The sequence below is a fragment of the Eleutherodactylus coqui genome, chromosome 3 (assembly GCF_035609145.1).
Source record: "Eleutherodactylus coqui strain aEleCoq1 chromosome 3, aEleCoq1.hap1, whole genome shotgun sequence".
In the NCBI taxonomy this organism is placed as follows: Eukaryota; Metazoa; Chordata; class Amphibia; order Anura; family Eleutherodactylidae; genus Eleutherodactylus; species Eleutherodactylus coqui.
Window position 1 is genome coordinate 275,346,985 of NC_089839.1, and position 125,319 is coordinate 275,472,303.

Here is a 125,319-nt window from a genome sequence, read left to right on the forward strand (position 1 = left end):
CAGTCTGTATTATGTTTATTAGTAGGCACCGGCTCCGGATCCTTCATAGTTAATGCTGCCCTTAAACAGTCTCCACATATGCAATAATAGTACAATCTGCCTTCCTCTACCCAGCTGGACCGCACCGCGCACACTGAGCAGGTATGATGTATACAGCAGGATATACTGTGTCTGGGATCGGGAAGGGTTGGGCGGTTATTCAGAAGGTGAGTCACAACAGAAGATTTTTGTGTCTGTAATGAGTCAGGTTACAGCGAACTCATAAAGCACACCTGAAGGAGACAGAAGCAGCCAGACGGAGGACACAGGGTGCACCATACACAGGACCCCCCAAGAGCAACCATAAGCACCATAGGATGTTTTTATGGAGGAGTCTGGACCCACCGCTGCTGCTGCTGCTTCCATTATTGGGGTCACTGTCCTTGGTTCTTGCTGAGTCCGATATAGATGGTGAGGATCAAGATTTTACTTTTGATGGAGGGTAGTGGTTCATCGAGTGCAATGGAATCTAAATAGTTAAAACCATAATGCGAGTGGCATATTTGCATTTAGTGCTTATTGAATGATGTACGGGTTTAATTGTGTAACCAATTTATTGCGAGCAGTTTTTTTTTACGCATTTTACTTTGAGTGCAATATCTCTTATTTGAAATAGGTGCTTAAGATTAGAAAGAACGGTCTTCTTTTTCCAAAAACAGCGCCACTCGCATCAATAGGCTATGTCTGGTATTGCAGTTGATTTTATTTCAAGTGAACGGGATAGAGTTGTTGACCTGCAATAGCAGACAGAGCCCACGGACAAGAGTGGCGCTGTTCCTAGAAAGAAAAAAAAAAGCATCCCCTTCTGTTTAATCGCTGACAGCTCTGCTTCTAAATTACACTCATATCTTTGCTCTCTGCTTTGCAAACGTGAAAACCTCTAATGTACATTACTGCTCCTCTAAGGTCTTGTCCGAAAGGCATATACTTTATGTCAAGTTTTGCAGCAGTACAGAGAATGGCAATGGCATAGCTTCAACTTCTTATTTCGGAGTCAAAAAAAAAGGTTTGCAAGGAGCTTGTATTTGAGCTGTAACTGAGGCCAGTAATGGAGCTCGCGCTGCAACGTGTCCGGACAACCTGAGGGGATGAGGATGGTTGGGATTTTGCAACATCTGGAGAGCCACAAGCTGGAAAACACTGCAGGGGTCTTTGCTGATTATGTTGTTGTTGTTAGTCGTTTAGTCGATTACGATCCTCGGCAACCCTAAAGGCGAGCTCCCTCCATGGTTTTTCGGTTTTGAATTGCTTCTTTCAGTTGTGTGATATCCATGCCAGTATCAGCTCTGACAGTATCAGCCATCGTGTCCTTTGGCGGCCGGGTCTTCTTTTACCACTGATCTGTCCAAGCATTATAGATTTTTCTAGCAACTCTGCTCACATTACATGGCCAAAATACGTGAGCCTGAGCCCGGTCATCTTGCCCTCTGTGAGTCTGAGCCTGGTCATCTTGTCCTCTGTGAATCTGACCCCGGTCATCTTTTCTCCGTGACCCTGAGCCAGGTCATATTGCCCTACAAATATATAGCGGGTCTTATACGATTCAGGACTTCTCTACAGCTTTCACCAGCACCACAGTTCAAACACATCAATCCTCCTTCTATTAGCTTTTTTCACAGTCTTGCTTTCACATCCATGCATGGCTTTAAGGGAAAACGGTGGTTTGCATAATCCTGCATTTAATTGTTGTGCCAATATCCCAACTTTTCCAGATTTTGTCCATGTTTAGCATTGCACTTCGCCCCAATGCTATCCTACGTTTTATCTCTGGCATAGATTCTCCAGCCTGGTCAATTTTTGAGCCAAGGAAGGTGAAGTCTCGCACGGATTCTATGACCTCATTGTCGATTGTGATTTGAATTTGGCCATTTTTTGCAGTTGTCATTATTTTAGTCTTCTTTAATTCAGGTAGAGGCCCATTTTTTCACTTTCAGTTTTAATCTTCCATATCAGCTGCTTCAGACCGGCTTCTGTTTCTTCAAGCAGAGATGTGTCATCTGCATAACGCAAATTGTTGAAGTTTCTGCCACCTATTCTCACACCATTTTCCTATTCGTCTAGGTCCATTTTCTGCATGATCACTTTCACATATAGGTTAAACAAGAAGGGTGAGAGAACGCCTTTTCCGATCCCAAACCAATCTGTGTCCCCATACTGTGTTCTCACAGTGGCTTCCTGATTGGTATAAAGTGATTTTACCAGCTGGACTACATGTGCTGACATGCCCAGCTCTTGTATGGCCTGCCATAGCTTGTCATGGTCGATGCAGTCAAAGGCCTTGATGTAGTCGATCAAGCACATGTAGATATTCTTTTGGTATTCTCGAGATTTTTCCATGGTCCATTGCAGGTTTACAATATGTTCACAGGTGCTGACTATATCACTATATAATTGTACTGGTTATCCAGAAAAAATGCAAATAAGGGATATGAAACAATATCTCCACAGCGCCACCTATTGGAAGGCAGCACTCCCTAAAGTCAGTGTTAGGCCTCATGTCCACGGGGAAAATCAGGCCCGCTACGGATTCTACATGTAGAATCCGTAGCGGGTCCCTCCTGCCCCGCGGACATGAGGGCTGAAAATAAGAATTTAAAAGAATTTACCTATCCGTAGCGGGCGGGGAAGGTCTGCTGTTCCTCACGGCCGGATCTTCTTTTTCGGCCGGTGGATGAATTCGTCACGCCGGCGGCACGTCGTCGACGTGCCGCGCGCATGTGCCGGGCACATCCGCCGAGCCGAAGCAAGAAAGATCCGGCCGTGAGGAAGAGAAGACCTTCCCGGTCCGCTCCGGATGGGTAAATACTTTTAAATTCCTATTTTAGGTCTCCCGCGGATCCGGACGGCTTCCATAGGCTTCAATAGAAGCCCGCGGGAGACCCGCACGAAAATGGAGCATGGTCCAGATTTTTTCATGCTCCATTTTTTTAAAAATCCCTTTTATTGACCATCCGCGGGTATTTATCTACCCGCGGGTGGTCAATGCATCCCTATGGGATGCGGATCCGCATGCGGGAGATCCGCTGCGGATCTTAAATCATATTTTGCCCGTGGACATGAGGCCTTAGACTTTTTATCCAAGCCTTGTAGCAACCACCAGGAATTGTAAAGACACCGTTGAGGTGCTTTCCCGAAGGAGAAAAGATAGTGTTCCAGAAAGCATTAAACAGGGCTGTGTTGGGGTCATGGCCGCAAGTCTTTAGAGGTGTAGAATACAATCTGTATGATAGGTATTGTCTGGATAAATGATCTAGTCAGTAGAGGTTTGACATTTTAATTTTGTAATTTCATAAATCTTCCAAACAAAGTGGTTGTACAAGGTTCTGTGGTATGAGAAGTAACGTACTTATGGTAAGAGATCAATCAATACCATGGGCAAAAGTTAAACCTATATTAGTACCACCAGAGTCGTGGGAGATTCGATGGGCGGAGAATCTAGATTAAAATGCGTTTTCATTTAGCGTAAAGCGTGTAAATTCAGTTTGGCTTAATTATTGAAATCTCCAACTCGTATAATAGACGCTTGTGCATCGATTATCTTCTATGTAGTCTCAGAGTAAGGGCTTATTTACACATCCGTATATCGGCTGGGTTTTCACGCCCGGCCGATATACGGTGTCCCTTTCTGCAGGGGGAGGGAGGCAGGCTGGGCCGGGAGCAGTGCACTGAGCTCCTGCCCCCTCTCCGCCCATCGCCACTATTTGCAATGGGACAGAGCGGAACTTGGCTCCGCCCCCGTTCCGTCCCTCCCATTGCAAACAGCGGAGAGGGGCGGACAGGGGGCAAGAGCTCAGTGCACTGCTCCCGGCCCGGCCTGCCTCCCTCCCCCTGCAGAAAGGGACACCGTATATCGGCCGGGCGTGAAAACCCTGCCGATATACGGACGTTTGAATAAGCCCTAAGGCTGGCTGCACACCGATGGGTCGGATTCCGCATGTGGGAGCCCACAGAGGAATCCAGCGAATTGAACCGGCGGTTCGCCATCGAACATGTGCAGTACAGATTTTTTTTTTTTTCAAATCTTTTTTTTTTTTTTTTCCCGCACCATCGCTAAGTGATGACATGGATACCCGCGACCTATCCGCAATGTCAATGGGCCGCGGGTCGTGTGGCTTCCATTGACTTTAATGGAATCTATCCGTGTGGAATACGCACAAAAAAATAGAACATTGCGCTTTTTACTCCGCCTGCGGAAAGCGCAATCTGTGTCCGCGAGTGTGTAGTAAGAAGCACTTTTCAACAGCGTGTTCCGAATGGTATTTGTTTCAGATCCGTGAGGCGGACGTCGACCGTGGATTCCGCAATGTAAATCCGTTCCTGTGCAGCCGGTCTAAGCCATCATTCACCCAAACAGCAGCATTTCCAAATCAGAGATGGAGACTTTCCTGTTAAACCTTTTGACGTTCAGCTTTAGTGATTTTAGACTTTTTGTAATTCTCATGAGCCGCTCTATCCTTTATAATCTGTTTTTTTTATCATTTTGAAGCAATTTATTATCCACATATCGCACTTCTTCGCACCACGGTTTACTCTAATGTTCACTAATTGCTTTTATTTTTTGCCTATACTTGTAGAACTTACTGAAACACATCATACAACACCTCGCATGACGTGATAGCACGCCGGAGTCCAGAGCTACACTCATTCTTAGTCGCTCTGCGCAGTAATTTTAGTACCTTAATATGGCGGTGCTATTGTATCACCCAATAACGTCATACCGAAGTCAGACTCTGTAAAGATGAAGGACCAATGTACCCAGCAGCCAATGAGATATTTAATACCGTCCTCGTACACATTGTCTAGAAATTATTTTGATTTTACCATTTTCGTATTTTTGTAGCGCACCGGCCCACGTGCTGTTCTGAGACTATAGATGTATTCTACGTCACAGCATGTAGTTATTGCACCAATTTAGTGTGATAGTGACAAGGGACTCTAGTAAAAGGAGCATTGTGGCATCACTTGGCACAGCCGAGACCTCCGGCTTCATAGGTATGTCAGATGAGACGTTACCTTCTCCTTATATAGTTATGTATTATGGGCCCCGTAGGAAGATGTTGTGTTTTCTGGATTGTGGCTGATGATGTAACTTTTTATATAGTCTTTCAGATGTGTAACGGCAGATACAGAACCCTTGAGTTTATCCGTATAGCAGAGCTGAGATCGCAAGTAAAGCTATAGGATTATTGAATTCACTGTCCACAAAGAGTTAAATTACAAATTCAGCTCTGCTGCAGGCATAAACTCCAATGTGTCATTTCTTGGATACAAGATGTGATATGGGCAGGCATGGAGGCTCTAGTACCCTGTTGTTCCACCTCTAGCTTGGATATATTAGATGTGATACGGGTGGGCATGGAGGCTCTAGTGCCCTGTTGTACCACCTCTAGCTTGGATACAAGATGTGATACAAGTGGGCATGGAGGCTCTAGTGCCCTGTTGTACCACCTCTAGCTTGGATACAAGATGTGATACAGGTGGGCATGGAGCCTTTAGTGCCCTGTTGTACTGCCTCTAGCTTGGGTACAAGATGTGATACAGGCAGGCATGGAGGCTCTAGTATCCTGTTGTACCACCTCTAGCTTGGATACAAGATGTGATACAGGCAGGCGTGGAGGCTCTAGTAGCCTATTGTACCGCCTCTACCTTGGGTACAAGATGTGATACAGGTGGACATGGAGGCTCTAGTGCCCTGTTGTACCACCTCTAGCTTGGATATAAAATGTGATAGGGGTGGGCATGGAGGCTCTAGTGCCCTGTTGTACTGCTTCTAGCTTGGATATAAGATGTGATACAGGCGGGCATGGAGGCTCTAGTACCCTGTTGCACCACCTCTACCTTGAATAGAAGATGTGATACGGATGAGCATAGAGGCTCTAGTACCCTGTTGTACCACCACTAGCTTGGATACAAGATGTCATATGGGCAGGCATGAAGGCTCTACTACCGTGTTATACCTCCTCTTGCTTGGATACAAGATGTGATATGGGTGAGCATGGAGGCTCTAGTACCCCATTGTACCGCCTCTAGCTTGAATACAAGATGTGATATGGACAGGCAGGGAGGCTCTAGTACCCTGTTGTACCGCTTCTAGCTTGGATGTAAGATGTGATATGGGCGGGCATGGAGACTCTAGTACCCTATTGTACCACCTCTACCGGTACAACAAACTCGTAAACTGTGGAAGTTGGTGTCTCAGATGGTCCTATACATGTTCTATTGGTGATAAATCTGATGACAGGGCAGCCAGGGAAGTGTGACAATGTTGTGGGGACATTCCTGTGCCCCCCTTGTGTCTGCGGCCGAGCATTATCCTGCTGGAAGCCGCCATGAGAGGAACACATGTGGCTGCAGGATGTCCTAAGCATATCACTGAGCGGTCATTGGCCCTCGTACCACTACTAGGGGTGAACAACTGTCATATGCGATGGCCCCCCAGACCATCACACCAGCAGGGGGCAGTGTGCCGCCTCACAGCAAAGGCAGGATTGATGTGCTCACCCTGAGGTCTCCAGACATGCAAACGATAGTCATCAGCGCCCAAATTAAACCTGGATTTGTTGGTGAAGAAAACCCGATTCCACTCTGTAGCAGCCAGCTTTGTCGTTTCGCAACACCACTACAAACTGAGGTGATGGTGGGTGTCAAAGGCCGTACACGTAATGGGTGCCCTGAGACCATATTTCCTCCGGCCAAGCACCTGGCAATGGTTCCAACCGAAACAGGGGTGAAACGATGGCGCCACCTGTGTCTGGATGGCGGACCGCGAAACTGTTTGAGCTGCTTGTGCTCATCAGACAATCAAACAATCCTCTCTACTGGTGGTCTTTCGAGGACATCCTGAGCCCGGTCACCCTGTGTGCGCTCACAGATTCATCAGTCCCAATAGGAATATACATGAGCTTCACATGACTCAGCTATAGGTCAGCCATGCAAAGTCTCAAAAGTAAGATTTACAAAACCAGTAAACCGATCGGTATAAGAGACAGACCGCTGAAATCTGTCCCTATACGCTGCTAGATTCCATTTAGGATGAAGCAAATGATGGAGGAGGAGGCGGCTCTTACATGAATGGGGCTCAGTGTTTTGCACTCTTGCCTTTCTTTTTCTGTCTTGCTGTGTCACGACAAGAGAAAAATCACCCATGTAAATACACCCATTTAACATAATAGGTTCTTTTCACGCGTGATTTCTGTGCATATCACAACATACAGAAATCACGCATGAAAATCGGCCGCTTAAATACACCCTAACTGTGAATCAATACATAAGAAATAGACGCTAGTGGTATGTGATTGGTTTCAAAGTCAGGTCCATAGGGGTTTCCTACTATTGCCCATATATCAGATCCTACGTCCTCCTGTGGAACCTCTAGTACTATGGTGGGTCAGCTGACCCCGACTATACCCCCAAAAATTCCCTAAACCTAATAACCGAGTGACCAATCTGCCCATGCAAACTACTCATCCAAGGTTGGTCAATGTATGGGTATCTAATTTAAGTGTAAGTAGCGTTTCCTAACTTTGGTTCCTTAAATTATATGAACAGTAGGCTGTATTATATATCACAATAGATCGGTTTCAGATTCTCTTCACATCTGTATCTATTTACAATGGAAGCTACAATACTGTGGTGGATCACCACATACCAGATTTCATCAAGGCCTTGTGGACACCATTGACTTATAAATGGGGCCCATTTTGGTTGCCAGCACGAATACAAATGCATGCTATGCTAATCCTGCCATCAAATCTGTCGGAATAACCAACGGAGGGTCCAAGCCTTCAACATAAGTGTGAATCCAGCCTAAGTACTGCATAATAATTCATAGGGCGAATCAAGGACACATGATGGGAAATGTGACTGAAGAAGAGAAAAATAGCATCCGAGATGCAGAATGCCAATAGGAACTTTTTTAGTAATGGGATTGTTGAAGGCCGACTTTTCTACACAATGACGGGAGTGTCAGGAGGCGAGATAATTAGGTCATGTGACCCCAGAACTTTCTAAAAGAGCACAAGCAGTTGCTGATCACTTGGGACTAAACGGCTGGGAATGAGCATTCTTATAACGTGAGAGAAGAGCTACTTCTTGGCTGGCATCAAATTGGTGTGGAATGTAGTCATGTTCCAACCTGAGTTTTGCTGGATCAGTCTGTCATCAAATTACTAGACCCTTTAAAAGCGAGTTCTAAGCGGCCATAACAATTTATTTATATCAGGAAAACAAGTCAGACGGCAGAATAATCAGTAAGTATACCGTACGTCACGTAAACAGCCCAAATTACTAGTTTACAGCTCTGATTATCCAGTGAAGGAACATTTTCACTGTCTGGTTTGGAAAACAAATGCGTTGTAACATGTGCAGACAGATGAAAATGGATCATTTAAAGAGAAGGCTCACCTTTAATGAACTTTTACGTTTATATTAGGAAGCTGGAGTGATTCGGGTAATAGGGGAGAGCAGGCGTCAGGAAGTCTAAGACCCCACCGATCGCTTCCTGGCGCTGTTAGCAACGGGGTTGGTCTTATGTTGAACGCTGCCAGGAGGGATCAGAGTTCTATTAGAGCCCCCATACAGTGTACTATGATGCAGTGTACAAATAAGTATAGCAAAGAGTGTCAAATTATAGATGTGATGCCAAACAGTGCCATACATTAGCCAACTAAAACTTCCATATGGTTGTCTAAATAACAATGCTACGGAGAAGGGAATTGATGGGAAACTGATCAAATATGCCGACAACACAAAGCTAGGAGGGATCGCTAATATTAGGGAAGAGAGGGAGAGTATTCAAAAAAGATCTAGAAAAGCTTGCACAGTGGGCAGCGACTAACAGAATAGTATTTAATAGAGATGAGCGAGCGTACTCGGAAAAGCACTACTCGCTCGAGTAATTTGCTTTATCCGAGTATCGCTGTGCTCGTCCCTGAAGATTCGGGTGCCGGCACGGAGCGGGGAGCTGCAGGGGAGAGCGGGGAGGAACGGAGGGGAGATCTCTCTCTCCCTCTCTCCGGCCCGCTCTCCCCTGCTCCCCGCTGCGACTCACCTGTCAGCCGCAGCGGCACCCGAATCTTCAGGGACGAGCACAGCGATACTCGGATAAAGCAAATTACTCGAGCGAGTAGTGCTTTTCTGAGTACGCTCGCTCATCTCTAGTATTTAACAAGGAGAAATGCAAAGTCCTACATATAGGCAAGAAAAATGAAAAAAGCACATACAGAATGGGAGGAATTGGGCTAAGCAGCAGCACATGTGAAAAAGACGTAGGTATACTAATAGATCATAGACTGAACATGAGTCAACAATGTGATGCAGCAGCCAAAAAGGAAAACACAATTCTGGGATGTATTAAGAGAAGCATAGAGTCTAGATCACGTGAGGTAATTATTCCCCTCTATTCTTCCTTAGTCAGACCTCATCTGGAATACTGTGTCCAGTTCTGGCTACCCCACTTTAAAAAAGACATAGACATACTGGAACAAGTTCAGAGAAGAGTTACCAAGATGGTGAGCGGTCTGCAAATCATGTCCTATGAGGAACGGTCAAAGGATCTGGGAATCTTTGGCTTGCAAAAAAGAAGGCTGAGAGGGGACTTAATAGCAGTCTACAAATATCTGAAGGGCTGTCACAGTGCAGAGGGATCAGCCCTATTCTTATTTGTACAAGGAAAGACTAGAAGCAATGGGATGAAACTGAAAGGGAGGAGACACTAATTAGATATTAGAAAAAACTTTCTGACAGTGAGGGTGATCAGTGAGTGGAACAGGTCACCTACCACAGGAGGTGGTGAGTTCTCCTTCAATGGAAGTGTTCAAACAAAGGCTGGACAAATATCTGTCTGGGCTGATTTAGTGACCCTGCACTGAGCAGGGGGTTGAACCCGATGACCCCGGAGGTCCCTTCCAACTCTACTATTCTATGATCTATAATTCTAGAGCAGTGTATGATGACAGCAGCAAAATGTTTTCACTGTACTGTGCAAGTAGTAGTGCCTCATAATGCCTAAGTAATACCTCCATAAAATGTTCAAATAATACCTACCTATAATGACCAGAGAACAGTTCTGTACATAAACTAGTCTAATAATAGTTCCATACAGTGTCTAAATAATACTACTATACAGTTAATATTAAAGGGGTTTTCCAGGCAAATGCTATTTATTAATGAATGATCTAAACTAAGGATAGGCCATCAATGGTTGATCGTCAGGGAACTCGGACCGATCAACTGATCAGATGTGCGCTTTCACATACAGGGTATTGAGTGGAGGCAGATTGCCCTGACCCCTGTGTAGTGGTCAGCACTCGTAAGTGCAGGCGCAGCTCCCATTGAAATTAATAACTGCAATTACCAGTACCAACCGTTGACATGTGACTTAGAGAACATTTTTGTCTGAACTTCGGACTGTTACTTACTGTCAGGATTTCATTAGTATATGACAGTGTACATAATCTTTACTATTTCCATGTAGGATATCTTAATTTTTCATAGCTGTATTACAAAATCTCAGCACGCCACCCTCCCACCCCTCTATAATCAGCTGTAATCTGGGGGGAAAGCTGGTTTCATGCATTTAATTCTCCTACAGCGCCACTGCAGGAAAAATGAAGCATTACATGTTGACTATTGAACTCATCCGTACTTTTTAAAAACAGGCCTCCCCTATTAACTCTAAAAGTGTATCTAATAATGGGATTTCTAAACCTGACAACCCCGTTATTTGTTGGTGGCTTGATTACGTGCTCTTAAGTAATTAGTGCCGGTCTATAAGTATCCTCTTCACATTTTGCTTCTTTCTCCCATCCTCCAGTCCACGTATCCGTTTGCAACTGTAACGGCCACTCCCGGCGCTGTGTGTTTGACCCAGATTTGCAGGCACGGACAGGTTCTGGGTTCCGCTGCATAGACTGTAATGGAGGCACAGATGGTCCAAACTGTGAAAGATGCAAAGACGGGTACTACCGCCAACCGGGTGGTGCCTGCGCACCCTGTCACTGCCACGCTAAAGGTATGTTATGCAAAAGCACTAACTGACACTTTACTAAGCTACTACGGTAGTTGAAATGAATAATTATAGTAGAGTAAGGTATCGCTATGTGCAATGAGTAGTGGAAACAGATCCCACCTTTACTGATGTTTCCCCTTACAGGATCTCTTACCTCCCAATGTAATAACTATGGACAATGTAGCTGTAAGCCTGGTGTGACGGGTGAGAAATGTGACCGATGCCAGTCTGGCTTCCATTCACTAACTGAGACTGGTTGCAGGTAAATATCTTTTATATGTAGCTTAACTAATTGAACAGCTGTGATATAATCAAGCCGAGCCATCATTTTCTAGCTGCATACCATTAGAATATCTTATATGGGGCTGACAATAGATGTCTGAAGGGTCAGTTGGGGTAATCTCCTCTTTACAGCTGTAGGTGAGAGGCCTTTATGATGTGACAGTAAACTCAAGTTCAGCAGCATGGTGCAAATAGTTAGGATCTGCCCCCGAGGACCTGAAGAACCGCCCATGAGGACATAAATCTTACATTGTTTGCAGAGTCTAGTCAATGTAAAAGGAACCCACTATGTACCTGGGCTGCAATGTCACATCAAGTAGTATTCAGCTATCTTTATGTCCATGCACAGAGGCTAAAAGCGTTGATATAAAGAAAGTATTCACTTGTATAGATTTATAGTCTGAGTGCCTAGAGAATGCACGCTGATCAACCGTAACATTAAAATACCTGACAGATGGAGTGAATAACATTGATTATCTTTCAAGTGAGGGGATATTTTAGACAACAAGTGAAGTCAATTCTTGAGGTTGATGTGTTGGAAACAGGAAAACTGTGTAAGGCCGGCTTCACACGGGTGTATACATATTTGCGTACGCCTGAGCGCTACATTTTTGCTGAATGAACAATGCTTTTTTGCGCACGCATTGGCATAGCTTACTGTACTTTTTGCTCTTTTACAAACCATGTTCATTTGTGCACAGCAAACAAAGACGCACCTAATTCGTCTTAATGAGTTCCGGATGTGTTCTTTTTCCAGCAGAAGTATGCAGTGCGTATTGCACACACATTTGAGCACCCCCTAATTGACTTCTATGGGGATCTTTGCTGTGCGTATACGCAGAAAAATACAGCATGCCCAATTTTTTTTTTTTTGCGCGACTGAAATATGAGCACAAAATACGGAAATGTGAACTAACTCATTGAAATCAATCAGTTCTATTCTTCGCATATTGCGTGCGCAAGTTTTGCACGTGAAAATGCATGCACATATATGCCTGTGTAAAGGGGCCTAAGGGCGGCTTCAGACGACCGTAAATCGGCTGGGTTTTCACGCCAGGCCGATATACGGTGGCTGCCTCTACGTTCTGTGACTTAGCTCCGCCCTGTCCCGCCCCCTCCCATTGCAAATAGTGGCAAAGGGCAGAGAGGGGGGACGGGAGCTCACTGCACTGCTCCAGGCTCTTCCAGCCTCCTCCCCCTGCAGAGAGGGACACCATATATCGGCTGGGCGTGAAAACCCAGCCGATATACGGTCGTCTGAATAAGCCCTAAGTGTAAGGGCTTCTTCACACTAAAGTATTGTTGCAGCGAATACACTGCACCAATCTGCCATAGGCTCCCATGGCGCCTGATCACACACATGGTGCGAAATACGCGCTCAATAAAGATTGCAGCATGTTCTATTGCACGCATACACGCCAAGATAGTGCATGACGATCGGTGGCACGCAGCAAGTATGTTATCTCATTGCATACTTGCTGCATGACTGTCACATTCGGGCGCCATGCAACGAACTCCGCTTGTGTGAAGCTGCCCTAAGGATCTGAGCAACCTTCACAAGCACCAAACGTGGTTGGCTAGATGACTGGGTCAGAGAATCTACAGATTAGCAGTAAACGAGCCCCTATATCTTGGAATCTCTGCCAAATGAACATCACGAATAATATGCTGTCCCTCTTTTCCCGAATGTCAGGCGACAAGGCTGTCTATGTGACCCAGCAGGCAGCAGCCAAGGGTGCGACAGGGCCGGAAGTTGTGTTTGCAAACCCCAAGTGACTGGAGAGAGTTGTGACAGGTAATATAAACTTTATGTAGTTCTCTTCATTATTCTGGGATCCGGTAAAATGATAAGTATTCTCCATAAATGGCAATAAATGTTTTATTACAGCACAATCTACAGAAAAAGCGCATTTTTATGTCATAGTGCAACATATTTGGAGAGTCAATTGGTCGTCTGCTTGTAATCAAGTATCTGGTGTATGGCTGAGGGTCGAGCTCAGCAGGATGCCACAACTCTTTTGCTCTGGAGGTCGGTGGGAATCTTCAGATTCCCATAGACCACCACTTCAGGCGTCAGAAGTTTTTTTATTACATCTTCATAAGTCCAGTTTCAGATGAGTATATTGTAACACAACTGTAATACAGACCCGTATTATGGAAGTGCTACAGAGATGACATTACAACCATATATCATCAGTATTTGATCTGTATTTGCCTAGAGGTGCACGTGAGTGCGACGTGAGGTTTCCCAGAGAGAATACTACTGATGACCTTTCCTCAGGAGAGGTCATCAATAGTTGATTGTCTGGGGTCCGTCCCTCGAGGACCCCGACTGATCATCTGATTGTGCGCCCGCTGATATCGCCACAATTACACAGAGGTCGGAGTGGAAGCAGTGGAAGTCTTTGCTCCAACCTCTGTGAAGTGGCTGGCACTTGTAACTGCAAGTGTAGCTCTCAATGAAATTAGTGAGAGCCATGTCTGCAGTTACAAGCTCCAACCCCTAAGTATTTGCGGAGCTGTCAGCGGACTAGCTGACCCCAGCCGATCAACTATTGATGACCTATCCTAAGGATAGGTCATTGATAGTATTCTTCCTGGAAAACCCCTTTAAGTTTTACTAACACGGTCCTAAATGATGAGCATGCAGCTCAGTCATAATTAACCTTTGTAATGATTTACTAAGAGAGAAATATCACAAATGCGGTAGACTTTGAACTGTTAACCTTGTGGGGGGTTGCGACACTATATAAACTTTTTTATTGGAGAAATAAAATAGAAGAACTGCTAGAAAGACACAAGTGTTGCTTCTGTGTTGACTTCTCCGATGCACCGCCCATAATTTGGCTTCACTGACTGATAAGGCTACAATACCCCTTGAGTATCACCAAAATTAAGTGATTACTCCAACAGGAGATAACTTTATCACTTGGTAAAACACCTTTGAACATCACATGGTGACCACATCCCTGTACTTTATACGCATCTGCGAACGCAGGCAAACCTAAAGAATAGAGTTTTACCAGATGTGATTTGTAATTTTCCTAGTGGCGAATCACAATAAGAGGGAACCTTCTCTATGACTATAATTTGGCATTTTACAAAGAGTCACCTAGTCAATAAGATATATACTGTACATAGTTTGTTTCGAGCAACATATACTACCCTGTTTCCCTGAAGATAAGACATACCCTGAAAATAAGACATAGCATGATTTTCCAGAATTTTTGAGAATGCTAAATGATTTTTCAGGCTTTTTGAGGTTGCTTGAAATATAAGCCCTACTCCAAAATTAAGCCCTGCTAACAGTTAATTAAAAAAGTCAATTTAAATAGTGTCCAGGCAGCTATACATGTAAAAAAAGTTAAACCTTTTTGAACAAAAATTAATATAAGACACTGTCTTATTTTCGGGGAAACACGGTAGGTGCTGGTTTTATGGGCCCACACAGGAGGTAATATCAGAAACAAGTTCCTCAGCTGCATAACTTCAGTCTCTTGGTCTTTATTGTAGGTGTAAGCCTGGATACTACAACCTACAGGCCGGGCGGTCCGAGGGATGCTTGCAGTGCTTTTGTTACGGACATTCAGCCACTTGCAGCAGCTCTACTGACTACAGCAGGAACGAGGTCACATCTATATTTGACAAAGGTAAGTTACAGAGATATATTATTTCCTCTTGCACACTGTTTCTCAAAGGGAGCTTCCTCCCAGACAGTCTTATCTCTGTAGGAGCTTTCCTATAGCTTTCCTACATTGACTTGTTATAAGCCATGCTTTGCCAGCAGTCATTTCCTATTGATTCTAGGTCTCTTCACATCATAATAGAAATCAAATGTCACAGAAATATTATTAGTCAATGTGCAAAGGGTTCGAGATTTATCTACTGACACCCCAATAAATAAAGGAGGTTTTAAGAAAATAAAGAGCTTTCATAATCGTGGCTCATCGTGGGCTATCCTAAAGGCAGAGAATTGCAGTAAATGAGCAATTGTAGATTTGCACTATAGATTGCAGCACTTTTCTGTATTTAGAAATTGCCGGAGAGAGATGCTGGCTATGGACCCATCTAATAATGATGCGCACTTTCAAAAGGCGAAAAGTCGCAAATTATCTCACAATAATGTTGCGCGCCAAAATTTTCAACTTTTCTACACCATCAAACAGCATGAATATCTTAAAGGGGTATTCCAGGCATTTACTATTCATGACCTATTCTCAGGATGGGTTACCGATTGCCCATCACTAATTGTCTGCCATTCAGGATCTCCACTGATTACCAGTCAGTTCATCCTCCGGCCCGCTGTCAGTGCTGGAAATGTGATAGACGGCTTTACTCCCATTGAAGTCAAGGGAAGTGATACCTTCTATTACATTTCTATCTCTGAGTGCAATGAGCAGCCAGAAGTGTAATAGGAGGCATAGCGCACATTGATCTCAACGGGAGGGAAGCCGTCTATTACAGTTCCAGCTCTGACCACAGATGTGGACATCCGGTCCCGCTGCACTGACAGCCGATCCCGAGCAGTGGATCCCTTGCGATCAACTATTGATGACCTATCCTGAGCCTATAATAAATGCCTGAAATATCCCTTTAATAAATTACCCACTATATTTGTGTTTCCCATAGACGTTGGCTATAAACTTTCAACTTCTCATACAGCAGTATATGTTATCCATAGGCTCCCATGTAAAAAAAAGGCTATACTGCCAAAAATATAGAAAATCGCTACAGTTGAACAAATAATGTTTTATGTAATGTAATAATGTAATAATGTTTTACTGAATGTACGATTCAGGTTAATATGACAATATCATACAACATATAATGCAAACAGCGCCAACTTATTCCGCAGCGCTTTCAGGTAATTTATTTATTACCCCCCACCAAGCTGGGTGCTCATTTTACCGCCCTCGGAAGGAAGGAAGGAAGGCTGAGTCAACCTTGAGCCGGCTACCTGAACCATTCAGGTTTTGAACTTGCAACCTTCATGTCGTGAACGAGAGCTTACACTCTGCGCCACACGAGGCCCAATGTCCACTTGCACACACGGATTCCATCTGCTAAATCCTGCAGCGAAATCCAGCCATGTCTGCAGACATGAACAAGAAAAGACATTTTCTTACCTATCCAGATCCAGCGCGAGTCTCCTCCATGCTGGCCAGATCTTCTTTCTTCAGCATGGCGGATACATCTGGATGCGCCGGTGACATGCCAAATGCATGTGCAGTGCAATTTTTTTTCTTTCAAATCTCCTGCTTTCCCACACATCCGCGGCACATCCACAGTTGAAGCTGTGGCTGTGCCACGGATCGGACAGCTTTCATTGACTTCGCAGAAAAATGGAGCATGCTGCGATTTCTTCCCGTCCATGCGATCTGCATGCCAGGAAACAAAAAAATCACATCCACATGCTCTAAATTGTTTTGTGGATGCTAATGCATCCCTATGGGCGCCTAGAGCTGTGGATCTCCCATTCTATAATTAAAATCCGCCCGTGGACAATGGCCTAACTCGGTCCACACCCTACGAATAGGGTGTCCTTAATATTGTGCACGGAAAACAGAATTATCACAGTCAATAAAGGGTTTACCCTGGCCAAGGGCAAATAGCTGCACAGGCAGGTTGAAAATCTCAGTCTCTACTGAATTAACTCGGTTGACCAAATGACTAAATCTGCTAACTGAAATATGCAATGACTGTTCCCTGAATAAACTATTAGCACAGAGCCTTTGGGGAAGTTGTACATTGATGAAGAATAAATAATCCTTTTTACTGGTGGTGATCCTGGGTGATGGCACTCGCAATTACAGTCCATCGAAACTTGAATATCCGGATTCTCGCTGTTAGTCTATTTTTTTTGCTGGTCGTCTCTCTTCCAGTAAAAGCTCAGCACTTGAGGTCAGTCATTGTAGCTGATGTTTCCTTGGACGATCAGGAGACCTCCCTCTGACACTTGTATTGCAACAGCTGGCTAGCAGCACTCTAGTAATCTGAGTTGCTCTCTCTCTCTATCTCTCTGGTACAGAAGAACCCAGCTCTCCTCCAGTAGCACTGGGGCAGCTCACTCCTCACAAGGCCCTCTGCTTTCTGCAAAAACTGCTGAGTTACACCAGAGCCCTGCCCTTTATACCAAGCCTTTTAGCCAATCAACTGGCAGCTCAGATCCTCGTAATCCACGGCAGATTCTAGCAGGGACATATGTAAAGTCTAGCAGTAATATAGATATTTGCATGTTTATTTAACCCCTTGTACATGAAAACAGCCATAAATTGTATACTGGAATAAGAGCCGTTGTCAAGTTATCAAGTTACACCAGCATCATTGTGTGCTGATGATAGTTACTGCTCTGTTCATCGCCTGCTTACAATCTGACATTGTATATGTCCAATTCCCTATAGATGTAGGAGGCTGGACTGCAGTTCTCAGAGATGGATCACCTGCTCCAGTCCCTGTCCGCATGCCTCGCCATCTTAAAGAGGTGTATCTAGCATCACGTCAGCTGGAGCCCCTGTATTTCAATGCACCAGGTAATGTGAACCAAATAACTGTATTTTCTAAGCGAGTGCAATATGTATATAGCCCATCTACAGTGGACTGATAGCTATGGGCATACGAGCCAACTTCGAGAAAAATCTTTAAATATGGTTTTTGCCTTATTTCCTACCACATAGAAAACAAATGACAAAAATGAATTTTGACCGTCCGGACCAACTTGTTTATTCTGCACTGCAGGGCTTTAATGTCTGATTGTCATCATTTTGCAGACGCTTTCTTAGGAGACCGGTCTCAGAGTTATGGCCAAGTGTTCTCCATAAGTTTCCGTGTGGATCGTGGACGTCACAGGGCTGGTGCTGAGGATGTAATACTAGAAGGAGGAGGCTTGAGGGTGGCAGCACCACTTACCTCATCCCAAACCTCACTGCCCTGCAGATCACCTCAGACATATACCTTCAGGTGAGGTGACCTCGTCAACAACGGTGCAATTATCCATTTAAACCTGTCCTAAATTTTTGCTTTTATTTCTCAATATATTCAAAAACATTTACAAAACTTATGTCCTCCCCACAGATTGGATGAACTCTCTTTCAGCCCTTGGAATCCCAAAATGAGTCATTTTGATTTTCGACGACTTTTAAGTAATGTAACAGCCTTAAGAATTCGTGGTACTTATGGAGAATACAGTAAGTTCCTGTAAAAAGATGTTTTTGCCTCCTAATTAGGATACACAGACCTTCAATGCACTGTCTATTGTGCCCCCTAGTGGTATAGCTAATTACTACACCTCTTACTTTTTTGTTTAGTTTATAACGCCAAAATTGTTGGGGTGCCGGTACACGGAATAAGGGCCCATTCACATGCGCATATTTTCTATCTATGTGAGGTCTGCATTTTTTAGTGACTAAATGCTGACAGCACACGGACTCCTTAAAATAAACTGATGTTTTTACATGTGATTTTTTTTTGAAGTGACATCAATTGGACCTTCTTGCCTTTTTTTTGCACGCAATATTGGTCTACATAAAAAAGCACATCTGTATACACCGGTTTATTTCAATGGATCCATGTGCTGTCCGTATTCAATCACTACAAAATTACACACAGTAGGCGCGCAGATATATAAAGAGTATTCTCTATTTTTGTGCGCATTTGCACACCAAAGGCTCCCATAGAAGCCTATGGGAGATGCACAAGTGCACACTCAGTACGCGAGCAAATGAGCAATACTCTGCGCAATTCTGTGAAAAAGAGGACACATTTGTACCTCATTAGGCTAAATAGCCTTTTCAGTCATGACGGGGGGTGTACTGCACCAATGTGAACATGCCCTGCGAGTGCAAAAAAGTACAGTAAAATGCACCAATATGCGTGCAAAAGCATCTTGCTCACGGGTCTAGTATTGTTCTATTTGGGAGACTGTACAGGTAGCAGTGACACTTTTCTAAAGGGAGAAAAACAGTGCCGGCAAAAGGGTTCACCGCCCCATTATAAGTAAAAAAATATATTGCACTGAGTGGTAGCAAGATAGCAGTATGTCCACACCACAACAGCTCAATGAATAAATATATATCAGAACCAAGCTAATAACATTAACACATCACTAGAACCAAGCTTTGAACATAAAAACAGCATCAGCACCAAACTTATAAATACACCACCAGAACCAAGCTTGTACATAAATACAGCCCCAGAACCAAGATTTGAACATAAGTACAGCCCCAGAATGGAATTCATAACATAAATACAGCACAAACTAACCTCAGTACATAGATACAAAGCCAGAAACAAGCTCTTAACTTGGATGCAGCCCCAGGTCCAAACTCATAATGTAAATACAGTAGCAGAACTAAGTGATGGTATTGCAGGGGCACCAGTGGGCTGACAGCGGAACCTCAGAACATCAGAGGGAAGGAGACAGCGCCAAAGGAGGAGGATTTATGTAACACCACAAGACGCTGCCTTAGGAAAAAAATTATCTGGCCAGGGGGGCGATCTCCCCAGCCTACATCCGCCTGGTGCCCCCCTACAAGCTGGTGTTTAACGCCCGGTGTGTCCACATGAGTCACACACAGCTAACGTTGACCGTGAGGGCAGATAAGAGCTGCTCTGCTACCCTTTTATAAAGAAATCTATTGAACTTTTTAGGATTAAATATCTTAAATGTTGGATTTGCCTGAAAACCCCAAAATATGGATTCCTATGTGTATGTGTTGTCTCCATCAGGTACCGGATACCTGCAAAGTGTTACTCTTGTCTCGGCTCATCCTGGTCCTGAAGATTCTGCTCCTTGGGTGGAGAAATGCGAATGCCCAGTTGGTTATAAAGGTGGTTCATGTGAGCAGTGCGCCCATGGGTACTATAGAGAGTCTCCAGCACTCGGAGCGTTCAGCTCTTGTGTCCCCTGTAGATGCCAAGGGGGAGGCCGGTGCGACCCAGAAACAGGTAAATACCTCATTGTGTTCTTCTTTGGCCATGAGTTTATTCACATTCAGGTTTGCTGAGGATTTTTGGTTCTATTTTGATAATTGACCAGGTGACTGTTATGCTGGTGATGAGAATCAGAATATTGACTGTGCTGACTGCCCACATGGACAGTATAATGACCCCCGGGACCCCCAGAGATGCTTGCCATGTCCCTGCAGCTCTGGCATAGAATGCTCATTGTCTCCTGAGACTCAGGAACCTGTGTGTGATGGCTGTCCTGTAGGCCTAAGTGGTGAGTAACAAGAGTTCGGTGTATATATAATAGAGCATCTCAGAGACTCCTCTGCTTTATCCACTTCTGTAAGTACCTTCCTTCCGTTACTAGGTTTTATTCTTCATATTAATTATCATATATCAGATGCCACTGTTTGCATTATTGCCCCCCTCTACAATCACTTAAAATTTCAGTAAAAGTTGCAGGTAGAATATTTTGTAAAAGTTGCATGATGACGTACATTGTGCATACAACTATAAATATCTCACTTTAACAACTCCCAAAACAGGTCCTCGCTGTGAAATATGCGCAGATGGATATTTTGGAGATCCCGAGGGAGAACGTGGACCACGACGTCACTGCAGGCCTTGTGCTTGTAACAACAATATTGATCGAAATGTACCAGGAAACTGTGACAGAGTGACCGGGGAGTGTCTGAAATGTATTCATAATACAGCTGGGTTTCACTGTGACCGTTGCAGAGAAGGATACTTGGGTGACCCTTTGGATCCAAACCCAGAGCGCAAATGTAGAGGTAATGTTCAATCAATAATAATGAATGGGCTGCAGTGGTGCATAAATACATCGCACTGATTGTTGACTGCAATGAGATAGTTAAAGTACTTCAGATTGATGTATAGTTTATATGAACCTTTTGCTTGCGGTAATCATGTTGCTCCCAGGCAGCTATACAGAATTTGGCTGCTCAAAGGGCAACTATAACTAAAGTTCACAAGCTATGGAAGTAAATTGGATAAAAACAGTTGCTGATCTCATTCATATATTTGTAAAGTAGCTACCAAGGAAGGTAACCATTAAAGTGAATGGAAACTGTGTGTAGTACCAAACCGGGCCACTGCAGCTGGAATGGCGCTGTCCGATTTGAGGGACCTCTTGGTTATGTGTGTTTGTTTGGTGTATTTGTACTTTTTACTGCAAAGAAAAGCATTGTTTGATTTTTTAAAAAAGGACGAATTCAGACCAAACTGAAATCTGCTGAACCAAGCTTGTCAAAAATGTACTCAACACTAGTTATGAACTTGGTTCGGGTGCTATATTTGTTATGAGCTTGGTTCTGATGCTGTGCATGTGTTATTGGCTTGTTTCTGGTGCTGCGTTTATGTACTGAAGTTGGTTCTGGTGCTGTATTTGTGTTACAAGCTGGGTTCTGGTGCTGTATTTGTGTTACAAGCTTGGTTCTAGTATTGTATCTATTTACTGTGGTTGGTTAATGCTGTGTTAGTATACTGAGCTTGATTCTTCCGTTGTATTTCTGTACAGAGCTTGATTCTGGTACAGTATTCACTGAGCTGTTCCGGTGTGGGTATGCTGCTGTCTTACATACAGACTGCCTATCCTATATTTATTATGAGCTTGGTTCTGGTGCTGTGCATGTGTTATTGGCTTGTTTCTGGTGCTGCGTTTATGTACTGAAGTTGGTTCTGGTGCTGTATTTGTGTTACAAGCTTGGTTCTGGTATTGTATCTATTTACTGTGGTTGGTTAATCCTGTGTTAATATGCTGAGCTTGATTCTTCCGTTGTATTTATGTACAGAGCTTGATTCTGGTACAGTATTCACTGAGCTGTTCCGGTGTGGGTATGCTGCTGTCTTACATACAGACTGCCTATCCTATATTTATTATGAGCTTGGTTCTGGTGTTGTGCATGTATTAAAGGCTTGTTTCTGGTGCTGCATTTATGTACTGAGCTTGATTCTGGTACAGTGTTTATAGCTGTTCTGGTGTGGGTATGCTGCTGTCTTGCATGTAGACTGCCTATCAGTGTAATACATATAGTTTTTTTCTTATGATGGGGAGGGGCAGGGTGTGCAAAAAAAAATCAGCACAGGTTGCCATCTAACCTAAGGCCAACATTGACTCCGCCCAAGATGTTTTTATTTCTGCTGCTTTTATATGGGTGTGGGCTTTATCCTAAATTTACTGCTTTATTGCTATTTAACATGCCTTCTACCAAGTTTAGCGTTTCAAAGAATTATCTCATTGTGTGCTGTTGTTGGACTTCCAAGAAATGTTACATTTCCATCTTCTCTTGCAGCTTGTCCCTGTCACCCAATGGGTTCCCAACAACCAAGTTGTCAGAAGGATCGCTCTTGTGTGTGCAAACCTGATTTTTATGGGGACAATTGTGATCAGCCACAATGCCCCAGTTGTTATTCCCAGGTCAGCGACAAGGTATGTCTGCGGCTCCCATCCATATGAGGTCTCAATATTTTGTGTACAAATGAGTTAGTTATAGTGTGAAAAATATTTTTCATTGTATTTTCTAGATAAGTTTGTACAGAAGGCAACTACAGGGCCTGTCTAGTGGTGGCAATGGCCAAAGCCAGGTGACCGATACACGTTACTTGGAGGAGCAAATGAGAAGAGCCGAGGAGACGAGTAAAGCCATGTTAAGAGATGCAGAATCTGCTCATGGTGAGATCTGCACTGATAGGAGGGCTTGCATGCACGGTGACCACATGATCCAACGGTCTGTATAAAAGCTATATATTTGATAACCATTTGATAATCATCCCATAGGAGCTAAGGGATCCCTGCAAAGGCAGATGTCTCGGCTGCAAGAGTTACAGGAAGAGACCCAGAATGATCTGGAGCAAGTGCAGTTTAAGCTACAAGGTGCACATCCTCAGTCCGGCCAGTTCCAGACCCAGTTACGGGACTTAAAGGGGAAGATCACAGTTGCAATGGAGCAACTCAATGGACGCAAAGCCGAATTAAACAAACTGGTAACCAAAACTGATTTTCCATCGAATACTCCGCCTTTCTGGATACATGACTAGAGATGAGCGAGCACGCTTGGATAAGTAAGTTACTCTAGCGAGCCTCGCCCTTCTCGAGTAACTGCATTCTTGTCCGAGCGTGCTCGAAGGGTGAGGGGGGGAGTGATCGTAGCGGGGGGTTGAGAGAGAGAGAGATCTCTCTCACTCTCTCCCCTGCTACACCCTGCTCACCCCCGCCGCCCCCCCCCCTGAGCACGTTCGGACAAAAATGCAGTTACTTGAGAAGGGCGAGGCTCGCTAGAGTAACTTACTTATCCGAGCGTGCTCGCTCATCTCTATACATGACCACATTGCTTGTAATATACCGTGCATTCACATCATATACCTCAGATATGGTTTTCATCTACCCTTGTCATATTATGCTGATAATGTGCCTCCGAACTCTATTAGTGACCTTGGACATTTCCTAATCCCGTTTCTCATACAAGGGGTTTTGAGAAATATCTACATTTGCACTGAATGTCACAATATTGATTTAACTTTGCCCACATAATTTAGTTTCTTTTCTTCTTTTTTCCTTATTACAGACATTTTCTTCTACAGATTCATCCTCAAACTCTTTCTCACAAATTGGTCAAGAGGCCCAAACTATAGCAAACAGGTAATAACACGCCTATGCCTTTAGGCTAGGGCTACATGGTGATACCGTATTAGCTTATGAAAAATGTCATGCAGTTTCAACATTAAAGGAGATGTCCCGCGCCGAAACGGGTTTTTTTTTTTTAAACCCCCCCCCCGTTCGGCGCGAGACAACCCCGATGCAGGGGTTAAAAAAACCACCCGCACAGCGCTTACCTGAATCCCGGCGGTCCGGCGTCTTCATACTCACCTGCTGAAGATGGCCGCCGGGATCCTCTGCCTTCGTGGACCGCAGCTCTTCTGTGCGGTCCACTGCCGATTCCAGCCTCCTGATTGGCTGGAATCGGCACGTGACGGGGCGGAGCTACACGGAGCCGCTCTCTGGCACGAGCGGCTCCATAGAAGACTACAGAAGACCCGGACTGCGCAAGCGCGGCTAATTTGGCCATCGGAGGCCGAAAATTAGTCGGCACCATGGAGACGAGGACGCTAGCAACGGAGCAGGTAAGTATAAAACTTTTTATAACTTCTGTATGGCTCATAATTAATGCACAATGTATATTACAAAGTGCATTATTATGGCCATACAGAAGTGTATAACCCCACTTGCTGCCTCGGGACATCTCCTTTAAATCATATTAAGGGCCTATTCATATCATGTTTTGGCCTCTGTCCTCAGGTTCCATCCTGGGGTTCAGCCTGGATCACCAAAAACCACCAGAAACCTGGATGGAACCGTAGATTCTATTACTCATACGGAGACCAATAAGGTCTCTGCTTGATTAAGGTTCCATGTAGCTGACTACGTTATTCTGTCCGACTTAAAGGCCTGCTTAAATGGAGACCCTATAACTCTCCTTTTGAGTAATGGATGCCTACGGTTCCATCCAATGACTGCAACGAAAATGGGAACAGCACTCTATAGTGCAGAGCTCCAAGGGGGAGTGAAAATAGTAAAAATAAGAGAGCCCCTCACCTGATGGTGTTGTGCTGGTGGCACAAACACACTGTAATGCTTAAAAAGTAACTACACTTTCATCTAACTTTTGACATGTCATAGGGACAGGTCAAAAATATTGATCAATGGGGGTCCAACTGCTGAGACCTGACTGATCACTAGAATGAGGGGGCTGCAGCATTCACATGAGCTCTGCGCCCCCTCGGCTATCTTTGCTGGCTTTTGGCTGCTTCTAGCAGCTGAAGACAACCTCATAGAGGTGTATAGCGCTTTCTTTACACTTTTATGAGGCTGTCTTCAGCTGCCAAAAGCTAAGGAGGCACAGCACTCGGGTGAATGCTGCAGCCCCCTCAGCTGCCGAAAATAGTTAAGGGGTCGCAGCACTGGGTGAGCTCTGCAGCTTTCTTTTTCTAGTCCTAGGGCTCATAGACTAAGCATTGCACTGTACTGACATATACTGCACATTGATGAAATACGGTACAAGCCGTTTGCTGAGTCTACCTGCAAAAGTAAAGGGGCGGGCTCATGCAGATGGCAAAGCCATGTGTACCGTGCCTGTATTATGGCATGGATAGTCCTTATGGCACCATAAGTGATAGCCATAGGCTCGCAGTATGATGCCTTTACATGGCACCACGATATATTGTCATTCTCCCCTAAAAGTAATGATTTTAGTTGAGAAAACGTCTATATCCAATGGAATCCAACAGAAACAAAAGTCCATGTATGAACTAGAAGACATATAGAGCTACAGTTGAGTTCCATATATTTCTATAGGACCGTATTTAAAGGGGTATTCCAGAGACTGCATATTTTTTTCATGTTTTTACCCATTTACTGGATAGGTGAAAGCTGATGGATTTGTGGGGGTTCGACTGATTCTGAGAACAAAAGTCCCAGTTCCTCCTCACTTCTGGGTGGCTTCTCACACACAATGACGTCAAATTGATGGGGGCGCTGGCTGTTCATGTGCGGCCACCACTTCATTCATTTCAATGGTGCTGATGGAAAGAGTCAAGTACTCTGTACTGGGCTACCTGTGGCAGTCCCATTGAAAAAGAATGGAGAATCCCCACACATAGAGGCGTGCATCCAGCTTTTTGCTGACCCTGGATTGCTGTTCATTTCCTTGCTCTACCTGTATTAAAGCTGTATTACATCCCTAAGTGAAGGTAAAACAAGCGGCGGATCAGCAGTGCAACTATATTTTGCAGGATTGCTGCAGCAGAAGGAAGACCAGCGCTATAACTGGGGTATAGTGTAATATCCCCCACAGGGTGGCCGACAGCACATACTCTATAGCGCCCTGCTCAGGCGGATATCGTAGCATTCAGCAGATATTGTTGGAAGTTCCTATTTGCAGACCTTTTTGTTGGGTCCGCTTTTGTCACTGGGGAGCAACAATAAATCAAGACTGCTTTGCTGTTGCCTTGGTTATTTAAAAGATTGCAACTATGTAATCAATGTATCCAGGACAACTATTTTAGCCAATTGGCCTGCACAGACAGCAAACTACAGACCGTCCGCCAGGAAATGAGAGCCGATGAGATGCATATGCCGGGCTCATTAAATATCAATGAAGAAGATTGCAGAATCTCACGTATAATTAGTTGTTATAGTCTTTAATTTCCAAACAATGTGATGTAATCTGGGTTGTATCCATCCGGCTGTATAATAATTCCACACATATAGCCAAGTTATTAGGAAAAATTCTATGTACCTCCACTTGAATAATTCATCTCTTGTCATGCAGACTTTCTCAAGACGCTCAGACGATAGCACAGGATGCAGCTGATGCCTTGGCAGATACCCAGAGATCAATGCAGATTCTAAATTCTGGAGACGTGGACCTCGGTGCTGCTGAGAGGCTAAGTGAAAGGTACGGGATAGTGGATATAGGGGGTCCTCCGTAATATGGAATATAGAAAATGCCACATTTAAAAAAATGTGCCTGCCTGTGGCAGTTGATTGCGGCTAGCAGGGATTGCAGTCAGTAGGACAGGGAGCATGTTATCAGGCGGAGTACAGAGGGGTTTGGTTTAGGGGATGTGGTATGCCACCCTGAAGAGCTGCATTTTTAGAGCACGCCTGAAGTTTAGTGTGTCAGTGATTGCCCGGATAGTTTGGGGTAGCGCGTTCCAGAGGACAGGTGCTGCTCTGGAGAAGTCTTGGAGGTGGGAATGAGAGCTTTGAATTGAAGGGACACTCAGTCTGATTTCGTTAGCGGAACAGAGGACATTGGCTAGATGGTGGATAGGAATGAGGGAGGCAATGTAGGGAGGTGTGGTAGTGTGGAGAGCTTTATGGATGAAGGTAATGCGTTTGAATTGAATTCTGTATTTGACGGGCAGCCAGTGCAGTGACCGGCACAGGGCAGAGGCATCTGAGTAGCGGCTAGTTATAATCTATTGTCTGATGAAGGGGCATTAAACAGCCTCAAAAGCTTGCATATATAATAATTTTTCTGGTTGGCCAATAAAGGCATCACCTCTATAATACTTTTGTCTTTTTATACAAGAGTATTTAGCTTTTACAAGCTCTTTACTTATTTTAGTTTTTTAAGTCACTTGAAAAGTTTCTATTAAAGTACCGTATATTTTGTGTCTACAGGATAGATGAGATCCGTACTCAGACTGCAGCAATAGAGAGCGAGGCCATTCAAGCCGCAGCGGCAGCAGAGAGGTCCTACCACGACAGCATGCAAACAGCTCGAGAGATGGCAAAGGCTTTTCTTACGGATTCTCTGGGATTCCAGGTAAAGGTGTCAGCGAGATCCACATACATAATTACTGCATCAGATATTCTAGTATTCCCCCGATACCGACAGTTTAGCAATTTATAAGTTGGATCACATAACTCTTTTTGCAAATCAAGTTTATACAAATACTATCAGGTCATCGATAATAAAATATACAATAAGGGTGGTTTCATACCTCATAGAATAGAATCATAGACTGGTAGAGTTGGAAGGGACCTCCAGGGTCATCAGGTCCAACCCCCTGCTCAGTGCAGGATTCACTAAATCATCCCAGACAAATATTTGTCCAGCCTTTGTTTAAACACTTCAATTGAAGGAGAACTCACCACCTCCCGTGGTAACCCGTTTCACTCATTGATCACCCTCACTGTCAGAAAGTTTTTTCTAATATCTAATTTGTGTCTCCTCCCTTTCAGTTTCATCCCATTGTTTCTAGTCTTTCCTTGTGCAAATGAGAATAGGGCTGATCCCTCTGCACTGTGACAGCCCTTCAGATATTTGTAGACAGCTATTAAGTCTCCTCTCAGCCTTCTTTTTTGCAAGCTAAACATTCCCAGATCCTTTAACTGTTCCTCATAGGACATGATTTGCAGACCGCACACCATCTTGGTAACTCTTCTCTGAACTTGCTCCAGTTTGTCTATGTCTTTTTTAAAGTAGGGTGCCCAGAACTGGACACAGTATCCCAGATGAGGTCTGACTAAGGAAGAGTAGAGGGGAATAATGATCTCACGTGATCTAGACTCTATGCTTCTCTTAATACATCCCAGAATTGCGTTTGCCTTTTAGGCTGCTGCATCACATTGTTGACTCATGTTTAGTCTATGATCTATTAGTATACCCAAGTCTTTTTCACATGTGCTGCTGCTTAGCCCAATTCCTCCCATTCTGTATGTGCTTTCTTCATTTTTCTTGCCCATATGTAGGACTTTGCATTTCTCCTTGTTAAATACCATTCTGTTAGTCGCCGCCCACTGTTCAAGCTTATCTAGATCTTTTTGAATACTCTCTCTCCCTTCCCTAGTGTTAACTATACCTCCTAGCTTTGTGTTGTTGGCAAATTTGATCAGTTTCCTATCAATTTTCTCCTCCAGATCATTTATAAAAATGTTGAACACTGGGCCTAGAACAGAGGCTTGTGATATGCCACTTGATGCATTCTTCCACTTGGATGTGCAGCCATTTATGACCACTCTGAGTATGATCACTCAGCCAGTTCTGAATCCACCTAACAGTTGCCTTCTAAATCCCATATTTGGTCATTTTTTCAATACGCATGGTATCAGAGGCTTTGTCAAATGCTTTACTAAGGTCAAGATATATTATATCCACCGCATTTCCCTGATCAATCCAGTCAGTGATTCTGTCATAAAAGGAAATTAGATTCGTCTAGCATGACTTGTTTGTTACAAATCCATGCTATCTCTGGTTAATTACTCAATTTTTATCCAAGTACTTGCATATATGCTGTTTAATAATTTATTCAAACATCTTTCCCAATATAGAAGTCAGGCTCACAGGCCTGTAGTTTCCTGGATCCACCTTCTTCCCTTTTTGAAGACAGGGACAACATTTGCCCTTTTCCAATCTTCTAGGACTTCCCCTGTTCTCTAGGAATTTTCAAAGATTATGGCGAGTGGTTCAGCAATTACCTCCACTCCTTCCTTTAGTATCCTAGGATGTAATTCATCTCGACCTTGAGACTTGAATTTATTTAAGTTAGCTAAGTGTTTCCTCACCATCTCTTATAGATAGAAGGGAAGATCAGTTGATGTTCAATCTACTTTCTGAGAGATAACAGATACTAAACAGGAATTTAAAAATTCAGCCTTCTCAACATCATTCTTAACCAATTCCCCATTTTCATCTTGTAAGCATCCAATAGCATCTTTGACTTTTCTTTTGCTTTTGACATACCCCCAAAATCCTTTTTTGTTGCTTTTGGCCACTGTTGCAAGCCTCAATTCATTATTAGCTTTAGCATTTCTGACACTTGCCCTACAGTTTCTGCAGATCGCATTATATTCTTCTTTAGATATTTCCCCCTCTTTCTATTTGATAAACATATTTTTCTTCCTTTTTAACACGTGTACAAGTTCTGTGTTCATCCATCTCGGTTTCTTTAAATGCTTCCCATTCTTCCTTCTTTTAGGGATTGTTAACAATTGTGCTTTGAGAATCTCAGTTTGCAATATTTCCCAACCTTCTTGGGCATTTCTGTCCTTAAGAATATCCAGCCATTAGATTCTTCCTACCCTCTTTCTGAGTTCATTAAAATCTGCCTTTCTGAAATCCAACCTTGAGGTCTGAGTTTTCTCAGGTCTTCCTCCCTCTTTTTATCCTGAATTCAAGGAGAGCATGATCACTGCCTCCTCAGGTCCCAGCCACCTGTACTTCCTCAACCATTCCCTCCCTGTTGGTAAGAATTAGGTCCAAGATAGCAGATCCCCCTGTTTTCTCTTCTACCTTTTGGAAGATAAAGTTGTCACCAAGAGCGGATAAGAATTTGTTGGATCCATTAATTGTACCTGAGAGAGATTCCCAACAAATGTCTGGATACGTAAAATCTCCCATGATCACTATGTCATCCTTCTTTGAGAGCTTGGCCATCTGATGTAGAAAGAGTTCATCCATATCTTCTGCTTGTCCAGGCAGCCTATAGAAAATGCCTACAATGGCGTCCTTTCTGTTGTTCTCTCCTTGTATTCCTACCCAAACAGTTTCTACAGAACTCCCATGCTCTGAAGCTTGAATCTCTGTGGAGATTAATGTTTTCCTAACATACAATACAAGACCTCCTCCCCTTTTTTTAGGTCTGTTTCTTATAAATAAGTTGTATCTTTCAAGCCTTGTATTCCAATCATGTGTATCATTCCACCAAGTTTCTGTGATGCCTATGACATCATATTTCCCTTCCTGTGTTAGGAGCTTCTATTCTCCTTGTTTGTTTCCCATGCTCTGTGCCTTTGTGTAAACACATTTTAGTTTGTGATCGGTGTCTCTTGTTCCTCTACTTTCCTTCAGAATTTTTTTGTCTTTGTTCTTTCTTTCCACTTCTAATAGCGACGTTCTCAAATGTATTAATTAGCTGTATATTTGTACCTGGCCTTTCATTGGGGATTCTGTTTCCTGCTCCATTTAGGGAGTAGGAAAAGGGAATCTCTGCAGCCAAACAGCTCCATCTCTGAAAGGAACCAAACTGCCTCGAATGGACCACATTGACTATAATGGCGTTCGTCTGCTTTCCGCCCAACTGCCCAGCTTTTGGACTCAAATTTGAAACTGGCCAAACATTTCCTCCATTTATAGTTTAAACTATTATGAAGGAATTTAAGTATTCATGGTAACCTTAAAACACGTCCTGAACTTAATGTTCTCAGTGTATTGAAAAATGAGATTGACGACAATAAAATAGCTTGATGGTCACTACTAATGAATTATGTGTATAGGCACTGTTAAATGCCTGTAATCTGGTATCAGACAATCTAGAAAGTCTCATAATCTGGCATGACACACTCCTGTAATGTTTTGCAGATTTCTTCAGGCTTTCCCTATCATTAGCCTTTCTATTTGCCTATAGCAAGCAGATAGTTTCCAGTCATTATAACCAGGTACCAAGAAAATATATATAAGTTTCTCGGTACCTGGTTATAATGACTGGAAACCATCTGCTTGCTGTAGAGCTGAGACTCATGGTGATACATCTTTTTAATTATCAGGGGGAGATGGAGCGTCTGAAAGGTGAATCCTCGTCCTTGAGAACCTCAGTGGAAGAAGAGATATCACACGTCAATAATTTACAAAGCAAATTTGCTGTCATGGTGCAGGATATAGAACAGCTGCTTCAGGAGGGACAAAGGAACCAACTGGTAAGGACTGACCACTAACTTTCTCTTATACCTCAACAAAGAATCAGTATCTATCTATCTATCTCATATCTATCTATCTATCTTTCTGTTTATTTTTGTCAATTAACAAAATGCAAAGTGTACAAACATAAGAGAATTCTAAATCACATCAATATTTGGTGTGGCCGCCCTTCAGAACACCATCAATTCTCCTAGGGACACTTGCACACAGTTTTTAAAGAAACTCGGCAGGGAGGTTGTTCCAAACATATTGGAGAACTAACCACGGGTCTTCTGTAGATGCAGCTTGCTCAAATCCTTTTGTCTCTTCATGTAATCCCAGACTGATGCGATAATGATGAGATCAGGACTCTGCGGGGGCCAAATCATCACTTCCAGGACTCCTTGCGCTTCTATATGCTAAAGATAGTTTTTAATGAAATCTGCGGGATGTTTGGGGTTGTTGTCCTGCTGCAGAATAAATTTGGAGCCAATCAGATGCCTTCTATTTTTGAAAACAAAATTCTTACTTTGCAGCATTTTTTCCACACCTGCCTAAAACTTTTGCCCACTACTGCATATAGATCTATATAATCTATACATTTATTTGGGCGACAGATGTCTCCCGACGACCTCCATATAAAAGTTCCCTCTTCTCTTGGCTCTACTGAGTATTTTTATTTCCTCTTATTTGAATTGTTACTATTTCTTGTTTTTTTTCACAGTAGGAAAACTGCAGAAAGTCCAGCACTTAGATAATCCTGATACAAACTTTATTAGAGACCATATATAAAACCAGTGTAACAGAAAACTGAAAAGAAATGCCAAAGTAAAAAAGGCTGCACCTCTCAGACTGTCAGAGTCCTTACTCAGTTTTTTTGCCTTCTTCTGGATCAACATTGTGGGTTAATAGGCTGAACTGAATGGACATATGTCTTTTTTCGGCCTTACATACTATATTACTTGAAAACAAAGGTTTGGTACCGTGTTAGCCAGTAGAGCAAAATGTGATTGTTCCCAGCAAGAGAAACCAAGTAATGTTGTAGATCTGATACCTTTTAATGGCTAACAAAAATACATGATGTAATCGCGAGCTTGAGAACCAACGCAGGGTTCTTCTTCAGGCTAAATGGATTGGATCTGAAGAGGCATGGATATTTATACACACTCATAACATTCATACTTATGACAAGGCACAGATATGGATGGGATTGGTTCACAATCACATATTACTTATGACATGGACTTTCATAAATATAAACAGCTTTAAAACGTATCATAGAAGCGTCTGTCACTTGAGCAGACATCACTAACGAGTTCAACAGGTGTGTGCATGTAGGTCTAGTAATCACACAATCACAACAGCACTGAGGCTTGTACATGTATATACATGATGGATACATGTTGCATGATGCATAACTAAGAGATAAAGAATATATTATAATATATTGTATATCAGGTTGCAACATTCCAAATCATGCAGCGTGCTTCTTCTTTTCTGCTTTTGATTAGTTTTTAACATTGTATTATGTATATACATCTACAAGCTTCAGTGGAAGTACATACCATGATTAATAAGGACTTTGTGACAATCCAAAATGCGTAGGTTTTTTTACTTTGTTTTTTTTTTTTCCTGTTACCCGGGTTTTTATATATGGTCTCTCATTAAGTTTGCACCAGGATCATGTGAGTCTGGACTTTTACACTTTTCCTACTGTTTCAACTGTAGGTGAGCCCATGCATCGGAAGTAGACTGTTACATGTAACTAGCTAGACATGTTATCTTCCCACATTGATTTTTTCTATACATGTTCCCTTGGAAATGTAAAGGGCAGCAGAATATGCTGGTGAACTATTATAATGGGTAGACAGAGGAAAGCCACATGCTTCTGGCGGAGGATTATCACCTGGCTGAGCAAAAGAAAATCCAATCTGCCCAATTGTTAGCGGATCCCACTATCAGGCCATGTTCACACATTCAGGATTTAATGGGCATCTTAGACTGTCATTTAAATGGTAGTCACTGTGAGAAGGAGACATATGGAGTCACTAAGGTTCCGTATTATGAAGCCATGGACATCCCTTGTGCCGGCATGTGGTGCCACTCATCATGCAGTGTATTCTCTTTTCCAAGCAATGCTTTTACCGTAGGGGTAATACAGAGTGCCAATGTGTATTCCCCTGTTTTCTTTTACTACTGCTTCCATATGAATCTTTGGAAATGGGGTGGAGTAATGTTTCTCCTTGGGGAGAGTGCCAGGTTGGTGTAGGAAGTCTAATATAAGCCTTGCAATGCTCCCTGGGAAAAAAAATGCAAATAGAGGATGAAAAAGTATCTCCAGGGTGCCACCTAATGAAAGATGACTTTACTATAAGTTAATAATTGACCTTTAAACATTTCTTGACAACATGTCTGAGGAGTTTTAGTTTATATCCTCAGTCATGTTGTTAAGGCCTGTTAAAAGATCGAACATTGACTTATAGGGAAGTCACCTCACAGTAGGTGGTGTTGTGGAGGTACTTTTTCTTTCCCCTCCCTGGTAACAAAAAGTCTGTGTGCCTCTGAATACTATCAGAGGGTCACAGAAGTATAATACAGGCCCTTAGCTTTCCATGGGTGCAGTACTACAGATCTGTACAACACCAATCAGTAATACAGTTGTGCACTTCAAACTTGAACATGTCTTAACATGATAAAACATGGTCGTCCTGGCACCAATATTCTCTTACCATGTCTCCGACCCTCCCGGGGGAATCTAGCTTACCATGAAGCATATCCTCTTCCCCCTCCCCCCTAACAAACTTAGGATGAATTTAACCTTTGATCAGGTCTATTGAAGAGTCTACCCTAATTTTCTACCATTGCCTCATCAATTTGATTTGCAATAAATACAGTCTTTCTCCCTCTACCACCCCTCCCTACCTTCTCCCTATGGCTGGGTTCACATGGGACAGATTTGCTGCGGAAATTCCGTGCAAAATTTCTGTGCGGCAAATCCGCCTGCGGCTCCTAATCTCAGGATTAGCCAGCCATGTGGACGAGATTTTGCAAAGATCTCGTCCACATGGGGCGGCAAAGCCGGGTGGAACCGGCGACGTGGCACGGAATAGACAGCCGCAGCATGCCAATTCTTTTTTTTTTCTCTTTGCGGCTTCACTCCTCTCTATGGGGAGAGAAAGCTGCAACAGAACTGCTCCAAAACCTGCGGCGAAGTGCCGCGGGTTTTAAAGCTGCGGCTCTCCCACGGAAATCTCGAGATTCCCGCCGAATTTCCATCCCGTGGGAACCCAGCCTATGTGTTTTCCCTCCCTATTGTTTGGTCTCCCCTTAAGTGTTATTTTGTTTTTTGTCTACTCTGGTTTGTACCATTTTAAGGGTTAACATTTTCTACAGAATTAGATCATTGTATTTTATTTTAAAAGGGGAAAAATATTTGGCTATCTAATTTTTGTTCATTTTCTCATTAACGTAACCCCTGATTTTAAACATGAATGTAATCTTTGAAGTCTCAGTTGATGTTTTGACCTTCTAAAATCAATTAAATCTTTTGTTGACCAAAAATGTGAATAATAGAACGCTGTTCCTGATATCAGAAAAAATGGAATTATTTAATCCTAAAAAATAGCTAAAAATTTTTTATTAAAAACTTACTTTCTAACAGAAAAATAACATGTTCAATATTTGAAGTAGCTCTAAGAAAATGAGGACTTATCCTCAGGATAAGTCATCAATATCTGGTCCGTTCCTTGGAACCACAGCCAGTCAGCTGCTCGCCAGTCGCTGTCATGTATGGAGCAGGAAGCAGATAGCTTTGTACATTGTACAGTGGTCTGGCATAGTATTGCATGCAGATCTTCCTTTGACGTGAATAAAAGCTGTGCCTGCAATACCGTGCCAGACCACTGCACAATGTACAGCGCTATCTGCTTTCTGCTCAATACATAGGCAGAGCAACCTGGCGAACAACATATTAGCAGCGGCAGGCCAACTATTGATGACCTATTCAGAGGTTATTGAGAGCTGGAAAACCATTTTAGTGCGTGATCACCTTTGTCCACCTTTTTAAACAGCTTCCACCATGTGTTAAGACATCAACAGAAAACCCATCTACTAGTTTTATGAGAACAGGGACCAATGTTGAAACTGGATTTTTCTGTACTTCTTGCAGTTGGCAGATCAGTTGATGTCACGCACAAATGCTGCTAAGAATAAAGCAGAAAAGGCAAAGCAGACAGGGAACAGCACTTATTATACGATTGAAGGGATGTTAAGCAGCCTGAGGGGTGAGTATGTGCAAGTGTGACGTTGTTTTGACAGGATGTTCTTCATGCACAGACGTTCCATATCAAGGAAAATTTACTTTGCACCATTTCAAGTCTTTACATGTTTCAAGTTAAATTAAAGAGAACCTGTCAGCCCTCCTGACATGTCTGTTTAGTAAAAACTTCGTATTCCCTCTGAAATAACAATTATAGAGCATCTTTTCTTAAATCTCTACATTACGCCGTTCTTCTGTTGTGCCCCCTGGAAATGTATGAACAAACTGAGAGCGGGGTGTTACCATTTCCCTTGTCAATTTAGTGTCATAGTGTGTAGGAACAGTATTGTTTCTCCTGAGGGAGAGCACCTAGAAGGTGTAAGGAGACTTACAGCCATCCATGCTCCTTTGGGAAATATGCAAATGAGAAGATGAAACAATAGCTCTACAGCACCATCTATTGAAAGGCAACATTCCTGCAAGTCAATGTCAGGCTTTTAACTGGGAATTATGAGCCAGAATCTTCTCCAGACAGCTGTTTCAGGGTGATTGCCCATCATCATCGTGCAGCAAGGCTTGTTAAAACATCTGACATTGACTTGCAGGAATGCTGCCTTCCAATAGATGGCATTGTAAAGGTATTGTTCCATCTTCCCATTTGCATATTTCCCAGAGGAGTATGAATGGCCTCATTAGTCTCCTCACACCTTCTAGGTGAATTCCCTTAGGAGAAAGAATCCCCCTCCTGACCCACATCTCTAGGCCTCCCCCCTAGCCAAGCCAGAAACCTGCTGCACATTGATGAAGGCTAATCACCCTAAAACAGCTGTCTGTGCATGGTTTTCTGGCTTTGGCTAACAATTCTCAGTCATTGTTACAAGGCTTGGTAAAAAGTCTGACATTGACTTGCAGGCATGCTGCCTTCCAATAGGAGGTGCTGTAGAGGTATTGTTTCATCTTTTCATTTGCATAGTGTGCAGGGATATATGGGGAATGGTAACATCCAGCTGTCAATTCAGTCATACATTTCCAGGAGGAATAACAGAGCAATAGCTGTCTACAAATATCTGAAGGGCTGTCACAGTGCAGAGGGATCAGCCCTATTCTCATCTGCACAAGGAAAGACTAGAAGCAATGGGATGAAACTGAAAGGGAGGAGACACAGATTAGATATTAGACAGTGAGGGTGATGAATGAGTGGAACAGGTGACCACGGGAGGTGGTGAGTTCTCCTTCAATGGAAGGCTTCACACAGAGGCTGGACGGACATCTGTCTGGGATGATTTAGTCAATCCTGCATTGGGCAGGGGGCTGGACCTGATGACCTTGGAAGTCCTTCCAACTCTACCATTCTACGATTCAATGTCACAATGCAGATTTTTAAGAAAAGATGTTCCATGTTGCCCTAATTCCATAATGGATAATACCTTTGACACATCATAGAAGCTTGTAAGTTTGCACTAATTATTGTATTTTAACTTTCTTAGAGTTTGGAGATACGGTAGGCGACCGGCGTAGAGAAGCTGAAGATGCCCTGAGACGTCTCCCAGAGATTACGCGCCAAACTCAAGCAGCTGTAGATACTACAGAGAGAGCTGGAGCTGCTCTGAAGGGCGCAGAGAACGATGCTGCCACAGCGGATAGAAATGCCAGGGATGCACAAAGTATTACAACTGCAATACAAGAGGTAAAGCTGAAACCTAAGGCTGTATTCATATGGGCAAGTGCAATTTTGGTCAGTGAAAAACAGTTTTCTGTGTCATTTAAACACAAATTTCATGAGTTTGCTGTGGTTTTGCCATTTTCTCGCTCAGCTTGCATCTGTTTTTCACTGCTCTGCACGTTCTGGCTCTTTTTTTCCATGAGATCCCCATAGTGACGTGTTAAAAACATGTTTGCATGTTTAGGGAGGTAAGTCTTCAACCAGACAGCCCTGGTGGTGGATTATCTTCTGCGGAGCAAAAGGATCAAGTGTTGAAACTCAAAGTTTCCGATCCTTCTTTCCCCTGATATCATCTGTCAATGGGAAAGTTGAGTGGCACCTATACACATTAGAGAGTTGTCTGGTCTTGCCGAAATCAGCAAGCTCAGATGACTGACCACTAATGTGTATATGACCTTTATTTCTCATCCTGGACAACTCCTTAAATCCAGGATTCCATGGTGAAACATAGGTACCTGCGGGGAAAATCACAGCAGCAGTTTCAATATCTCCCTATTGAACACAAATTTGCAATTGACCCTGTAACAATTTGCACAAAAACACAACATGGTCTGTGCTTGATGCACATTCTGGACTAGTATGTATCATAGTCTAAGACACTACACATTGCATTGATTGGCCAGTGCAGCTCATTTGGGCAGGGATGGCCAGTTAGAGCAGCATGTAGTGTCTTAGACTGCCAATGCTACTAATTCACAATGTGCATCAGGTAGTCAGAGAAGCTGTGCGGCCATCTTTGTTTTCCAGGATCGGAAGATCTCTTTAAGGCTGCCTACTAGTTGCAATAATACCTTTTTTTCACTTTTTTTCTCTTAATCGAATTTTTAAACAAAAGGTAAAAATATGCAATAGGGGGGAAATGGTGCAATCTGTATTAGGTCTCATGCACACTGCATCATTGGGAGCTTAATGGGTTCTGTGTATGCTGTCCATTTTATTCTTTTAGTTTGGCTATTAGTTAAATTGCATTATGTTTTTTAAGCTTTTTTGACTACTAGGAGTAGCCATAAGAATGGCACCTTTCTGGCTGACATGCAAGGATACATAGAGAGTCCATGTAATGCAGCTCTCTGATGAATACTACTTACCACTAGGAGAAAAGAGGGCAGTTGTTCTTGCTAATAAAAAGCAATAAACACTTCGTAGGACTAGACTGTATTGCAACAGCCCAGTGTTGAAGATAAAACAGGTCGGAGGACATCTGTCCTAGATGGATGAACAGGGGCTCACAGAGAAGAGTACGGTATAGTAGAAACAATAAAACTTAGGCTTTATTAAATTCATGAGAAGCTCATTGGGAGTACTGATATACCAGAATAAATTCTATTAACTATACTCAAGAGAAAAAGTGGGGTACCCGCCCTGAAAAGGGTGACTCCACACCAGAACCTACTTCTAGAGATCACTATTACACCCTAGGTTACAGGAAAAAAAGGGCAAAAGAGGAAAGGAAAATCTAGAATCCAAAGGATGAACATAATATTATTCCAGCTTGAGATTTGCAGTGTTCCTATACTGATGAGGACATGCTAATAATCTTTAGGCCATGTTGTATAATATGTACTGCGCTCTGCTTCTCAGGACATGATGCAGATGGGCCTTGACGCAAACCGTACGGCTGAATTGGCCTTGACTTTAGAGCGAGAGTTTGCAGATTTGCGCAAGATGGTTACTGGAACAACTGGAGACTTGGATGATAGGACTCGGGTTGCAGAGCAAGACAGTGTGGCGGCTCAAGGGGTAAGAATGTACAGAAGCAAGTTCACATTTTCTATAGACCTGTAGACATCATGAATCTCAGTTTCTTCAATGAATAGATTTGTAATAAAGAAGAAAATAACAAGTTTACATCTGACTGATGACATTTCTGGAGATTTTTGGACACATTTTGCTCATTTTCTTTGCCGTCCTTTAGGTTGCTGTAAGTGCTCTGGAAGCTGAGGCCAGCGCTACCGGTACCCTTGATGCTGTAACAGAAACGTTAAATGCCCTTGATCATCTGCTGAGCCTATTGGGTAAGAGACCATAATAATTACCTATTTCAAGGTGTCATCCTTGCATCATGTGCTGATCAAATTACTATTGAGCCATCAGTAATTCAGCACCAGCCCTGTCTTTGTAGTCTTTAGAGGCCCTGGGTTACTAAAAATCAGATCATGGGGGAAAAAAAGACAAATCCTGCCTGAAATATTCCAGTTTTACCCTTTGTGGCTGGTTGCCCATCTGCAGTTTTTCAGAAGTAATGTCTGGTATATTAATGTTTGAAGCAAGGTGTACATTACCGTATTTGGGACCGTGTGCTGTCTGTGTTAATCCATGAACAACACATGGCCCCGTTTGAGCCCTATGAAGTATGAGCATTGATGGTTTTTTCACACACACCGGTGGTCCATGTGGAAAGACTTATGGCTTGTCTTATTCCTGCCCTTTACACTGACGAGAAATAGGACATCCCAATACTTGTCAGTGTGTGGGTCCTTGTAAATCAGACTGGCATCCGTGTGCTGCCTCACACGAGTTACGCCCGAACCTCTCGGCGCAACTTGCACTTACAGATAGTGTGTCGGAGGCCTATGGCAATACGCACACGGACAATTGTTAGTCGTGCCCAAGATTGTTGGCCACAGTTCTCATCGCATAGCCCATGGACTCTCTTTTGTTGTGCGAGTTCCTTTCATACTGCAATCAGATGGAATTCACGCAGGAATATCGCCCGCGTGCATGAGCTCTGACATAGATAAAGCTATTATGTAACTGCTTGCCTAAGGTCGGCTTCACACGTACGTCTTTGCGCGCACAATAGGTAGAGAATAGGACCCATTGATTTCAATGGTTTAGTTCACATGCGCGCAAAAAAAATAGAACATGCCCTATCTTTCTGTGGATTTGTGCATAAAAGGTCCCTAAAAAAGTTAATGGGTGCATGTGGTGCTACAAAGTCGTGTGACTTTGTAGCATCATGTGCAACTTTGTAGCGACACAAAATAGCGATATTTCCGCTATAAGAAACACTGCAGCTAAGTGTAGGTCAATATAGAAATATGAAGTGCACTATTGGAATTTAATTTTAGTGGCTTTTTTTTAATGTCATGCATATTTGCATTTTTTAGGTCAGTGGTATTTCTTTTGCAATCAAGAGCGCTTCTGAAAAAATTGGTGTGTGTGAAGCCACCCTAAGCCCTAAATTTCATACAGAAACATATCAATTAAGTTCTGTTTCACAGATGTATTCTGTCCTAGAAACTTTCCTTCTAGGTAAGAGTACAGTGCCGTGTGGGGGACATATATTGTCATTAACATTCAACGGCTCAGAAACTGTCCTGATCCAATCTTTCTTCTATAGGCACAGGTACAGGCCAAAAATATCATCTTGTAACAGTTAAGCCCTTTTTACACGGGCCAATTACCTCTGAATGCTCCTTTGCCTGACAATCGGCCCTGTAAAGGGGCCAAGGATCAATCAACGATCATTCATTTGCCGAATGTACAGTCTAAGCGAGCATAAAAATGTCTGCCGATTGGTGGTACATCTTCCCGTATGAACAGGGCGAAGTACAGCCGGCATATGGAGACAAACAATTGTAGCGGCAATTGTTCATTCCAATATGTCGATTCTGAGCCTGTGTAAAAGAACATGTAATGAGTGGTAACCAACATGATGGTTGATCGGCACTCGTTACATCGGGCCAAGAACTTGTCTGAAGGGTTCTTTAGCTTCTCTATATTTTATCTAGCAGATCTGTCTCTCTTTGAATTTTCCTCTAATCTGTCTGATTTTCTTTTATTTTCCAGACCAGCCTGTAGAAGGCAGTGAAGAAAAGTTAAGAGCTCTAGACCTTAGTATGCGGACTGCTCGCACAAAGGTCACTGGGCAGCTCCGGCCAGCTTTGGAGGTGTTGGAGTTGGCCGCTAAAAATCAAAAACAGGAAATTCTCATTTTGGAGAAAGACATTAAACAAACTCGTATCGACATCCAAAACTTGCATGATATAAAGAACACTCTGCCAGACGGGTGCTACAGTACCTCTGCCATTGAAAGACCTTAAGCGCACAGTGATGGTTCCGGCACCAAGAGCCACATGGTCATCCACCTCACCCATACTGGGTGTAATATGCTGCAGTATTAAAGTACACCATCACCCATTGATGTATTTTATTTCAAGAAATGTATATATATATATTGGACGTGGTTGAGGGAGGACTCATTCGTATATAGAACTACCTGAGACGATGTCGTTTGTACTGGTCTTATTTATTTATTAATAAACTATGGTCACGTCTACTATATCCGATGTTGGTCGATATCACAACTCGTACCATCTAGCAAAGCAAAGTCTTTATTGGTAAAACAGCGACATTAATATGAACAGAACCATACACTAGTCAAAGAACTGCAGTCATAGCCTCCGAACATGAGACTGACCCCCACTTTTTTTTTTAGTTTTTTTTTTGCACAATTTACATAAATTTTTCTAATAACCCCTTCTGGTCCTTCATTCTCGACTCCATATAATTACATTAAAATTCAATTATTCCCTAAATATTCTTGAAAGTAGACATATCATAAATGGGTCCCAGAAACAGGCCAATAAGGGATAGTAGTAGACCGTGCTTGGGGCCCGTAACCACAAATGATTTTAGCAGACATTGAACTATCTCAACATTCCCGTAGTTCACATCTAAAATCTTTGGGCCCCTTCTGCAACTGTAGTCTACTTGCATTTTGTAGGAAGTTCATCCGTTACATGCCATAAAGAAAGTCAAGCCAACATATAATGAGGCAGGATGAGCACTGATGTCTATGCAAGGCATGTATATATGGTTCACGCTCCATAAATGATGCTACTATGAAATTATGCATGCCACCTAATATGAAAAAGGATGTCAAGAAAAGGCGTATGCATACAGAGGGTCCCCAGGGTGTCAATCCAATAGTGGGATCATATAGGCAATGGCTGCCCTAAGGTGTCTGTGAAGTCAGCAATGACTATTATGGCACAATGTCTGAAGCTAAATTTTATATTATGCATCAAAAACATTTTGGATTTCGGTGTTAATTTCTTTTTCAGTATCTACGGTCTACAATACTCATGCTCAACGATAGCCCTTTCAGATGTATGTTTACATTGTATTTAATATGTCACTCTACAATCTGCTTGTTGCTACACTAACACTATAGGAGATAAGACCTTTATAGCCAAGAAAAGGTTCTTAGATCCCTTATTAAATACTAGTAAGTCCAGTTCAAATGGTCGTAGCTCATGCATGAGCCCTGATGGCTACAAGCTGGATATGACGCCTTATGATGTAAAGTTTTATGGGTGAATGATCCAAAAATCGTACAGCACAGAAACATCCTGAAAGCTGCTACCTCATCTTCTATGAAATCCTAATGTGTTAAAGGAGGCATTAAAAGTCATAAATTCAGAAATATGGAACTACACTATCCTACCTAAAGTAATTGGACATCTGAGCAAGAATCAAAAGTAGTATTTATTATTTCCATATGTTAAAAATGAGTGGGTCCTAAAGACATCAGATGCTCTCTGTGGCATACTTTCTACTAATGTCTGATGCACTTTAGCTGGTATTTCCCTCCATTCAACCTGCAAACGTCTGTCAAGTTCTCTCAAAGAAGACGGATGTTGCTCATACTTCCTGACCCGATGTTCCCATTCATCCCATTGATGTACAGTAGAGTTTGGGTTGGGACTCTGTGCAGGGCAGTCCAATCGTGGAATATCCATATCCTCAAACCAACGTGAAACAGCATTGGATTGGAGACAAGGCACGTTGTCTTGTTGGAAGTAGTATTGTCTAGAATGTCAAGGCATATCTCTGTGTTGCGACTACAACCAAGGGGTGTTCCCCAGGTGTCCTCCACAGCAACCCGATTTGAAGATGGAGTATGGTGATTCATCACTCCATAGATTGTTCTTCCATTGCTCAGCTATCCAATGACAACACTCCTTGCACAATTGTAGATGGGTTGATGCATCTCCTTTGAGAGAACTTGCTAGACATTTGCAGGATGGATGGAGGGAAATACCAGCTGTAGTGTATCAGACATTAGTAGAACAGTATGCAATGGAGAGCGTGCAATGTCATCACAGCCAAAGGATCCCAACTAAGTATTAACATATGGAAATAAATATTACTTTTGCTTCTTGCTCAGGTGTCCAATTATTTTTGCTAGGATGGTGTTTACATAGGGTTTACGACATGGCTGGAGTTAATATTATGGCCACATATAGACATGCGTCCGTAATTGCTTCCAACAAGGTACCTTCAGCACCTTCCACATCTTGTGCTAAAAATATATTACCCTTTTATAGTAATCCGATCGGGGCCTTCGTCCAAGGTTCTCTATTAGTTCCCTGTTAATCCTTGCACTTTTAGTGAGTCCCATGCCTATTCCTCCCGGACACTGGGTTAATAAAGGATATGATAACACCATGGAAATATAAGCACAGGAAGAACATGCTAGTTGCATGCAGAATGCTTATGGAGGGAATTCGGCAACAACCCCCTTTCTTGTTATCCATGGTCCTCTACTGATAGAACAAGGACAAGGATATTTTATGTATTCCCAGTTACTACCAGTATAAGAGAAAAAACTATTTGGAGAACGTAATGAATGCATTAAACTGCGACCCTAAAACCCTGACAAACGGGAAAAAATATATGCCCACTCAGTGTGGCATGATATACTGGGCACTGAATGGGTTATATGATCCCCCAACCCTCCCCGTAATATACACAGAATGATTCTAATGTTTAAACACACCAGAAAAACACTGCCCCAAGCACTCCCATCCGAAGTACAGCGAGCGTTCCCTCACCTCGGGCTTTGGAGTCATAAGATAGTAAGTGAATGAGTAAGGCATAGAGGTGAGGAGGACAGTAATGAGTGGGGTAAAAGAGGTATTATGATCCGTGAGGAGACGGTGGAGAGTAGTGAGTAATTACACACTGTATTGTGATGACGAAGGTGAGCGCGAAGCTACACCCAAAGTAGGAACGAACACGGTCACCCCGATGTATTGATATAAAGCTGACTTTTCAGTACATAGTCAATGACGGGTTGCACCAAGTAATCCACCACATGTCCATCTCCATGCTGCAAAGCCAACCTGAAGAGACAAAAATGGACATGAACACGGTTACATACACAACTTCTACATTGCTTTGATAGGCAGAATCTTCATTTATGCTATAAACTTGCCCCACTCTCTTAGGGTGGTTTCACGCACAGGTTTTTGGTGCAGTTTTTAGATAGTTTTTTTCTGCCAGATTTAGGAGTGGATTCAAGAAATATGAAAAATATAAAGGAAGGATTTACTGCGTACCTGAATTTACAGAATAAGCTGTTGCATGTGTACATGAGGGCTAACAGTATTCCTGGACTTTATGTGAATTGGATTCTGCATTTATTACCAGTTTTGCCAATCTCCAGACTACATCTCTAATTCTGAGTTGTCCCTGAGCTGGTGGGTGGAGAAGAGCTACTATGATGGCTCCCATAGATTACACATAGAGAAAACTGCAGATTCTGCTCCCTAATTCTCTGTAGAATACACACATATATAACAGCATCATAGAGGACACTACTGAGCAGTGTAGATGTGATTTCAGTAGCTGTAACACAGTAAGTTATTGTTAGCTGCAGCAGTCTCTCTCTCTGAAGCTTTGTTCTCCTCATAGAACACGGGCAGCATGAGACAACATCTTTACCCCCTTTCTGTTATCTGTGTTGGTACCTATGCTATTTGACATCCTAACAGCAGTAGACATCATGTTAGAAGGATGAAAGATCCCTAGTGGCCAGCATTTTAGGAAGTACAAAAGTGATCGTCCACCAGCCTATAGAAATAAGCTGCTGCCAGAAGTGTCTAGCTGCGGCTTCCTCCACTGTCCCCATGTAAAGCACATTAATGCTCAACTGCGTTTAAGGAAATTGGGGTAAATAGCTGCTTTAAAGGTGTATGGGCACCTTAATACTTCTCCTCCCTGCTGGATCCACTTCTGGCTTTGGCTCTAAAAAACTACATTTTTTTGACACTGAACCTATAGTCTATCCTATCTCCATTTGCTTTGCAGTTGAATGTAATTCATGATTTCCTGTAAGTAGCATTTTTGGGCAGGAGAGACCAGACATCCCAAAAAATGGCTCCCAACGTAATCACTATTAAAGGTGCTGTCTTGCTTAGATAATCTACTTTCATGCCCCCTATTAGGGAATTCTGAATTAATAGATGGGGGAACTTCTGTTGAGAATCCTCAGCTCTTGCCCAGAGTGCAAAGCAGTTACAAAGAGTGTGTCTTGCTTTGGAGGACCTGTCCTGTCCTGCATTCCTCAGACATCCCATTGATTTGAATGGGCACTCTGTAATGCTTCAAATCCCCTGTGGTGGCACTGCAGGGAAACTGAGCACTTACTGCTAGGTTTCCCCACAAGTAACAGCAGCTTATTGGGGTCCCAGAAGTGTTACACTGTGATCAGCTTATTGTCAATGGAACTTTCTGACAAGCTGTGATTGTCCAAAGCAGAAAACTCCTCTAAATATCTTCAATTCTGAAAACTTTCAGAAACACACCAACAAAATTCCAAGACATGTTTGTAACAAAAGTTTTAAAGTAGTTTTCTGGGATTTTATTGCCTATACATAATATATGATTATTAGATGTTCAACCCCTTGGACATTTGCTGATCATCAGAATGAAAGGGCTGCAGCTTTATACCCACCAGATTGTTTAACTAGGCACAGTGTCATCCATAAGTGTGTAGCTGTGCCTGACTAGACAGATTAGCCAAGTCCATTTCAACGGGTGCTTCCCGTACAAAAATATAGGTCATAAGACCAAACCACTTGCAAAAGGAACCAAATTGGATAAACCATAAAGCTACCTGCTCACTCTAGCTAGTCATACTCATGCAAAGGGGAAACATTAGTTCTATTGCTTATTATGGTTATACTTTTTGCAATGTTCGCTGACATGTTGCATTTGCCTCTTTAAGAAGAAGGCTAAAGGAGTAGATGGCTCTAATGGGCTATCACTGACCGGAGACCAGAAGGTTGGAAGAGAGAGCAAACCAGAGAACTGTTAAGATTGAATTGTGAGACATAGTGCCCTACGGACAGAAAAAAGAAAGAAGGAAAGTGCAGTGAGTTAAAAAGTCCTATGGGCATTTTTGAGGAACAGGTCTCACTTCTGCATTATACTGGAGCCAGACGTGTCTTTTGGGCCTTCTTGCCTCCCTGACTCTCAGAGCCATCTACTATGAAAAAGACCCCAGTTACCGGTTAAGCTGCGAAACAGACTGTACTAGAGACCCAGTACCTGGGTGACATATAGGACTAGTGAACAAGGACTTAAGGTGACTTTATTTGAACTTATACTACCCCCAGTATATGTGGATCATTATTGCTGTTACACACAATAAATGGGACAAAGTTGTTTACTCTGCGGCCAGAAAACTGATCAGATTTTCCTGTTCCTCTCGTTCTATGTTTTGAATTAAAAGTTTTCAAGCCTCAGCGTTTGGCTCCAATCCATACATCATGTTCCTCTGGCATATGAATCTCTGGCACACAGCTCCGCCCGGACCTATTTCCAGTCAAGGCCGTTTCCTAAACCAGTGTGGCCAAAACCCGGCCAGTAGGCCCTACAGATGTCTTTGCCCACATATGAAGACCTTGAAAAGATGATCATCTGGGAGTTTAGCCTCTTGCTTCCAGAAGTGCCTCTGGGCGCTCCATTGGGTCAGCACCTCCTTCTGAACGACAGAGAGGCACACTTGCCTGCATCCCTTGACCAGCTCACATGCATATACAGATAATTCCTGACAGTCCCCAATAGAAACTTATTGATATAATTCAAATATTAATTAACTTGCTGAGATGGGGCAACACCCTTAAGAAGGCCTCCAAATTGCTTCATCCAAGTAGGAGCATGCATGGACAAGTTACACTAAAGAATGGGACTTGTATTACCTGCTCTTGGTGGAGCTCACATGGGACATCGGATGGTTGGTGTCATCTTTAACCACAAGGATGTTGTTCTGTAAAGGAAGGACCAGTTTTAATTACAGTTACATTGTGAGATATTCAAATATATGGACTTTGCTAATATGATTTACATCCTCCAAATAAAATTAGCATGTTCCTCAAACAATGGCATTCAAAACCATTGAGATTCATCATAATAGACGTAGTCTTCACATCTACCATGAGGACCATAGATGGAGGTGCAGCTGGGTCAAAGTTCACTCCAACCCTTTCCTACAAGAAATTAGAATGGAGTGCAGAAGGACAAGAAATCAGTCCTCCTGTTTTATGTCAAAGGAGTGTAGTGGCTTCAACTATCATGTGAAAAGGGGTTCCATTCTGATATTCTGTATAGCACCCTACCTTTTGCAAAGGATGAGGAAAAGTGTATTTATGCTCAGGCTTCCTTAAAAGGGTTGCGACGTGTTATAAAGTTATCCCCTATTCACAGCCTGCATGCCTGCGCAACCTCTGCTGCATTCATTCGGGACCGATCAGACCCCCATACTCAGTGGGGGTCTCTGTGGTCAGACCCCCACAGGATCACAAAGTTATCCCTTACCCTATCCCCAAATGTGAACTAAGTCTAAAGCTCTGTTCACATTTGTTTTGAAGGTCAAATGTTGCAAATTCTGTCAATATGCCAAGAAGAATAGTGTTGCATGAAGTGCAATTTTTTCCATCCAAGTGAGAGTCACAATGAGAGAACCTGACGGACCTCATTATAAGTCAGTGGGGTCTATTGGGTGTTCGGGGTATATTCCACACAACAGATCGACTTTTGTTATAATTGGAAACTATGATACAAATGTGCATAGAATATAAGGGTGCTTTTATATAGGACGATTATCACTACTGTGCTTTCACACATAAGCGACACTCGCGCACAGAATGGAGGCGGAGTGCACTGGAGATCTCTTCCGGCCGCCCACCTACATTCAGAGTAAACCGGCAGTCATTCATAGATGAACAATGGCTTATTTAAACGGGACGACAGTCGCTTGGTTTTTAGGTGAGATAAAAACAAAATGATTCTGACAAGCGAGCGGTTCTCGCTTACGTGCCCTGTTGAGCCCCATGCTTACACAGGATGACAGTTGCCCCTAATCGCTCTTTTGAGCAATTACTCCGGCGACTATCGTCCTGTGTAAAAATACAGTTAGACCTCTGAACTCCGTCCAGCTAAAATTTTTGAAGAACGGAGTTTCTTTTTTCTTCTCTGCTAGAAAATGGCAAAGAAGCAAATAATAATATACAGATCCGCTCATGGTCAACAGGGGTTGGGGGGGGGGGGGTTTCGGTTGAACAAATTTCCCATAAAGCTGTAAAAGTTATTCATCCAATAAATTTTAAAAACTTGACCGCGGATTCTATCTTACTAGGGTCCACCTTTCAATACTTAAAGAAGTGAAACTGCAGGACATGTTAGGGGGCTTACGTCCCCCATACGGGACTCTACTCTGCTTGATTAGTTCATTGGACGAGATTGAATCTTGTCCGTTTGGCCAGAAGATTTATGCTACAATTAAGTAATGCAAATTTTTTATTACCAATTTGGTTTTGGGTGGTTTTTCCCTTATATGGCCCAACAATGTCAACCATGATGTTTTGAGAAAAAGAGAAAATATTTATAAAGAATTTATAAAAAAAAAAAACTTGACCCATAATTCGGCGCTACTTCTCAATCTTCTGATATTCCAAGGAGTAAAATAAAGTGTTGTTGCTCAGAGAAACGCTTGTCCTATTAATGAGTAAAAAGTTGTTAGATAAGAGCAGAACACACCTTGTATTTACGGAGGACCGATGAGTGATTCATGATTTGCTCAGTGTCAGTACCGTCACGTGGCACAACCACGATGCCAAAATCTCCAACAATCACCTCCATCTACAGGAAAATACAGAGTGAGGAACAAAGAACTCCAGACATCGAGTCACGATCCAGTCATCCATATAACATAACTCAACACATCAGTCATACAAGAAAGGAGAATGAAAGTAGAAGGGGCTCTAGACAACATAAGGAACAATACTCACATCTGACTCATTCCAGAGGCCGGGGATACAAAATGACTCAAGCAGGTCACTACCACACAGGAGCAAGATCCGCAGCTCTGGGTAGGAAGGACAGCAAGTGTATGAGTGAGAAGACCAATGTCAATAGTATTACAGAGAGAGAGTGTCACCTCAAAACCACCAGCCCCATAACGCTCCTTCCTATTGGCACTTACCTATTTCTTCATACCTCATAACTGTTCCCAAGTTTGCATTTTCATCTGTCAAATAAAATGATACAAATGAAGTTAAATATAACCAAATACATAGCAATTCCATCTACAAATTCATATATCCGTGCTCAGAAGTTAAAGCGCCCCTCCAGTCCAGAAACAAAGATGGCCGAGCCACTTCTCTCACTACCTGATGCACACTGTGCATTAGTATGCATCATTAGTCTAAGCCCCTATACACCTGCTTTGATTGACCAGTGCTGTCCGAATGAGCTGTGCTGGCCATTGGCATCAGCAAGTAGCTTCTTGGTCGACCAATGAATACTATTCGTAGTACGCATTATGAGGTCAGAGAAGTGGTTCGATCATCTTTCTTTTTCCAGGACTGGAGGGTCACTTCAACAAATTTCTTAATACATCTTTATAGTGGTCTAAGTACTCTGGTTTTGTGTAACAGAGCTCCAAAACACCTGCATAGACTTAGATGTAAAAGATAACATAGTGGTTGCCTTCATCCACCACTAGAGGGAGCTTACTGTATACTGTTATACATCTAACTCAGTAAGACAATATGCAACAAGCTCCCTCTGCTGGTGGTTCCAGGTAAAAAGCATGTAATTTTTAAAAGGGAATCTGTCAGCAATTTTAAATCCATGAGTTAATTTTATAGGCCCAAAGTGACTTGCTGAGTCCAGGGATGTAGGTTTTATATTTACCTTCACCTCGTTGCCTTGTGCCAACAGTCAAACCGCTGACTTCGGACTACTTAGGCATGCATATAGAACGAGAGGGATACTTAGTGCGTGTTATGTGGTCCATGGAAAGCATTGCAGTGGTAGATTTGAGAGCTAATAGGGAAACGGCAAGGAAGGTAAGTACAAAACTTACATCCACGGACTCCGTGAGTCAGATACAATAAATCCATAGTCTTAGCTCATGGGACTGAAAGAGCTGGCTGTCTCTTTAAATGTATGCAGGGAATGTGAAGTTCTGATTGCTCTAAAAATGCATTAAGAAATTAATCAGCACATACTGTATACAGGGTTATTACAAATGATCTGAGTGAAACCCTCATAACTCCATTTAATGACACTCAGATACAGAAATTTGATATCAATGGAAGCAGGGATTCAAAAAGTTTCATTTAGCAAAACTGTCTAACAGTAAGATGTCCTTGTTGTCCATAGAAACCAATCACAGCACAGATTTCATTTCTCAAGCTGCGGAGGTAATATGGGCATTAAGGACGGTTTTACTGTTAGACAGTTTTGCTAAATGAGGCCCAAAAAGGTTTATTCTGTCGTAGCCGTCACTAGGGGAATATGGGACAGAATGGCTGCCAATGAAGATAGGACAACGTTTTGAGTCCTTGATTCTCACTAGAGATGAGCGAATGTACTCGGATAAGCACTACTCGTCCGAGTAATGTGCCTTATCCGAGTACCGCTGTACTCGTCTTGAAAGATTCGGGGCGCTCCGCTGCTGACAGGTGAGTCAGAGCGGGCGGGAGAGAAGGAGAGAAAGATCTCCCCTCCGTTCCTCCCCGCTCTCCCCTGCAGCTCCCCGCTCCGCAGCGCGTCCCGAATCTTTCAGCACGAGCGGGGAGGTACTCGGATAAAGCACATTACTCGGACGAGTAGTGCTTATCCGAGTACGTTCGCTCATCTCTAATTCTCACGTCTTCCAGTCAATAGTGTGGAAAATCATTTTTGAATAAAGTTTGGTGAAGATCCTACCAGCAGACGGACAATTCTTAAGTGGAACTCCGATTTTAAGGAAAAACTTGCATTTGTAAGTGAAAAACATGTGTCTGTGTAAGTTTCAAACAAGGTGCTCAGAAATCCACCGTCAGAACAAGCAGAGAAATTGGGCGTCCCACCGCCGACCTTGGAAGATTCTGCGCAAATGTTTGTGATGTTATCCCTACAGATTGCAATTGTTACCGGCCGACAAAGCGAAGCGACATTCTTTCTGCGAGAGTTTGCAAACTGTAATGGAAAGCGATGGTGTCATGCAGAGGCGTAACTTGAAGCTCCCGGGCCCCGATGCAAAACTTGTAACAGGGCCCCCAACTATAATGCTTTATTCATAGTACTGGGCTCCCTATATGGAGAAGAGAGGCCTTATGGGCCCCCTATGGCTCCTGGGCCCAGATGCAACCACATCCTCTATAGTTACGCCCCTGGTGTCATGGAGTCTTTAGTGTTTAGTGACAAAGCCGCCTTCTACCTTTTGGGCAAGAAATGTACTGTCAGAATCTGGAGAGGGAAAACCCACCGGTCTACATGGAGCATACGCGTGACTCCCCCGAGGTGAAGGAGTTTTGTGCTATAACCTGTAGGAAGGTGTACGGCCCTTCTTCTTCCATGAAGTAACAATCCTGAGGATTTTGTACCTGGAAGCTACAGATACCGCAGCTGGGACAGGAAATTCCAGTTTCCATCTACAACAGGACGGGGCGCTCTCTAATTTTCACAATATAGTCAGAAGTTAACTCAATGGGTGACTAACAGATGGATTGGCCAAGTAGCTGGTGACGATAGTGAACTTCTTCCTTGGCCTCCACATTCCCCGGACCTTACGTCTTGTAATTTTTTTTTCTTTGGAGGAGTGTTAGAGTCCCCATGCCCCCCATTAACACCCACCACCATACATGATCTGCGGCATCACAGAAGCCATCGCATCTCTAGTCAGTCGTGATCCGCTACACTGTGTATGGCAGAAACTTGACTACAGACTCGATGCGCATCAAGTGACAAAGGGGCCGCACTGATCACCTCTGATGGGGAAACATTTTTGATGTTCTGCAGCTAAATCTTTTGAGTTTCTATTTCCATTGATGTCAAATTTCTGTATCTGAGTGTCATTAAATAGGAGTTATGAGTACTTCAAATCACAAGATCATTTGTAATAACTCCGTACAGATGGCAGGGTGGAGAAATGTTAAAGGTGTTTTTCAGGCTATTTTTTTTATCATTGATTGGTCCTTAGGATAGGTCATTAATATGGTATCAGATTGCTGCAACTTGGTTCAAGTCTGCAATGGCTTTGGAAAACAAAGTGATCAGCGGGGGGGCCGGGGGTCAAACCTCCAGCAATCTAATATTGATGACCTAACTTGAGGATAAGTCATTAAAGGGGTTGTCCCGCGGCAGCAAGTGGGTCTATACACTTCTGTATGGCCATATTAATGCACTTTGTAATGTACATTGTGCATTAATTATGAGCCATACAGAAGTTATAAAAAGTTTTATACTTACCTGCTCCGTTGCTGGCGTCCTCGTTCCCATGGAGCCGACTAATTTTCGCCCTCCGATGGCCAAATTAGCCGCGCTTGCGCAGTCCGGGTCTTCTTCTTTTCTGAATGGGGCTCCGTGTAGCTCCGCCCCGTCACGTGCCGATTCCAGCCAATCAGGAGGCTGGAATCGGCAATGGACCGCACAGAAGCCCTGCGGTCCATGGAGACAGAGGATCCCGGCGGCCATCTTCAGCAGGTGAGTATGAAGACGCCGGACCGCCGGGATTCAGGTAAGCGCTGTGCGGGTTGTTTTTTTAACCCCTGCATCGGGGTTGTCTCGCGCCGAACGGGGGGGGGTTAAAAAAAAAAAAAAAAAACCGTTTCGGCGCGGGACAACCCCTTTAAGCTTTTATTGGAGCTAATTATTTTTGACACTCACGAATGATCAGAGGATTGTCTTAAAGGGCTTGTCCAGTCGTAAACTACTGATGGCCTATCATTATGACATCAACAGTATATCAGCGAAGGTCTGTCACTCAGGATCCCCGACAATCAACTGTTCTTTGGGTTGGTGTGGCTCGTGCACTGAACTGATTTCTGTAGAAAGTATACAGCTCCATTCCCACTGCAGTGGCCAGGCTTTATTTTACAGGCAAAGCTCCCATTGAAGTGAGTGGAACTTTGCCCTGCAATACTAAGTCTGGCCACTGCAGTGGGAACGGAGCTGTCTAGTTTCTGCAGAAATCAGCTCAGTGCATGAGCATAATAGCCTAGTAAATAGCTGGGCAGCAGGAAATCCTCACTGATCCACTACTGATGGCCTATCCTATCCAAATCTTTGGGTTTCCTCTAGAGGCTTAGTCTGTCCCTAATTAGAATAAAAAGACTCTATATTTAGTCTCCTTAACCATCATTGCTTTTTATTATAGTAGCAATTATTTAAAAACAGGATGTTGCGATGTCTCGAGTTAAGGAGGTATCAACTAATGCAATAAACTGTTTATCGAGGGCATTAGCTGCTGCAAGAGAAATGTGGTATCATATGGTGCTCACTTGAATCAGCCATGTACAGTAATACATCTTCACACTGAGTCCTCCAGTGTGGGAACTGCTGTCCTGGAGTGGTTAATATAGAGGTATCCTAAATGGGGCATCCCTCTATGATGTCTATATACCCTAACAACATCATATGGAAATGTATATACAGATGTGAGAAATATATAAACAGCAATTAGTACATGTTCTCCCTTCTATTGGACTAAGGCCTCCTGCAGACAGCCGGGTCGGATCCCGCTGCGAGAATTCTAGCAGCGGGATGTGAGCCATGCCCCTTCAGTGGCCACCGCGGCTCACCTGCTCCGCCGTCTCCTCCGCTCTGCTCTGTTATGTGCGGGCTTCTGCCCAGCCGGCACATGCGCAGAGCAGAGTCGGCGCGTCAGCCGTGATGTTTCTGTGCGGCCTTGTTTACCGCGCAAGTTTTCACACGGTCAAATCGCGACTGTCTGCACAAGATTGCATTATCTATTGCAATCCTATGGCAGCGGGCACGTGCGGAAAAATCCCGCCTCCGAATTTCTGCCCGTGTGCAGGAGGCCTAAAGCTCTTGAGCTTCAGCAATCTGATCAGGAGGACAATACAAAACACAATCTTGTAAAATCACAAAAAAGGATTCTAAGGCTGGGTTCACACGGGGCATATTCCCGCTGGAAATCCCGCGGATTGGCCGTGGCAAAAACCGCAAGATTTCCACCAGGAGAACCGCCGCGGAAAAACCTGCGGCGGCTTTGAAGCGGCCGCTTGCTCTTCCGCTGCGGCCGGCGCTCCCATAGAGGAGAGCGCGGCCGCGGCGGAAATAAAAGATAAATAGACATGCTGCATATTCTGAAACCGCGGCTGCGGCGGCCGCAGCCGCGGTTCCAGCCTGACTTACCGCAGCGGATTGGCCGTCCGATGTGGACGAGATTTCTGAGAAATCTTGTCCACATGGCTGGCTAAACCCGAGATTAGCGGCCGCAGGCGGATTTGCCGCGGCGGAATTTCCGTGGCAAATCCGCCCTGTGTGAACCCAGCCTAAATGTTCACTATCCCTATAATGTCCTCTGTAGGGCACAAAGGCGATAGCACCGCTAAATGTAGATATACTGTAGAAAGTGCCTCCTGAAACTTACCCACAAACGTAACACGTTGCAGGTTGGGACGGACACAGCACATACGACTCAGTCCTTCTCCAACTTTTCCCAGGAACCTCACTAACAGAAGGGAATAACAATTACCCAATTACTGAGGTTGCGTTAATACCATGAAAATGCATATACTCTTTAATAAAGAAACCAGTCATGAACCATGGCAAAAGCATCACAGTGTACACAGTTAGCTATGACCTAAATATTGATGGCACCCGTAGGATAGGTCACCAATACCAGATCAGTAGAGATCCATCTCCCAGCACCGCTGCCGATCAGCTGTTTGACGGGGCTGAGACACTCTGGCGAGCGCTGCGGCTGCTTCATTATATTCCAGGCACAGCTCCGTACATTATGTAGCAGCAGTGCCTGGTATTGCAGTTCAATCCCATTTACTTGGATGGGACTGAGCTGCAGAAAGGTCACCTAACCAATAATGTTGTGGCTTCTTCAAGCAGCTGATCGGCAGGGGTGACGGCAGTTGGACGGCCATCAATATGATATTGATGGCCTATCCTAAGGATAGATTATCAATATTCATAACCTGAGAAACTCCTTGAACTTCAATGCATTATTGCATCAATCTGCTTGTTGACGGCTTGCAGGTATTAATTGGTTCTATTTGTATTCTTTAATTACTTAAATTATTTCCACTACGTCATTAGGTTAGGATAGTGATAATATGTATACAATGTTCACACGTTTATGAGATTGTGCATCCCTTCTCATAAACTTCCAAATGTTCATCTTTTGGACGGACAGACCCTACTTTTAAACTAGATGCAGAGTCTCTTTGCTCATGTAATGTCTCTATATAGAAGTATATAGTAGTATATATTTCCATATGTTAATACTTAGTGGTGCCTCCTTTGGCCCTAATGACATAGGATACTCTCCATGGTATACTTTCTACTAACATCTGATACACTTCAGATGGTATTTCCCTCCACTCATCCTGCAAACGTTAGGTGAGTTCTCTTAAAGAAGATGGACATGGTTTAAACAAAGGCTGGACAGACATCTGTTTGGGATGATATAGTGAATCCTGCACTGAGCAGGGGGTTGGACCTGATGGCCCTGGAGGTCCCTTCCAACTCTACCATTCTGTGATTCATATTTCCTGACCTGATGCTTCAGTTCGTCACAGAGATGTTCAGTAGGGATCAGGTCGGGACTTTGCGCAGGCAAGTCCAATCGTCGAACATCTATATCCTCAAACCACTTCAAACAATTTTGACGTTGTAAAAAGGTGCATTGTCTTGTTGAAAGTATTGCTGGCCAATCCCAAAGTATTGTCCCATTGTCAGCAGCACATTATTGTCTAGAATGTCAAGGTACACCTCCATGCTCAAAGTTCTTGTCACTACAACCAACGGACCGAGACAATGCCATGTAAAACATCCTTAGATCATAACGGAACCTCCACCGTACCTAACTGTTGACAGAACATACTCAGGCAAAAGGCATTCCCCAGGCATCCTCCACACCCACGTATGTCCATCTGAATTGAAAATCGAGTAGCATGATGTGTTACTCCATAGAACTTTCTTCCATTGTTCAGTTGCCCAATATTGACGCTCCTTCCACTATTGTAGATGGGCTAATGCATTTTCTTTGAGAGACATTTGCAGGATGAATGGAGGGAAATACCAGCTGAAGTGTTTCAGACATTAGTAGAAAGATCTGATTAGAGCCAAAGGAGTCCCACTAAGTGTTATCATATGCAAATGAATACTACTTTTGATTATTACTCAGGTGTCCAATTACTTTTTCCAGGTTAGTGTATATGGAAATCACTAGGATGTAATGGTGTTCAACGCTCTCTAGTTAAATGTCTGAAAAGATCTGTTTGTAGCTCTCAGACAACCATTCAATATACGCTGCCTTTTCCCACAAAGTGCTATGCATTCTACTGGCTGGCAGTAGTATATGAAGACATGACCATAATGTAGGGCATTGCAGAATGAATATGAGTTATGGTGAGGACCGCATGGAAGTCTATGACTTTGAGGCTCCAGTTTATTTGATGTACACCGATCCTGCACACACTTGCCTGCGGTGGGCTTGTTGGTGAGATTGTTGTTTTGGTAGACGGGCTGTGTCGGCTGGTTCAGGGTCTGACTAATCACTGGTGTGACATTTGGTGTGTTCACATTAGACAGGATACAGCCAGTTACCCTCTGCAAAGTAAATAATAGGATTATTGGTAGTAGTATTAACAGAAGCAGTATTATTATATACAGTATATCAGCTCACTATGTCATGGCCACAGTGTAGGTTTCGTGCTAGGCTGCAATACAGTCAAGAAATATTACCCTTGTACAATGTCATATGTGGTGTCTGGGGCACAATCTAGTGCAGTAATAATGATCCGGTCTGCGCCCATACATCATCACAGACAACACAGAACATTATTTGTCTCACCTTCATGAGGTCTCGGTGATGCTCCAAAACACTGCATGTTGTCTGCCAAGTATCCTGGTAGCACTCCCATGGGTCTACCCTACAGAAAGGAAAGGTTCAGACTTGTAACAACACAGGGAGGCAAAATGTGAGAACTACTTTATTGAATTCCTATGAACATAGATCCATTAGGCTGGATAGTAACTTTGCACCTTCTGAGTTTCATCTAAAGTAAGACCCCACAAAGTGTTAGACCAGCAGTTGCTACATGGCCAAGTGGCAGCTGTGATGCGGCAAAAGGCTCCAGATCACTGCAACTCACAAATGGTTTAAGTGGTAACTCCCTGTTCATTGCTAATGCTTGTGCGATTTTAGACCAACTGTGTGGAAATTAGCAATAAACATGGAGTTACGACCTTAAATCATTAGTGAACGCAGCATTGTGGAACTTTTGTCCACATCGCAGGCGCCACTCAGAGGTGCAGCAGCCGAGGAGCCTGAGCTGCATTGAGCACTATAATTACTTATATCTTTATCTTCAGTTCATTTACTTATTCCCTGAGACACACGTGATCTTCTTGGAAGTCCCCATTTTGGAAGCTTTGCACAGAGTTTTTTTTTAAAAAAACACCCTGCAATTTTGCCATCTGGTTTTTCGAGTTAATGTCAGAAATGGATTCAAAAGGAATGGGAAATACAAAAGAGAGATTTATACTTTTTCCTTCCTGTTGGATCCACTTTTGGCTTTTGCTCAAGAAACTCCATTAAAAACTGCGGGATGGTTTTCCAAAAAGTGCTACAAGTGAAACTCACATTATAGAATTCTAAAGTAGTCTACATATTAGAACCCTGCTGGTTTGCGAATAACATTTTGGCTTTCTATAGGTTACAGTATTCCAACCAGAGTTAGACACGAACTATACTATCTCAAAACTGCTGAAATTTAGGTTTAAACAGCATCGGTACTAGTGCAGTATGTTTCCACCGGAGACATGGTTTGGCCTGGCTGAGTTATAAGAAACGCCCAGGTCACACCCACAGCTGCAGAATCCCTACCTTGCCGGTGGCATATATCTATATGCAACCTGATTGTTTTTTTGGGATCCCTGATTCAACCTGATCGGTTGTTAGTGCCGAACTTGAGTGTAATATAGATATATGCGGCCAGTAGGGAGATGTGTGAGCTGTCAGGGAGATGGCCGTTACATGTGTGTCTGGGGAGGTGTGTGTGCGGCAACCAATCTGCAGCTGTGGACGTGACCTGGACGTTCCCTGTAACTCAGCCCGGCCAACCCATGTCTCCAGCCATACTTCCGGTGGAGACATACTGCACTAGTGCCAACAGTATCATTGGGGGTTCTTTGGCCTACCAAAAAAATCTATACACAACATATACATGTCCGCTTTTAAGTGCATAGTAAATCTTGTTATCATTGCAAATTTAGGACAGATCATCAATAAGGTCTAACGGGTTAGTTGTAAATAAGAAATAGACCCCAGTGACATGATAGGGTCCAAAATTGGGGTCAAATGTGACTGACTGTCTTCTGCTGGACTATTGGGGCTCATTATTGTTTTAGAGTCACTGGAGGATTATATAGTACTCTGGCGGACCAGTCTATCTCTAAATACATTTTGTTATATTAACTCATAGTAATCAGCTTTGTTTGGTATTAATATTACGCTTCTTTAAGTCAAATCTCACCGAATCCAGTCAGAATTCTGCACAGCTAGCTGGCACATAGTCAGACGATGCCGACTTGAGACCAGACCCTAAAGAAGACACATAAAAGAAAGGTTCATGATCATCAATAACTCTTGTGGAGAGCATTTCATCATAAGAAAAAACACAAGGGAATTAAAGGAACTGGCACAGGAAACATTTTATACCCAAAGACCCTTCGGACACTTAAGTTCATGCAGCATTTTAATTTCTTGTATTTCTGTCAATTATATTTCCTGCGGCTAAAATTATATTTCATTAAAATGATCGCCTGAGAAAGAGAAGACCAATAATAGCAGCCCGCTCATGAAAATATGGTACAATCCCACTGGAGTTTATGGATTATAATTGAATTTACTTTGGCCGTAGTACAAAAATCCCTGTTAGCTGAACGGTCTGGAACAGAAAAGTTAAGAATGCTCATTTGATCAGAACTCTACACTAAATGTGAGCATACCCATGTACATCTGCTAAAATTGCCGATCCAGCCAATTGCTTAATGTGTATGGGGGCCTACCATCTCTCCCTCTACACTAGATGTTGGGTGAGATAGGTTGGATTCCAACAGCCCGATTCTTTTGTTCTCAGGGAGATAAGCCACCACTAGAGCAGTATGGCAATGGCTTTTTCCCATCGCTGTATTCAGAACACATTTATGCACAGCCAAAGTCAGCTGCTATTATTAACATCCCTTCCACAGCTTGGGCGTCTTCCCTGCCACCGATGTTGGCACAAGTCATGGTGAAATCCTGCACTTGTGCTGTGCAGCCCGCTGCCCCAGGTATACCCCTCAATTGGACTGAAGTTGAGGTGTACCCACTGGCGTAACTATAGAGGATGTGGTTGCATGCAGGCCCAGGAGCCTTAGGGGACCCATAAGCCTTCTCTTCTCCATGTAGGGAGCACAGTACTACGAATAAAGCATAATAGTTGGTGGCATTGTTACAGGTTTTGCATTGGAGCCCAGAAACTTCAAATTACGCGTCTGTGTTAAGGGATTGGTGTCCAAGGAGGCGGCAGCATCAACGGTGTAGAAATTGTAGAAAAAGGTTTTATTGCTCCATAAAATGGCGACGTTTCGACTTAATCTAAGTCTTTTTCAAGCCTGAAAGGCTTGAAAAAGACATAGATTAAGTCGAAACGTCGCCATTTTATGGAGCAATAAAACCTTTTTCTACAATTTCTACACCGTTGATGCTGCCGCCTCCTTGGACACCATTGCATTTATTTGGGGTTGGGTTCATGACCCCACAGGTGGCTTGGCATACACAGATTGGAACCTCTGCACTTAAGTGCATGTGTTAGGTGTGCTGCGAGACTTTCCTATTTCTACTGTGTTAAGGGGTTAAGAGACGTTGGCGAGCCCCAAGATAAACTTTTGCACCCGGGCCCATGAGCCTTTAGCTATGCCCCTGGTTGTATCCCCCGGCTTCAGTGTGCATTTCCATTTCTAGCTGGAGTAGAAGACCACACAGAGCAAAAGTGGGATTTTTTACTTTGACTTGCACTGATGTCAGTTACAGGTAGAGGCCCCCAAGCTGTGGAGGGGATGCTAATAATAACATAATGTTGTTGCTCCTGGTTCAAGGACTAAAGGGATTCTGTTATGAAACGTTCGTCTCATAAGCTGCCACCATAGTGCTATTAAGCACATGCAACACAACTTGCTTGTGTATACCTCAACTTCAGTGCACATGTCCGTTTCCAGCTAGGGAAGAGGACTGCACAGCGCAAGTGTGGGATGTCACCATGACTTGCTCTGATGTCGGCAGCAGGGGGAGGCAGCCAAGCTATGCAGGTGGCACAAATAATAACAGGACGTCGTGATTCAGGGTTCAGCGGCCCACCTTCTTTGGTTCAAAAATGTTTTATTGAGCATTTTTTCAACAAACAAATAAACATTAACGAAAATTAAAGAGGATTGGGAAGGATGGGAATGGGGGAAGGCGGGAGGGGATGGGGAAAGGCTAGTCGTGGGCTTTACTCAATATAATGGGTTCGACAGTAATGGGTGGGTGGGTCAAAACAGATCATCTTCTGAATCGATCATTATAGTCTATTAATTTGACAATCTCATGAAAAACAGGAGCCTTCGACTTTCAGATATTGCTACCTAGAGATATGCCTTAGTTTACCGCATTCCCATTGAACACTACAGGGAAATCCCTCTGTGTTGGGATGGGCTAGTCCTATCCTGTATATCTATTTGTTCTTTTGTGTGATGGTCCTGTATAGCTGTGGCTCTCCACTTTCTCTTGGTGGGTTCCTTCACAGGCAGAATTCCCACATTCCTATTCATCCAGCAAAAAAGAAACTCAAAGTTAGGGTCAAGACAGACAAACATATAGAAACCACCAGACACTTTATATACCGAAAGGGGATCACATCTGAGACCGGACACAAGGGGAAAGCATAGGTGGGAAAAGTCAGTGGCCTGAGGCTGTGTCCTCACCCTCAGGGCCTGTCCTCTGGAGCCCAGTTCCTCTATCTCAGGGAATACCTGACTCCAGCCACCTTTCAAGTGCATCTGAGGATCTGAAAGCCATCCAGGCCTGCCATGTGCGGTAGTTCTCCTCCCAGGCCTCTGGCTCATCCGCTCCCAGCTCCTCAAAATGCATAAGCATGTGGAGCTCCACTCCACCCGCACCTCTTGGCCTTTCTCATCAAGCCAGGGAACATAGAGAGGAGAGCCAGCTCTGGGGTATTGTGCCTCTACTGTTATTACATCTCCAGCAAGTGGAGGAGATCTGGGAGAACATCCTCTGGAGCCGATCCGGAGTTCTGTACCACCTTGACAGTATTCTAAAATTCAGATCCTGAACTCTACCCGCCGAGGAAAGCTTATGCGTCAAGAGCCAAGCCATGTTCCAACTCTCAGGGGGGAAGCTTCTACCCAGCTCCCTCTCCCACACCACAACGTAGTCAGGATCCTTGCCTTCCGTCTCCCGAGACAGCAGAGTCACCATAGAGACACCATAGAGTCTAAAGATCATGTGCTTGGGGAGTGTGGGGGAAAGGCACAGTCGTTCAAACTCCATTGGAGGCCCTAACTTGCTTACCCGTGGCGTCAGTGCACACACAAAACTTCTCAGCTGGAAATACTGTAACCACGTCCCTTGCTGGGTCTCACTGTCTCCCAGGATCTCCTGCAGCGATTTTAGACCTGATTCCGACACTATGTCTCCCAGTCTTGGGATTGGATTGTTTGGTAACATCAGGATAGGAGGACCCTGGAAAGTGGCCTCGAACCGAGGATTGAAGGTTAGGGGCATAAGTGGGCCCGGCACTCCCACAAGGCCCTTTGATGCCACGAAGCGTGTCCAGTTCCTAATAAGTTGGATACAGAATGAGGACCAAATAGGTAGAGCTTTAATCAGTTTGGGGGCCCACCTTCTTGATTCGTGGCGGATTAATTATCATTCAGGGTGCCAGAATATAAATGTAAGTTTTTGCTATAACGAACATTCTTTGCTTTTTTAGAAATATATGTCGAGGGTGTGTTATGATCCGAAATTTTGATGACAGAATCCCTTTAAAGATAAAGAGAAGTAAGTTGTGCGGCTGAGGAAAGAATGTGGATGACTCCTGTGTGCCTTTTAAAGGGTTGTCTCTTGAAGATAACCCCTGTCCATATGCCCTAGTAGGGTATTTGGCCATCTTAATGGGGATTTCTGTCTTCGGACCCTCTTCTTTGAGCATTAACAAAGAGCAGCTCTATAAAAGTGGCTTCCACTCTGGCAGACGTCAGCCATACTTGTATTACATGGGTGGTCATTTATCTGAATGCCCACCTTATAATACAACATTTGCCTTGAAATACCTGGCTAACCATGACTTCTTTGGCAAAATCAGTTGTTTGCCGGGGGTGTCAGGACCCCTAATGATCAGCAGCTGCATTATGAAAACCATTGCTTTAATGAAACACCCCCTCTATTAAATCAAGGGTGAGAGAATGAAACTATGGATAAACCTATAAGAGAAAGATAATAACTGAAAATAGCCGAGGAGGAGAAAAGACAGAGCATCAAAAAATGAAAGATAATCAATGTGAAGCTCTGTACACAGAAGATATCAAGCTGAAAGCTGGGAGGACATTAAAGGGAGCTAAAAGCAGGAAGGGAGAGGGAGGGAGGCAGGCTGGAGGGCGACGCACATTAAAAGAAGCTGAAGGCAGGGAAAGAGAAGAATGATAGGTCGCTACCAAAAATAACAAGAATAAGAATCTTCTCCGACTAGGGAAGCGTAAAAAGCGCAGAAGACAAAACAATAGAGTCTTAGAATAAGGTGGAATTCAAAGTGCTGATAATTTCTGCAATTGTCATATATTCTATAAATGATCGTCACTGATGTGTACGGAACGTTTCATATGCTTACACATCATATTCCTATAATTTAGTAGCACCAAAGGAAATAACAAGCTCCAGGATTTCATGCTGCAATGAAATAAAGCTGACCAATCATTATGTTATATCAGCCAAAATGGGACTTTGGTTTAAATTGCAGTATGTCAGTACTATAAGAGTTTAGAATGCACTCACATGTACAGCACCAACTTAGTATACCCATTGTAGAAAATGGAATTATTCATGTGCCAAACCACTTTAAATACACTATCCTACCAAAAGTATTTGGACACCTGAGCAAGAATCAAAAGTAGTATTTACTTCAGTATGTTAATACTTAGTGGGGCTCCTTTGGAGCTAATGACATTGGATACTCTCCTTGGCATTCTTTCTAGTAATGTCTGATACATTTCAGTTGGTATTTCCTTCTATTCATCCTGCAAATGTCTGGCAAGTTCTCTCAAAGAAGATGCATTGGCCCATCTACAATGGTGCAAGGGAGATCGGACAGTTGAGCAATGGCAGAATGTTCTGTGGACTGGCAAATCGCGCTACTCCATCTTCACATCAGATGGATGTACCTGGGTGTGGGGGACGCCTGGGGAACACTCTTTGCTCATATGTGTTGTGCAAACAGTTAGGTACAGTGGAGGTTCCATTATGACCTGGGGAAGTTTTATGTGGCACGGTCTCGGTCCGTTGGTTGTAGTGGCAAGAACCATAAACATGGAGGTGTAACTTGACATTCTAGACAATAATGTGCTGGCAAAAACGTGACAATACTCTGGGAATGGTCAGCAATACTTCCAACAAAACAACAATCCAGCACTGTTTTACATTGGTTTGAGGATAAGGATGCTCAACGATTAGACTGGCTGCACAGAGTCCCAACCTGAACACTTCTGAACACAGTGTCTGCCTTCTTTGGGAGAACTCACCAGATGTTTGCAGGATGAATGGAGGGCAATACCATCTGAAACGTAACAGACGTGAGTAGAAAGTATGCCACAAAGAGTATTTGATGTCATTACGGCCAAAGGAGCCCCACTAACTATTAACATATGCAAATAAATACCGCTTTTGATTCTTGCTCAGGTGTCCAATTAGTTTTGGTAGGGTAGGGTAGTCACGACTAATACATTGTGTTGTACTTGGGCTAGGCCTGAGGAGGGGGAGCATGACATAAGGACTCTCTCTTTGGTATTCCTTGAATTCTAGTGTCATGAATCTGTTTCAAGTGCTGCTATAGACATAACGTAGTAGATAGATTTATGAAAAGGCTTGTGCCAGGATTAAGAGTTATGTCCTATCCACTGGGTCGGGGATAATGTTCTGACCACTAGGGATCCGATTGTTGGAAAGCCACTGATCCAGAGAACATGGGTCCCAAAGGTCCCTTAATAAACAAAGCAGTGGTTGAGCATGCAAACCACCATAGCACTCAAATCACTGGGACTGCGGGGTATGGCCGAGTGCTTGAACTTGGACTCCAAACAAACGGAAAGTTATCCCCTATAATTTTAATCCTAGCACAACTCCTTTAATATGGTCTCAAATTTAGACAATTTAGAGTTAGACACGAGCTAGAGGGATCAGCTCTATACTCATTTGCACAAGGAAAGACTAGAAGCAATGGGATGAAACTGAAAGGTAGGAGACACAGATTAGATATTAGACAGTGAGGGTGATCAATGAGTGGAACAGGTTAGCATGGGAGATGGTGAGATCTCCTTCAATGGAAATGTTTAAACAAAGGCTGGACAAATAACTGCCTGGGATGAATTAGTGAATCCTGCATTAAGCAGGGGGTTGGACCCGATGACCCTGGAGGTCCCTTCCAACTCTACCATTCTATGATTCTAGACTAGATGCAACAAATGTATCACGGTGGTTAGCTCTATGACAAACTTGTGCACTCATATACATTTCTATATGATTTTATACCACCGCTTCGTCGACTTTCTTTAACCCAGTGTGGTGCACATTGCCTCACATTAAGCCACACCTTTCATGCTAATCCTCACCATTTCCATCTAAACCACGCCCCCTTGTGAGGTGAGGCACAAAAAGTATCTAAAACATATAAATCTAGAGAAGGCATAGACACCTGTTTTTGGTGCAAATTGAGGCTTAATTCTGCTGTATTTAGCTTAGTAAATCCCCCTCAGTGTTGCCTAGAATGTTCCTTTTATGTTTCATAAACACGGCATTATTCTGTAGCTTTCCAGAGGCGTTCCATGTGGCAAAAACAGAAGATAACAGCAGAAAAAGGCCACACAGGTAAATAAATGATTATTGCAGACATTTTATATATTCACTTACTGCTGATTTTTCAACCACGTCTGCTGCAAGTCTGTTTAATCCCTTCCTGCCCCATGGCGTATATGTATGTCATTGGAGGAATGGGGTACATGTGAAATGCTGTACATGTATGGCATGTAGATGGGCTCCTGGTATATTATGACTTGTGATAGCAAAGAACAAAGATAATACACTGCAGCACAGAAGTACTGCAGTGTATTATCTCAGCAATCAAAGAATCACAGGTTTAAGTCCCTACAGGAGAATTAACAAAAGGTAAAAAAAAAATGAAGATCACGGCATCCAGAAGCAACATCCATCTCCACTGACTTCAATGGCAGTGCAATATTGTTGCACTACACGGCAATTTTAGTCCCATGACTGCTGTCACTGCCAAAATCGCTGTGTAGCCCTAACCTAAAAGACAGGAACAGGACAATGGTATCAAGAGTCACCTCCCAATATCCACATGTAGCAGAATAATCATTCAATTTCAGCAGTCATAAAATATGCATTGCATGTAATGAAATGTCACCCACACTGGAATAAAGCGCAGCTCTAAATTAAGGGCTGCCAGAGAAAAGAGTTTTCGATAAATGAAGACTTGCAGCGCTTTGTATATTTTTATGTAATATTGTGTAAATCTCTTTTTACATTTCCCTGATTCTCTTTAAATAATATACAATTTAAGGAATAATTCGTGTTTTAGCCTGCGAGGAATCTGTGAATAGTATGCTATTAACTCAGCTATCTGGCACAATCAAGGGCAGAGAAATCATAGAGGCAGACCATGCAGTTGCAATGGGGCTCCTGGAGAGAGGGGACCCAGCCCTGGTTGAGTCCATCCTCTTTGATAGTGGTTGGTGAGAACCTGGCAGAACTCCCATCTCCACAAGGGAGTGAGGAAGGTCATTGAGAGCGAAACAAACCCTGCGGGAAAAAATCAGCACCATAATGGGGAAAGGGCCAGTGTTATCTTTGCTATGAGGCCCCCTTTCTACTATGTAGACCTCTTAGCAAAATTACATCGAAAGACCACTTTAGTAGAATCACTACACACGTTGGACCTTCTTTGGCCTTCAGAGGAAGAGTAATTAATCGTGGCATCCATCCTCAGGTATCAGAGGACCCACGGTGTGCCAAGAAAACATTCCTCACACCATTAGTTGACCTCCACAGCTACTAATACCTGACAGGAAGGGTTCAACAAATCATGCTGCTTGTGCCAAATTCTGTTCCTCCCATCAGTATGGTGCAACAGAAATCTGGATTCATCTGACCTGCAATGTCTTTCCACTGCTCAGTGATCTAATTTTTGCGCTCTTTTGCCCACTAGAGTCTTGACTTTCTGCTCCTTTTAGGTAGCAATGGCACTTCAACTAATTTCTATACAGGGAAGCTTCAATCATGAAACAGTCGGTGTTTCTAATAAAGTGGTCATTCAGTGCATATCTACTAAATATACTCCAGGCGCCATATGTATGTGACATTTTTCTGACTCCACTAACCTGTATCAGGGGATATAGCAGGTGTAGTTATAAAACAGCTATAGACTTACAGGTTGAGGACCACTGACCTAGACTTACCTGAAGGGCATTTAGCTCATGCAATCTGTAATATAGCCTAATGTAAATGGACATATTAATATGACCACAGGAAACACTTTCATAAACACTAATCAATTGATTCCCATGCTGAGAAATACAAGGGTGCACCAGCCTGAGTAATGCTGGCCGCCTATTACCCTCACATACAGATATATACAACACTGCGTAGAATAGGCATAAAACACTATATGAATATAGGTATAGAAGAGTTGGCACCTGTTTCCCGTAAGAATCATGGACAGGTGAGATGATTCCTCCAATCACTATAAACCTTCCTGTTTTATGCAGGTAATCCCGGGCTCTCTCTGCAAATAGAAAATGGATTATGATGAAGCATTCACAATAAATACCCATGTAGGAGAACTAAATCTAAAAGGCAGCAATGAAAATAGTGATCATAGGGGCACTTCCCATTGAAGAAGCTACAGTTCGAGTTAGCTCAAGATCACTGTTAACACACAACAGTAGACTACATTCAACTGCACCGGAAATGTAGAGAAAATAGACTTAGGCTGCTTCCACACGGGCGGCGCGATATCACCGCGGGAAAATCGGGTTGAAGCACCAAGCGCGAGGCTTTGGGGAGGGGGCTTGAAATATAATCCCAACCCCAAAAATAAGCCCTAGTTGCCTAAAAAAACACAAACAAAAAAAAAGAAATACATCACCTAGTAGGTGCTGTCCGGCGCACGTCTCCCAAAGCTTCCCGGCTCTTGCTTGAAGTTCTCTGGCATAGCTTTCTGGTCACGATTTTGAAAAACCCTGCCTCCAGGAGACTCTGACTCTGATTGGATAGCCCACCATGAACCAATCATAGCCATTCATTGAATGGCTCTCAGCCAATCAGAGGCAGAGCTTGCTGGAGGCAGGTTTTAAAATCCTGACCAGAAAGCAATGCCGGAGAACTTCAATCACATGCTGGAGATCTTCTGGAGATGTGCGCCGGAGCTGGACAGCACCTCTTAGGTGATGTACTTCTTAGGAAGAGTCTATAGGGAAACTTGGGCTACAAAACATTGCAAATCACGGCTGTATAGAGCATGCCGCAATTTTGTATTCTCTCAATGTAGCAGCCTACAAAACATCGCTCATGTGACAGAATCATTTGAAAGCATTGGCTTCATATACATGCGATTTGTAGCGCTGTCACATCGCGAGAAAATCGCGCAATTTTGTTGCCCCTGTGGAAGCCGCCTTAAGGGTATTTTTAGGAGCAGTAAGAATTGATAGTGACAGTTCTGTTTGAAGGATAAGCCACTAAGAATCTATACTTCCCCCATTAAAAAAGCAGTTCCAATCATAACTTCAGTACTGTGCAAAAGTTTTACGTAAGTGTGGAAAAACTGCTGCAGAGTAAGAACACTTTCAAAAATAGAAGTGTTAATAGTTTATTATCAATTAACAAAATGCAAAGTGAGTGAACAAAAGAGGAATCTAAATCACATCAATATTTGGTGTGACCACTAAGCCTTCTGAACAGCATCAATTCTTCTAGGTACACTTGCACACAGTTTTTGAAGGAACTCGGCCAGGAGGTAGTTTCAAACACCTTGTAGAACTAACCGCAGATGTTCTGTGGATGTAGCTCGCTCAGATCCTTCTGTCTCTTCATGTACTCCCAGGCAGACTGGATGATATTGATATTATGGCTCTGTGGGGCCATATCAGCACTTCCAGGAACCCTTGTTCTTCTTTACACTAAAGATAGCTCTTAATGACATTGGCTGGATGTTTGTGGTTGTTGTCCTGCTGCTGAGTAAATTTGGAGCCAATCAGATGCCTTCTATTTTTGAAAGTATTCTTACTTTGCAGCATCTTTTCTACGCCTGCCTAAAACTTTTGCACAGTGCTGTATGTATAAGGGCATTCCTATATATGCAGAAACCTAACATATTAGTGAAGCTCTTTGAACAATAGCTTTTTGTTATAAAGGACCGTACTGTGATAAACTGATCAGCTGTAACATAAGGGCAAACCTGGCAGCAAGTGTTTTACCGCAGTGCCCCTACAGGAAAAAGGAAGCATTGCACAGTGCTCTTAGAGATCAATGGACTCTCTCTCTAATGCATGCATGTGCTGGGTGCTCCACAGACAGAGAAGTCCTTTATATCTGACTAAGCGTCCAGAGCTGGAGCGCCCCCTTTTTAACTGAGGAAGATTTTTTAAACTAGACACCCCTTTTAAAAAGAGACAGTAAGAAAAAGCAGCCAAAGTGCAATTCGAAAATGTGAGCTTTCCTAAAAGAGAACATGTTTTCAAATTAAGCACATAACAGCTAAATGCAAGCTCTTCAGTTCCTGAGAAAATAACCAATGTATCCTGTAAAGCCTAACAAGCCACAGGGATCTGTAGTGGATCAATCCAAAAATAGTCCAATTAAATTAATGGAATCCTAAGAGACTTTGATGATCAGTAAAAATCTATAAACCAAGACAAGTATCAGATACAGCATTGTCCACGTTGGTATTAATCTTTATTATCTTTATTATGGAGGACTTTAAGATTCCTCATTACTGTAATTCCCTATTTAAAGGGTCCCATAAGATCAATAAGCTGATAAAGCAGATCACTAAGAATTGTTATAGTATGTAGTATGCATAATATGAAAGGTCTTGTATTTGTTTACCTATTAAATGTCCATCATATTTGTGCAATACATACATTGATTCATAGTAATGCCAAAGTGTACACAAGTAACCCCCAAAGTTACAGTAATAATTCGTTCCTGGATGACCGTTCTAAATTTGTATTGTACCTAAAGACCTTACTTATATGAGAAACTAATAAGAAGCAGTTCATTCTGGCACAGGTAGAGAGAAGTACCATAAATATAGTACAGGTAGACAGCATTGCAGTAAAGTACAGGCAAACAGCACTACAGCACATCTTGTATAGGCAGAGAGAAGTACAGAACAGGACATGTACCGTAGTAGAGGTAGATAGCCATACAGAACCTGTAGTACAGGTAGATATCAGTACAGCACAAGTAGTACAGGTAGAGAACAATATAGGACATGTAGTACAGGTAGATAGTAGCACAGTTCATGTAGTACAGGTAGATAGTAGTACAGGACATGTAGTACAGGTAGATAGTAGTACAGGACATGTAGTACAGGTAGATAGTAGTACAGGACATGTAATACAAGTAGATATCAGTACAGTACATGTAGTACAGGTAGATAGTAGCACAGTTCATGTAGTACAGGTAGATAGCAGTACAGGACATGTAGTACAGGTAGATAGTAGTACAGGACATGTAATAATGGTAGATAGTAGTACAGCACATGTGATAAAGGTAGATAGTAGTACAGTATATGCAGTACAGGTAGAAAGCAGTTCAAGACATGTAGTACAGGTAGATAGCAGTACAGGACATGTAGTACAGGTAGACAGTAGTACATTACGTGAAGTACAGGTAGATAACAGGCAGTACATGTAGTACAGGTAGATAGTAGTACAGTACATGTAGTACAGGTAGATAGTACAGTACATGTAGTACAGTTAGATAGCAGTACAGGATATGTAGTTCAGGTAGAAAACAGTACAGGACACATAGTACAGGTAGATAGCAGTACAGTATATGTAGCACAGGTAGATAGCAGTACAGGACACATAGTACAAGTAGATAACAGTGAAATACATGTAGTACAGGTAGATAGCAGTACAGAACATTTAGTACAGGTAGATGGCAGTACAGTACATGTAGTACAGGTAGATAGTAGTACAGTACATGTAGTACAGGTAGATAGCAGTACAGTACATGTAGTACAGGTAGATAGTAGTACAGTACATGTAGTACAGGTAGATAGCAGTACAGTATATATAGCACAGATAGATAGCAGTACAGGACACATAGTACAAGTAGATAACTGTGAAATACATGTAGTACAGGTAGATAGCAGTACAGGACATGTAATACAGGTAGATAGCAGTACAGTACATGTAATACAGGTAGATAGCAGTACAGGACATGTAGTACAGGTAGAGAGCAGTACAGGACATGTACTACAGGTAGATATCTATACAGAACATGTAGTACACGTAGAGAGCAGTACAGGACATGTAGCACAGGTAGATAGCAGTACAGGACATGTAGTACAGGTATATAGCAGTACAGTACATGTAGTACAAGCAGACAGCAATACAATACATGTTGTACAGGTAGATAGCAGTATAGGACATGTAGTACAGGTAGAGAGCAGTACAGGACATGTAGTACAAGTAGATAGTAGTACAGGACATGTAGTACATGTAGATAGCAGTACAGTACATGTAGTACAAGTACATTAGTAGTACAGGACATGTAATACAGGTAGACAGCAGGACAGGACATGTCGTACAGGTAGATAGCAGTACAGGACATGTAGTACAGATAGATAGTAGTACAGGACATGTAGTACAAGTAGATAGTAGTACAGTACATGTAGTACATGTAGATAGCAGTACAGGACATGTAATACAGGTAGATAGCAGTACAGGACATGTAGTACAGATAGATAGTAGTACAGGACATGTAGTACAAGTAGATAGTAGTACAGTACATGTAGTACATGTAGATAGCAGTACAGTACATGTAGTACAGGTAGATAGCAGTACAGGACATGTAATACAGGTAGATAGCATTACAGGACATGTAGTACAGGTAGATAGCAGTACAGGACATGTAATACAGGTAGATAGCAGTATAGGACATGTAATACTGGTAGATAGCAGTACAGTACATGTAGTACAGGTAGATAGCAGTATATGACATGTAGTACAGGTAGATAGCAGTACAGGACATGTAGTACAAGTAGATAGTAGTACAGGACATGTCGTACAGGTAGATAGCAGTACAGGACATGTAGTACAGATAGATAGTAGTACAGGACATGTAGTACAAGTAGATAGTAGTACAGTACATGTAGTACATGTAGATAGCAGTACAGGACATGTAATACAGGTAGATAGCAGTACAGGACATGTAGTACAGATAGATAGTAGTACAGGACATGTAGTACAAGTAGATAGTAGTACAGTACATGTAGTACATGTAGATAGCAGTACAGTACATGTAGTACAGGTAGATAGCAGTACAGGACAGTTAATACAGGTAGATAGCAGTATAGGACATGTAATACTGGTAGATAGCAGTACAGTACATGTAGTACAGGTAGATAGCAGTATATGACATGTAGTACAGGTAGATAGCAGTACAGGACATGTAGTAAGGTAGATAGCAGTACAGTACATATAGTACAGGTAGATAGCAGTACAGGACATGTAGTACAGGTAGATAGCAGTATATGACATGTAGTACAGGTAGATAGCAGTACAGGACATGTAGTAAGGTAGATAGCAGTACAGTACATATAGTACAGGTAGATAGCAGTATAGGATATGTAGTACAGGTAGATAGCAGTACAGTACATGTAGTACAGGTAGATAGCAGTATATGACATGTAGTACAGGTAGATAGCAGTACAGGACATGTAGTAAGGTAGATAGCAGTACAGTACATGTAGTACAGGTAGATAGCAGTATATGACATGTAGTACAGGTAGATAGCAGTACAGGACATGTAGTAAGGTAGATAGCAGTACAGTACATATAGTACAGGTAGATAGCAGTATAGGATATGTAGTACAGGTAGATAGCAGTACAGTACATGTAGTACAGGTAGATAGCAGTATAGGACATGTAGTACAGGTAGATAGCAGTACAGGACATGTAGTGCAGGTAGATAGCAGTACAGGACATGTAATAGTGGTAGATAGCAGTACAGGACATGTAATACAGGTAGATAGCAGTACAGGACATGTAATACTGGTAGAGAGCAGTATAGTACATGTAGTACAGGTAGATAGCAATACAGGACATGTAATACTGGTAGAGAGCAGTACAGGACATGTAGTACAGGTAGATAGCAGTACAGGACATGTAATAGTGGTAGATAGCAGTACAGGACATGTAATACAGGTAGATAGCAGTACAGGACATGTAATAGTGGTAGATAGCAGTACAGGACATGTAATAGTGGTAGATAGCAGTACAGGACATGTAATACAGGTAGATAGCAGTACAGGACATGTAGTACTGGTAGAGAGCAGTATAGTACATGTAGTACAGGTAGATAGCAGTACAGGACATGTAGTGCAGGTAGATAGCAGTACAGGACATGTAGTACAGGTAGATAGCAGTACAGGACATGTAGTACAGGTAGATAGCAGTACAGGACATGTAGTACTGGTAGAGAGCAGTATAGTACATGTAGTACAGGTAGATAGCAGTACAGGACATGTAGTACAGGTAGATAGCAGTACAGGACATGTAGTGCAGGTAGATAGCAGTACAGGACATGTAGTACAGGTAGATAGCAGTACAGGACATGTAGTACAGGTAGATAGCAGTACAGGACATGTAGTACTGGTAGAGAGCAGTATAGTACATGTAGTACAGGTAGATAGCAGTACAGGACATGTAGTGCAGGTAGATAGCAGTACAGGACATGTAGTACAGGTAGTGACCAGAACAATATATGTAGAGAGTAGAATGGTAGATGTCATCATTTGTTTATTCTTGTGATGCAAGAGTGTTTAATGTACAGCCTGTATTAAGGGTCGTGTCCTATGCAGCACCTAAAATATGGCTATTAACAGTGAACAGTTGATAACTACCTGAATCACTGAGCTGGCGGACCTCAGATGTGTGGGAGCCGCAGAACAAGCATCGCATGGGAACTGTATGCAACTAGTTATGCTGTCTGTTTTTCTATAAATGTCGTCTGATTGCTATAAAGAAGAGGGCCCTATAATGGAGAGTCGGGGCCCCGGATGGAGGATGATACCATCAAAGCCCTATCAATAAGGACTTCTAAAAGTGAGGAACAATAATGAGCCAATTAAAGTAAATCTTAGGTCAAACTACCCTTATATAAGGAATCACATAGTAAATATAATTACTGTTATTATCAGAATTGCTCTCCTTATGAGCAGGAGCTACTTAACCCCTTAAGGACATGACCTAGTTTGGTTACTTAATGACGTGTCATTTTTTTCAGCTCCATATTTCAAAAGGCAGAACTTTTTTAGTTTACCGTCAACATAACAGTAAGGGCTCTTTCACCCGGCCATATGCGTTTTTACGTTTTCTCGGTCATTCCATCAAACTGCATGAACGGCTGTTTTTTCTGTGCTCACGGCCAGGGTTTTCTCGCCCATTTACTCGACCAGGAACAACGTTTTTTAGCAAAGAAATATGTTGCACCCAGAAAACCCTCGCTCTGCCAAAATCCTCGAGGTGCCTTCCAATGCCTATATAGAGGCACCTGTAAGCTTTTCGCAGCGTTGGCCGCTGCTAAAATGCCTCCCCCTCCCTGTCTTTGTCCAGCTCCCATAAGAGTCTATGGAAGTAGTCACTGTATATTGGGCAAAAGATACTTCCGGAACTATCTTTTTGCCCGCTGCATGTACGTCGGCGCGTATTTAGTTTGCGTATGTTTCATTTTTCACAGTCCGAAGTATTTACTCCCCATATATTGACTGTCTATGAACTGATACCTGTGATTGTTTTTAATTTTTAATTTCCCCTTTTGTGATGCATTTATATTAGTGTAGGGACCCACTACAACGCAAGGAACCGTGAAGTGGTTAGTGGGCTCATGTATCTTGGCCAACATCCAACCAATGCCTTGCATTTATTATCTATCATTCAGATGCAGTGTGGCTTTAAGACTCTAGGGGGAGCCCAGGGTGGCAGTACCAATGTGGTTCACTGTTGGAAATGCAGGGCAACCCACCGAATTATCATGGCGTCATTAATAGGTTGCTGGTCTGCATGGTGAGCTACATATATCAGAATGGTCTGGCACCCTGTATCCACTATGTGTGGGAGTGTACGCCAAGGAGCCACCCCCCTCATTATCAAGAGGCAGTGTGAGTGGCTTTCTTATCGGCGTCCTGCACAGGTGTTATTGGCTCCTCCATTTGGTAGTCAGCTACCTGCATGGTGAGAGGATGCATCTGTATGCACTCCTTACTCAGTAATTAACGGCCATTTTCTGTGATTGTTTTTAATTTTTTATTTCCCCTTCTGTGATACCTGTGAACTGATGCATTGGAAACCAATGCCTCAGATGGCCACATATATCGGTCGGCCGTAAAAACGCACCATTTATGCACTCATGTGAAAGAGCCCTAAGAGGGATTGTTTTCTTCATCAGGACTTGTATTTTGTGTTGCAGAACTTAAATTTTTTTGGGGGGAGGGAGAGGGGCATTCACTGTATGGTGTAAATAGTGTTAGAACTTTATTCTGCAGGTTGCTGCAATTGATACTATATCAAATTTAGATTTTTCCTTCCCCAACACTGTGCTGTAATAGTACGCCAGCCTGTGGGAACTACTTCACTATTGTGTTTGGCTGAAAAAGGTATGCCGGTTTTAACAAACTGACCTTATAATTTGTATAATCAAAATGTATACACTTTTTCAATTACATCTTCCACATTAATTAGGATTTCTGCTTGTTGTTATTTAATACATTGTTTACTCCAGTGGCTCATTTATTTATCTATCTATCTATTTCATATCTGTCTATCTATTTATCTCATATTTGTTTCATATCTATCTATCTATCTATCTCATATCTATCTATCTATCTATCTATCTATCTATCTATCTATCTATCTATCCTTCATCTCTATCTATCTATCTCATATCTTTTTCATATCTATCTATCTCATATCTATCTATCTATCGAACTCATGTCTATCTATCGTGTATCTTTCTATCTATTTCATATCTATCTATGTATCTCATATCTATCGATCTCATATCTATCGATCTCATATCTATCTATCTTGTATCTTCCTATCTATAAATCATCTATCTCATATTTGTTTCATATCTATCTATCTATCTCATATATATCTATTTATCTATTATCTATCTATCATCTATCTCATATCTATCTATCATCTATCTATCATCTATCTATCTATCTATTTATCTCATATCTATCTATTTATCTCATATCTATCTATCTATTTATCTCATATCTATCTATTTATCTCATATCTATCTCATATCTATCTATCTATCTCATATCTATCTAATATCTATCTATCTATCTCATATCTATCTCCTATCTATCTCATAATCTATGTATCTATCTATCTATCTCATATCTATCTATCTCATAATCTATGTATCTATCTATCTATCTATCTATCTATCTATCTATCTATCTATCTATCTATCTATCTATCTATCTATCTATCTATCTCATATCTATCTATCTATCTCCTATCTATCTATCTCATATCTATCTATCTATCTATCCATCCATCTAATAACAATGTGAGTGTATTGTTTTGTCTGGTACGTATCATATTTGGGGTTGTGTAAGCATAAGAGATGTGTGCCATGGTGATGAGTATCTGGCAGGGACCAGCAGACACTTTCAGTACCCGGACGCTGGACAGCTCCCAGCTGGGTTCTCTTATTACTGACTTGAAGGTTTTCTTATTAAGGGAAAATGTAGAGCAAAAATAGTGTCTAACATGTTAGCCAGAACGATCCCTGTAATGTGAAATACTCTTGTACAAAAAGACAGAAAGTATTAGTATTTTATTAGAGGTGAAACCTTTATTGGCTAACTAGAAAAAATATATATACAAGCTTTCAAGGCTGCTTAACCCCTTAGTGACGGCCAATGCGCCTTTTTACAGAAGTGACTAATGAGCTTTAAATCTGCACATAAGCATTTTTAAGGCGATGGGTTGACTGACTACTAACAGCCAGGTTCCTACTCTAACTGCCAGGAATGGAGAAACCTCAGATCCTGGCAGTTTAACCTCTTGCATGCCACGATAAATACCAACTGCAGCATGTAAGCAGATGACATGGGTAGCTGGCTCTTTCTGTCACCCATCAGCATCCTGCAATGCTATCACAAAGTACCAATGTGTCCCCATGGCAACTGAAAGCCTGGAAAAAGCCTTTGTGTCCGCTATGTAATTTAGCCTATTAGACCCCCCCTCTGGAAGGGTTTAATAGGCTGATGTCATAGGCATTGTAGAATGCACTACATAAGTAATACAGTGAGCTATGATAGCAACCAAACAATCACATCTTTAAAAAATAAAAAATGGTGTCAAAAAAGTTCAACAAAGTTTAATTTAGAAAAGAAATGTAAAAAAATGCAAATTTTTCCCCACAATTTTTTTTTATATGGCTAAAATATCAAACAATTAAAAAAAGGAAACACATATTAGGTATTACCACATTCATAACCTCCCAAACAATGAAAATATTGTTATTTATCTGGCTCGGTGAACGTCATAAAAATAATGAAAAAGGCAATGCCATGCATAGCTATCTTTCTTTTGTTCGCCTCCTAAAAATATGCAATAAAAAGCAATCCAAAAGGTAGATATACCCCAAACTGGGACCAGTAAGAACTACAGTTCTTCCCATAAAAAAACAAGCTTTAACCGAGCTCCATTGCTGGATAGATGCAAATGTTATGGATCCTAGAATGCGGTCATGCAGATTTATTTGTTTTTCTTTAAAAACATGTTTTTATTGTGCTAATGTAGTAAAAATAAATCTATATAAACTTGGTATCACAGTAATCCTGCTAATTCACATAAAATTGTATGAATGAAGAATAGCCGCGATCGAGTCCCGAACTTTAGCCGCGTATTTTCTGCCATTCACATGGATGGCTGCTGGTCATCAACAAAAAAATATGATGCTGCCCGAAAATCCCTTGAATCACAGAAATCGTCAGAATGCCTACTATTATTAAATAAAGCTAGCTGTCTTATTTTCACAGCTTTGGACTCAGGTACCCAAAAAGGAATACATCACCTCTCTGGCGCTGTCATCTACCTGTTCATCTCCCCTGAATCTTCCCAGTGGTTGCTTGAAGTTCTCCTGCAGAGCTTCCTGGTTGGGACTTTGAAAATCCCTTCCTGCAAGAAGTTCTGCCTCTGATTGGTTCCCAAGCATGTGGCTCAGCTAATCAGAGCCAGCCCTCAAGGAACCAATCACAGCCATTCAATGAATCAATGAATGGCTGTGATTGGTTCATCAAGCGCAAGCAATGATTGGCTTAGCCACGGCGTCCATGAACCAATCACAGCCAGCCTTTCCTGGAGGCGGGGATTTTGATCCTACAATCCAGGAAGGGCTTGCAAAAGACTGAAGACGAGTGCTAGGGAGCTTCAGAAGAGAAAACACCGCGGAGCTGACAGCGCCTCTTCGGTGATGTTTTCTTTTGTGTACTGCAGCTAGGGCTTATTTTTGGGGTAAGGCTTATATTTAACCCCCCCCTCTCGAAAAGTCACGCGACTTTGTAGCACCATGTGCGACTTTGTAATCGCGATTTTCTCGCTTCCTTATCACGCCACCCGTGTGGATGTGTAGTGGCCCGAAATATACATATCTGGCCCCTCCATAACTGTCAATAAATGTCCATAGCTGTGTCCCTAAATATCCTATCAGTGATTTATGTGTATTGCACAGCTGCAACATTTAAGAAGTTAATGTCTAGGTATGTCTGGGAAATGTAACAGTTTGTGTGTATCCCATGTTGTCACTTGAGTATGAAAGATATATGCATTTGCAAGGTGTGCAAGTAAATCAGTGAGTCTAGACTGCTTCTACAGCCAGACAGTCCAGACAGTCTACGCAGTAATTGAGTGAGTCTGCATGTCTACCCATGGATTACTGTTTGTTTGAGAGGAGTGTGAAAGAAAGGAGACAGCCCCACCCAGGCCTATCCAATATGGAGGATGCGGAGCAATATCCAATCTACTAAGAAATGGAGAATACCCCGTTTTATCCCCAGTTGGACTAGAGTCTTGAAATTACTATGGAAGGATTGAGAGAGTGCCATAACAGACAACTAAACAATGAGTGTTGCCCAGTAGAGAGTGAGAGTGGGAGAAGTTGTCCAGGAGAGTGATCCTACACATAACTTGGACTTTATGTATCAAGATGCCCCGAATTGCCTTCCTGACTCCTCAGAAATAGAAGTTGTCTCTAAGCCAATCCTCCATTGCAAGAACTGTTGTATATTATCCCTGCTGGACGTTCCAGTAAAGAAAGGCTTTACTGACCGTTCCCATTTAGTCTATTTCAAGTGCAGCCCTGTGTGTGGACTATTTATTGCACCATTGTCAGAGTTCACCACAGTGGATGGAACGGTGGCGTCACCTGTGACAATTACCGAAGTTTCCACCAGCATCGCCTGGAGAGGCCTGTCAGAGCCTTAGCAAAGAGTTGCACGTGTCCATCAGGGGAGAAGACCGTAGTGTGACTGTGACATCACTAACAGCTACTCCGCCATCTCCTCAGCTGTAGGCCCTGCGCCTCAGTCAATAGAAATGCAGCCTTAAAATGTACATTAATAACACTGTGGGGCACATTTAAAAAACATTTTATGCCACTTTTTGGTGTCAATAAGTAGCATTAAATGGTATTTGCACAAAAATATTTGACTTTTTAGCTCTCTGCACTACCCTCACCACTTTTTTGAAAAGTCGGTGTGTCTTGTCAGGAGACGGCATGGCCACCCTAGGTCAACGGATTTACTCCAGGTCAGATCTGGGGTATATTTCTAAGAAGGTGCACAGAGCTGCTGGGATCCACACCTAAAATGCTACCATGCAAAGCACTGGATTTCAATGGCTTTATTTAGCGGACCGTTTTTTTCAGTGTAAAATATAAGTATGTGAAAAAATAAACACAAGCGCTCATTTTTGGCCGCATATTTTATATGGAGCATGAAAAGATAGGTCTTGCCCTATCTCTTCATGTGTTATGCAACAAGCTCCCTTAGACTATGGCAGCCAGAAAAAAGAAAGAGAGTTACCCTTACATATATAATTTCTCTGGTTCACCAATTAACCATTGCCAATGCAATTTGTATCCTGGTTTTCCTAGGGGGCTTACTCTTTTTCTGCTGTTATACAATGGTGTCATCTGCTGGCTAAAGCCAGTACTGCATGAGGTAACACAGTGGATAGGCTCCGACAGCAGAGAGGCTGGCAATATACAGTAAGAGAACCCCGACGGACGTCTTCCAACATCGGAGCTGTACAGCCTTAAATCATAATGTCTTCAGACGTCAGACAGTGGATTGGAAAAGGTTAAGGTATCACTTCCAAAATAATTTTACCTTTTCTATACAAGACTATTTAACATTCCATTATTAGGTGAAGACATGTATTTGTGTTCCTGCTCCATGTCGGAGCTCTGTAACATTATATTTAAATCCTAAATATTCCGATTTTTCCAGTTCTTGTATGCTCTGTGTGTAAATCCTTCCTCTGATGTAAAACCTTTACTTTGATATTATCTGTAATCACTATAAATATTCGTACATTCCATATTTCTACTTTCTGGCGGAATCGCCTAAAACAGAGAGACATAAATTCTTTATCGACCTCTTTTAGCATCTTCATTAAACTTTCTCATTGAAGTGCCGCTAATACTAATGATGTATTATTTTCTGCACAAGCAAGAAATCTTCTTCATATTCCAGAATATATTAGTTTACTAAATGTGCAGCAAAACAAGAAGAACGGAGAATATAGATAATAAATACTGGGAATTCCTAGGAAATGCGTGTTGCACACAGCAATGTCACAGATCAGGGATAATGAAGACGATATCACCGCTAATGGGCCAGGATGACAGTGATGTGACCGCACATGGGTCATTGGTACATTGTAGAGATGAGCGAACGTACTCGTTTCGAGTAATTACTCGATCGAGCACCGCGATTTTCGAGTACTTCACTACTCGGGTGAAAAGATTCGGGGGGCGCCGGGGGGTGGGGGGAGGCGTGGCGGCGCGGGTGGTAGCAGCGGGGAACAGGGGGGAGCCCTCTCTCTCTACCTCTCCCCCCCACTCCCCGCTGCAACCCCCCGCTCACCCACGGTGCCCCCAGAATTTTTTCGCTTGAGTACGGAAGTACTCGAAAATCGCGGGACTCGGGCGAAAAAGGGGGGTGGCCGAGTACGTTCGCTCATCTCTAGTACAGTGTCATAATACAAGACTAAGGCTGGCTTCACACGGCATAAACACATTTGTATGCGCATGAGCGTAGCGAGCGTGTGCTTTTTGCGCACACATTGGAATATTTTATTGCAGTATTTGCGCCCACAGGGCACGTTCATTTATACGTGGCAAATAAATATACACCGATTGAAATGCCTAATGAGTTCCGGATGTGTTCTTTTTCCTGTGCAATTACGCAATGTTTCACGCACCTCATTGCATACACATTTGCGCGCCCCCATTGACTTCTATGGTGACCTTTAATGTGCAAATACGTGGAAAAATAGAGCATGTTGTGTTTTTTTTCTTTTTGCACGAGCAAAATGCGTGCTGAAAATACAAAAGTGGTCGTGGCTATTCTTCATTCGCGCAATTTAACCCTTTGATAGCCATGCTGTTTTAGCGCAGCTATCGGAGCATTAAGCTCGTGTGAAGGAGCCCTCAGGCTTTGATAATGTCATGAGCGGGGCCATATTTAAAGCTTGGTGCTTAGACTGAATATACCCATTAAAGGCTCATTTATACTGGACAATTATCGTCACAGTTTGATCATTTTTTGAGCGATTTTAACAATAATTGCACAATGTTAATGAAGAGGACCAATGATAAACAATAAAATCTATCACGCTCCCTTTTTGCCAGTTCTGTGTTTGCTCTGAGCCGGCAGCGCCATCTCCCAATCCCCATCAATACCTCCACACATTGGATTGTACTAATAGACTATATCTCTATAGCTCACAGCGGGAGATCCACATTTTTCTAGCTTTTCCTTGCACAGTTTTACCAGCAAGTCCATTAGAAGACAGGAAGGAGGGGGGGGGGGGGGGGTCACCAATTGTTCACCCAGGTGTGTTAGCAAAACCCTCTACTGCTTTCTTCCTGACCATATAGATCAGCACATAGGAAATTAAGACAGAGTTACACAGAGCTGATCAATAAATCAATTTATGAGGTTTGTGCCAGCAGTAAGAATAACATGACAACAGAAGAATATAGAAAGCTCTTCCCTTCACACAACAGTAAGACAATGTTACAATGTAGCAGGTTAAAGTCAGACGAATTAAGAATCCCAAGTCCCAGCTGTGTAATGAGTAATGATACCAAGTAGCCAGTAAATATTCCATCCATATATCCACCTCCACATTGACAGTGCCCTCGGCTAGTTACGGCCGGTGTTGCTTGGAAACTGTCTCCCCGTATCTGTATCTACACGGAGCGTCACATGTTACACTAATGCGAACACCGTGATAGCAGAAAAATATCCCATGTATTAGTGATGCTCTCTAACCGTGTCATCTAGAAAAGATGGATCTAACAGGATGCTGTAAAAACTCCTAGGGAAACCCAATCAACCTGGATCTCTAGAGGTCTGGTGGGAGGATCACACACAAGGAGATCTACTCTTCCTTTGCCAACGGTAGAAGAAGTGATCCACTCAACAGCTGAAAATGAATGACAAACAAAAGTGAAGATTCTTGTTTGTCATTCAGACAGTTGCTGGCATGTAGAGCCCGTTCACATGAGCATATGCGCAAAAACTCTTGCTTAAGCGCATCGCATTTGTGCTGTGAGCGAGGTGCTTTTGCATGCGTATCAGCGTATGTTACTGTACTTTTTGCAGGGCATGTACACATGGGTATGGGACATTTAGCCTGATGAGGTCCAGTTGTGTTTTTTCACTGAATGCACCTTAACTGCATCCGCTGCCGATTGATATAAATCCACTAATGGCCTTGTGACGTGCATTGTGACACTTATATTGAATACCTGCTCAGTAGTAATGCCAGACCATTGTCTTGTGGATTAATAGAGTTTAGTTACTCTTTCATGAAGAAACAATAGTCCTGGAAGTCAAGGGTAGATAACAGTTACATCCCGTTCTCTGTGACCGGCTAGCCCATCATTCAGGGCTTGTACTAGGCACTAGAAATTACTGGAATAGTTGATGATTAAATCATATGACACCAAATGAAGGGCACAAGGGAGAAAATCAAACATCATTAAAGGGCTGAAACTTTCTGGTATGCCAGAATGACATATTAACAGCACCGTGGAAAAGTAAAAACAGCAACCATCCAGAAGTTATGAGGAGGGATCTTAATGTCTATTAGCAAATACATGGATGATATAATGCAAATATTAAATATCTGTTAGGTCATTAAACATCCTTTAGTCTGCTACCTGCCCTGACCTAGGGCCTGGACTATGTCTACACACCTGTGCTCTCAGCCCTGACTCAAGTCTGTCTCTTCACGACGCACCTGTTCAGACTTTCAGGTACCGCGCCTTGGCACAATGCATCATCAGCGGCCACACAACCAGGACTATCCATGCGTGTAACATCTTGGAGACCCCGACACAAAGCTGGTATACTACTTAGAGGGGTTAAGCATGAAAATCGGGGTTCTCCAGGTGTTGCCACCTTAGTTAGCCCACAGCCAAACCTGTGTATGGCAAGCCGTACCCACATCCGTCTGCCTGACAGATGGCAAGAGTCATTCTAATGAACAGGTGGAGCACAGTCTAGCAAATTGCCTCCGAATATACCACTGGTGCTGTAACTAACGTGTCCGAATGCACAACTCATTGTTCCTTAGCATGGATGGGTTATAACAGCAGACGATCAGCTTAATTGTCATTGCTGTCTCAGGGCTCATTCAGACGGGCACATTGTCACCGTGTATTACGAATGCGTATTTCCAGTGTTTAACACATAGAAAATGGAGAGTAGCACATGGACACTGCGATATTTTAATTCCCCGCTGCTGAAAGAACTTCATTGCAGAGCGGGGACAGCGCTGACAGGATGCGGCTGAGCCCCGGCAGCTGAAGAAAGGTGAGTATGTGTTTTTACACTACTTTGGCTTGTCTTTCAGGGAAGGGCTTATATTTAAAGCAATTACGGGGTGACGGCAGCTGGATCCTCTAGTGCAGCTGTCATCTGTAACAGTTGTGGTAGGGAATTCTTTATTCCCCGCAGATGTGTTCTTTATCTCCGTGGGGAACACGGCAGTGGCGGACAGGTAAGTATATATGTAATTTTTTTTACACTAAAAGGGATTATTTTCAGGGAAGAGCTTATCCTTAAAGCTCTTCCCTGAAAAATCACTTTAGGAGTGCCTGCAGTCCATTGCCTTCAATGAAGCCGCCATCAGCAGCCACGGCTCCATTGAAGGCAATGCGTGTATTCCCTATGGTGCACGCATGTCCTATCTTTACGGGCGCACGCCTGTAAAACACGGACATGTGAACACACCATAGGGAATGCATTGGTTCTCACAACAGATGCGTGTTTTTGTGCATGCATAAGGACTCATTCAGACAAGCCGGGTTTTAGCGCAGTATAGGGGCATGAAAAGATTGTCACTATACTGTACTAAAAATCATGTGAACACGTGTTTTTCAGCTATTAAGTCTTGAGCTTAATTAGCTGTGAAATTGCCTGTTCACACAATTGGGAGGTGCATCTTATCCAGCTCTCCTAGAAGTCTATGGAAACTTCTGCGCAGCTCGCACCAAAGATAGGTCAGGTCCTATCTTTTTATGCACCATGGACCTTAGATGTGAGCATTACAGGCTTTCGTTCTGAAGGCCAAAGAGGATCCAATGCCCTACTAGATGGGTATCTCTAATGAAGTCGTCAGTCAATGTGTAGTGTGATCCCATGACTTTCTGATCCACTAATATGGCTGCACTTCCTCTTGGTTGAATACAATTTCATGTTCCTTGAATGCGTCCCATTTCAGGGAATTTGTCTAATTAAAGAATAATAATGATGAAATATATGTAAAAGAAGGCAGATCTGGTTATTTTCATCTATCCTTCAGCTGCAATTGTATCTCATGCAATGTAGTCATTTCTCCTGCTGGCGGATTCAAGCGGTGACGTTAGAGTAACATAATTTGCTATTAATAAATAATGAAACCGGACCTGCACTGGAGGAACATGCTCAGACTCATTATTAATTCATCATAGGGTCTTCAATGATAAGAAGGCGTCAGACCTCTGCCAGATGTCTAATAAACATGCCCTTACAATATATATACAGCACTTTGTAAAAGTTTTAGGCAAGTGTGCTGTAAAGTAAGAACTTTTTTTAGTAGAAGGCGCCTGATTGACTTTAAATGTATTCTGCGGCAGGGCAACAACCCCAAACATCCAGCCAATGTCATTAACAGTCATATTCAGCATAAAGAAGAACAAGGAGTCCTGGAAGTGATATGACCCCACAGAGCCCGGATCTCATCATCCTTGTGGGATTACATGAAGAGACAGAAAGGTTTGAGCAGGTCTGCATCCACGCAAGATCAGTGGTTAGCTCTCCAAGATGCCTTATAGGTTATAAAAGGTGATGTGTTGTCCTTGAAATACATGGACAGCACACAGACAGAAGGGAGCCCGCACCATTCCACAGTGGGAGCTGGCTGTGACTGATAGCTGGCCTCCCGCTGCAACAATGGGGATTGATGAGTACAGCGATCCCCACTGTTGACCCTCTACATGCAGCGATCAATGTAACCGTTCGCTAGACACTGGTGTCCCGACCTGCCTATGATCGCAGTTGTAAGCAATAAGGCATTGCAGTAGAAATGTATTGCAGTGCATTAATATATCGATCATCGTTTTTATGGCTCAAGTCCCCCACAGGGATATAAAATATGTAAAATGAATAAATAAATAAAAATAGTGTACAAAAACACATAAACAAAACTTTTTTGCGTTGTTTTCTGTTTGTATACAGAAAATTTTAAAAAAGTTAAAATATCACACATATTTGGTATCATCGCATCTGTAACGATCTGTACAATAAATTGAACACATTGTTTATCTTGCACAGTAAAAAATTTTAAAAAAAACTATAACACAGAGGCAAAATTTTTATTTTGTTCATTTTGTCTCCCCAAAAAACGCAATAAAAGTGATCAAAAAAAGCCATATGTAGCCCAAAATCCATGGAAAAATAAAAAAAGCTAAGGGACTTTGAATCCAACCATTTAAAAAAAAAAACTAAAAGAAAAAAGGTTTTTATTGTGCAAAGGTGGAGAAAAAAAACCAAAAACAATATTAGCCCGCAGTAAAAAAAATGATCATGTCATTTATGCTACATGATTAACCCTGTAAATAAAATTTAAAAAAAAACACTGGCAGAATTGCTGTGCTTTTTATCCCTGGTCTCCAAAACAAATTAATAAAAGTTTTACAATATATGTACCCAAAAATGGTTCCCAATAAAAACTACAGTTTGCCATTCAAAAACAAGCCCTCATACGGCCATATCAACGGAAAAATAAAAAGGTTATGGCTTTTGAAAATTTAAGATTCAAGACTTAATATATCTAAGGGCTTATTCAGATGACCGTATATCGGCCGGCTATACGGCGTCCCTGTCTGCAGGGGGAGGAGGCTGGAAGAGCCGGGAGCAGTGCACTGAGCTGCCGCCCCCTCTCTGCCTCCTCTCCGCCCCTCTGCACTATTTGCAATGAGAGCGGGCAGAGCTAAGTTCCACGACCTAGCTCTGCCCTCGTCCCGCCCCTCCCATTGCAAATAGTGCCGAGAGGCGGAGAGGGGGCGGGAGCTCAGTGCACTGCTCCCGGCTCTTCCAACCTCCTCGTTCTGCAGAGAGGGACACCGTATATCGGCCAGGCGTGAATACCTGGCCGATATACGGTCGTCTGAATAAGCCCTAATATAGTGATTTGGACAGCTGATTGATGGCGTCCCAAGCAGCAGATAGGTTATCTATAACTAAGGCCGCCTGCACGCGGGCGGAAATCCCGCGGCGGTATTTCCCGCGGGATTTCCGCCACTGAAAGTTTGCATAGGAGTGCATTACAATACGCACTCCTATGCAGACGGCCGCGGTTTGGCCGTGCGAAATGTCGCGCGGCAAACAAACCGCGGCATGTCCTATTTTTGTGCGGGGCACGCACTCACCCGGCCGCCGGCTCCGGTCTGCGCATGCGCCGGCTGCGCCGCAGCCGGCACATGAAAGAGCCGGGGCCGCCAGGCGTGGGTGAGTACGCGCTCGTCTCTGCAGGCTCTCGGGTCGGGTCCCGCGGCGAGAATTCTCGCCGCCGGATCCGACTCGCTCGTGTGCAGGCGGCCTTAGAGCTGGAAAAACCCCTTTAGCAAGGCAACAGCTTTAGGCCTTAGTCAGACGGGCGTTTTTTCGCGCGATTTGCGGATCGCATGACGGATGCGCATCCGCAAATCGCGTGACCGGTGCCCGAAAATCGCCCGAAAATCTGCTCCTAGCCGCGTTTCATTAGAAACGGGCCGGAGCTGTCCAGCGCATTGCATTCAATGGAGCCGGCAATACAGCCCGCTCCATTGAAAGCAATGCGCTGCGGGCGAGTGTGGGATGAATTGTCGGGAAGGGCTTAAATATATAAGCCCTTCCTGACAATTCATCCCGCGCACGCCGGCAGCCCATTGCTTTCAATGGAGTCGGCTGTATTGCCGGCTTCATTGAATTCAATGGGCAAACATTGTTCTTCTCTGCCACAGCTGTTACAGCTGTGGCAGAGAAGAAGGATTTGTCTTCTATATGTTCTCAATGGGGTCAGAGCTGCTGCCGCCGGCCCCATTGAGCGCATATAGAGAAGAGAACAGGAATCGCAGATCGCAAATAGGTGCAATCTGCGATTTCTGTTCTATAATTTATAGGACGAGCGCATAAAAAGCGCTCATGTGTCCGATACCATTGCAAAGCAATGGTTTTATAAAATCGCCGGACGCATGCGCATGCGCAAATCGGGCGAAAATACGCCCGTCTGACTAAGGCCTTACTGTGGGTGTTGAGCTCAAACTTTGTCCTGACCGCAGGCCCAGCTAAGAGAACTTTCACTAAACTTTGTTGAGTGTCCGGCTCTAGGTCAGTGCCGGCGATATCTTCATAGACACATGCATGAGACATAGGCATCAGCTCTGGAATCAGTTTAGCAGCCCAGTAAGTTGCTGCATTAGAATTGAATATTTGTTCCTCACTATTTAACCTGATACCTCCATAGAAATATTCCCTGAATCTGCAGGATTAATTTTAGACGCACCCTGCCATGGACTGACATTCAATATTTTTATGTTGCATGCATCAGATTACTAAACCAAAGAGCACAAGCAATTGGGATTATTGAGAAGGCATAAGCAAATGTAGTTTTTTTTTCCGCAGAGGCCGGCTGGGGAGATGTTCAATAACATGAAGATGCCGCCTGATGCTGGGAATCGAGGAGCTTTGGATCCTCAAGGGAAGCAGCCGTGTCAATCATTATTTTGCTAGACTGGACAGAAGCCATCAATAGACAAGGCAATTATTTCAAGCAGACACACAGGTCTTGCATTTTTTATATCATGTGGTTTGAAATTAAAAAATTACTCATGATCCTCGATCTATACCATAACAAAGTCAAGCAGGTAATAACTGCAATTACAAAAGCCTCCATATGGACTGCAGAAATATGGACCCAAAAGTTCTGGTCACAGCAGGAGTGGAGAGGACTTGGGCTGTGACACCAGGAGAAGCAGAAGTCTTCCACTTCTAGTGTTACAGCCTGAGTCCTCTCCGCTTCTGGTGTCACCAGCACTTTTGGGTCCATATTTCTGCAGGCCCAAGAGTGATATTTTTCCCAGTTTGACTGATGAAGGGGTTTACCCTGAAATGCATATCTTTAGCTAGCTTTTAATTCAAAAATAAAAGAGAAGTTGGATATTTCATCCTATTGTCTCACGGCTTTCATGGGAGAGTTGCACTAGGATACCAGGTTTTGTCAAAGTATAAGCCGTCGTAACATTGCAGATTTACATGGTAGCCAGGGGCTATGGAAAGTAGGTTTGGAAGATATCCACACCCTTATGTGCACTTCTACGGGAGATTAAAGGGGTTATCCCAAAATCTAAAGTTATCCCCTATACACAGGATAGGGATAACTTTAAGATTGGAAAAAGTCTCATCACTGAGATATCCACTGATTTTGAGAACGAAGGTCCTGTGGCCCTCCTTCCCCCTCTTCTAGTCAACCGAGCACTGGCCGCATATGTGTGGCTGCCGCTCCATTCATTTCAGTGTAGTTCATGGAAATTCTTGGCTCCTTGTATTCAGCTATCTCCAGTAGTCCCACTGAAAGTGAATTGAGCGACACCACACTTGTGCGACTGCCACTCCATTCAACCTTCTCCCAACTGTGGGAGGTACAATAAGTCTACAGTGAGCAAAAGGAAGGAAACAAAACCCCCATTTATGAGATTGGTGGGGGAGTGAGACCCTCACTCATCATAAGATTATCCCCTATCCTGTGGATCGGGGGGTGAGGGGTGATAACTTTAGATTTTGGGATAACCCCTTTAATAAAAAAAAAAGTTTAAATAAAAATAGATAAGCTGCCTACAGCTACATACTGACAAGTCAAGCATTAGGGAATTGCTGAGGGCCCATGGACAGAGGGCCTGGCTATAGTGGTTAGTAAAGGCAACATCACCTTCAGTGTGACCCAGTTCACTATCAATCAGCCCCTGGCTGCCCATGTACATGAGTTTTTCTTTGTCAGATCATAGAATTCTCAGGGAAATCTGCCAACAATCTGAAAGCTCAGTCATCAGTGCTGGATGCCAATCTTCATTTCTTTACTAGCAGCTGATCCTCCTCTTGTATGGAGTCAACATGCACATTTGACAGGAATCAGTTGAACATGTATATTATTGCAGAGCTATACATTGCATTAGACATAGGAAGCCTGATACCCAGAATGATGCATTTAGTTTGCATTAGCACCTAGGTCGAGAGAAGAAGAGCTTATAAAGCTAATAGGTGACTAAATAAAATAAACTCCAGAGCTCCAGAAATAGAAAACTGATGCTCTCCGGCAAAACCCCTCAAGGTCTTCAGATTATTAACCTAAATCCAATAAGATGCCACTCAGCTACTCATTAGATTTATCTTGGTCTTCATTATGGAGACGTATTCAAGAGTTTCAGCATTTGATGGGCAATTATTTACTGTATCTGACAGCCACAGACAGAGGCAAAACCGGAAGCCTCTGGGCCCTAAATATATATTTTCCATAGTCCTCCAGCTATAACATTTCATTTATAGCACTGGACTCCTTATATAGGATCTTTTGTCTCCCAGGGGGTCAAGAGGCCAGGAGCAACTGCAACCTCTGCACCCTCTATAGCTAAGCCCCTGGTAGTGGGCACATATTCAGCAGCTATATATATTATCTCAACATACAGTAAAGTGATGATGGAGCTGAGTTTTTGGAGGTTACCTCAAGTAACAAACTATAATGCCCCTGGTGGTCTAGAGGCTAGCATAACTTTTTTGGTCCCTGGGTGTTTTGTTAACAAATGATTTCCCTGGTTATTAATTCTGTAAAACATTATTGGAGTTTGAGTAGTTATAGCGACCCTCCGGTTTTGGTACAAAGTTCTGTACTGAGATCGGGGGGCAAGGAATAAACAGTATTACCTGCATTTGTTCTTCTCTGTTGCCTTTCTGATCCACCGGTCCTGTTATTGGACATCCAAGGTGTCTGCTGCAATTTCCTAACTACTTAATGCACATTATACACTGCTCTCTGTTTGGCCAGCACTGATCATGTGAGCAGCAATAGCCAATCAGAAAGCAGGTATAGTTCTTCGGTAGTCTAACAATACCAATGCACACTGGAGGATTAGGTCGTCTGAAGATTGCATCGGACATCTTGAATGGTTGAATACGGGACTGGGAACTTTGGATTAGATGGATGGCAGAGAAGAACAACTGCAGGTAATATACCTCATTCTCCATCTGGTCCCAAGACAGAAAGACTGAAAATCGATCCAGGAAGATTATTTTGCATAAACTACTGCTTGGTAGTAATGCCTATTAGTACCAATTAGTAGCTTGTGAGCCTCAGGGAGCTGTATTCAGAGAACAGACCACCTGCTGTTCTCTGAATAAATTCCCTTTGTTCTGCCAAAGGCTGACAGCTGAGACAATGTAATTAGCACTCCCTGCGCAGAACACAGCGTGCGGTCCCTCTTATCAGCTGTTTTGCTGAATGATGGATTTCATGCAAAACTGAAATCCATTGTTCAGCAGAAAAGTGAAAGATGGGCACATTTACACCCAATGATTATCGCTCGAAAGATGGATGTTGAGCGAATTTTGAGTGATAATCTTTGTGTCTAAATGGGCTTTAGATTGTCACAGAAGTGGTGCAGCCTTCTTTGTTTGTCCAAGAGCGGAAAGTTTCTTTAGTTCACCTGACCACCAGGGATATTATTTATTACCACAAGTAGCACCAGTGATATTATAGACAAACCCATTGAGGCAATGTTGCTATTTTTATTAACCAACTAAACATCCTGGAATGTTTTATATTAACCGATAAGACAATAGCATTACAGCCCACTACAACCAACGTAAGATCGTCCAAGTGCTGTGCCCCACTGGTTGTGCTCGTCTTGGAAGATAATCAGTCTGCCTATTGTAGACCTTATATCCTACAAATAAATCAATGTACAGTCTAGATGTGTGCGGCAGCTCATTCCTTTTAGCTAAAAGTTGGTATCCTAGAGATTGGATCCCTAACAATCAAGCATTTCTAGCAAATTTTAGCAATATGATCTCTCTAGTGTTTAGATTTAGTTTCAATGACGTGTCGCCCACAAGAATGTTATATTACAAGACCGTGGTGATCTAATATTGGTGGTTACACTGATATTTCATGCTTAGTGACTGTGACATTACATCATTATGGATGACTCACCATCACACCAAACAACGAGAGGCCCGCATCAATGGAGGCAAGCAGTGTCGGATCAGAGCAGAACTTCAATGGTATGCCTAAATAAAAGGGAGCTTCAGAAGTTTTCCTATTCTTAGAAAATGTCTTTATATCCCTAAATTGTCTACTTGTGTGAAATCTTTAAACAGTATAAACAGCTTGATCTGATTCATCTTAATTTAACAGATGTTGAGTTTCCAAAGGTGACAACCACTAATGGGAGGTTTTACAGTTCACATAGGGATTGCATCTCCCACTTACTGTGCATGACATATAAATCTGTTATGCCGATTTCCTCCCAGTGCAGGTTATCCCATTAGGACAACCCCTGCCCATATGTCCTATAGCAGTATTTCTCAACTCTAGTCCTCAGGGACTACCAACAGGTCATGTCTTCAGGATATCCTATGGTAAGAACACCTGTGGCAATGTGTGAGCCACCGACAATAATTACATCCCCTGTGCAATACTGAGGAAATCCTGAAAACATGACCTGTTGGGGATCTGAGGACTGGAGTTGAGAAACACCGTCCTATAGGGTTTATGAAAGTCAACCCTGTTAGGATATTCCTCTTTTAGCCAAAGTATCCTGTTCTGAAGGACCCAGCAAGACCATCAATTACCACACAGGCACCATGTAATATGACATTTCTTCTGGAATGACGGCCAATAACAGTTGATCACCAAGGGTTTCAGATGCCAGCACTTCTGAAATCATCTGATCGCCAGCAAGTCCTCAATTAGAAAAGTGGTTGTTCAGTTGGTACAACACCATTAAGTAGTCATAGAAAACGGTATGAATCAGGAAGTGCAATGCAGACAATGTCTCCCAAATAGCCCATACTACACAAAGGTCAAAAATACAGCAGAATACAAAGTTATTGGATCTTATAGAGAAAACAATTAACATTGAATCTATAAGTGAAACTGGTGAATGCATTACAAAAAAAACCAGGATGGTAAAGAATTAAAGCTTTTAATGAAAATGTACATTGAATGGGCCACTTTATTAGAAACACTCATCTAGTAGTGTGCAGGACCTATGTGGCCTTCAGAATCTCATAGATTCCACTAGGTGTTGGAATTGTTCTGCAGGAATAGTGGCCCATGTAGGCAGGATAGTTTTTTGCAGTTGTCACAAATTAGATGGAAGTACTGACATGATCTGAACAGCTGACAGGAAGGGTTCATGCTGCTTGCACCAAATTCTGAGCCTCCCAATCTGGATTATTTTGACCAGGTGATGTTTTTCCACTGTTCAGAGATTCAATTTTTGCACTGTTTTGCCCACTGGAGTCTCGCCTTTCCATTTCTCTTAGAAAGTAGTAACGCTGTAATTGGTCGTCTGCTATTATAGCCATCTGTGCTATATCTGATTATACTAGTGAATTTCAACACTTTAGTTAAAGCTTGAGCTTTGTAGGTAAAGGTAAAGTCCCCTGGAACAAGCACTGAGTCATGACTAACCCCTCAGGTGACATCACATCGTGATGTTTTCTTGGCAGACTATTTTTATAGGGTGGTTTGCCATTGCGTTCCCCAGTCATCTTTTTACCCCCCAGCAAGCTGGGTACTCATTTTACCGATCTCAGAAGGATGGAAGGCTGAGTCAACCTTGAGCCGGCTACCTTAACCAGGGATTGAACCTGCAACTTTCCAGTCGTGAGTGAGAGCTTTGTACTCAGCTGCAATTGGCTTGACTGTGTATCTTCTGTTTATCAGCACAATTCTTGACAGCCTCTTCTGAACCATTTCGTAGACAAGTTCTTAACGTCCACAGGATCACCTTTTGCTGCATGTTTTTGCTCACACCCCATTCTCAATATACTCTTGGCAGTGATGCATGAGAAACTCCTCAAAGTTTGCAGTTTTTGAAATACTGCCCCTGGTAAGACTGGCACCAATGGCCATGCTGTATTAAAACTCAGTCAGAAAACTCCATTTTCTCATTCCAATATAGAATGTGACACTGAATGGGTTCCACTTGAAAACTTGCTCACCTGATTTCATGTTTCGCACCGGAGTCATGTTTCTAATTTCCATACAATTGTGAGAAGACTGGGGTTGCTAATAGAGCGGTGTAGATTTATTGATCACTTGTTGTATTCTTTTGCAGTTTCTGAGTAAAATGTTATTTGACATCACTTGTTTTGAAACAAACATTTTTGCTGAACACAAGAGATATAGTTTGAGGGTGGCGCGAACGTCTTGACACCTCTCCCACTCATGCATGTTCTATATAGTAGTGCCAGGTCCTTTCCATTATTATTGCCATATGTAGGCGATGCAGAGGAACATATGAGCTGTCTGTTATACAAATACAAAGTTTGTGTAGGAGGCCCCCAGAATGATGTCACTTCGTTGGTAGGTAAGTGTTCAAAATGAACAAAATGTGCATGAAGATTCATATAGACTCACAAAAATTAAGGGAACACTTAAATCACACATCGGATCTCGATGAGTGAAAGATTCAAGTGGAGAACAATCTGATGTATCAATGGTCAATGGAAATCAAAACCATCAAACAATTGAGGGCGGGATTCTAAATCACCCAGAAATTTAATTTGTGTGAATTTCAACACTGCAACTGTGACTTGGTTGTGTGTATGTCCCTCATATGCCTATATGCACTGGTGATAATGTTTGGTCATACTCCTCATGAGATGGTGGAGGTGTCCTGCGGATCTCCTACTAGACCTGGATCAGGGTGTTAATGAGCTTCTGGATAGTTTGTTGCGCTACCTGGTGGCATCAGATGCATGAATGCAGAATGTCCCAGAAGTTCTCAATTGGATTCAGGTCCAAGAAATGTAGGGGCCAGTTAATGGCTTCAATGCCTTCATCATCCAGGAACAGCCTACACACTCTGGCTACATAAGGCTAAGCATTGTCCTGTAGCAGGAGGAACCGGGGCCCACTGCAACAGCATAAGATCTGACAATAAGTCTGAGAATTTCATCCCAGTACCTAACAGCAGTCAAGGTATCATTGACTATGATGTGGAGGTTTGTGCCACCCACCATGGATATGCCTCCCCTGACCATAACTGACCCACTGCCAAACTCTTCATGCTGGATAATGTTGCAGGTAGCATAACATTCACCATGGCTTCTCCAACCTCTTTCATGTCTGTCACATCATCTCAGTGTGAAACTGCTCCCATCTGTGCAGAGAACAGAGCACCAGTGGTGGCCCTGCCAATTCTGGAATTCTCTAGTTATATTGTGCTGGGCTGTAAGCACAGGTCCCACTGCAGGATGTCGAGCCCTCATGTCACCCTCAGTAGCCTGCTGGAGGACATTTTATAGTGCTCTGACAGTGTTTCTGCTGGTCCTTCTCACACAAAGGAGTACATGTTGGTCCTGATGCTGAGTTGATGCCCTTCTACGAACATGTCCAGCTGTCTTTGTGTAATGGCCCGCGTCTTGGTATCTGCCCCATACTCTTGAGACTATGCTGGGAGACACAGCAAACCTTCTCGTGACAACACATATGGATTTGCCACTCTGGAAGCCTAGGACTACCTGGGCAACCTGGTTGGGCTCCGGGTACCGCCTCAAGCTACCAGTAGGGAGGAAGACACTAGTAAATGGCCAAACTAGAGAAGAATCAGTCAAGAAAGAAATGGAGAGAGTAACTGTCTGAGACCACCAGTTAGAAAACCATTCCCTTTTGGAGATTGCCTTGCTTTTGCATTTTCAGTGCACCTGTTGCCATTTTCGTTTGTACCAAAGCAAGTGCAATTGATTCACAATGGCTTCTGCCTCCTAGCTGGTCAGATTGATATCCCTGATGTTTTACTGATTTGGCGTTATACTATGAAGCTAAATGTTTCCTTAATTTTATATCAGTATTTCTTACAAAATTAATCAGCATGGAAGTAGGGACTAAAATGATTAAAGGTCTGAAGTTTCTGTACTTCAAGTTCTTTACTTTTGTTTTTTGCTTCACTTTCCGCCAATAGTGGATATACAGTGGTCAACTGGAAGAGGTAGTCTTTTTGCTTCATTGCATACTACTCTTGTAAAGTGTAGTAAAATGAGTTGTTTTCTAGAAACTATCAGAAAGTTAACTACCTCTTTCACAGAAAAACTCCAATCTGCACTCAGAGTAGAGATAGATAAAAAAAATAACAGATCCACCAATAGTAGTGTTGCATCATGCCAATGATATCTCGAGATTGGGTCCAGGGTAACATTAGGGTGTCAGTCACAGTCCATGTAATCCTTGCGGTGCTGGCCGCCAACCAGGACATTCCTCACTTGGTATATGGAGTGATTGGTTGGCAGGGAAGTGGTTCCCCGGCCGACCAATCAAAAGCTACAGTGCTATATTCTGGACCCTCCTTTAAGAGGGCACCAATTATTTATTTGCTCAGATGGAGTTCTGGTCAAGTGTTTCTTAGTTCCTTCTGCTGTTTCCATCTTTATTTGGGCTTTTGCATTGTTATGCTATCTGGCTTTGTGTTTGTATATTTAATTTGACAATTGGTACCTCCTGTATCACCATCTAGGGATAGACTAGGTAGGTCCCAAGTTTCCGGAGGTGAGGCCCCCTCTCTAGGGAGGGTTTTCCCATATTAGTTTGACAGGGTGAGATTCCTTTTCCTCATAGTTTCGTTTTGTTATAAACCCTTTTGTTCTCCAAGTTATTGCTAGTGTGTTTATCTGTCCTTTGGACAACTGTTATGTCCAATTAAAAGGAGGCGTTTTGGCACTCAGCTCAGACGTAACAAGCAGCTTATTGATCGTCTCTGAGTCACGACAAAGTTTTTTTTCGACATAGCACAGATTGGAAATGTACTTAAAAACAGCAAAAAAAGTAACAAAACTTTATTACAAAATGCAACATTTTAGTTTTGCTGATGTCAATGCTTATCAAAAGTGGAGCTTTAAACGCATGAGACCCAACATAGGAGATATCAGACTTGGAGAACTGAAGCTCCTTATCTTACCAACTCCTTCATAACCATCAAATCCCCATCTAATAAAACTCAGCTCATATGTCCAGTAAGGAAGGAGAACCCCTGACCCACACATCTCCTCCAACTGGACCATAAGAACTTTTCCACCTCCCCCACCCAATTATCTTATGTCTTAAATCTATGAATTTCTAAACAGAATCAAGAATAACCAGTAATATATCCTCACAAAGAGCCCGTCTCCTCGGGGGTGTTAACCATTTGCTGTACTGCAATTATTTTTTTTAATGAACACTGATATAAAAAATGTTAACGTTTCATTGACTTCAGCCTAGATGAAAGGCAGCATGTTCTTTAGAAATGAGTTAAATACAGCACATGTAATAATACAGCGTGACTCTTGTCTCTTGACAATTGCTAAAGTCAAAATTGTAATTTTATTGTCATCTTCTCACAGCAGGAGGTGACATTTGATTTCCTACCACAGCTGAGACCTCTGGGGTTCACTTAATTTTGCATTCTGAACTCACGAGACATGTAAATTCTTCTTTCAGTACTAGGATATTACTATTATCATTATTACTATATTATTATATTAATATTGCTGTAATAAAATGAAAATTGTTCCAACTAGGGTCACAACCCGACACATTTCACCCACTGCATTGGGATCTCATACAACGACACAGTTGGGTAATGCCCAAATGCCACTGAAGCTCTATAATTCAGTCATACTGATAGACACCATTCCACTTGACAGAATGATAAATATCTTGGTAGAACAAATAATCTCACATCATAAATATATGCATTAAACCCTATCCGCCGAACCCGTAGAGACTAACAATTTTCGCCCATCTGAAGTTCCCCCCTTAAGCTAGAGGGTCTCTTTGTTGTGGATCCTAATTATGCATAAATTTATCATGGCACAGAATAGCTTCCTTTATACACTGTCTGCCTTGGAAACACACGGAGAGCCGTTAGCTCTTACCCACGACCGTATTAACCATTTCATGCATAGACGGAGTTTCAAGCAATTGTGTACATCACAAGCCCATCCATTGAGCCATCTTCACAAAACACACCCGGCATTAAATAATGGGGCTGGCATCATTTTATAGGTTCATATGTAGGACAGTCTAATTGATAGATCAAGGAAATGTGGTTAGGGGGATCTGTTGACTCTGCAATCTCCATTATGGAGCAATGCCAACAAGGCAGACGCAATGGAAAAATTGGATTGGCAAGACCGACGGAAGGGCAGGAGAGATGGACACCTAATGAGAAGAAAAGAGGATGCAGATGACCTAGAGGGAAGCAGAATGTGGAAGATGGAGGACTGTAGAGTCAATGAAGGACGATAGATTAGAAAAAAACATACAGATAGGTGAACGTGTCTGTTAACGGACTCACCAAACATCTGAATGTGTCCTTTTGTGACAGGGTTGAAGCTGCCGCAGGCCAGCAGGATAACGTGGGTCTTAGTGGTTTCAGCCATGCCGGAAGGTAGAGAGGAGCAGGTAGAAGATGGGTGGGTGAGGAAAAGGGGTAGTTTGTGGGTGGGGGCAGATTATGAGTTTGGATAAGGGATTTCTCTAGGTGGGTGGGTATTCTTTGCCTCTGCAGAGAAAGGAGATGAGACTGGCTGCTGAAGACTCGGAGGAACAAATGCAATAGGCAGCACGTCACTACTCTGCTTCGCTCCCCCTCCCTTATTGCCTTCTCTCCATAGCCTTCCCCTTTTAACTACTGAAGAACCTCATATCTACCTGCTCTTTCCTACTCAATGGCTCAAAAACATGCAGTAGCATCAATGGCACTTATACTATAGCAAAAAGAAAAAGTCAATGATAATAAGTTATTTGGCCAGAAATACTTAGAATAGTAAAGTAAGGAAATCACGATAGCTAATATCACTATTATTACAGCTCCAGACTGAGGGAGGAAGGAGCATTCTCGTCTATTGTCTTTCTTATTCTCCTGCGCGGACGTGCACTCCATGTAATATTTCTTAACACATAGTAAATATTAATTATTAAAGGGTTTTTGATGGATGGGCGATGTGACAGTCATACAAAGACTTAAAGCGGAGCTTTATTTTGGGGCTACATAAACTTGTGACTAAAGGCTAAATAGCAATGAACTAATATTCTTATAGCCAATAGAGCAGAGACATGTGAATGGACTGCTGGAAGAAGAACATTTCTGGTGGCTGCCCTTATCCACTAGAGTTAATAGCCCTAGACCTTGCTAGAGCACTAGTGGCATAATCAGTGGGGGATATGTAGGTAGTTGCCTGGTCCACATATTAAAACAGCATCAGTTACAAAAAAGAAAGCACAGTTGCTAATATACGGATGTACAGTGAGTGGCCACTTTATTAGAGACTCACTTGTAGTAGCACGTTTGACCTTCAGAACCGCAGCAGTGGATCACGGCACAGATTCCAATATGTGTTGAAATCGTTCTGCAAGAATATTGGCCCATGAGAGGATATCTTCTTGTACTAGATGGAGGTATTGATGTGCTCTGAATAGTTCAGGACAGTTTCAGATGAGCATTGGCACAACTTTGTTCGCCGTTACGGAGCGTATCTGCACCTGAACGAGGGGGAATTTCTTCTCTTGCACTGGCTTTTGAAACTCTGTGCCAGAGTGCAGGAGTTTGAAAAGGACCGCGGGTAGATAGGTGCTGCCCGATATTTCTCGCACGTAATTTTTACTACGTACGAGAAAGATAAGGCGGGTCCTATCTTTTCTAATTAATGGCCGAGAATCCTGCTAGTGAAAATGAAACCACTGAAATCAATGGATTTCAGTGATTTCTTTTTCACTTTTGGGATTCTCGCTCGTTAATTGTACCGGTGAGAAAAGATAGAACTTGTCCTAACTTTTCCGCACGTAGTGAATATTACGTGCGGGAAAGATTGGGCGACATCTATCGCCCTGTGCTTTGGTGCGGAGTATGAACTGCTGGTGATGGGTTAGAAATTCCCATCATTCAGGCGCAACTACGTTCTGTGCCGGCAAGCATAGTTGCGCCTACACTCATCTGAATAAGTCCTAACAGGACGGGTTCATCAATTCCTTCTGCTTGTGCTAAATTCTGATCCTTCCATGAACACGGAGCAACAGAAATCTGGATCGCCTCAGGCTATGTTTTTCCACTGCCCAGTCATTCAATTTTTGTGTATTTTTGACCACTGGAATCTTGACTTTCTGTTTCCCTCAGGGCGGTTTCAGACGAGCATAGGCGCACCCATGCTCACCGCCACGGAGTGTAGTTGCGCCTGAATGAGCGGAATTTCTTCCCCATCACCGGCTTTTCAATCTCCGGGCCAGGAGTTTGGAAATAACCGCATGAAGATAGGTGCTGCCCGATCTTTCCCGCATGTAGTATTCACTACTCATGGGCAGGTCCTATTTTTTCTCGGCCGAGAAAAGATCTAGTGAAAACGAAACCATTGAAATCCTATTGAAATCAGTGGTTTCGTTTTGTCTCGTTATACAGTCGCGATTATCACGTTCATTTGAATCCACCCTCAGGGCTTCTTCAGATGAGCGTAATTTAGTCCCATTATGCTGCCCTGATAATCACGGCCGCATCACAGGATGAAACAAAACCATTGATTTCACTGGTTTTGTCTTCATTAGCAGTATGTTTGCCCGTTAATAGTACGGGTGAGACAAGATAGAACTTGCCCTATCCTTCTAGTTAATACTATATGCAGGAAAGATAGGGCAGGACCTATCTTTCCACATTTTTTTTCAAATTCGAGCGCTATGGTGCGGAGTTTGACTGGCGCGTAGTGACGAGTGTAGTTACGCATATGCCCATGTGTTTTTGCCCTAAGGGATGAAACATTTGGCCGTGTTTTTGTCATGTTTTGCGGCCATGAAAATCACAGCGAGTTGTGCATTTGGATATGTAAGGGCTCCTTCACATGGCCATATTTTTCATCAGTGTCTTGTGAGCCAAAACCTCGAGTGGAACGTACAGAGAGAAAGTATAATGGAAAGGTTTGCATTTCTTCCATATTTTGGGCTTGCTCTTGGTTTTGGCTCACTCGTATACTGATGAAAAATACGCCTGTGTGAATGAGCCCTTTATTGAAGAACTAGCATTGTATTCAACTGCAATTTGCTTGACTGTGTACTCAGAACTTGTACAGAGGGATTATTCGATTAGGTGCAATGAAGCCTTACTTACTCACAAGGGTTCAGAATTTCAGACCTCTTGGCAGTCTATAAATACAGTTGCAAGAAAAAGTAAGTGAACCCTTTGGAATTGCCTAGATTTTTGCATTGATAACTAATAAAATGCGGTCTGATTGTTATCTACGCCACAATTATATGCAAACAGAATCTAAAGAATGTAATAACAGACAAGGAGTCGCAGCGTTCATGTCTTATATCGAGCACATTCAGCTGTGGCATAAGTCCAGGATGAAAGCAGTGGGTTGTAGGCAATCCCTGCAGCATGATAAAAAAAATAAAAGGATATACGAACCTCTCCGCCACTCAGGCGCGTCCTCCGGCTGTCTTCCCTGCATTGCTGAAAGGCTCTTTCAGCAGGCGGGGATTTATAAATCCCTGCCTCCTGAAAGGGTTGTTCTGATTGGCTGAGCCCCCCCCGGTCCCCGAGGGGATGAAGGAAACCCCTGCCACAGCTGTCATAGCTGTGCCAGAAGTCCGCGATATACTCCCTATGCTTTCAATGGGGCTGGTGCTGCTGCTGCCGGCCCCATTGAAAGCATTTTGGGATATTGCAGCATTTTTTTTGCGCTGCGAGGGGAGTGTTTTCACTCGCTCTCGCAGCGCAAGAAAAAAAAATGATAGTGGGTAAATCAGTGTGAAATCAGTGTGACATCAGCACACTGTGATATCAGTGTGCTGCCGGACGCCTCCTCCCCCTGCTCTTGCGGAACCAAGTAGGAGACATCAGGGGAGGGGGGAGAAGGATCCTGGATGCACACTTACATCACAGTGTGCGCTGGGATCAGTACTGCTAGTAGCTCTGCTTAGTGAATATCGGCAGGGGAGCCGTGGCCCCTGATGGTATTCACTACTAATGTGGTGAGCGGCCGATGACGGCGCCACGGCCCGGCAAAAAAAACCAAAACGGCCCAGTCCTGGTCTGCGGACTGGTGGTTGGGGACCTCTGATATATTAGATACACAAGAGAGACTCAGGAGAGGGGGGTTGCAATGCTTTATGTTTTATTTTTTATGTATGTAGGCAGCATGTCAGAGCAATTAGTACAGTTTGGTACATAAGGGTGTGCACTTGTTCTGATTGACTCCTGGTTTGACCCATGCTTATTCTAGGCAGCGTTCCTGACTTCTCCTCTCCTGACCTTGGTTTGTTTTTGGACCATTATGTGTCTGTCTTCTGCCTGCCCTGACCCTTGGCCTGCTCTATTGTTACACCAGAATTCTGTCTGTCCTGACCTCTGCCATGTTTCATGACCACATTTCTGCAAAACAAAGACAGATGAAGCAGGTCCTACTTTTTGCTGCACATGCAAGACATGTTAATGAGAATTAACCCATTGAAAACAATGGATTCTATTCTCTGTGTTTAGCGCGCTCTGATTTGGCGTGCGCAAATAACCATGCAATACCTCTGCAGCGCCACTTTTTGGAAGGCAGCATTCCTGCAAGTCAATGTTGGACTTTTTATACACACCTTGTAATGATGACTAGGAACTGACCCACGTCACAGGCCTCTCGCTAGCCAAGCCAGAAACCTACTGCACACTGATGAAGAGCAAACACCCCAAATCAGCTGTCTGTGTATGGATTCTGGCTTGCCTTTCAATTCCCAGTGATTGTTACAAGGCTTGTATAAAGAGTCTAACATTGACTTGTAGGAATGCTGCCTTCCAATAGGTGGTGCTGCAGAGCTATTGTTCCATCTTCCTTATTTGCAATAACTGTGCAAACACGGTCTTGTCAAAAAGTGCAAAAGCATAGTCAACCTTCCTTTTCAAAACAGTAAGAAAAAAGACAAAAGTTTGGTACCGTGTTAACCAATAGAGAAAAATGTAATTGCCCTCAGCAAGAGAGAAGGTATCAGATCTACAAGATTTCTTGATTTCTCTTACAATCACAGTAAGAAAAACGTTGCTATGTGCGACTACATCCTGTCCAAATGTGTACGAACCGTACTCACAAGGGTCCAGAAATTCAGGCCTTACTGGCAGTCTATATATAAATCACCAACATCACTGCGCTGGCACACACGACTGTCTGCAAGTGCAGTTTTATATATAACTGGCACCTTGCAACATTAACCCTGTCATGACCACGGCTGTTTTGGGACTTGGGAATGCGGCATTCTAAAAAATGTTTATTTTTTTCATAAGTCTACTCCAAAATGTTTTGTTTTTTTTCTTTCTCAGGACACATGGGGTTTTCTTATTATTTAAAATTGGAGTGGATATTAATTTTATAGGCCTCTTTTAGGGAAAATGATCAGAAATAGTCAGAAAATGCTATTTTTCCTCATTTTTTTTATTCTATGTTTAAGGTCTTATTTAGACGTTCTGATATCGCCTGGGTTTTCACGCCTGGCTGATATACACTGTCCCTCTCTGCAGGGGGAGGAGGAGGGACAGGATAGAAGCAGTGCACTGAGCTCCTGCCCCCTCTCCGCCCTCTTTCCACCCCTCACCACTATTTGCAATGGGAGGGAACGGGGCAGAGGCAGAACTTAGCTCCTCCCCTGGCCCTCCCATTGCAAACAGTGGCGAGGGGCGGAGAGGGGGCAGGAGCTCAGTGCACTGCTCCTGGCCCGGCCCACCTCCTCCTCCTGCAGAGAGGGACAGTGTATATCAGCCCGTCCGATATACACACGTCTGAATAAGCCCTCAGGTGGTTGGTTCAATTAATAATATTTAGCCCCAAAATGAATCCTCTAATTTTCCCATGTATAATGTTAGTGCAAATAAATCAATTTGCTATGTGGTATGCTTCTGGGGTCCAAATTTAGTTGGAATTATATAGCCCAAGCTCGGAAATAACTTGCACAACCACACACAACTGGATGTGATCAAAAGTTATCTATCTTTAATTGACAGGCAGCAGTTTTTATGGAGGCACATGCCTCAATTACAAGAATTCAAATTTATTATAATTCATTTATTACTATTGGTTTATAAAACTAAACACACATATAAATATGCATGATAAGGAATTTAACCTCTAAAATGCCAACCAAACTTCTCGCAGGCGCAGTGGAATCACATCTGATTGGCTTCTCGGAACACGGGTACAGGAATGTATAATAAAATGTTTAGTATAAATATTTAAAAACATGTGCGAACAGTGAGGAACAAGTCATCTTGACACACCGGTCAGTATGGATGCTTTATCTCCTGGTAGCTCTGGCCTCCGCTCTTCACGCAAGGCTTTTTGCGCAACTATTTAATATCTGTAAATTCTCATTTTAAGAGAAAAATTAATGTAAATGAAAGAGGAATACAAGGTGGTTACCTGATACAAAATGGCTATGCATAGGATAGACCACGGAGTCATATTCATTTCACTAACAATATCAAAATTTTCCAATTGTGTACTGTATAATGTCAAAATCGCGCTGAAAAAAACCCTATTTTAGGTTTAAATGTATCTCCCTCCCTTGACTTTAGCCACAGCCTCTGCACATGGATGTCAGTCATCCAAGTACAGACATTTTTTTACACGGGCCGATGATCACTCAAACGACAGTTTGAATGACAGCTTTGAGCAATCATTCTGCAGAAACATTTAAGTAGCTACTCAGCTACTTAAGAGCAATTAAGTGTGCAAATGAAGCCTTAGCTGAATGCAGTTAATAGCCCTAGGGCTCTTATCTGCATTCAGTTCTTTTGTTCTCCAGTGAGAAATAATGCTATCTGCACTCTCTGTGGAGAACTGCTGATAAGGCTGAATGACGATTTTTAGGTTGGCCTGAATTTAATGATCAGCTAGCAGTGCCCGAAAAGTGCACGATGGGCACGCGTTTAGACGTGCCGATGATCGCTAAAACGATCGTTTTTTAGCGATTTTTTAGCAATCATCCGCCCGTGTAAATGGGCCTTTAAACAGATAGGCCTGATTTTGTCCTGTTATCATGACCGCATAATGGGACGAAGCAAAACCATTGATTTCAATGGTTTTGTTTTCCATAGCGATATTCTTGCCCGTTATTAGTATGTGCGAAAAAGATCGGGCAGGACCTATCTTCTCACAGTTTTTTTTTAAACTCCTGCACTATGGCATTAAGTTTGAATGACCCGAGAAGGTAAAACATCTAGTTTATACACAACTTTGCAAACATATTTGCACATACGGTCGTGTGAAGCTGCCCTAAAGGCAAAAAGCACATAGAAAAAATTCATGCGAGAAAGATAGGGCAAGTCATTTTGCAATCAAAATGGGACAAAAACACGCCCATGTGTTTAAGCCCTAAAATTGGTGGCTGAGGGAAATTATTATATGTATGACATAATATAAATTCCGCATGACAGGAGCATATTGATGCCAGAGCAGCGGATACTCATGCAAAACATGTTTGTGTCACGCAAGGTGTCTAAAATTGTTGTATATGGGCTCGGAGAGGTGTGCATTTTTTTGAGGTGGCTTCTTATTTTTTTTAATTTTTCTCATTTTATTTATTTAGATTTTTTGCATTTTACTGTATGCATGTATCAATTATTTTTACTATGGGGGTATTTTACTACACGGCCGCAGACAGATCAAAAACATAGCTATGTTTTTAAGGGTGCATTCACACAAGCGTGTCCATGTACATAAGTGCACACAAAACCGCACACCCATGCACGTGCACAGACATGTGTGACAGCTGAGCACTGCCTGTGATTGGTCACAGTGCTCAGCCAATCACAGGCGGTGCTTGGCCTCTGTGTATGTATATACTAGGGAGAATATACTGAAAGGCTGTAAAGTACATAAGGAAGCAGCCAAGGACTGCAGGAATAGACCATGCCTTTAAGGCTAAAAAGAGGCTGCAACCTCCAGGCTGGAGGTAAATTTGAACAAAGGGTAAAAAGTGAGGAGAATGGGAGGGGTGGTACATTCTGCAGAGGGGCATCCGTACATGCAGCCTGAGGAGAATCAAATGCTTCTCTATGTGTATACATATTTTATTCCTTGGTTCCTCTGAAGTAACCACAACTTCATAAGATTTCCTGTGAGAAGAACAGGTAAACACCTGTACCAAATTAACTGAGGCGAAGTATGAAATAACTGGTAAAAAACAGAGTCAGGTCTCAGTCAGACGGGCGTTTGTTGGCTGCGCATTTTTTTGTGCAAAACACATGCGCACAGAAATTTGCATGACCAAAGCGGGCATCACTCTGAAAAAACACTTGGCTGTGTTTAAAATTCGCACATAAAGTGCGGTGCCCGCTATTCCTTGGATGTGAAACCACTGGATGCTATCAGATCCAGGGGTTTCACCTTGTGGTCAATGGGGCCAGCAGCAGAATTCCCCCTGCCACAGCTGTCACAGCTGTGGCACAGGAGCACGATGTTCTCCCATTGCTTACAATGGGGCCGGCGCTTCTGTAGCCCCATTGAAAGCAATGGGCTGCTGGCAACCCCTGTAGTGATTTACAGGCAAGGGCTTATCCTCCTGAAAGCACTTCAGAGCAGTTCAGGAGGACACGCGGCTGGACACGCCTGAACCCCAGCAACAGAGGAGAGGTGAGTATATATTTTTTATTTTTTTACACATTCTAGGGATGATTTTTCAAGGAAGGGCTTCTATTTAAAGCCTTTCCCCTAAAATTACTGCAGGGGTTGCGAGCATCCCATTGCTTTCAAGCGCCGGCCCCATTGAAAGCAATGGGAGAACATCGCACTCCTGTGCCACAGCTGGGACAGCTGGGACAGAAGATCGCAATCTTCACTGTATATTATCATTGGGGTCAGCGCTGTTGCCGCCGGCCCCATTGACCACAAGGTGAAACCCCTGGATGTGACAGCATCTTGGGGTTCCACATCCAAAAAATCCTGAATGCCGCAGTTACTTGCATTTTGAAATCCGCTGCCTTATTTTTAATGTTGCGAATTTTTGTGCGCAGGTAAAAAACATACATGTGACCGCTGCCGTTGAAAAGCATTGGTTCTAATAGATGCGGATCGCAAATGCAAAAAACATGCACAGCAAAAAACGCCTGTCTTACTGAGCCCTCCGGACCACCATATTTAAAGTACTAAGGACCAACTCACACGAACGTATGTGTAAAATGTTGCATGTATAACACAGCGATTTATCACTGTGAGCCAGTGGCGTGCAGTCATATCAGTGCATAGCACAGCGATTTTGCACTATGCATGACAGTGTATCTCACGTATGCTGTCATGTGCAGTCTGACTTATTTCTTTTTCAAATTTCCCGGTCTGTTGCTTAGCAACGTTACGTATAAATGCCACACATATGTAATGTAATTGCATATGTACAGCGTTTATTACGCATCCATAGATAACAGTAGGGTTCTATCGCACGTAATACACAGTAAAAAAGAATATGATGTGTTCTTTTTTTACAGGCATATTATACACAGTCAACAAATGCTAATGTGAGTGGGTCAATAAAAATCCATATACTTTCATTGGCTCCATTCACCATGTATTAAGCGCGCGTACATCGCCTGCGTAATACATGATGAATTTGCTCTCTGTGAGCCTGCTCTAGAATGAATCACCAAAAATATGGTAATTGTAAAGTCCTCTGCAAAAGTCCTGGGGGTGCTTAATAAAGAGCAAAAGTCACAACGTTAAAGGGCTTGTACAAGTTATAAAAGGCCATCCTAAAGTCTCCTTCACGGTGTAAAATAACACAGATACGTACCAGATGATACATAATAAAATATGGCACCATGCGCAAAGATGGAAAGACAAAAATATGGTAATCACAGAATCCTCTGCAGAAGTACTGTGTACATACAGTAGAAAATAAGAAACAGATGGCCGCTCTTAAATCATGATGTTAATGCGCCATGTTATCTCAGAAGAAATACCAAGCAGTGGATGGTTACATGATATAGCATGGACCACTAACATTGTGACTTTTGATCCTTATTAGGCCTCATGCACATGGCAGGTCCAAATTCCGGCTGTGGAATCGTGCACAGAATCCGGACCTGACCACGGTGGGTGACCCTGCGTATCTGTCATCTTCTTCGCCGGCATCCGCGCAGATTTTTCTTCTTCCGGCTTCCCTGTACTGCGGATGGTGCGCACAGCTTGCTGTCGGACATGCGCAGTACAGATTTTTTTTCAAACTCCTGCTTTTCCTGCGAAATCTTTGGCCCGTCTGCGGGTTGGATGGCTTCCATCGTCTTCAATGGCAGCCGTCCGTGCAGTAACCGCAGGGAAATGGAGCATGCTGAGTCATGCTATGGAGGGTTATTGCTGTAGAACCCGGAGGCGGACGCAAGCCCCGGATTCTGCAGCAAAAATCCACCCGCGTGCATGAGGCCTTACTTAAGCACGTAGCAATTTTGCAGAGGACCTTATTAGCATATTTTTGGTCTCTTTATCTTAGTACTTTATATGTGGTGCTACACTTTATAGTACACTATTTGTTATCTATCCGTGTCCTGGCTCTGTACATTACGAGTTCTTTCATATGTTAACTTGTTTGTTTGCAGTTGTTTTTTTAGGGGGAGTTGACATATTTTGGTGGCTGGGTTCACACAGGGCGTATTCCCGTCGGAAATCTTGCGGTTTGGCCGCAGCAAAAACCGCGAGATTTTCGGCTTTGAAGCGGCTCAGACGCTTGCTTTTCCGTTGCGGTTGGCGCTCCCATAGAGGAGAGCGCGGCCGCGACGAAAATAAACAAAAAAGAAAAGGTAAATAGACATGCTGCTTCTTTTGAAGCCTCAGTTGCGGCGGCCGCAGCTGCGGTTTCAACCGGATTTACCGCAGCGGATTAGCCGTCCCGTGTGGACGAGATTTCTGAGAAATCTCGTCCACATGGCTGGCTAATTCTGAGATTAGCGGCCGCAGACGGTTTTTTTGCCGCGTGCGGAACTGCCACGGCAGAACCGGGGCAAATCCGCCCTCTGTGAACCCAGCCTTATTGACTGTTGTTTTGACACCTTTTCAATGTTTTTATAAACTAGGTAATTTGTGCATAATCAATGTTGAATGGTTGTGACTGGCTGACACTGCGTGAGTTAGCCAATCACAGCCATTCAATGATGTCATTGAATGGCTGTGATTGGCTGACGGCGCGTGAGTTAGCCAATCATAGCATTAGCTTTCTGGAGGCGGGGATTTCAAGCCCCGCATCCAGAAAGCAATGCTGTGTCGGGGACGAGGAGGGAGCGACAGCCTGCAGCAGCGCCGCAGAGCGCCGGGGAAGGTGAGTACTGCGGGTTTTTTTGACACTTTTTTTTTTGTATACCCGGCGTATAAGACGACCCCCGACTGCAGTGCAGTGCAGATTTTTGGGGGTTGAATGGTCATCTTATACGCCGGATTATACGGTATTTATCTATCTCATATCTATCTCTGTTTAGTTGGCGCCAACTCTCAGACACGTTACGGATCAGCCCTCTCCACGTGGTTCGGTTTTATACTGCTTCTTTCAGTTCGGTCATTTATACGGTTATGTCGGCTTTCATAGTATTAATCCAGCGAGTCCTTTGGCCGCCGGGTCTTCTTTGGCCATTGACTACTCCAAGCATTATCGATGTTTCTAATGAATCAGTTTGCATAATGTGGCCGAAGTATGAAAATCTCGATTTCGTAATTTTTCCCTCCAATGAGAACCTTGGTTTGATGCGGTCTAGGACTGTTTTGTTTGTGATCTTGGCAGTCCAAGTAATTTGTTGAAGTTTCCTCCAGCACCGAAGTTCGAAGACATCAATCTTCTTCCGGTCAGTTTTCTTCAGTGTCCAACTTTCGCAGCCGTAAGTTGGGAGGACGATTGCGTTGACTATCCGTCATTTTGTTGCAATGCTTATGTCTTTGTTTTTTGTTTGTCTTTTGTGTTTGTTAGGATAGGTTAGGTTGAACAAAGCTTTTATTTAGGCTGGATTCACACAGGCGATTTTCAAGCATGAGTTCGATAGCAATATGGACTATCAATGAATGGCTAGGAGCTGCCTGTGATTGGCTGAGCGCTCAGCAAATCAGACACAGCCCGTCCAGGAGGTGGTGATTTAAAATCCCCGCGAGCAGAAAGAACTTCCGTATAGTGTCGTGGAGCCAAGCGTCAAGACGCGCCGAGCCCCAACTGTGGCGGAGAGGTGAGAATATTTTTTTTTATTTTTTACACCAGTTAGTGATGATTTTCAGGGAAGGGCTTATATTTCATCCCCATTGCAGTGCCAGCCCCAATGAAAGCAATGGCGTTGCATTGCGGTCCTGTGACAGCTGTGGCATTCCTTAATGCCCGTGGGGAGTCCCATCATCACTGAACATTGTGACAGTGCTGTCACAGTGTTCAGTAAAGAGGGAATTCTCCGCGGGGATTCTTGCTGAGCATGGACCTATGCAGTGCACGCATGTCTTATCTTTACAGGTGCGAGTATTTTCGCGCCTGTAAAAACGGACATGTGAACACACCATAGGAAACCAATGGTTCTAATAGATGCGCTGTTTTGTGCGCACATACATGTGCACAAATAAACACTCGTCTGACTTCGCCCTATGGATGAATGCACACGGGCGAATTTGAATTGCGGAACCCGGAGCGGGTGTCCTCCTCCAGATACTGCAGCAAATACTGCCCATAGCATGCTACGGCAAAGTGATTCTTCATGCACACAATTGGAAACCAATTGCGGTTTCCGTTCACGAATGAAAATCGCATCATGCTCCATTTTCCTGCAGGGTCCATGCGGACAGCTTCCATTGAAGTTGACATTGCAGATGAGTCATGGATTCCGCGGGAAAAGCAGGAGTTACAAAAAAAAATCTGGAAAAGATTCTAGCTTTGGCTCATAATTTCCAGTCATTGTTACAAGGCTTGTTAAATTGTCTGACATTGACTTGCAAGAATGCTGCCATCCAATAGGTGGAGCTGTAAAAGTAGTCTTCCCATTTGTATGGTAGCCCCATTGAAGTGAAAGAATCGGATCTGCAAATGTCCAACCATAGCTCCATTCAGTCTCCAGGTCATTAAAGGTGGGTGCAGCGACTCTGCAGTGATGGGAAAAAGGGGACACGAATTCAGTTCTGGGGATCGGTGGGAGTTTCAGCAGTGAGACTCCCAATGATCAGACTTTTATTACTTGTTTTACGGTGATAAATGTTGTTTTTTATATGCTTCCTTTAGGGCTCCTGCACACTTGCGAACTATGGAAGCCGTCCGATCCGCGGGAGACCTAAAATCAGAATATACTCACCTGCTGCGGGAGGTGCGTGTCTTCCCTTCTTCCCGGCCGGATCTTCTTGCTGCGGCCCGGCGGATGTGCCTGGCGCATGTGCACGGCACGCAGCCGGTGTGCCGAGCACATCCGCCGGGCCGAAGAAAGAAGATCCGGCTGGGAAGAAGGAAAGACACGCATGGCCCGCAGCAGGTGAGTATATTCTATTTTCAGTGCTCATGTCCGCGGGGCAGGAGGGACCCGCTGCGGATTCTTCATGGAGAATTCGTAGCGGGCCTGATTTTCACCGTGGACATGAGACCTAAGGCCACTGTCACACATGCTGCTTTTTACCGCGATTAGTGCGGCATCCCGGGTGCCACACTAACCGCGGTACAGCGTTCCCACTGATTTTAATGAGGCTTCTCAGACATGTGTTTGAATGTGGCGTTTCGAATGCCGCAAATTTCGAGTGCTGTCTGTCCTATTCTTGCACGTCTTAGCACTTTTTAACGCACCTCATCACCCATGGCAATGATGGGGTGCATTAATTAGCCCTGTCAAACACTTTCGAGCAGCATTTTCTGAACGCATGTGTGAGAGTGGCCTCGGCTGTTTTCACACGGATGAGAAAATGTCGCACAAATATGAATCCCATTCCCAATATTTCCATGCATCGCACCATAAAAAAATCACGCAACGCCCTTTCTTTGGGTATTCCCTCACATTACATTGCCCATTGTTTTCAATGGGGCCGTCGACAGCATCGCACCACATGCTAGATGCTTGCGGTGTGATGCCAGGTTTCCCCATTGGAAACAATACAAGAAATTCTGCAATCCTCCTCCGTGGCTGTCAATCCCGGCGGAGGATTCCCTTCATCCCTGAAGAAATATGAGGCTGCTTTTTTTTTCGTTTTTCCTCCACACTTATTTTATAACTTTTTTCTTTACCCATGGTCATAGCTGTCTGAGGCCTTGTTTTTTGCGGGACGAGTTGGATTTATAAACTGTACTAATGCATTTTTAAAAATTTCTAAATGGAGTAAAATGAAAAACAAAACGGACTTCTGATATCTTTTGGCAGGTCTTGTTTTTACAGTGTACATACTGCGGCAAAAATGGCCTGATGGCTTCATTCTCTGGGTCAGTACGATTATGAAGATAATAAAAATTTATATATATATTTATTTTGTTGGAGTACAGTTTAGTACCCGACTTGCAAACGGGTTCCGTTCCAGGAGCCTGTTCGCAAGTCGATTTATTCGCAAGTCCGAACAAATGGTTGTATGGAGCGGGATCGCGGGTGGATCCCGCTCCATACAACGTCGGGTGCAAGCTGTTTCTTACAGCCGGCACCCAGCGGCAGCACGTCCGACGAGCCGCGCCGCTTGTCGGAACTGTTAACACTTTAAATACCGCTCTGACAGCGGTATTTAAAGTGTTAACAGTTCTGACGAGCGGCGCGGCGGAACTGCTGCCGCCGGGTGCCCGCTGTAAGAAACAGCCTGCACCCGACGTTCAGGGGTCCCGTACAGCGTCGCACGATGAGATCGCGGGACGCTGTGTGGTTGCTAGGCAGCCGGGGACCTCCTGAAATGCCCAGGGCTGCCTATGCAGACTGCCCATCAAGCGCACGGCTTGATAGGCGCTCTGCATAGACAGCCCTAGGGCCTTTCAGAAGGCCCCCGGCTGCCTAGCAACCGCGATCTGACCGGACAGGCTTCTAGCAGGCTTGATAGAAGCCTGCCCGGTCCCTGCACAGTATGATGTAATGCCATAACATTACATCATGCTGTGCAGAACAGATAGTTCGTATCTAGCGAAATTCGTAAATCGAATGTTTGCAAGTCGGGGACTATCTGTACTTTTAAAATACTAAATATCTTCGTAAGAACTAAAGTTATTTTCTTGCGCCATGTTATGACCACCATAACTTTTTTATTTTTTCCTCGAGATAGTTGTGTAAGGGCTCATCTTTTCCCGGATGTCCTGTAGTTTGTATGGGTACCATATACAACTGATAGCTTTTTATTACATTTTTTATTTGAGATCAGGTGACCAAAAAGGCGGATTTCTGGCATTGTGTTTTTTTTTCTGATGACGTTCATCATGCTGGAAAAAAATGCATTACTTTAAAGGATCAGACTTTTACAGACGCAGTGATACCAATTTTTTATCATCAATATGGAAAGTTTTTTTTTTATTTTTATTGTTTCTAACATTTAATAAAGGTTTGTGTTACTCATTTTTACATTTTTTTATTCTCCACAGGGGACTTGAACTTGCTATTGTTTGATCACTCATGCAGTATAATGTAATACCATAGTACTACATTATTTTGCAATCTGACAGGCATTCTATCAAGCCAAACCACCAGCATGGCTTGACAGACAATCTGCTATGGCAGAGCTTGGGGCCTTCAGAAGGTGCCAGGCTGCCATGGCAGTTGAACAGCACCTCATGATCGCGTCGCGGAGAGTTATTCAGGACCATCAAACTTTGATCAGTGTATTTAAACGCTGCTGTCAGAATTGACTAGTTGCTAGCGGGTGTCAGCTGTAAGAAACAGCCAGCACCCGCATTGTATGGAGCGGGATTGACTTCCTACTGGAGTTGAGCGAACGTACTCTGCCGAGCTTGATGCTCGTTCGAGTATTAGCGTATTCGATGGTGCTCGTTACTCGAACGAGCATCACGCCGTGTTCGACCCCGTCCCAGTTTTTAGCTCCTCCCCGCTGTGACGTGCCTGTTTTGGCTCCTCCCCGCCATGACGCAGCGCGCGTGTCAATGGCAAATTTTTTGGCTGGCAGGGGGGGGGGGGGGAGAGAGAGAGAGAGAGAACACGAACCAAGAAAAAATAAATAAAAAAAGCTTGGCTCCCAGCGTCCCACATACAAAAATGCTCGAGTCTCCCATTGTAGTCAACAGGGTTCGTTACTCGAGTAGAGCTCTCGAATTTTACGAAAAGCGCGACTCAAATAACGCGGACCCGAGCATTTGGGTGCTCGCTCATCTCTACTCCCTACCCATTTCCATACAAACTCCGAATGCACAGAGCATAAATGTATGACCTTTGTCGTTAAGGGGTTAAGGTCCCACCACAGCATTTCAGTTGGGTTGAAGTCTGGACTTTGACAGAGCCACTGCAACACCTTGATTCTTTTCTTTTCCAGCCCTTCTGATGTAGATTTGCTGGTGTGCTTGGAATCATTGTCCTGTGGCATGGCCCAGTTTCAGGCAAGCTTTAGCTTTTGGATAGATGGCCTCACATTTGACTCTAGAATGCATCGGTATGCAGAGGAGTTCATGGTCAACTCAATGACTGGAAGATACCCAGGTCCTGTGGCTGCAAAACAAACCCAAATCATCACCCATTCACCACTGTGCTTGACAGCTGGTATGAAGTGCTGGTGCCAAGTTTGGTTTTCATCAAGCATGGCACTGGGCATTAAGGCCAAACAGCTCTACTTGGGTCTCATCTGTCCAAAGGACATTGTTCCAGAAGTCTTGTGGTTTGTTCAGGTGCAACTTTGTAAACTTTAGCCGTGCTGCCATGTTCTTTTTAGAAGGAATTGGCTTTCCCCTGGTAATCCTTCCAAACAAGCCATAATTATAATTGCTCAGTATTTCTTTAATTATATTGTCATGAACTTGAACACTTTACATAAGGAGGCCTTTACAGTCTGAGAAGTAGCTCTTGGGTTCTTTGCAGTTTCTCTGAACATTACATAGTCTGACCACAGGGTAAATTTACTGGGATATTCTCTCCTGGGAAGAGAGTCAACTTTCTTGAATGCTTTCCGCTTGTGAATAATCTTTCTCACTGTAGAATAATGGACTCCAATATGGTTGGAAATAGCCTTATAACCCTTCTCAGATTAACAGGTAGCAACAATTGCTTCTCTAATATTATTGCTGATGTTTTTCCTCCTTGGCACAGTGTTAACACATGCCTGAATACTCCAGAACAGCAAACTGCAAAAACTTCAGCTTTTATAGAGGTGATCATACTTGCTGATGATCAATTATTGTTCACACGAGCGTATATCGGCCGCTGTTTTCACTGCCAGCCGATATACGCTACGGTGGGAGAGAAAAAACTGGTGAAAGGGCGCACAAATCAAACATTTCTGCGCCTGTTCAGACGCCATGGGCCCTGGCGCATATACGCCGAAGCTACCATGCCGTCGACCCTTTCCCCTCCCTCTCCCTCACAGGCTCACCTCTGCTCTCCTCCCCACTTGCTCTTTGCAATAGGAGGGGGCAGGGTGGGGGCGGAACTAAGTACCGCCCCATCCTGCCTCCCCCTATTGCTGGCTGTGGACAAGGGGCAGGGAGGGGGCGGAGTCTAGCTACGTCCCCGCCCCTTGTCCGCAGCAAGCAATAAGAAGAGGCAGGACGGGGCAGCGCTTAGCTCCACCTCATCCGGCCCCCTCCCATAGGACCCATGCAGCGGCCAACGTATTACGGCCCAAAAGATAGTTCCAGGAGTATCTTTTGGGCCCAACGTAAAAAAGCCAGGCGCTATAGTGGCCGGCTGGGTGTTTTTACGTCACGAGAATACGGTCATGTGATCTGATGCATTGGAATCCACGCTCGTGGGAAAGAAGCTTAATTCTTAAAGAAGCGGTAGAGGTGTACTTAATTTTTCACACACTGCTTCTGCATTTTGGCCTATATTGTGTTAAATAAATAATGTTTTTGTGTAATTTGCTATGTGCTGCGCATCGGAGGTTGTATTTACTGAATTTTAAAAGGACCAGATGGGTTTTTTTTATGTCCTGACACATAAACCCTGGAATTCAAAGAGGGTGTACATAGTTTTTATCATCGCTGTACTTAGAAAAAATGGTGACAGGGGGCAAAGTTGGAGATAATAAATATTATGTCTTTACAGGTACAGGAATAGATCCAGTATTTCCCCTCTGTAGTGCCATTTAGAATTGTGGGGGAGAGTCGTTGGTTAAGGAGGCAGACTTGCACCTGAGACCCCATCCATGCTCTACCAAATTTAGGTGGTCAGTCACACAGCATTAAATGATAGAATTTGGTTTATTTGCAACTTCCATGGATGGAAAGAATATCCTTTGGACATACCATAAATGCCTGTACCTCTTTAAAATAGGTGTAGCAGGGTTATACTACATTAGTGCAATACAAAAGCCAGTGTTGTAGCTGGAGCAGTGTATCCCAAACTCCAGTCCTCACAACTCCCTAAGAGTAGTTTCACACGGGTGATCGCGATATCACCACAAGAAAATCGCGGCAAAATCGTGTCTTTTGTCCCACGATTTTTGAGCCTCAGTGCTGCTTATTCTTGCAAAACCATCGCTGCTGCTTGCTATTTTCTTGCGCGGTTTTGCCACGATTTTCTCACAAGAAAGACAACAGGACTTTCTAATGTTAAAAACCCTTTACACGAAAATCGCAAGTTCGCGTGTTGCAATGCAATAAAAAAGAGGCCCCATAAGGAAACATGGGTGATAAAAAAATCGCAAAAAGCAGAAAGATAGGACATGCCGCGCTTTTTTTTATCGTAACATTGCAGAAGTGGAAACATCGCAAATGTGAAGGAAACCATTGAAAATCATTGGTTTCATAAATCTGCGTTTTTACTCACTCTCGCATAACGTGAAAATCACCAGTGTGAAACCGGCCCAACAGGTCAAGATTTGAGGATATCCTATAAGGAGAACGCCTGTGCTAAAGTCTCAGGCTGAGTGTCCATGGGAGATTTGTCATAGCATGATCTGCAGCTTAATGTACATGAGAGGAAATTCACTCTTTAGGGGTCCGAGGACCGAAGTTTAAAAAACTCTGAGCTAGAGAATATGCACAGTTCTGATCAAATAAGTTCTAAACAGCCATAGATGGAAGAAATGAGTCTCTTAAAGGGATCCTGTCACATTTGATAAGCAAAATAAACTAAGCAATGGTGCTTATACAGTAGTACAGAAAAAGTGAAGTCTGGGGGTGTATTTTTTGTACTTAGCCAGCTCCCTGTTCCTTCACTTTCACCTTTGAAGCATTACTGATCATTTGTCCCGCATAGAGACTGAATTGACCCGTGTAAAGGAAGGGTAGACTAGACCCCGTTGATCGCTTCATGTCAAAAGACCCTAAATACTAGTTTCCAACAGGATGCAGAAAAGTTATAATGTATGTACTTAACCTAAAATGCTCATGGGTTGCTTGCAGACTAAAGATTAGGAACACCAAGGCAGGAGTACCATTATATCTATAAGTTTTCTGCCATGCATACTCGTACATTGAAGGTGTTTTCCCTGCTTCTACTATTTATGACTTATGCTCAGGATAGGTCATCAATAGTTGATTGCTAGGGATCTGCCCCTAGGGATCCCAGCGATCAGCTCATCACCCGCCCTGCTGTCAGTTTAGCGGGGCCAGACGTAATTGGGTCAGAGCCAGTAGTTCAATGGGCAGCTTCAATCACATTGATTTCAATGGAAGCAAAGTAACCTATTACACTTTCGACTCCGACCCTGACGGTGACGTCTGGCCCCGCTGCACTGACACCCCCCTGATGGTGACGTCTGCACTGACAGTGGGCAGGGCAATTAACTGTTCGGCCTGGATCCCAAGGAACAGGTAGATCATAAATAGTTCATAAAGCCCAGAAAACCCCTTTAATGTGTTTAACCAAATATTATATTTATGAAACCTCTGTGGCAATTTTTGCTATTCATAAGCAGTCAAACTCAATGAAAGGGACACTGTCACCATGGAATAGTACCATAAACTAAATCTATCACCTACCTGGAAGGTAGGGGGAAGCCATGTGGTGTCTATCCACTGCCTTTTTATAGTGTTCCTGGGCTTCTTGTAGCATTTCTTTTAGCTTTTTCTGGGTTTCCCGTAACATAGTTAGCCTGTGAGTGAGCATGGATAGTGGTAGTATTCACAGGAAGGTCAGGAATGAACACCGGATGTAACCCAAAATTAGCAAAAAAAGGGACTTTGAGACATAGAATTATGTCTGGAATTGTTATAGGCTAATTCTGCTGTAGATAAATAGTCCACCCAATCATCCTGGAGGTAGGAAATGAAACAGCGGTGGTATTGCTCAAGAGTCTGGTTGGTCCTTTCAGTCTGGCCATTGGAATGGGGATGGAAGGCTGAAGACAAGTTGATAGTAATCCCTAGGGCAGTACAGAAGCTTTTCCAAAATCTTGAGGCAAACTGAATACCATTTTAGGTTCCAGCATAGCGCAGGCCCCCACAGGTGGGGGTTAATTGAGCTGGCTGGGTGCAGATTTCTCCAGCCAGCCAATCCCCCAGGTCTCAGACCCCAGTGTGTTGGGTACCTGTGTCTCCGAAGGCCCGTCTTTAAGGGGGAGGTGCTGTTGGGGTGTGCTGCTGGGATCTGTTGTTCTACATGGGTTTCCAGCAGCGCAGCTCCACAGGTGGGGTTTGGTGTGGATTTCTCCAGCAAGCTAATTCCCTCAGACCCCAGTGTATTAGGTGCCTGTGTCTCTGGAGGGCCCGGGGGGGGGGGGGGGGGGAGGTGCTGTTAGGGTGTGCTGCTGGGATCTGTTCTACATGGGTTTCCTGCAGCACAGCTGCACAGGTGGGGTTCAGTGTGGATTTCCCCAGCCAGCCAATCACCACTGGTCTGCTGCTGATATATACCAGCTCCTCTGCTAGAGACTGCTGGGTTTTCCTCTGTTTGTTCAGTGTGAACAGTGTCATGTTCCTACATGTCGGTACATGTACCAGATGTGTGGTGTGAACAGTCCTGTTTATGGTGCATGGTGTGCTGTGTTGTTTGCAAATCATGTTGGTGTGAGCTGTGTTCAGTCCTGCTGTGTTTCATTTGTCCCTAAGTTCAAGCGTAGGGTCGTCCTCGTCATGACAATCACCCCGCATGCAGACAGGTTTCATGTGGAAATTGTCCCATTAGGGTAGGGACCCGCGAGACAACAAGGACCCTTGAAGTGGGCTTGCGGGCTTAAGTATCTTGGCCAAAATACAAACCAATACCTCGTATCGTATCTATTTACATCTGTTTATGCATGCGGACATGCTTGGTCATGTTTTGGGCGTTTGTTACTCTTGATTTATGTCTGTTATGTCCGCTGTTTCCAAGTTCTGCCAGAGTTCGCCAGTTCATGAGTGTGAATGACGTAACACACCTCTATCAGAAACTACATTATCAGGAATGCCATGCAATCTAAATAGCTCCTTGTTTATTAACCCCTTAAGGCCAGGCTGTATTGTACCTTAAGGACCAGACACTTTTTAGGAATTTTACCCATGTTGTGGTTTTACTGCTCTTTTTTTTCCCTTTAGCTACCAAAATTATTTTTGCTGCGTTTTTTTTTCTGTGACATATAGGACTATTTTTTTAATATCTTTTTCACTGACTTTTGTTTCCGTTTTTTAGTTTTATAGGGGGTAAAAAGCTAAAAAAATGATTTTTTAAACATTTTTTAAAATTATTTTTAGATTTACACTAAAATAAAGTATGGGAATGGGTTCCTCTATTTGTTTTGGACGTTTTGATATATAGTATGTATGGTTTTGGTTTACAGGGCGCATAGGGCGATGGTTTTTGTTGGCGTCTGCTTTGTGTTATTTTCTTTCTTCTGTATATATTGTTGTTTTATTCTGTAATTTTATTTTACTTATGTATGGAATTGTCTTTTTTACTATCTATGCACCCCATGACGTCATGTCAGACCTCTGGGGGACATTCACATTATTATTTATTTTTCTTTATTTGACACTTTACCACTGTAGCTGGGGGTCCATAGTGACATTAGTCACTTGCAGAGCTGCCAGGGTCTAGTTTGACCCTCTAGCTGTGCAGTAGCAGGAAATCCTGGGAAGTCACATGACCCCCCAAGGCTACCATAGTGAAAGTGCATGTTACTTTCACTTTCCCCACACAGTGTTCATTGAGCACTGTATATCGCGGAAGCAGAAGGCAGGAAGGGTTAAAAACCCCTCCTGCCTTCTGCTCCAGGTTATCAGCTGTCACTAATAGCTGATAACCCGTTCCTGCCTCTGATTGATTGCAGAGCAGGAGACTTAAAGCACCTCCGTAATTTTACTATCGGCGGTGCTCTAAGCCCAGGACCAGCCGCCTTAAATTACCTTGGCTGGTCCTAAACGGGTTAATTCTGCAGTTCGTTCAACAGTGGGAATCTCTTTGGTGGGAATAAAATGGGCCATTTTTGTCGGTCCACCACAACAAGGATGGTAGTCATTTCTTTCAAAGGAGGAAGACCCACAACAAAATCCATTGATATGTATTCCCAAGGCCTGGATGGGATTGGAAGCGGTTGAAGAATTGTGTTGTCTTGTTTTGTGCACACGTTACACAAGAGACAATATGTTTTTTCACATCGTTTTTACAATTAGGCCACCAAAAAGAATTTTACAATTAGGCCACAAAAAGCAGTAATGCCAGAGATTTCCTGACTCCAAAATGGCCTGCAAGTTTAGAATCACGGACCAGTTTAAGGACTTTAAAGGGGTTGTCCCGCGGCAGCAAGTGGGGTTATACACTTCTGTATGGCCATATTAATGCACTTTGTAATGTACATCGTGCATTAAATATGAGCCATACAGACGTTATTCACTTACCCACTCCGTTGCTGGCGTCCCCGTCTCCATGGCTCCGTCTAATTTCAGCGTCTAATCGCCCGATTAGATGCGCTTGCGCAGAAGGGTCTTCTCCCTTCTGGTCAGTCCGGGCACGAGCGGCGTTCTGGCTCCGCCCCTTCTACGCGTCATCGCGTAGCTCCGCCCCGTCACGTGTGCCGATTCCAGCCAATCAGGAGGCTGGAATCGGCAATGGAATGCAAGGAAGGAGAAGAAAATCCATGGTGCACCATGGGAGAAGACCCGCAGTGCACCGTGGGAGAAGACCAGCGGCGCCATCTTTAAAAGAAGAAAAGAAGAAGCTGCAGAACGCTGATGCAGGTAAGCGAAATGCTATTTTTAAAAACTAACCAATGCTTTCTTTTTAACAGGGCAGAATGCGGGGGTAAGCGAAAAAAACAAAAAATTTCGATTTCGCCGCGGGACAACCCCTTTAAGTCAAACAGGATTTGGAAGATACAGTCTGTTTTCCTGCATCCAAAACCCTTTCTTACCCATCTTTGAACTTGAGTCAAGTATTCTCTGAAAATTTGAGGGGGACAAAATTGTACAGTCTGTATTAGATCCCTCCTCCGGTTCAGCAAGGATCTTGGACAAGCTTTCTTTGTGAGTGAAGTGATTGATAAGATGATTTTTGAGTAAATATTTGCAAACCCTATAAAGCGTTAAACGACTTTTAGATTTCTCGGAGTGGGTCAATCAACCACCACTTTAATTTTGCTACGGAGTCCATACTTAGACCATCCGTGGAGATAATACATCTAAGAAATTGAATCCCGTTTTTTTCAAAATCGCATTTTTTCTGTATGATATAATGATAATTACTTTGGAGACGTTCCAAGACTAGCCGGGCATGCCTGCAATGTTCCTCCAAGCTATCGGAAAATATAAGAATGTCATCGAGGTAAAGCAACAACAAATTGACCCAAAAGAATCTCTAAATACATCATTATCATTAATAAAATGCTGAAAGGTGGCAGGGGCAGTGCAAAGGCCAAAAGACATAACCAGGTATTCAAAATGTCCATATCTAATTCTAAAGGCAGTCTTCCACTCATTCCCTCAGAGGATCCGTATGAGGTTATAGGCCCCTCTCAGGTCTAGTTTGGTAAAAAATCTTGGCAGAACGGAGTCCTTCCAGCAATTCTAGGATTAAGGGGAGAGGGTAGCGATTTCTGACAGTAATATTATTTAGTTCCCTATAATCAATGCATGGCCGCAAAGTTGGGTCTTCCTTTTCTATAAAGAACAAAAGGTCGAATGAAACCTTTCTTTAGATTTTGTCTGAGTACCTTTAACTCTGGTTCGGAACAATTGGAAATTCACTCGAAAGGAGAGACAGTGAGAGAAAGAGTGATAGAAACACAGAGAGAAAGCGATAGACAGAGAAAGAGCAATAGATAGAAAGAGAGAGATAGTGAGATAGACAGAGAGAGAGAGAGAGCAATAGAGAGACAGGCAGAGTGATAGAAAGACAGAGAGAGCGATAGAGATACAGACAGAGAGAGCAATAGAGAGACAGGCAGAGTGATAGAAAGACAGAGAGAGCAATAGAGAGACAGGCAGAATGATAGAAAGACAGAGAGAGCAATAGAGAGATAGACAGAGAGAGAGAGCAATAGAAAGACAGGTAGAGTGATAGAAAGACAGAGAGAGCAATAGAGAGACAGGCAGAGCGATAGAGAAACAGAGAGAGCAATAGAAAGACAGAAAGAGAGAATGATAGAGGCAGAGATAGCGATAGAAACAGAGAGCAATAGAGACACAGAGAGAGCATAGAAAGACAGAGACAGCGATAGAGAGACAAATAGGGTGAGATAGCAGTAGAGATACAGAGAGAAACAGACAGAGAGAGAGCGATAGAAAGACCTAGAGAAAGCGATAGAGAGACCCAGAGAAAGTAATAGACAGAGAGAGCAATAGAGACAGAAAGAGAGAGCGATAGAGAGAGTGAGGGACAGATAGAGACCAAAAGAGACAGAGAGACATAACGATACCGAGACAGAAAGAGAGAGACAGAGAAAGAGATAGACAAACAGATGGAGAGAGAGAGAGAGACAGATAGAGGGACAGAAAGAGGCAGACTGAGAGAGAGACAAATAGACAGAAAGACAGATCATGAGAGAGGCAGACAGAGAGAAAGAGACAGAGTGAGAGACTGAGAGACAGACAGAGAAACAGACAGAGAGAAAGAGACAAACAGAGAGAGACCTGTAGGCTTTTTTATATTAGATATCTGCTCCAAATACGGGGTGACACTCTAAATAATCACCTAACCAAGTAGATTGAGAAGTTCACAACCACCACTTATGAAACATTTTATGTTCGCGTAGTGAACATCGGGTCCATCTAGTCATAGAAATGATGGTTCAGGGGATCATTCATACAAACCAGTTTACATTATGGTTGGCGGCAGATTCCTGTTAACAGCGGATACATTGTAATGCTTGAATAAATGAGGTGCTGGACGACAAACGAGCATTTTATCGTTTGTCGTTCAATTGCTGGGCATATTTACAATGGGCAATAATCAGGAGGAAATGTTTATACGGGTTTTATTCACACAGGGTAGAGCATACCTTTATGATGGGTGGAGATCTGGCCATTGGGACCCTCACCGATGCCAAGAATGGGGGTCCTGACGGTGGCCGTGTGAATGGAGTAGAGCATGCCTATACACACTGTTGTTCATTTTGATAACAAGGATGGAAATTGCGGAGTACAAGCGCTTGGCGACCTGCAGAGTTCTCAGTGACATTAACGGAGCAGCGCCATGCTGGCACATTCTCCATTCTTGGGATCGGTGGGGGTCCCTGCCGTTGTAACCCCACTGATTATAAAGTTATCCCCTATATTGTGGTTACAGGATCATTTTTGACTCTTATAACCGTCCCTTTAATCTATTAGAGGGTTTAAAAGGGTTTTCTGAGTAATTGGTGGCAATGTGGGGGTACTTACCGCTTGCTGCGGCCATGCTTCCCCACCGCCACTCCCAGCTCTCCGGCTTTCTGCAGCAGTCATGTGAGTTGTTTAACCACGAGACCGCTGCAGCCAATAGACAACCTGATAGGGACGCCACTCATGAGGTCTCATAAACCTGCCGGGGGCTTGTACATTAGAAGCCAATGTGACGCACTTACGGCACGTCACCGCGTCTTCTAGTCCGGTTACGTCATCTGTCACGTAGTCGTCTGGCGCTGCTGTGAGGATATTTGGGGCACAAAAATGTATAAAATAAAGAGACCCCTTTAAAGACTTGATGTAAAAAATTCTAGAAATGTGATAAACCAGTAAGGCTGGGTTAACACAGGGCGGATTTGCTATGGTTTTGCCGCGGTTTTTCCGTTACGGTTTTTCCGCAGAGGAAATGCTTCTGCAGCAAAACCGCTTCAAAGGTTAATTTTGGCCTGCGGATTTTACTGTGGAAAATCCGCTACCGTTTTTTTCTGCAGCGTTTTTTTAACTTTTTGCCGCGGATTTTGCTGCGTCCATAGAGGTCTATGGACAAAAAAGCGCTGCGGAAAAGACAGAAGAATGGATATGCTGGATCTTTGAAAACCGTGCCGCAGTTGCATTTCCGCACTGCGGCTGTGCGTAAAAAATCTGCCCTGTGAGAACAGCTTTTTTGCAAAACTCATTTGTGCTGCATTGCACTGCAAAAAGCAGCGGTTTTGCCGCAGTGCGGATATGCAACGGCACTCCGCGGCAAATCCGCCCTGTGTGAACCCAGGCTAAGGGTGGCTGCACACGGGCGTATTTGTGCTCACAATACGCAGTAAATTCACTGTGCGTATTTTGCCTGCGCGTTTCGGCTGCGCAAAAAAAGACAGAGCATGCTCCGTCTTTCTACGTATTTGTGCACCAAAGGTCCCCATAGACTTCTATGGGGAGTGCGCAAATGCACACACAACGCGGAAGGTGATGTGCAATACACTGCGCTAAAATAACACATCTGGAGCTCATTTGGCTAAATCAGGGTGTTCGTCTGCCACTTGCAAATGAACGCCACCTTAAAGAAACCGCTATTCGCCTGTCCTAGTAGCGATCTAGTGCTCGCTCTCCCATGATGTAACCGCTGCCGCCAATTAGAAGCCGTAGTGCC

At 43.3% G+C, this 125,319-nt stretch overlaps 2 protein-coding genes across 2 annotated transcripts; one reads left to right on the plus strand and one right to left on the minus strand.

The window, feature by feature from the left end:
- The first annotated feature begins 252 nt into the window (after window positions 1-252).
- On the plus strand, window positions 253-41,741 carry LAMC2 (laminin subunit gamma 2). Its single transcript, XM_066597449.1, has 23 exons — window positions 253-450; window positions 10,853-11,050; window positions 11,192-11,309; window positions 13,023-13,124; window positions 14,843-14,979; window positions 17,731-17,859; window positions 18,097-18,286; window positions 18,401-18,513; window positions 20,054-20,272; window positions 20,364-20,546; window positions 20,818-21,063; window positions 22,585-22,721; window positions 22,817-22,964; window positions 23,070-23,275; window positions 23,857-23,930; window positions 26,620-26,745; window positions 27,477-27,621; window positions 31,344-31,493; window positions 35,642-35,756; window positions 37,219-37,418; window positions 39,036-39,194; window positions 39,370-39,469; window positions 41,247-41,741. The coding sequence occupies exons 1-23, from the start codon at window positions 357-359 to the stop codon at window positions 41,498-41,500; spliced, it is 3,543 nt and encodes a 1,180-aa protein (XP_066453546.1). The 5' UTR covers window positions 253-356; the 3' UTR covers window positions 41,501-41,741.
- Window positions 41,742-43,538: 1,797 nt separating this feature from the next.
- NMNAT2 (nicotinamide nucleotide adenylyltransferase 2) lies at window positions 43,539-98,903 on the minus strand. The gene is made up of 11 exons (XM_066597450.1): window positions 98,674-98,903; window positions 67,743-67,831; window positions 59,258-59,325; window positions 57,574-57,652; window positions 57,203-57,329; window positions 55,135-55,215; window positions 49,732-49,776; window positions 49,538-49,614; window positions 49,287-49,388; window positions 47,450-47,517; window positions 43,539-44,587 (listed from the first exon to the last, which is right to left on the minus strand). Exons 1-11 carry the CDS (start codon window positions 98,756-98,758, stop codon window positions 44,485-44,487), a joined length of 924 nt encoding a protein of 307 aa, XP_066453547.1. The 5' UTR covers window positions 98,759-98,903; the 3' UTR covers window positions 43,539-44,484.
- Between the last annotated feature and the right edge of the window lie 26,416 nt (window positions 98,904-125,319).

Bases quoted from the DNA above. Each gene is read 5' to 3' on its own strand.
- LAMC2 (XM_066597449.1), top strand. From the start codon at position 357: ATGTTTTTATGGAGGAGTCTGGACCCACCGCTGCTGCTGCTGCTTCCA. The intron at 18,287-18,400 runs GTGAGGTGACCT...TCCTCCCCACAG, and splicing joins CCTCAGACATATACCTTCAG to ATTGGATGAACTCTCTTTCA. The intron at 21,064-22,584 runs GTAATGTTCAAT...CTTCTCTTGCAG, and splicing joins CCCAGAGCGCAAATGTAGAG to CTTGTCCCTGTCACCCAATG.
- NMNAT2 (XM_066597450.1), bottom strand. From the start codon at position 98,758: ATGGCTGAAACCACTAAGACCCACGTTATCCTGCTGGCCTGCGGCAGC. The intron at 49,615-49,731 runs GTAAGTGCCAAT...CTTCCTACCCAG, and splicing joins TATGAGGTATGAAGAAATAG to AGCTGCGGATCTTGCTCCTG. The intron at 49,389-49,537 runs GTGAGTATTGTT...ATTTTCCTGTAG, and splicing joins GCCTCTGGAATGAGTCAGAT to ATGGAGGTGATTGTTGGAGA.